Source organism: Lycorma delicatula, chromosome 1 (genome assembly GCF_047948215.1).
Source record: "Lycorma delicatula isolate Av1 chromosome 1, ASM4794821v1, whole genome shotgun sequence".
In the NCBI taxonomy this organism is placed as follows: Eukaryota; Metazoa; Arthropoda; class Insecta; order Hemiptera; family Fulgoridae; genus Lycorma; species Lycorma delicatula.
Genome location: NC_134455.1, coordinates 176,562,726 through 176,676,613, shown reverse-complemented (window position 1 = coordinate 176,676,613; position 113,888 = coordinate 176,562,726). Strand labels below are relative to the sequence as shown.

The 113,888-nt window shown below is 33.8% G+C and overlaps 1 protein-coding gene across 2 annotated transcripts; it reads left to right on the top strand.

Annotated features, from left to right (window-relative positions):
- The first annotated feature begins 15,716 nt into the window (after window positions 1–15,716).
- LOC142325745 (uncharacterized) lies at window positions 15,717–111,174 on the top strand. 2 transcript variants are annotated; one of them, XM_075367778.1, is made up of 15 exons: window positions 15,717–15,871; window positions 28,060–28,185; window positions 44,737–44,856; window positions 46,578–46,718; window positions 57,911–58,033; window positions 63,393–63,521; window positions 75,537–75,674; window positions 78,209–78,331; window positions 80,569–80,700; window positions 85,376–85,510; window positions 91,657–91,779; window positions 92,371–92,493; window positions 95,723–95,842; window positions 108,282–108,407; window positions 110,703–111,171. In XM_075367778.1, exons 1-15 carry the CDS (start codon window positions 15,814–15,816, stop codon window positions 110,861–110,863), a joined length of 1,878 nt encoding a protein of 625 aa, XP_075223893.1. In that variant the 5' UTR covers window positions 15,717–15,813; the 3' UTR covers window positions 110,864–111,171. The 2 variants fall into 2 exon arrangements, with proteins under 2 accessions (XP_075223893.1, XP_075223899.1); XM_075367784.1 differs by lacking the exon at window positions 57,911–58,033 and having other exon boundaries at window positions 110,703–111,174.
- Window positions 111,175–113,888: the final 2,714 nt, after the last annotated feature.

Below are 113,888 nucleotides of genomic sequence, written 5' to 3'. Positions count from 1 at the left end.
TCCTATGTGGGTATGAGACCACATAGTGCCTATAAAAATATTTCCCATCTCTGACAAAAAAAAATTTATTTTTATTATTTAACTTTTTTTTTTCTTAATATGCTTGTATATTTTGTGAAGTCGTGTTTAGAATGTTTTATCACGACAGTTTCTTTTTTGACTATGTAGTAATACAATTACCTATTTCTTAAAATATGTTTGCAATGTATTATTATGTACACTTCTGAATAAAATAAATACACTGGACAACAAAATTTTGTTTTTTGTTTATTACAAGATTGTTAACATCGGAATTTTAAAATATTTTTGATGCAGATATATAAGTGGTTTCTTTCTATCAGTCTTAGTTTTTTGCAATTACAATATTTTGTTTTAAGAAAAAAGTATTGTGACAGTAGTATAACAATATTATAAGTGTAGTTTCTACATACCTAGAATCTACTTCTTTTGGATATTTTGGAGTAGTTTGTTACAGGTACATCAGTCTTGAGATTCTAGAAGTAGTCAGCTACTATTGTAGGAATCCATTTTCCCTGGTAACATATTTCCATGGTGGCTATTTCTTGGTAAAAGCATTTTCATGTTTGTCCCTTTAACGATGAAATTACATTTTCTTTCTTTAGTGACATATTACATCCAAATGCTTTATGGTTTTTAAGAAGCTCAATAGGGTTTTTTGTTTTTCATTATTTTAAGGTGTTTAGAAAGTTAATAGTATTTTATACTTTTTTAAAAATATATACTTTCCTTATCTTAGCATTACTTATATTAGGGAACTAGTTTTTTAGAAAGTGAAATCTAGTTTTATCATGATCCATTGCTTTAATACAATTTTTCATTACACCTACATTAATGCTAAATGTACAGTGATAGAAGATAAACATTTTCAGGTTTACATAGTGCTGGACTCACAACACTAATAAAACTCTCTTGTACAGTCAATGTTTCTGTTTTTGAGCATTCTTTTTTAACAAGATTTTTGCTATTTCTGCTGTCCCACTCATACAAGAAACAACATAATTTAGTGTATCCAAGTTGTAAATCAAGTAACAGTACTCTCATTTTCAGATCTCCACAAATTGTTTTCATCGTGAATCATTTCCAATTCAAGTTTCATATGCTTCTTCATATGAGCGATATTTACTAAAGGGATTGATGGGATATTATTTCCAACATGAAGAAGGACTACTTTCAAACTACACTTTGAGGAGTCTATAAAAAGGTCCACATTCATCAGGATGGTACGTATGTCCAAAGCTAGTAAAGATTCCACATCATGACAGCAAGTTAAGTCCTTATGCTGGAAGAATAACATCCAAATTCACAGTGCCTATCACTAGAAGCACTTATTTCAACACTGTCTTGTAAAAGATCTCATCCTTTCAGTCATAATGAGAGAATTTCTGCTTGATTTTTGGTCAAATTTAGATCACGAATGAGATCATATAATTCTGACTGATTAATTTAGCGTGATTCAATATTTAGTATTTTCTAAAACGTTTGGGTCCCTCCTTATTTGATCATCTGATAAAACTGTTCAACCTTCAACATCAACAATTTCATTTTCCTCTAACTCCCATGTTTTTGGTGGAACTGGAATTGGAAGCTGTGAACTGTGAGCCACTGGTCTTATATCAGAGGGAATATCAGGATATTTAACAGTATGTCTAGTCTTAGACATTATCTCTGATATCTTTGTTACACAAAAATAGCAGTCCGTGAAGTGATCCAACATGATGCATTATTTATTGTTACAGTATTACTTCCAGTACTGAATCACAAAGGCAAAATTCATATATGCTGCGCAATGTGTGACTACTATGTGACTAATGGATGACATAATTATATTTAGAAAAAAATATGACATGAATCACATGTGTATTTTTGTAATCTTTTTAATTATTTCATGGATATTTATCAACTAAAATGAATTGCAGTTTATTCAGAAACTTTACTTCTGCAATAAATAAATAATATATTGTTCTTGCATTGTTATATTTTATATGTACGTGTACTTGCTGGAAAATAGAAAGGTCAATTACTAAAAGGCTTAGGCCGGTAGGGAAATTCTGACTTCATATTCAGAATTAGAGCCCAAAAATTCACAAGATTCGTCAAATATTGACCATGTAACAAAATCATTATTAACCACTGTTAATAATATATTTCTTTATATTTATCTATATTATTATTATTTTATTATTATGCTTTTACGGCCAACATGGGACCACTTAAGTCAATTTTAGTTGGATCTTTTCTGAGAAAAGCGTGTTATTTTACTCTTTCGAGCTGCCCAGTATTTCTTCATCCGTTCAGATCTTGCTTTCTTTTCTTCATCCGTAAACACCCTCTTCGTTGTATTTTGTCGTTTGTCTGTCTTTTGTTTAAATCTAATGCTTTTATCTTTTAGCTTTGTAATTTTTCCAGTTTTATTCTGTAGGACAGTCAGAGAAATTCCCAATTCTTTCATATCTTCTCTAATTTCTTTGATCCATCCTACTTCTAGCTTTTGGAACCAGATCTTTTCAATGATATATAAATAAAATTTCAATGATTTATCTATACATATAAAAATGTTAAGTTCGTTTGTGTACGGCTTCAAAAACTCAAAATGTTCTGCACCGATTGAGCTCAAATTTTAGCACGATATATAACCCGCATCAAAGATTGTTTTAATCTATTTTTAATAAATCTATCTATCTATTTTTAATTTGTACATTTTTAATATGGAAATGTAAACAAAGGAAACCCAATCAGATCAATGCAAGATGGCCGCTGTCAAACACAACGACCAATCACAAAGAGCCCGTATGGCCGTTGCCAATGTAAACAAAATCACAACTGATTAAGTAACAAATTTCTTTGTTAGGTTAAATATTCACTTTAATCGAGGTACTTTTGTGTGATCGTGTCGTGATTGAGCTGCGCCAATATGACCATGGAATTTTCAGAAAGCATTTACAACGAAGCATTGATAAATATTGAAGACAAGTGCTTAGCTATTGCAAATAAAGTTCTTAGTCAATTGGGAATGCCAGCACCCACCCGAGCTGCGATTGCTTCATTTGATGTGGATTTACGCCGTGAACAGAGTTACAACATAGGTGATCTTCAGTCATATGTCCAATCAAACATTCCCAAATTAACGCGTGAACAGAAAGGCATTTATGATCGCAAATGCAAATGATAAATGACGGAGTTGGGGGGACCTTCTTCTTGGATGCGCCAGGAGAAACTGGGAAAACAATCCTCATTAGATTGATTATAGCAACGTTTCGAGCAAAATATGACATAGCCTTAGCTCTTGCTTCGTCTGGAACAGCTGCGACATTGTTACCAGGTGGAAGGACTGCGCATTCAGCTCTGAAGTTGCCATTAAACATGCAAATCATCGAGACTCTCACATACAATATTTTCAAAGCATCCTGTATGGGAAAAGCATTACAAAAATGTAAACTCATTGTTTGGGATGAATGCACGATGGCACATAAAAAAATCGCTTAAAGCTCTTGATCGATCGTTACGAGATTTGCGTGGAAATGTTCAACCATTCGGGAATGCTTTGATATTGCTCGCAGGAGATTTTAAGCAAACATTGCCTGTAATTTCTCGATCGACACCAGCAGACGAAATAAATGCTTGCCTGAAATATTCAACGCTGTGGCGACACGTACGTACATTGCAGTTGACTACGAATATGCGTGTCCAGTTGCAGAATGATCCATCAGCTGAGGTATTCTCACGACAGTTACTGGACATTGGAAACGGATAGCTGCCAGTCGATGAGACGTCTGGACGAATATCATTTACTGAAAATTTTTGTAATTTAGTAATATCGCAAGAAGAACTGATCGAAAAAGTATTTCCTGATATTCAAATTATTCATAGAAATCACGATTGGCTCAGTGAACGAGCTATCCTTGCCGCAAAGAATAAAGATGTGAATATAGACATCTTTATTCTTTGCGGCATTGAATAATGTTATTTTTGTGGATTGAATAATGTTATTCAATCCAGCATTCAAAGTGAGGAAATTACATATAAGTCGATAGAGACCGTTGTGGAAGCAGATGAAGTAGTTAATTATCCAACGGAATTTTAAAACTCACTTGATCTGCCAGGGATGCCACCACACATATTAAAATTGAAAATAGGTGTGCCAATTATTCTTTTGCGGAATATTAATCAGCCAAAACTCTGCAACGGCACGCGACTTGCAGTTAATAAATTGATGAATAACGTGGTGGAAGCAACGATTTTAACGGGGCCTTCTAAAGGTGAAGATGTCCTCATTCCTCGAATACCCATGATACCGACCGATACACCATTTCAATTTAAAAGATTGCAATGCCAATTCGATTGGCATTTCAAAAACAATCTTTGATGCGGGTTATATATCGTGCTAAAATTTTAGCTCAATCGATGCAGAACATTTTGAGTTTTTGAAGCGTATACAAACGAACTTAACATTTTTATATATAAAGATTTGTGGGCTGGGAAAAAAAGCCCTTAAGTCGTGCGAAAAAACACATCATTTTAAATGCTTACAAAAGCAGAGTAATGCTTACAAATTACAGAATAATCAAACGGCGTTGATTTCAGATGTTAAAAAAATGCTAACGTAAGTAGAAGTTGTGCTGCTTCAGTGTACAGCGTGATTCTCGAGTATGAATCTACTAATGAATTACGATCTCCAAAGAAAACAAAACCCCGCAGGTCAATTGAGAAAAAGGTGAGATATTGATAAAAACGCGATTCATAAAAAAATTACACGAATTTGAATTATTTAGAAATAGTTTAGCGGTGTATTATGTCCTTTGGAAGAGAATTGGGTTATTGTCTTCGACAACGCTTCCTATCATTAAACGAAAAGAATTCCAGCCATGTTATAGAAAAACAATGATATCAAAATGTGGCTTAGTTCAAAAGGAATAATTTTTGAAGAGGTTTAAGTTAATGTTCAATAATTGCAGAGGGTTTTGCGTATTGAAAGTAATTATAGTCCGTATAAAATTGGTTTTACACACAATGCCACATTGGTAAGTCGTGTTTTTATTCGGCTCCTAACGATTATGTTTGCCGGCCTCCGTGGCGCAAGTGGTAACGTTCCGGACTTTAATCCGGTGGTTCCGAGTCGGAATCCCGGTCAGTCATGGCATTTTCATACGCTATAAATCATTCATATCATCATCTGAAGCAATGCATAACGGTGGTTTCGGATGTTAGAAAAAACAAAAAAAAACGAATACTTAGTTGTGTGGTTTCAGTGTTACTATTTGTGAATTTTGTTCAATGCTTTTACATACGCTAAATGACCAAAAACCGATTGTTCGGTCATATATATGTAAAAAAATAACCTAACAAAGTTTTTTATGGTCATTATGTAGGGATATTATTTTCTGTGTATTATGTTATTTCGACTTTTTTTGTTTGCATAGTCTTAAGTCTATCTGGGCTATAATAAAGTTGGGTGTTTTAATTTATTTACTGTAAGTCATCCTTCTTGGTGGCCTTCCTTTTTGTTTTGGTGTTTGTTTTTTTTTTTTATAAAATACATATGTTTTAGCTGTTAAATATAATTCAAAGAAATTTGTTACTTAATTAGTTGTGATTTTGTTTACATTGGCAAAGGCCATACGAGCTCTTTGTAATTGGTCGTATTGTTTGACAGCGGCCATCTTGCATTGATCTGATTGGTTTTCCTTTGTTTACATTTCCAAATTAAAAATGTACAAATAAAAAAATAGATAGATAAATTTATTAAAAATAGATGAAAACAATCTGTGATGCGGGTTATATATCGTGCCAAAATTTGAGCTCAATCGGTGCAGAACATTTTGAGTTTTTGAAGCCGTTCACAAACGAACTTAACATTTTTATTTATATAAATAAATAAATTAACGTTTACCTCATCTTCGTGTAACACAAATACGTGTTATGTTACACATAATTCAAACATTTAAAATATACATTCATATAAAATAAATCGTAGAACTATTGCCGATTTATGTATTTCTGACTTGATTTATGTACTATAACCCTGGAACAACGTGGTATATGAAGGCATAAAAATTGATTCAATTACTCCAGAACTATTAAAAAATCATACAAATTATATAAACATCATATGGTGTTTAATACGAATTATTTACTACTCAAAATAAGTAATTGATTACACATATCTTTTTTATTAATTCTCTATATTTTGACATTTGAACTAAACGTTTAGTTTAATTTAGAATTTTTTTCAAAAATTAATTTGCTTTTGCTCTTTTTTTGTGTAAAATATTTCTGTTATCTGAATATCTTTTTTCTATATTTGATTAATTAATTATATATTGAATTCTGATTCTAATTTCTTTAATTATGTTTATTATATATTATATCAATACGTTTACTTTAATTATTAAGGTCTAATGTCACTTGCTCGTAACAAGTAGTCCATAGCACAATATGAAATAAAATTAACAAATGTATTATACAGATGAATCTCTGTATTGTTGACACGTGTTTTGTTTTTCATTAAATTTTAATTGGTTAAGTTTTAGGCAGATATCATGTGTGTGTGTATATATATATATATATATGTGTGTGTGTGTGTGTGTGTGTGTGTGTTTAAAAAATAAATACGCATATTCACTTACTAATACAAACACTAACCTGTGAGGCCTCGAACGAAAATTATTTCCTGCCACCGGAAGTTGACCTAAAATTACAATATTTTAGATACGACTTGGATTCAAGTTTTAACTTAGATAAAAAACTATTGCAACCTTTTTTAGTTACTATTGCCCGAAATTTATGAGATATTACTAATTCGAAGAATGACATCCACTAAGGAAAACGTCCCCGCATACATACATTTGTTCTACAGAATTGCTAGATGCCTTTGTAGTTCTATTTGTTTTAAATTTTTCCAATCGTTAACTAAATCGTAAATCTGCGTTGAGGTCGGTTTGATTGTTAAAGGGGCAAACTATCGAAAATACAGCAGAACTCCATCGGATAAAACGGAGGGTAGAATTAAATTATTAGGGCTGAAACAACGAAACCCCCCCCCCCCCCACCGAAAGATTTTTGTAAAAGATTAACATTGATAGACACGTGGAGTATAACATCTAAGTGTACATATTCTCTAAGAATTGCAGTTTGGATCTCTGTAAATTTGCAATTTTAATCTCTAAGAAATGTTTTTTTGGAACTGAATGGCCTAAAAAACTGATAGAAGTGTACCTTTCGTTTTGTTTAGGTGGGAGACGCTTTGAACGCAGTTTCCAACTATTCTTTACGCTCATAATGGGGGAAGTAATAGTTACCTCCGGTTTTGACCACCTCTAGTCGATACACAAATAACAATTTAATGGATTCAGGTCGTAATCACAGCGGCACACTCAACAAATTAAAGAAGGCGTGGGAGGGCTAAAATAAAGAATTTTATTTATAAATTAATTATTCAGTATAACGATTGGAACAATTTTCAGTTGATCACTATATTTGTTGCAAAAGTACAGTCTAAGACTTTCATGTTAATTTTCTTTTTTTTTTTTAATTTTTGCTAGACATTCCCCAAAATTAGATTTCAGGTTATATTTCAATAATCTGCATGCTCATTCTAATTTGTTTTAAAGTAGTATCAACTATACCTTCATTACTCACTCTTTTTTTCTTTGTCATAATTTAACTTATAAACTAGTTTATTAATAAAGGTATCTGACGTCTTTAATTCTTGTTTTATTTAGAAATTTATTATTTTTATTTAATGAGTAAACTATGCAAATAAAGGTCTGAATATTGTTTTTCTGTCTGTTCAGCGATCTGCAGTGATGCTCAGTGTTTTCACAATTCGTTGAGTGAATAAACAGAACTGGTTAAAATGGTTCCTTCTGTTCTAAGATCTACTAAAATTATTCCATTTTCCCTCTCAAAACTAAGGAATAAGTGCTTATACATTCGAATTTACTCCTATCGCTTATTGTTTGTAAACAAATTAGCTTTTCTTTAAATTTACTAGTTTATTTATTGCACATATATTACGATTAAACTTTAAGGAACTTAGTTACTTATCCCATTTACTTACCCTATTAATTAGCCTATTTGTACTAGTCAACTATTTTGTTGATGCTTACTAATGTTTATGTTGAGTTTTTAATGGTAAAGTCTAGTTTTATGCATTGCGTTATATATAAATCTCATACACAGACACACACACATATATATATATATATATATATATATATACTAGCTGTACCCGCCACGCTTCGCTGTGGCACATTGTGGTTGCATGAATGAGAAATGAGAAACAAAACAAAGCATACGTTTCATAGAAGTTTAATTTTTCAATACTTGTGGATATACAATATTTTTGGTTTTTCCACTGTCTGCGTAGATAAAATGGCTATCTGGTTTGCCGACTCGCGAACACGCAACATACAGTTGTCCATGTGAGAAGCAATCCGCATCTAAATCTAAACCATACAATTCTAAAGATTGACCTTGAGCTTTATTGATTGTGATTGCAAATGCCAATCGAATTGGCATTGCAATCTTTTAAATTGAAATGGTGTATCGGTCGGTATCATGGGTATTCGAGGAATGAGGACATCTTCACCTTTAGAAGGCCCCGTTAAAATCGTTGCTTCCACCACGTTATTCATCAATTTATTAACTGCAAGTCGCGTGCCGTTGCAGAGTTTTGGCTGATTAATATTCCGCAAAAGAATAATTGGCACACCTATTTTCAATTTTAATATGTGTGGTGGCATCCCTGGCAGATCAAGTGAGTTTTAAAATTCCGTTGGATAATTAACTACTTCATCTGCTTCCACAACGGTCTCTATCGACTTATATGTAATTTCCTCACTTTGAATGCTGGATTGAATAACATTATTCAATCCACAAAAATAACATTATTCAATGCCGCAAAGAATAAAGATGTCTATATTCACATCTTTATTCTTTGCGGCAAGGATAGCTCGTTCACTGAGCCAATCGTGATTTCTATGAATAATTTGAATATCAGGAAATACTTTTTCGATCAGTTCTTCTTGCGATATTACTAAATTACAAAAATTTTCAGTAAATGATATTCGTCCAGACGTCTCATCGACTGGCAGCTATCCGTTTCCAATGTCCAGTAACTGTCGTGAGAATACCTCAGCTGATGGATCATTCTGCAACTGGACACGCATATTCGTAGTCAACTGCAATGTACGTACGTGTCGCCACAGCGTTGAATATTTCAGGCAAGCATTTATTTCGTCTGCTGGTGTCGATCGAGAAATTACAGGCAATGTTTGCTTAAAATCTCCTGCGAGCAATATCAAAGCATTCCCGAATGGTTGAACATTTCCACGCAAATCTCGTAACGATCGATCAAGAGCTTTAAGCGATTTTTTTATGTGCCATCGTGCATTCATCCCAAACAATGAGTTTACATTTTTGTAATGCTTTTCCCATACAGGATGCTTTGAAAATATTGTATGTGAGAGTCTCGATGATTTGCATGTTTAATGGCAACTTCAGAGCTGAATGCGCAGTCCTTCCACCTGGTAACAATGTCGCAGCTGTTCCAGACGAAGCAAGAGCTAAGGCTATGTCATTTTTTGCTCGAACCGTTGCTATAATCAATCTAATGAGGAATGTTTTCCCAGTTCCTCCTGGCGCATCCAAGAAGAAGGTCCCCCCAACTCCGTCATTCATCATTTGCATTATGCGATCATAAATGCCTTTCTGTTCACGCCTTAATTTTAGAATGTTTGATTGGACATATGACTGAAGATCACCAATGTTGTAACTCTGTTCACGGCGTAAATCCACATCAAATGAAGCAATCGATTTAACCTAACAAAGAAATTTGTTACTTAATCAGTAGTGATTTTGTTTACATTGGCAACGGCCATACGTGCTCTTTGTGATTGGTCGTTGTGTTTGACAGCGGCCATCTTGCATTGATCTGATTGGTTTTCCTTTGTTTACATTTCCATCTGATTTATTAACCTCTTATTTATTAAACAAACTGTACAAATTAAAAATAGATAGATAGATTTATTAAAAATAGATGAAAACAATCTTTGATGCGGGTTATATATCGTGCTAACAATTTTTTTTTCGTGTTTTTTTTTTTAATAAAATACAGATGTTTTAGGTGTTAAATATAATTCAAAGAAATTTGGTTGTTGTGTTTGACAGCGGCCATCTTGCATTGATCTGATTGGTTTTCCTTTGTTTACATTTCCAAATAAAAAGAATTCCAGCTATGTTATAGAAAAACAATGATATCAAAATGTGGCTTAGTTCAAAAGGGATAATTCTTGAAGAGGTTTAAGTTAATGTTCAATCATTGCAAAGGGTTTTGCATATTAAAAGTAATTATAGTCCGTATAAAATTGGTTTGACACAAACCAAGTCGTGTTTTGTGTTTAAGTCGTGTTTTTATTCGGCTCCTAACGAATATGTTTGCCGGCCTCCGTGGCGCGAGTGGTAACGTCCCGGACTTTAATCCGGTGGTTCCGAGTTGGAATCCCGGTCAGGCATGGCATTTTCATACACTATAAATCATTTATATCATCATTGAAGCAATGCATAACGGTGGTTTCGGAGGTTAGAAAAAACAAAAAAAAAACGAATACTTAGTTGTGTGGTTTCAGTGTTACTATTTGTGAATTTTGTTCCTTGCTTTTACATACGCTAAATGACCAAAAAACGATTGTTTGGTCATATATATGTAAAAAAATAACCTAACAAAGGATTTTTTGGTCATTATGTAGGGATATTATTTTCTGTGTATTAGGTTATTTCGACTTTTTTTGTTTGCATAGTCTTAAGTCTATCTGGGCTATAATAAAGTTGGGTGTTTTAATTTATTTACTGTAAGTCATCCTTCTTGGTGGCCTTTCTTTTTGTTTAGTGTTTTTTTTTTTTTTTTTTTTTTTTTTTAATAAATACAGATGTTTTAGCTGTTAAATATAATTCAAAGAAATTTGGTCGTTGTGTTTGACAGCGGCCATCATGCATTCATCTGATTGGTTTTCCTTTGTTTACATTTCCAAATTAAAAATGTACAAATAAAAAATAGATAGATAGATTTATTAAAAATAGATTAAAACAATCTTTGATGCGGATTATATATCGTGCTAAAATTTGAGCTCAATCGGTGCAGATCATCTTGAGTTTTTGAAGCCGTACACAAACGAACTTAACATTTATATATATATTAAATATAAATATATATATATATATATATATATATATATAAATATATTAAATATATTTTACGTTCAGTAAAATATATTTTCCATTAATTTCATGAATAAAAAGAATAATAAATTGCAATTAGTAAAATAAAGATAATAAATAAAACTAGGATATTCGTCTATGTGGACAAAACAATTATTAAGAATGTTGAAACATTTTTTACATAATAAAAAATTTATATAGGTTTTAATAATCGATGAAAATAAATAATCTTACGTCCTTGACTTTAAAATATCTTTTGTTGTTTCGATTTTACAGTTGAGAAATTTAACAAAATAATAATATAAATTAACCAATTCTAGATTGTTTATGACCTAATTACATGAACTCTGTCTGATAAAGGTACATTTAAAAAATAAATCCGAATTTAAAAATAGTTGGAATTAATGCCAATATCTGCATTTTATCTTTTTATGATAATATATTTGGTCTCTAAAAATTATTTTACTATGCTACATTGCAAGCAATATAGTAAAATATGGTATTTCTATCTATTTTTTTTTTCTTGTAAACATGATTTGTATATAAAAATTCCAAGAAAATTTCTACATAAATATTTGTATGTACAAATTTCGTCGTATCTATCGGAATAAAAAATAAAATTAAAACTTTAAAAACCCACGACGAAAACCCCTTAAAAGAGGTGAAATGATTAAATAACTATTATTTTTACCTTATAATCCTCTCTGACATTGTGGAAAGAAAATAAAGAAAGAGAATAAAATTGTGAGTATGATGATAGTTATCTATGCAGTCTACGGATCACACGACGGTCAATCAAAATCTTAAATTTTATTGTCTTAAAAACAATGTCATAATATCACAGAGTATAAAGTAAAAATACAGTTATTTAATTATTTCACATTTTTTAAGTTTTTTCGTCTTGGGTTTTTAAGTTTTTAATTTTACAAATTACTTTTTAAAGATTAGTAGGCCTGTGCCCAACAGTGGGACGTTTATATGCTGATTATGGCGAAGATGAAAGTTTAGTATTTCTGACCAGCGCAAATTAAGTAATAATCCACACAATAACGTAGCCTTGCTGGAGTTAAATACTTAGAAACATTCAAAAGCCGTTTTGAAGAAATAGAACTACTGCAGCGCCCCCTGGCGGCTTATAACCGTAAAACTGATCTGAAAACCTGCTCTGATGTGATAACCAATATAATGCAAAAAACCGCATCGAAATCGGTCCAGTAGTTATTGAAGAAAATGATAAAACACACACACACACACACACACACACACACACACAACCGCTTACCCCAAACGCATATACCGTCTCTGCTTGTCAAGGTAAAAATAAAATAACACTCTTGTATATCGAATTTGTCATATATCTATATGCTTTACAAATAAATGTGTAAAAAAAAAATTGTATTCATATGTACATTGTATAAAAAAACAAAACGGATGTTATCCTTCTGGGTGTGAAATTCACCTGAAACATACTCTCAAAAATTACATCTCTCAATTATTGAGAATAAATCCAAGATTATGTATTTATATAACATTCATACAATGTTGTACGAGCAGCATATTTATACTTACAACGTACGTAATACACATATTTACAATTATATATTTTTTTTAAATTTTAGTAGGGTAAAATCTTAGGTTTTATTTCCCGACACAATAAAAACAGTAAATATATATATATATATATATATATATATGTGTGTGTGTGTGTGTGTGTGTGTGTGTGTGTGTGTGTGTGTGTGTGTGTGTGTGTGTGTGTTCACTACAATACAGATGAACTAAAAAGGATATTTTTAATTTTCTAAGAAACATCAATAAACAAACTGTATAAACAATTGTGGTAGAAAAGCATACAAAACATTTCGAAAGCAGCGCCATTGAACATAAAAATATACAAATAGATCCCAAGAAGATGAAGAAAAGCATTGAAAACGAAATCCTACATACTCATATAATACGAATGTTAGTCGTATATATAATATTAGTCATAGTAATATTCATTTCCAAGTTTCATAGAATTTAGTTTTTATTTAATACTAGCTGCTCAGGGAACGCTTCGCTCGTCCTCCCGCCGAGCCAGGATCACCATTGTGTTCATTATCCTCATTGTGTGAGAATAATAATGATTAACAATTACAGATACCTGAAAAAGGTACTAAATTACAAAAGTCAGAATAGTAATACTTTGGTAACTAAGGTACATAGACCTTTGAGAAGAAAACTTCACCCCCAAGGAGACTAGGGTCTCGATTTGCGGCTTAAAACCTTCCCTATTTTCTTGGTTTTACGTTGGAGGAGGGAAAATCTGCAATCAGACGCCCAGTAGCCCGTACTGTTGGGTGTGTGGGATTTCCTGCCGAAGCAGGGACCTTCTAAAAACCCTCCCACTTTCAAGATGCGGTGATGGAAAGAACCCTAAGATATGGCATCGCCTCCGCGCATGCCATCCCAGCCCCGTAGGGGAAGATACCCGCCTTGAGACGCTTCCGATTCGGTCGCCACCCCCCCCCCTTCCTCCCTAGCTCTGATAGGCTTCAACGGGAGTCGTCTTTCGCCCTCTAACTTTTTCATCTCATAGTAATCAGTCAGGCCTGGTTGGGATGCCACCAATCTAAATGCCTCGGTAGTCAATTACATTGGTAATTTTTAAATTCAGCTTTTGCCTTCGCTACAGGCCTCATCCGGACATCTTGAATGTCCTACATCGCTGCCCTCTGAACTAGCTAACCGAGTTCGCGGAAGAACGAACCCCGCACCTAGTTCTACATTTTACAGAGCCAATTTGTACGTAAATGTCTCATAATAATAGAGTCAATAGAATAAGTAACATACCACCAAAAATGTTGATCGCAACAACGAAATTTATTCCTAGTTCTCTTAATGAACTCAAACATTCAGTGATTACCGCTGACTTGGTTTTATTTGTGAACTCCGGTCTGGTCTACCAGGGAGAGGCGGATAGACCTCCTACTCCCACTCAGCTCCATCGCAGAGTCCCGCGTGACATTTACTTTCACCACTACCATCGTTGAGATGCCGCCACACCCCATGGCCGCATGGTAATCCATGCAGCCAAGGCAGTGCAGTCGTCGTTCCGCCGACAGCTAAGATTTAGTAATAATCACCTCAATTTCTAACTGACCGTGGCTCGATGCCAACACGCCTACCTCTGGCGCTCCGCGTGTGCCAGCGGGCACTTCTTATGCTGCCCTTCCGTGAGAGTTTCCAGCGTCTCCCGGGGGCACCCAGCGACGGCAATCCTGTTGGACTCCCGCCACCCACTCCCGAAGCTAGCTTTCCACAAACACTTCCAGACCAAGCTTCGCTCTACACTCAAGCTTCATCCTTTAGCTTATTCTTCAGCACCTTGTGAAACCATTTCGAACATTTTCTTCAACCCTCTTCTGAGCTCATCATGAACTCTCATAACCTCTTCGGGCGAGATGTGCCGATCAAACGGCCTTTCCACCTGCCATCTTGGACAACTCATGAAGGTTTGTAATATTGACATCTGCGGAGTCCTCTAGAGTGCAGGTAAACCCCAAATGATCCATGCCCTGTAAGGCACTGGACCATCCAGTGGTCCACCTCCCCATGTCTCCTGTTAATCCAGATCTTATTGCAAGGAATAAGACGGCGCGTCCATCTACCGGTCTCCGTATTATCCCACATCACTTGCCATTTACCTAGCAAGTCACTTCTGGCCTCTGTGGAATCACTACCTCCATATCTAACGAAGCGCTCTTCGGCTAGTAGATCAACTGGTGGCATTCCGGCAATCACCAGTGCCGCCTTCAGGGAAACAGTCCTGTAAGCCTGCGACACCCTAAGCGCCAGTCGCCTGTAGACGCCATGCATTCTCTGCCGGTTGCGTTTTACGCTAAGAACACCGTGCCATATTGGAGCCGCATACATTAATACGGAGGTAACCGTAGTAGCTATTATCTTCCTCTTCGAGTAGCTAGGCCCCCGACGTTTGCCATTAACCTGGTTACCGCCGAGGTGACCCTATCCACCTTCTTGCTAACTTCAGCCACGTGCGCCGTGAACCCTCTCAAACTCAAAGGGCAGATACCAAGGTATCTGGCCCTTTTAGAGGGGACAATTTCTGCTCCATCTAGCACCAGCCTAAATGTAAAGATACGTCTGCTCCCCGCCATCAAGATCATCTTCGTCTTGCGGGGAGAGATCACCAGACCTCCCTGTCACCAAACCTTCCCTGGGATAACACAGATATTTAGTTTTATTTTCTTAAATACTATTATCTTGAAAAAATATTAGCACATTATATAATATATATTGAAAAAAATATTATGTATATTAAAAATCATAAAAATTAATTATGATTATATAAAACAAGGAAAAGTTATTTATTTTATATGGCCTTCAGTGTTTTAGTGTCATCTTTTATCAGTATTCATGGAACCTAATCGTAAAAATTCTATTGTTAACATAACCTCAGTATAAAAGAAATAGAAACAAGATATACACATTATTAATGTGTTTTTCAATTGCTTATTACTTAGTTATTTAGTTTATACTTCTTTTGTTTGTAGAAGAAATACTACTTTTGATTTTATTATGTTCGTTTTATTAACTCCAATCTTCTTCTTTTTTGCTCATATAATAGATGCACACGGTAGGTAATAATTTATTACAGAAACATATTAATTTTATGTATGTATATACTCTAATATGTTACAAATTTAATATGTTTGTTTTTATTGCCATAACGGTTAAAATAATTATGTATGATAGGGATTGTTATACCCATTAAAAATAAGCTGGTAAAAACTTAAATACAATTAATAAAATTAAAATAATAATTATTATATACTGACTAGAACTAATTTCCTGAAAATGAAGATATAACAGAGTGAAAAATTTTGTAGATTTTAAGAAAAATCTGTTTGTATATCAATATTAAAAAGTAAGCCGTTTGCTTGAAACCTCTGTTGCCTTCTTTATAAATGTAAAATACAATTTATTACACTAAAAACATGGAAAATAAAATAAATAATAACAACAACAAATAGGTATAACATACAGAATAATAATTCAAATACAGACAAGATTTGTTTAAAGTCAGTTAAATTATAAAAAACAGAATAGTCTAATTTTTTTTCCTCATACCTAGAAGGGTGGACTAGCTAATGCATTGCACAGCCACAGAGGTTGCCTTTGCCTCTAACCTACCGAGACCCCGCGGGGAACGGCATAGCCGAGTCCCGTGGGGGGTCGTTCACCCAGTAGGCCGGGACTGGGTCTTTTATATGCCTGCCTCTAACCGTACCCCCTCCCTAGGGAGGGATCCAACCTGGTCTAGGTCTTTTCTTTGAACTCAGGGGATCCCCGGTCAGTCATCAAGAATGGTCCAACTCAGCGAACCATCCTCTCATTAGCAGAGCTGCCCCTGTAATACTCTACCTCCAGGTTACCCCGTTTCACTCAACAGCGTCTTGTTCCTTAGTCTTTATAATATTCGTGACTAAGGTTGCTACCGCGTTCCATTCATGATGTCCCTTTAGCATGTATTGTACGGTATTATCCGGTGTCAGTCCTTGAATGGCCCATGTGTGCCTCACTTCGTCCCGCCGGTGACACAAGTATATCGTGTGTTCTACGGTATCTATTTTTTCACAGTATTGGCAAACCGGTTTGAGCCTTCTGCCAAAGCGGTGGAGGTAAGCCCCAAACCCTCCATGCCCAGTCAACAACTGAGAGAGATGGAAGCCCACCTCCCCATGTTTTCTGGAGACCCACGACTCAATTCGTGGAATCATCATTCTTGTCCAACAACCGGGATTTGAGGCTTGCCAGTATGTCTGTAATTCTTCCAACATCTGATTTCGGACTTCTTTGCGCGGCATACCATCATCCTTTTCAACATCAGGACGCAAAGATGTACGGGAGGACTCCCGCAATCACCTCGAGTGCATTCTGTGAAACAGTTTTGTAAGCCGATATTATGCTTATATTCATCCTACGCTGTAAATATGAGACCCGTTGAAGGTTTCGATTTTTATCAAAAGCCTCCGCTCAAGCCGGAACAGCATAGCATATTATTTACAAGAGTCTAATTGATTAAAAAAAAAAAATTATATTTTTTTCTAGAACCTGATATTACATTAACAAAAAGGGAACACTAGAAAGTCTAAAGTTCATACAATTCAATTTTCTGCAAATATTATTACTTTTACTGTTTCAATAGAACCACTTTACACTTATGAACGAGTAGAATATTGCTTCTACTTTAACACTGTTTACAAATAACTCACCGAACAACTTCCTGCATTCACCCACTGTCCACGCTGGAATACTCGTGACGTACTCTTCAATCGTTGCTACTATACGCTTACTGATTTCGTCGTCACCGCAACCGTAATAATTTTCATTATCCGCGCTCTTACTTTTTTTTTATAAATTCGTATTCCTGTCCGGTAACCCTTCTGGTTGAACAAGAGTTTTTTTAGAACCATTGTCTGTATTACAAAGAACATATTGTTAAACAGAACTGTTACTCTGAGAAAAAGATCCCTTTTACTTCCTTCTGGATTTTTCTTTATATTATTATTTTCTCTTTCTTTCCTCTTAATTTTACGAAATCCGTTACCTTGGTCCGTTATGTTGGTCCTGTTACAATATCATAAAAATGAAGTTTTCATTTTTATCAGTTTTGCGCATTTCTGTTAACTTATTTTTAAAAATATTGAGATATATTATTATTTGTCTATTTGTTTCTAAAAATAATAACTTATGAATGATGGAATCACAAAATTAAATATGAATTCACACAACATTTAACGTATCATTAACACAATATTAATGACTAGCATTTATAAGAGCAAAGTATTTTAAAATAGAAAATTAAACCATAATTTCAGATCAGACATATTTATACTTCAGTTTATTTAAAAATACTTAACTCTATAAAAAAAAAACTCTTATGATTGAAACAAATAATGGGATCATATTATTATTTAAATACCATTAATAAATACGAGTATTACCATTTTATAAAAAAAGGCTTGCATTCATTTTAAATTGTACTCATTTTAAAACAAGATTAAGAGCGTGAACGATTAAAATATAAAATTCTAAAATCAAAGCATAACATGTAAGAAAATTATATAAAGTAGAAAATTACACAAAAAACTTAAATTTAATCTTAAGTCTAATTAGGTTAAATCTACTACGTAAATAAAACAGAAAAAAAATTAATATTTACCAAATGTATCTAATAATATGCAATAATACCTAATATTTAATAATTTTTGTTTGTTCTGTAGTAACAAATCACCGTAAAATGAAGGCCAGTGGCTTTTGTTGTTTTATATGCACAGTTTCTCTTTTTTACGTATAAAGATTTTTATTTACGAATTTCTGCGAAGTACGATGGTATTCGGAGTGTTAGCGTGAAAATGGTTAAATGGTTTTTCTGGCAGATCTGTAAAGAGTAGCTTACAATATTTTTACCATCTTCAGATCTTTTTTAAAGCTTAAAATAATCTTTTTGTTGAAAATCACAAAATGGCATCCAGAAGGAGAACAAAGCAAAGTAGAACTTATGTTGATATGAACTTTTTTGCTCATTTTGGTGTCCTGAATCACTTCCTAAGTTCGGCGAATAAGTTCCGGAACATTCTGTATATATTTGACGGAAATTTTGTAAACTGTGTTCAGTGATTTCAATAAAAAAAAATGATTAGCTGTGCACAATAGCAGTTAAAACATTGTTATAATTTGGTGTTAAATTACTTTCCCTTTTAAAGAAAGGAGCAGACTTATTAAAGGTTTTTCTTGTTTAAACACCATTTTTAAAAATAGTTTTTGAATAACTGGATAACCGATCGTCTAAATCATCTTGGCCAACCCGCTCCACGCGTGCCACTTGTGGCACACGGAGGATATAGAAATAAAAAAGTTTTTGCAGTATCAGCTTTGGACCAAAAAAAATAAGATTTGCGATAATTTTAAAACATAACCGAAAAAATAATTAATACTCTACTTCTATTCTACAATAATTACTTTGTTTTCAATAGAATACACGAACGAGTATTCAGACTACATTTAATACAGACGTTCTTTAGTTGCGAATGATTGTAAAGTTGACAATTACGAGTCGCCGGTATATATATTTTTATTTCCTTTGAATTGTTATATTTGCGTTGCTTTACAGTGGCGGCAGGCATTTCTGGTAGACGGCACCAGTAATATGGGTCCCCGATAGCTTTGACAACTCGCCGTTGTCTTGGGTAACGTCCACAGTAGTCGAATGAAGTCGATCTCGGATTAGATTTACGAGAATTTCACTTTTATTTTTGCGTGTCGTTTAAAATTATCTCTTATTATGTCTTTAATTAAGCCATCTACGTCAAAACGGAAATATGAAGAAGATATCGCTCTTCGAGAATTCAGTAATGTTTGGGAGGAACTCTTTTTGCTTACTAATCAAAATCAAAACCACACAGTGGTTTTGATCGAAACTATGTGGTTTGACTACACAGTGGTTTACATCGAAACCAGTTTTTTTTATATGTGATGCTGCTGTAGCAGTGCCCAAAAAATTTAACTTGGAGGGACATTTCAAGCACAACCATGACAATTTTAATGAAACGTATCCTCTCGGTCCATCTTTGAGGACGGAATTCATTAACAAAAATAAATAAACTTTTAAATAAGCCAACAAATGGTTTTTCAAAAAAAAAATAGGAATTAACGTCAATGGTCAAAATTCTTAGAAAAGTTTTTTACTTCTAGTGCGAATAAAGAAACCTTACGTGATGGGGAAGAAATGATCAAAACTAATCTGCAAATCTTTTCTAATCACTCTTCCGACGCGAAAATTAAAAAAGATAATGAAGCAAATTGCCCTTTCTCGAAATACGGTGGTGCGTCGCTTAATGACTTGGATGTAAATGTTAATACGAAAATTGTCTCTGCATTAGCTTTATGTAAATATTTTTCATTAGCTATTGATGAGAGCACTGATAATACTGACACTGAAAACTTGATTGCTCAATTGAATATTTTTGCGCGTTGTATTAATGAAAAGTTTGACGTTATTGAAGAATTTTTAGGCTTACAGAAATTAATAACAACAAAAGGCGAAGACATCTTTAATGAAATAAATCAGTCATTGAGAACAATAGCTTACAGTGGGATAAATTGGTTAGCATAAGCACGGCTATGATTGTTAAAAATAAATGTTGTTTAACACTACTCGAAAATTACTTGAAAAGAGACATATTTAAGTATCACTGCATTCAGCATAGCGAGGCATTTTGCGCTAAAGATATGAATTTTTCTAACGTTCTTAATCCCGTAGTTCGTTGTATTCGATCACTTGTCCCTAGTTGCCGAAAATTTTGTTGCTTGTTTCAGTAGAGGTTGAATAACTAATCTTGTATTGTAATGTACCCTGGCTTTCAACAGGCAAGACGCTTGACAGATTTTGGAATCTTTGCGAGAGCGTCTTACATTTTTTGGAAGAAAAAGGTTTACTTCACAGTGACTGCTTGCTTCTAAAAAATGAAGATTGGCTATCGGATCTGACATTTCTTTCAGATATTATGGAACGTTTGAGCAATTTAAATGAAAGCTACAAGAAAAGATTGCTTGTTTTCGATGTTATTTAGTTTTATATCTTCTTTTATAGTTTATGTTAACGATTTTAATAGAAAAAAAATTATACATTTCAAACGAATGATAGAGTTAACGATGAAACTTGACAACCTTCCTAATTATGGTGGGTATGAAAACTTAATTTCTAACTTAAGACTATCATTTGAAACAAGATTTAATTATTTCCAAAAGGACAATAAAAATGTTGAACTTTTTACAAACCCTTTTCTATTGCTATTGAAGATTTGTGTCAGTTCCCTTGAAATTCTAACAAAAATAATTGATCTTCAGCACCATAATGTTTTTAAAAATAAATTTAAGGAAGTAATCTCAATCCCAGACAATGAAAATTACATTGAGATTTGAAAATTTCTTTCAATTACTAATTTCCCAAATTTTACGAGTTTGCTTTGAGATTTCGTTGTAGATTTGGCTCCACATATGTTTGTGAACAGTTATTCACAATTATGAATATGATAAAAAATAAATTCCGATAAAAGTTAACTGATTATCATTTAAAAAACTTGCTATTTTTGGCTTCTTCAAAAATCAACTCAGATATAGGTGAGACTGTAAAGACCTTGCAAATTCAAACACCTTATTAGAGATAGTTTCCTTTCTTTTGAAATAGTCTGTCCTTTAAAACAATTTCGTAGAAACATTAATTTTTTTAGGATGTTATTATTTTTGAATAATTCCATTATTAGTTTTACTGTAATTTACAAGTGTAATAATTGTGCATGTTTGAATTATTTTTTTGCAATTTTAATCGTATTTCATAGTACAGTAGCAAAGTTAATATTGAACTGTTAATCATTCTAGACTGAAATATTTTGACACATTATTTTTAAATCAACATATCAATATACTTTTTTTATTAATATTAGATAGCATCATAATTTTTTACAGTACCTAAATAAATAAAAAAAGATCTAATATAAAATATATTACTTGTGTATCCGTAACCATCAGAATAAAAGTTATTATGAACGAAAAGTTTTTCGTTTAATTTTTGTTGCTGCTTGATGTAATATTTAGGATAATAATTAAAAATAAATCTCTTAAAAAAATTATCACGTAAGACGTAAGTGAAATCATAAGCTTAACAGAATTTAGTAATGAAAGTGGCACTCTTAAGATTCAATGTTTAAAAACAGGCACCTAATAGAAAAAGGTTGGCCACGGACGGTCTAAATCCTCCCAGATTGTCGTAGAACAATGAGAAAAGATTTGTTAATACACAGTTAATAACATTATTTATAGTAATTTTTTTGTGCTTTCTCAGGGGTAAAAATGCAAATTAGCTTAGAAAATATTTTTAAACGGGTATTCACCTTTAACTTTTTTGTCAATATTTTGAAGAAATATCTTAGAAAAAAATTATGTTGCGCATTTTAATATAAAAGGTATCGGGAGCAAAATAATTTTACCCTAATTTTTTTACTGTTATTATTGAACAAGATATTTAACCCTAAACCCGTCGAAAAAAATAGAGCAGAGCCTAGTATGGATATGTAACAGGGAATTTTTTTTTTTATTAAAAGAAAAAAGCTTACATTATACATTACAAATAATAATAATAACAAATATTATATCAAAAGTCAAATACATTTTCCACACCTTCTAGTTATTTAAAAATTAACACAAATATGATCTGAAATAAAATAAGTAAATGGAATGACAAAATTAAAGTTACAAATTTCCTTAGTAATTTATTAAAACTTCTTTTAAATGTATACATTATTTTCTAAGTAAACATAACAGTAAATCCTTATCGATAAGTAATTTTTCATTTATCAAAAATATTTATTACAATAAAGTATGTTGTATTTTTAAAAATAAATTTCTACTAATGTATTTAAGAATGCAAGATATTTGTAAGTCTTCATTTTTGTTGATCTTTATAAATTTATCCATTTCAATATTTTTTATTGGCTCTAATTTTTACTTTTAATGTTCTCTTACTCTGAGATATCTTATGAAAGTATGTCATAGTAAATTAGCTATATGTTTCTTCTAATCTCATAATTATATTTTATTTTAAATCATTGCAATTTTACATTATAGTTGTCAAAGGAGTATTGACATTCATTGACAGCTGATATATAATCTATTTTTTTTTTTTTTTGTGATACAAGAATATCTCTTTCAGTGACCTGGTCTTGAAAGGACTACAATCATTTAATTAAAGTTTTTGAAGAGTTGGTTTTTTCCACTGTGTTTAATTATTAGCACATAAAAACACATTGTTAAATTGAATAAAATTATAAACCGTTGTTTTAAATGAACAGTGTTATAGAATTGTTTAAAGAAGCTAGTAATAGATGATCATTGTAATATTTTAACGATTTATATTTGCAAAAAGTAAAAGGGGTTTAACTAAAAGTTGGGCTCATTCTTAATCCGAATAGTTTATTAACAAATACCTATGGAATACAATACTTAATTCATTTACTAGAATTGGAAATTATGATTTCCGTTATTTTCAGTGCGGTTTTTCAGTTGTCTATCTTACAATTTCTGTGCAGCTGAAAAAACGGAAGTCCCACTCGATTACACCTCCCAGTAAGGTATTGAATACCTTTTGTTTTAATGATTAATTCTCCGGTTAAGTTCAAAACTTATGCGTTGAAATACTGTACGCAATTTTTTATTTCCACAATAATTTCTAGTATGGAAATAGTGTAATGTGTGAAAAATACCAAGCGTGGTAGGAATTTGAATCGGGAATCTTTTTGATGAAAAAATGAGACTCTATCGCCTCACCATTGAAGTCGGTAGAGAAATCGTAATAATTTTTTAATACTCTACATCAATCAGAGTTTTTCAAAGTAGAAGGGTTTCCTTTCTACAAGTAATAATTTTGCAGAATTCAGTATTCAAGGTACTTGTAACTATTGACATTTACACTCATGTGGAACCGAGCTTGGTCCTTGTAAAACACTGGATTTTTAATGCCAACGACGTCAATCAACCAATATAGTGTAGTTAAAGTTTTCTTAACAGGAGTTCGTTAGAAACCTGAATTTGGCACGGGTGGAATCCTAGCGATGACCGGCTTCTCAATCGCACCTATTTAAGGATTCCGTTTAATAATTTTGCAGGAACATTTCTTTCGCCAGTGGGTAAGAAATTAAAATTAAAATTATCTGGCATAAATTATTCTTAATAAACGTAGTTTTACAATCGTTAAACACAACTTGAGTACCGGTTAGTCAAGGCGATACGACCTTGTATAACGATCAGTTCTCAACACTTGCTTAGATTCCACTTGATCCATTTCCCCTAACTGACCGTAACGATCTGACAGCAGCGTTAGGTTAATGTTAATGTGAGTTTTTACAAGTAACTTTACCTAGCTGAAAAATCTAAATTTAAGTTACGCGAAGCAAATGTATATAACTTAAAAGTCAGTAGATGAATTTGCTTTTTCTCATTATTTTTGACTGTAAACTAATTTTAACAAATGTTAAATTCAGTTGTGAGTTCTTCGTTCTCCAACGGATCACATTAGTTTTGTATAGTTTATATAATTTTTATATATATATATATATATATATATATATATATTACATATGTATATATGCCTCCTCTATGAATCATGAGACCTTGCCGTTGGTGAGGGGGCTTGAGTGCTCAGGGATACAGAGTAGCTGGACCGAAGGTGCAACCATATCGGAGAGGTATCTGTTGAGAGCCAGACTAAGGAATGATTCCTGAAAGAGGGCAGCAGCTCTTTCAGTAGTTGTTAGGGGCGTGAGTCACAATGACTTAAACGGCCATATCAACATCACTCAGTCCTCTGAGTACTGCGCAGCTGAAAGCAATGGAAAACTACAGCTGTTTTTTTTTTCCAAGAAAATGTGGCTCTCTGCATTTTCACATATACAATAATGGAGGCGCCTTCCTTGGTAAAATATTCCGGAGGTAAAATAGTCCCCCGTTCGGATCTCCGGGTGGGGACTACTAAGGAAGGGGTCACCAGAAAATTAAAAAATAACATTCTACGAGTCGGAGCGTGGAATGTTAGAAGCTTAAATAAGGTTGGTAGGCTAGAAAATTTAAGAAGGGAAATGGATAGGGTGAATGTGGATATAGTAGGAATTAGTGAGGTTCGGTGGGAAGAGGAAGGCGACTTTTGGTCAGGTGACTTTAGAGTAATTAATTCAGCGTCAAATAATGGGCAGGCAGGAGTAGGTCTCGTGATGAACAAGAAGATAGGGAGGAGAGTGGAGTATTTCAAAACGCATAGCGATAGAATCATTGTAATAAGGATAAAATCAAAACCTAAACCAACAATGATTGTTAACATCTATATGCCTACAAGCGCCCATGATGATGATGAGGTAGAGTGTGTATACAAAGAGATTGATGAAGCAATTAAACACGAAAAAGGAAATGAAAATTTAATAATAGTTGGAGATTGGAATGCAAGCATTGGAAAAGGCAAGGAAGGAAATATAGTGGGTGAATACGGGCTGGGCAAAAGGAATGAAAGAGGGCACCGACTTATAGAGTTTTGTACGAAGTATAATTTAGTAATTGCCAACACCCAATTTAAAAAAAAAATAGAAGAATATACACCTGGAAAAAGCCAGGTGATACTGCAAGGTATCAGATAGATTATATCATGGTTAAGCAAAGATTTAGAAATCAACTCGTTGACTGCAAAACTTACCCTGGAGCAGACATTGGTAGCGACCATAATTTGGTGATAATGAAATGTAGATTGGGGTTTAAAAACCTGAAGAAAAGGTGTCAGATGAATCGGTGGAATTTAGAGAAGCTTGAGGAGGAGGAGGTAAAGAAGATTTTTGAGGAGGACATCGGAAGAGGTCTGAGAAAAAAAGATAAGGTAGAAAATGTAGAAGAAGAATGGGAGAATGTTAAAAAGGAAATTCTTAAATCAGCAGAAGCAAACTTAGGCAGAATAAAGAAAACTGGTAGAAAACCTTGGGTTTCAGACGATATATTGCAGCTGATGGATGAACGTAGAAAATATAAGAATGATAGTGATGAAGAAAGTAAAAGGAACTATCGACAATTAAGAAATGCTATAAACAGGAAGTGCAAACTGGCGAAAGAAGAGTGGATTAAAGAAAAGTGTTCAGAAGTGGAAAGAGAAATGAACATTGGTAAAATAGACGGAGCATACAGGAAAGTTAAGAAAAATTTTGGGGTACATAAATTAAAATCTAATAATGTGTTAAACAAAGATTGTACATCAATATATAATACGAAAGGTAAAGTCGATAGATGGGTGGAATATATTGAAGAGTTATACGGAGGAAATGAATTAGAAAATGGTGTTATAGAGGAAGAAGAGGAAGTTGAGGAGGATGAAATGGGAGAAACAATACTGAGATCTGAATTTAAGAGAGCATTAAAAGATTTAAATGGCAGAAAGGCTCCTGGAATAGACGGAATACCTGTAGAATTACTGCGCAGTGCAGGTGAGGAAGCGATTGATAGATTATACAAACTGGTGTGTAATATTTATGAAAAAGGGGAATTTCCGTCAGACTTCAAAAAAAGTGTTATAGTAATGATACCAAAGAAAGCAGGGGCAGATAAATGTGAAGAATACAGAACAATTAGTTTAACTAGTCATGCATCAAAAATCTTAACTAGAATTTTATACAGAAGAATTGAGAGGAGAGTGGAAGAAGTGTTAGGAGAAGACCAATTTGGTTTCAGGAAAAGTATAGGGATAAGGGAAGCAATTTTAGGCCTCAGATTAATAGTAGAAGGAAGATTAAAGAAAAACAAACCAACATAGTTGGCGTTTATAGACCTAGAAAAGGCATTCGATAACGTAGACTGGAATAAAATGTTCAGCATTTTAAAAAAATTAGGGTTCAAATACAGAGATAGAAGAACAATTGCTAACATGTACAGGAACCAAACAGCAACAATAACAATTGAAGAACATAAGAAAGAAGCCCTAATAAGAAAGGGAGTCCGACAAGGATGTTCTCTATCTCCGTTACTTTTTAATCTTTACATGGAACTAGCAGTTAATGATGTTAAAGAACAATTTAGATTCGGAGTAACAGTACAAGGTGAAAAGATAAAGATGCTACGATTTGCTGATGATATAGTAATTCTAGCCGAGAGTAAAAAGGATTTAGAAGAAACAATGAACGGCATAGATGAAGTCCTACGCAAGAACTATCGCATGAAAATAAACAAGAACAAAACAAAAGTAATGAAATGTAGTAGAAATAACAAAGATGGACCACTGAATGTGAAAATAGGAGGAGAAAAGATTATGGAGGTAGAGGAATTTTGTTATTTGGGAAGTAAAATTACTAAAGATGGACGAAGCAGGAGCGATATAAAATGCCGAATAGCACAAGCTAAACGAGCCTTCAGTAAGAAATATCATTTGTTTACATCAAAAATTAATTTAAATGTCAGGAAAACATTTTTGAAAGTGTATGTTTAGAGTGTCGCTTTATATGGAAGTGAAACTTGGATGATCGGAGTATCTGAGAAGAAAAGATTAGAAGCTTTTGAAATGTGGTGCTATAGGAGAATGTTAAAAATCAGATGGGTGGATAAAATGACAAATGAAGAGGTATTGCGGCAAATAGATGAAGAAAGAAGCATTTGGAAAAATATAGTTAAAAGAAGAGACAGACTTATAGGCCACATACTAAGGCATCCTGGAATAGTAGCTTTAATATTGGAAGGACAGGTAGAAGGGAAAAATTGTGTAGGCCGGCCACGTTTGGAATATGTAAAACAAATTTTTAGGGATGTAGGATGTAGAAGGTATACTGAAATGAAACGACTAGCACTAGATAGGGAATCTTGGAGAGCTGCATCAAACCAGTCAAATTACTGAAGACAAAAAAAAAATGTATATATGAATGTAGAGACCTCTGTTTTGTTATGAAGTTAATAATGTTTTGGGAACAGAATTCCAGCAATAATATCATATTTGTTAGCCGATTTAAACTTAGAAAAAAAGATATTTGTTCATTTTTTATTAGTTATATTAGGTATACAACCAATTAGTGTAATTTCTTTTGATAAAAGTAAATACGATTGTCATTTGCATTTCAGATAATTACCATGACTAAAAATTTGTAAAACATAACTAATGGATAAGGATTTCAATCTGATATGCATTTATTTATAATTATAATTTATCATAATTTCTATTTTGTATCTAATATTATTCTTTCTTTTTAATAGTGTTATTCAATTGCACAAGAAATGAGTTTCGTTGCAGTGATGGGCAGTGTATTTCTAAAGATTTAAGATGTGATTACAACGATGATTGTGCTGATGGAAGCGATGAAGATTCTCTTTTATGTTCTGGTAAGACATTAAAGGAATATTAAGAATATCAAGTTTGTACTTTTAAATAATCTTAAATGTGTTTCCCCTTATTACAGAAGCAAAGTATTTGGTACATTATACTGGACAACAAAATTTCGTTTTTTGTTTGACAAGAATGATAATAGCTGAATTTTTGGATACTGATTTTACATAAGTAAGTTTTCTTTCTATTACGCCTGGTTTTTTGTAATTACCATTTTTTGTTCTAAGAAAAAAGCAATGCGACAGTAGTTATACATGCAATATCTACATGTCTAAAATCTGCTTCTTTTGGATTTTCTGATTTAGCTTACTGCAGGCACATTTACTGCAGTTTTCAGATTCCAGCAGTCGTCAGCCAGCATTCTTGGGTTCCATTCTCCTTGTAGCCTGTCTCCACGGTAGGTATTTCCTGGTGAAATCGTTCTCCATGTTCATCACTCACAGCTCCAGGATTGGTAGGGAAAAATCCAGGAGAAAATCTAAAAAGTCCTTCTTTAGTGATATATTTCATCCAAATGCTTTATAATTATTAAGAAGCTCAGTTAAAAATTTTTTGTTCTTATCTGCTTTATGATTAACATGGAAACTGTTTAAAACTATTTAAGATTTCCAAGCAGCAACCTCACATTCATTTAAACTGTCTTCAAATTCAATATCATTAATTAGTTTTCTTATTTGCGCTCCAACAAATAAACCTTTCTTTGTCTTTGCTTCACTTATATTAGAGAACTAGTTTTTTAGAAAGTGAGATCTAGTTCCATCCATTGCTTTAACAAAATTCTTCATTAAATCATGCTTAATATGTAGTGGTGGAAGGTAAACTTTTTTCAGCTTTACTAGTGCTGGACTCACAACATTCTTCTCTCCTACAGTCAATGTTTCTGTTTTTGACCACACTTTTTAACATAATAATTTTTCCTATCTCTGCTGTCCCAATCACACAAGAATCAACATAATTTAGTATATCCAAGTTGTAAATCAAGTAACAATGCTATCGCTTTCAGATCTCCACAAATGTTTTTCTTACTGAATAACATCCAATTCAAGTTGTATATTTTCATATGCTTCTTCATGTGAGCTGCATGAGCTAAAGGGACTGATGGGATATTATTTGCAATATGAAGAAAGACTTCTTTCAAACTATGCTTTGAGAAGTCTGTAAAAATACACCACTCATAAGGATGGTGCATATTTCGTAAAGCTTCTAGTAAACATTTCACACCATTACAGTAAACTAACTCCTCAGACTGGAAGAAGAAACGTCCAAATTCACACTGCCTGTCACGAAAAGCATTTATTTTAACTGTCTTGTAAATGATCCCATTCTTTCAGTCATAATGCAAAAATTTCTGTTTGATTCTTGAATAAATTTAGATCACAAACGAGATCATTTAATTCTGACTGATTAATTTAGTGTGTTTCAATATTTGTATTTTCTAAAACGTTTGGGTTTCTCCTTATTTCATCATCTGATAAATCTACACAACAATCAACATCAACAGCTTCATCTTCATCTAACTCCCATATTTTTTACGGTACTGGAATTGGAAACTGCAGACTGAGAGGCCTTAACAGTCAACTGTGAGGCAAATAACAGATGGAATATCAGGATATTTAACATGTCTAGCTTTCAATGTTATCCCTGATATTTTGTTACACGAAAATAGCAGTCCATGAAACGATCTCCAACTTCTTTCCATTTCACTTCTGTGAACTCCACTTCTCTCCAAACCATTGGAATTGCAAATATCATGTGATGAGATCCATTCAACCATCCAGTTAACAGTGTTACACATGAATTGCAGTAGATATAAGGAGCCCAGAACCTGTCCTGATCACCTACTTTACATCCAAAATATATAATTCATATGATTTTTTTCAGGGGAGATATAGTTTTCCTCTGTGACTTTAATGTTACCTCAATGCAAATGTCACAGAAACTAACTGGATTGTTAATTTAAATGCACCGCATTTTTATTAAAAGATTCACTGCAATAAACTCACGAACAAATAATAACATTTTATACACTTCATACACACATTAATGTATTATATACACTGACTTAGGAAAAAATAAAATCATACATTAGAAGGAAAAATAGCTGTACCACTAACTGTTACACACACAAGAGCTCATGCTTGACTGATGTAGTTTAATTTTCTCTTGGTTACCATGACACATTGTTTTTTGTTTGTAGTATGACATTCAGCACTGAATCATCAAAACAAAATCCATATACACTGTGCAATGTTGATTAATAGTGTGAGATTAATTGGTGACACATTTACATTTAGAAAAAATATGATATGAATCATATGTATATTATTTGTAATTGTTTTAATTACTATGTATGTAATACTAATACTTATTTTACATGGTTATTTATCAAATCAAATAAATTGTAGTTTATCTAACAGCTTAACTGCTACAATAAATTATCTACTGCACTTACAACTGTTCATGCACATGTACTTGCTGGAAAATAAGATGAGCCATTACAAATGATCTGAGGCCAATTGGAAAATCCAAACTTCACATTTGAAATCAGCGCCCAAAACTACAGAAGATTTAGCAAATAATGACCATGTAACAAAATCATTGTTGACCAGTGTTATTTTACTACGGGAGACACATTAGTTTGATGATCTACACTATCATTCCTTCCTTTTTAATGTGAGGAATAAATTCCAACTTATAATTCTTCAAGAAAATCTAAAATAAAAATAGTACCAGCAGAGTTATTTACTTGTAGGATAAATATAATTTAAATTTTAGATAGGCTTGAATTCTGATATACAACAATATCTGGCTCTGTAGAGATGGACACGACAAACCATTTTTCCACTTACTTTCTGTAATGTGTCTGGATTGGGATGCTTGTTATTTTTTGGTGAAATTATGTCATTTTAGACTGGTTACAGATTATTCACACTTTTGATGTATACGATTTTGTCCATTTACGTTTATTATGATTTTTTTTGGTATTTGTGAATAAAAGGGTTATCTATCTTTGGAGCTAAATTTAGCATTGGCCCAATTTATATCAACATTTCAAGTTCATAAGACTGAATCCTTTCAAGAATAAGCATTTTTGTAGATAATTATTATGGTAAAAAATCATGCCGCCGGATTGACTCTTCTGTAATGTTCAATGATGAATCATTTGACTGATTGGTACCCTTGACTTCTAGTACATATTTTACATTCCATTCCCCATCACGTCAAGAAGGCAATTTCTAGGGAAGGTTAAAGTAGTCAAGAAGAGGTTATAGAAATCTGCTAAACTACACACAAGTGAAGTGATGAAGTTCCCCAAGATGAAGATTGGTTTTTCATCGAAAGGGCAGACACTATTCATTTTATAAGCAAAAGAAACTTGGAAACACCGAATCCATGACTGCAGCACCGTCGCTGGTTAGGACCGTTTCAGTATGCCCTGTTGTAGTAACTTAGACATAACCCATTATGCCATGGACCAGCTTCTTGATAATTTTTTGCATGCTCGTATCCAGTAAACCAATAAAAAACTTGTCTCCCAGCTCTTTCTGCGACTTTCGTGTCACGTCTTGGTTGCCGACAGCATTTTGCGTTTCATTGTCCTAGGACCCTCAGCAATCACCATAAGCCTCAGCAATGCCAAGGACATCCTTTCCGCCTTCATGGCCACTTGCTGCATATGAAATGAGAAACCCTTTGACCTATGGAGCCGCACTCACAAGTATTTTGTCGCTTCCTTCGAAGCGATCATTTCTCCATCGACTTGGACAGCAAAAGGGGATATTCGCTGCCTCCCTGTCATTACTACAATTTCAGTTTTCTTAGCTGACAGCTGCAGTCCTGTGTCTGAAGCCATGACTTGATCTCAGTAGTCCTCGTAGCTATCCCCTCCATCTTCTCCAGCTTCTTTGCCACCAATACTACCGCCAAATCATCGGCATATGCCATTAATAGTACTTCCGGCGGCCACTCCTATCGAAGGAGGTTGTCATACACCACATCACACAAGATGGGCTCCAGATTGACCCCTGCGGCACATCACGCTGCATGGACACGACGACTTCCTCCCCTTCCTCAGACGTGATATTTAAGTTCCTTCCACTGAGGTACAAATGCATCATCCTCAACAAGTAAGGAGAAATGCCTCACTCCTCCATCTGCGGCAATATGGCCACCCACCTCACCGCATTGAATGCAATAGCGACATCCAGGAAAACGACCAGGGGAATTTTCCTCACGTTTCTAGACCCTCTGGCCGCCGTCTCTACCACCTCTGTCACTTTTTTAACAGCATCCATTGCGCTTCTTCCTTTCCGGAAGTTATATTGCTTGTCCGAGAACCCTCCCCCACCCCCCCCCCCCTCAAACATTCTAACTCCTCCTGCCGCCTGTTTGCCAGAATAACTTTGAAAAGTTTCCTCATGCTACCAATTAGGCAAACCGGCCTTTAACTTATTAGGCTACCCTCTCCGCCAACTCTCTTAGGATGGAGAATCACTCTCGCCATCTTCTATGGTGTTGAGAATCTCTCCTTAAACAGACATTCATTAAATACTCCCAAAAAAATGTTCGGGGAGGCTTCTACCAACGTCCTCATCGCCTCCGCAGGCAGTCCATCCACCCCTGGGCTCTTTCTAGAACGGAGTCGAGAGATCGAGTACCACAGCTCCTCCGAAGTGACAAGTGGTATCTCTGAGGCCGCCAACTTCCTCCATCTCGGCATTTCATCTCCCGGAAACAGGGTGAGCATTGTTTCCTGGAGTTGCATCTCAGGAAGCCTGGGGAGTGACCTTCCCAGCCTCTTTGTTCCCAATTTGTAGGTTCTCCTCCAGCTGGGTACAGATCTCCCTCCATATTTCCGCTTGGTTTTGTTGATGGCTCTTCGGAGGCTCCTTTCAAAATCTTTCCATTCTGCCATGGCTTTCTCTGTCACCTGTCGATCCTCTCGTCTTCTTAATCTCATGAGTATGCGACTTCACTACCAATATATCTGCATTGAACGCAACCGCACCTCTTCAAGGCCGAAGTGCCAGCATTATGGATGACTTCGTCAATATCAACCTCCTCCCCGTTCTCTTGTCGTACTTGCGCCAATGACTCTATAAACGCCGTCTGTAACAGCTGAAAATCCGAGAGCCCAAACATCCATGGCCCAGCTCGTCTTTCTTGACGTATCTCTCTATGTCCAACAACCACCTCAATACTTCGGTGGTCGCTGAGAGTCTCCTCTACTAGAACCCGCCATCGCCTAGCGCCCGCCATCACGTCCGTAACGAACGCCAGGTCGAGAAAGGATTCCCTTGATCCTCATTAAAAGGTAGGTATCTCTAACTCGTTGAGGCACCATACTCAACAATCCCATCAACTCAGACAGTAGCGGCCCACGCTCACTTAGGGTTCCACCCCCTAACTCCGGGCTATTAGCATTCAAGTCCCCAAGCACAATTACTGCATCTGTGTGTACTCTCACACCCGCCGCCAAGTCATCCAAAAACTTACGGTAGCGATCCATGCCGCTGTTGGGGGGGGACATAGCAACTAAAAACTACCACCCCTCCAACGCAAACCCAGACAAAGCCATCACCCCGGCCCTGTCGGGTAATAGCCAGTCCCGGCCTCACCATTATTATCGCCACACTATCTCCAGTATCCCTCATCCATCCAGCCTCCGAAACCACAGCCCAATTTGGCTCAGCAACCATCATAACGTCTGCCGCAATCGCTGGTTTACTCCTATTCACATTAAGCTGTGATATCTTTAATTTGTAGCACATTGTCCGCTATGTTCATAACGGCCCTTTGCACCACATCTTCTACAAACAACTCTTTCGCGGTAACCAGCCTTGATACGTCCATCTTTGCCGCACTGTAAACATTTCTTGGACCTATCTGGTCTCTTACACGATGCCGTCTTATGGCCCAAATCCCAACAGCGGTAGCACCGCCTCTGCTCCACGGCCAAGACACCAGCCCACCCAATTCCTCCCGAGGAAGAAGAACACCCATCTCGTAGCGTGTCTGGTCCCTACACCATCCCCTCGTTCCTAGCCATGAGTGGCTTAATCGGAGGAAGACACCAGCCCAATCCGGAGACGCCCTCTCCGAATTATCTTTTCAGCCTATCCACTAGGAACCGTCAGAAAAACCACCTGTGTACTTGAATGAGCAGGCCGCATCTTGATGGCCTGCCTCCTCTCCTCATCCAACTCAATTACCTCCGCTACCGTTCTAGCTACCTCCTCTTTTGTTGTAAGAGCGTCTATGTCTTTTATGTTAATTCTCTGTATTCGCTCTCTTTTACTCAGAGCTACCTTCACTCCGGCAATCCCTTCCTGCAAATTAACTCATTAGTTTTTCTGGCCCTTCCGCCTCATATTTGACTTTCGTATGGATATCTTCTCCTTGACCTTTGCATACCGAGAGAATTTCTTTTTCCCCTCAACTACTCCTTCCTTAACCTCTTTAAGAAGATCCGCAAAGCTCTTTCTTCCTTACACATCGGCCCTTCTCAGCAGGTACTCTGCTGGCCGATCTCTCTCTCTTCGATTTGGCCTTCACCACCATATCAACATATATTCCAGTCGTTCTATTAGTTCTCCGCCCCGCGTACTCCAAAGGTTTTCCGGTAACGCGGGATGTATCACCCTCCTCCACGCCGAGGACCACATCATGCTTTGCCGGCAAAAATATTTCTGCCACTCATTTCCTCAAATAGAGGAAGTCCCCTCCCCGATCGACGAATCAATCACCAGGATGAACACCCTCCTCTCGAAGTCTTCCACGTCTTCCCGTTGGAGAATTGTGACCCTCACAATGTATGCAAGCAGTTGGCCCACCTTCAACTGACACTTCATTGCCAGGTCCTTTATTCTCGGAGCCGCCTTAAAAATCGTCTCCGAGAATCTACTTTTAATTTTAGCAAGGTCAAAAACGACCGTTAAGTCTTTCTCCCCTTCAAGGAAAACTGAATCCTGGAGCTCCACGGTCTTCTCAAACCATTCTCTGCTCCACTTCTCTGCGCCACCAGTACGTCCAAGTCTTCATTTTTAACCCCTTCGTTCAGCTGGCGGAGTAGCTCCTTATCTGCAACATCGCTCCTCGTCATCTCCTTCCCCTCCGTGAAGCTCTTTTAGCTCCCTGGCCACCTGGCTCTTCTCAGTGTGCCTCATTAAGGTTCCACTGACACTAATGAGATCTTTTACATATCAATAAAGCTCTCCCTGGCGTGTGCCTTCCAGCCTCTTCTCCATCTCTAGATCAACTAGTACTGTTTTTGCAGAGCGACTTCTCTTTCTTCTCTCCTTCCTCTTCTCCTCTGTCGCTGCAGCCTCAGTTGAATCACTTGCGTCGAGCAATGGAACTGTATGCGTACTGAAGCGCCTGCTGTTAAATGCTCTGACTTCTTTTAACCATTTTCCCAGTAACAAAGCTTACACGCAATTGCTTACACAATAGCTTACGCTCAGCTACATATTATAGCTTACCTATATAAGCTACCAATAGTCCCTACAATAATAATTTTTCATCAAAGAGATAACCAACTGCTTCTCGATAACACAAAAATTATATTTAATTAAAATTAAAATTAATGTACTTCTAAAATGTCAGATGTAATCAACGTAGATAACAATTATCAATACTTAAACTACACGATAAGAAATAAAATTCTCATAATCCATTGCATTACAAACACACACACAAACCAATGACAAGCAATTTTAAACCTTATTGCCCACCGGCAATAAAGCTATAATAAACAAAACACACTATAAACAAAGGTCGTCCGTTATCCAAACTCTTTATATATATAAAAACACGTCCAAATAATCAACCACAGTTACCAATGTACAGTCCAGTAAAGTAAAACCGCAAAATCCGATCCAAAACTAAATAAACACAGAGCAATATAGACCACGTCTATTCTCAACAAAATCTCCCAATCTACTCTAGTTATCTGTACTTAGAAATCCTCCTATGTGCAACCCGAGTGAAAGATCTACAATAAAAAAGAAGTATTTCCTAATATTTCCGTTGCACGATGGCAATTGGAAAATTGGGCTATTAGACTTCATTTTTTTTTTTTTTTTGTCTTCAGTCATTTGACTGGTTTGATGCAGCTCTCCAAGATTCCCTATCTAGTGCTAGTCGTTTCATTTCAGTATACCCTCTACATCCTACATCCCCAACAATTTGTTTTACATACTCCAAACGTGGCCGGCCTACACAATTTTTCCCTTCTACCTGTCCTTCCAATATTAAAGCGACTATTCCAGGATGCCTTAGTATGTGGCCTATAAGTCTGTCTCTTCTTTTAACTATATTTTTCCAAATGCTTCTTTCTTCATCTATTTGCCGCAATACCTCTTCATTTGTCACTTTATCCACCCATCTGATTTTTAACATTCTCCTATAGCACCACATTTCAAAAGCTTCTAATCTTTTCTTCTCAGATACTCCGATTGTCCAAGTTTCACTTCCATATAAAGCGACACTCCAAACATACACTTTCAAAAATCTTTTCCTGACATTTAAATTCATTTTTGATGTAAACAAATTATATTTCTTACTGAAGGCTCGTTTAGCTTGTGCTATTCGGCATTTTATATCGCTCCTGCTTCGTCCATCTTTAGTAATTTTACTTCCCAAATAACAAAATTCTTCTACCTCCATAATCTTTTCTCCTCCTATTTTCACATTAGGCGGTCCATCTTTGTTATTTCTACTACATTTCATTACTTTTGTTTTGTTCTTGTTTATTTTCATGCGATAGTTCTTGCGTAGGACTTCATCTATGCCGTTCATTGTTTCTTCTAAATCCTTTTTACTCTCGGCTAGAATTACTATATCATCAGCAAATCGTAGCATCTTTATCTTTTCACCTTGTACTGTTACTCCGAATCTAAATTGTTCTTTAACATCATTTACTGCTAGTTCCATGTAAAGATTAAAAAGTAACGGAGATAGGGAACATCCTTGTCGGACTCCCTTTCTTATTAGGGCTTCTTTCTTATGTTCTTCAATTGTTATTGTTGCTGTTTGGTTCCTGTACATGTTAGCAATTGTTCTTCTACCTCTGTATTTCAACCAAAATTTTTTTAAAATGCTGAACATTTTATTCCAGTCTATGTTATCGAAAGCCTTTTCTAGGTCTATAAACGCCAAGTATGTTGGTTTGTTTTTCTTTAATCTTCCTTCTACTATTAATCTGAGGGCTAAAATTGCTTCCCTTGTCCCTATGCTTTTCCTGAAACCAAATTGGTCTTCTCCTAACACTTCTTCCACTCTCCTCTCAATTCTTCTGTATAAAATTCTAGTTAAGATTTTTGATCCATGACTAGTTAAACTAATTGTTCTGTATTCTTAGACTTCATATCATAATAATATCCCGAACGTACATAAAGAATTAATATGTTTTTTTTTCTGTAAGGATGGTAATATATTTTTCTCAGTCTATGCATGCACGAAGTGAACGACGAATTCTGAAGTTAAAACATGCAACCAGAGATTGTTCTTCCAGCAAAGAAGATGAAGTAGGTAAATCATTCACCAATGATGCGAATCATGACAGACCTTAATTCTACGAATATAAAACCAAAAGGGATCTGTAAAAACAGAAAACAAAGTGTAAATTGGTATTGCATGTCGACTATACTACGGTGATGGTTAAACTGTATTTTTCTTACAAAGTAATCCTTATACACTATTCGCTTTATTCTCAGGTTCGATGTTATAATTCTAGAAATTAATTTACGTCTTCAGGAGTACAGTCAAAATTTCTGGTGCGAACGACTTCGTGTAACTTTATCATTGCAAAAGATTCGTATACAGGCCATAAGGAAATCACTTTATATATGAGGTATTTCCAAACGTGGACACAAGCGATAAGATAATAGATGTACCACACATATTTATACTTTCCGGTGAATATTGTTCAGACTCAGTTTCATTTCATGTCATTAAAAATTATTTCAGAAGGACTTTAAATTTTAAAGGTCTTTCTGTCAGCTGTACATAGCTCCATTCGGCTTTACTCGGCTCCTGTCATCTGCACAGCTCCGGCGGCTGCAGTCGGCTCCTTCCTATTATATAAATGGACTGTTGTTCAAATGCTAGTCAGTTTTCTACTAGCCTTCATGGACTCAACATAATATTGCAAATAAAGTTCAGTTATAAGTTCAATGATATTACATATAAATTTGCAAGTACAATAATATTTATATATACACATGTTACATATTCAATAAAAATAGTTAACTATAAACTACAAAAGGCTTTATTTATTTATGAACCAACAATAATAAAAAATTAGAATGATTACATCTAATCAAGGTTAAACACCAAGACAACAGTTATTCGACAAATATTAAAACTATTATTAAATATAACCGTTGGCGTGCATTACTAGAACTTTAGACCAGTGAACGTTTGACGACCAAATAATAGTGCTAATTTATTCGATAATAAAATCAAAGATATATAAAAAAACTTAGTCAACCAAATCTCAAAGCGTTAACAAGGGAAAATTACATTCCCCAAAAACAATCGGCTTCACCGTTAAACAATAATACCCAGCAACGGCCAACGCCATATCAAATAAAACCATTTCAGAGTTTCACTTGCATGCATGTGGTGCACACGAGTGAAGCTACTTGCAAGGAAGCTACTTGTACGGTGAAATACACATCATAATGCATTCTCGATATTCAATATGAATCTGATAGTAACGAAATTAAAATTCCCATTAATTAAGAAGACCCTTACACCTTCATGGCAGCGTTATATCTGATCGAAGGAGTTGAGGCGGTTGTTGGGTTGTGAAACCGAAAAAAACGTGTAAGTTCTCTAACAATTAACCATTGTCTTTGTTTATCCAAGAGATCAGGCATGAGATCGTACAAGAAGTGATGGGTATAGTTCGAAATTCGAGTATCACACTTATAATGAAAAGCTCACTTGCATTAATAATAGGGAGAAGAAGGATGTGAAGAGTATTGGCTTAACTACTAAGAAGGTTTAACTACTAACGGAGACTACAGCATGTTTTGTTAAAGCCGCTAGTTATTATGAAAACTATAGAAGAATCCTATCAAATGTCAAGCAAAATTAATCTTATTCCTGATAAGACTTTTCTTTTTCTGTTTAGCCTCCGGAACCAATGGAAGGTATTATTTCAGATGATGAATGAGAATGATATGTATGAATGTAAATGAAGCGTAGTCTTGTACAGTCTCAGGTCGACAATTCCTGAGATGTGTGGTTAATTCAAGCCCAACCACCAAAGAACACCGGTATCCACTATCTAGTATTCAAACCCGTATAAAAGTAACTGCCTTTACTAGCATTTGAAAGTTAGAACTCTCGACTTCGAAATCAGCTGATTTGCGATGACGAGTTCACCACTAGACCAAGGAGGTGGTCTTGCTGATAAGACCTGCTACAAGTTGAAAACTACATAATTGATTGGGAAATCCCACAAGTAATCGTAATAAAAGAGATACAAGTAACCAGTGGCGGCTCGCGTATAGGCACTGTGGAACTGCAATATCTCCTATTTCCACTTTATATTACCGATAACATTTAATATAATGAGTCCTTTTTTATTTAATTCTTTCTTTATACTTTTACAATATACGAATATAATTCTTAGGCTTAATGTCAATAACCATCCTCCAGTTTATGAAAAAGACACAAAAATTGTTGTATGGAACTGCTTGCTTCACAGTCCAGCGGCGTGGTGTTTGGCTGTTCTGCGCATGCGCACATAGGAAGCTGGCTGCGAGGCAAAGAGAGCATTTCGTTCCGCAGTGCCGACCCTGGCGTGCTGGTGGAAGATAGCTTTTTTTTTTACTCTTCGTGTGTTGTGCTTAAAAATCGTTTACCATATTCTTGAATGTGATAAAGTATAGAATTAGATTATTATCGTGCTTTCAGCTATTCTATTTGATTCATTTTTTCGATTATTTTATTTTACAGAAAACATTAACCATGGCCTTGAAAAGGCCCATAAAAAAATTTTCTGGAGCAGCACCTCCACTAATTTTAGCTACGAGCCGCCACTGTGAGTAACTCTCACCTCCTGCCACCAAGGAAGCTACTTGTACGGTGAAATACACATCATAAACGGACAAATATTGCTACGTCATTATTGTATTTCAAATAAATCGGAAGAATAACACGTCAAACCTAATTCGTCATCGAATTTCGATTTACGTGATATTCATAACATTTGGCTCTACTTAAGTTCTACCTACTGTGCCTTTGGAAATATTCAAGAGAATGGACTTGTACTTTACATTAATCACAAGTGCTGTTACCAATTGTACTACAACAGAAAGTCTAACGAACCTTTCATCGAAGATTCAGATCTCGTATCTCACTTTTATGTTCTGAAGATGAAGTTTTTTTCACAAATAGAATAACCGCGTTATGTCGGCTGCGGTACGTAAAATGGCTAGTTCCTGCTTAAAGTTCATCGAGATCCTATGGAAATCTTTAAATAATCCCCACAACGCCAATTGTAACTAAAGAATTGACGTAAAACTAGCCAAAATTATGTATATACTAATATATAATTTATACACTTATTTTATTTTTGTGACATTTCAAACTCAAGTAACATATTTTACCTGTAAATCAACATCCAGTCTGTGTGTAAAGAAGTCAATTTAAAAGTCGACCTGTTGAACAAAATTAATGAATAACTGTATGATGTTAATTATGGTTTTATACTTCCCAAGTACATAATGTTTTTGTTACTATTTCATAAATTAGTGGGAAAAGAGAACTCCCTTTTTCCTCATTCCTTTCACCCTACTGGGAATACAATACCGTCAAGTGTATTGTATTGGGTGAAAAAGTGGCTACTTTGGGCCACTTTTTCATGTTTTCACTAACTTTTCCGCTTTTAGAAAATATAATATATGGATTTTCAAGTCCAAATTGAGTTTTAACAATTAACATGGTGTAAAAAGTAAACTGTATTGTTTTAAAAAGATGTTTTCCTTTTTTTCAATTTTTTATTATTTTTAAAGTTTTGGACCAAAGTAACCCGTGTTTGAGGCTTCTTTGGTCCATTCATTTGACTTATACAAACTGAATGGATTTCATATGTAGGACTATTGTACCCCTTGCATAAGGGTCTGCTAATAAATTGACACTGCAAATTAGCAAAAAAAAACTATTTTATTATATTGAAATGCAATAAACCAGTTCTAGATATGAAAAACAATTTCTCAAAACTTGTCCTTTATTCTTATCACTTTTGTCGATGCTGAAGTTTTCATTCTAACTAATAATCAGTCATCTTTTTTTTTATCGGCCCATTTCCAGGACTTTTTGGTCTTGGTCATGCAGTCTATTGTACGGCCTGACTCTTCTCCATTAGGCAGATTTGTTATCAAACCAGGATAGTACTTTCCTGCATATTTGACTATGATAAAGTCTCCTTCTTCTAAATTACTCTTTAGATATTCTGGTTCCAGTAGGTTTTCTTTGCTAGGCTCACTGCTACCAATTTCTTCTCCAAAATCTTTAGATTCACTTTGATAAAAGTTGGAACCGTCATCAGAACCACTGCAGTCATGGAAACTGTAAGAACTGGAGTGTTCAGATTCAGTTTCTGGTGTACATGGGCACCCTCTTTTTGGCTTAGGCATAGACGTTGGTACTCCTTCCAAGTCTATGTCATCTGTGCTCGATTCATCAATTTTGAAGAGACACTTTTACCTACTGGCACATCCAATTTCTTTCGTTTCTTTCTAGGACCTTTTTTGGTCAAATCCTGCATTTTTTCTGTAAGATTTTGCAAGAAACTGCTGCTTACATCCTTTTAAGAGGGCTGCTACGTCCTTTTGAGGCAAGGGCTCCAGAACTTTGGTTCTGTCAAGGTGTATGATTTTTTTATTTTGAACCTAGATATCACATTTTTCTTCTTGTCTGCATACAAATAATCAATCAGCTGTTTTAGAAGTTCAGGAAACTGATCCTTGGGCAAGTTTGTCATTGACTTGTTTTTTTCTTTCCACAAATTCAATATTTTACGCCACTCTCTTTTCATAGGACCACTATGGTCCTGTGAAAAGAAGGACCAGCTGTTGGAAGTTTGCCTTCTATAGGCAACATCCAACGGCTGGGTGAGGTGAGTAGAGTTTGGCGTTAGGTACACAAACCTTATATTGTTTCCCTCATATGCTTTTAAAAATTGTAGGTTGATATGAGAGGTTAAATTATCTCCTATCACAATCTTGACTTCAGGCAGCTTTTTCAATCGAGGAAACAGGGTTGAAATAAGCCAATGTTTGAATGTCCCCATATCAAACCAACCACTTTTGGTTCTATTATACCTACATCCTGTAGATCCACCATCTCTCCATGTAGACGTGTTCAGACTTGTACACCACATAAGGTAATGTGTCTCCAGTTCCATTTCTTCAAAACATTAATGAGTACAAGATTATGTAGACTCCATAATGTGTTCTATATACTTTATTCCTCTTTTACAAATAACGTTACTTGACCCTGGGTCATCTCGTAGATTTGTCTCAACATAGTTCCACATATTTTCATTTGGCAATCACTGCCCAATCAGGTCCTGGGAAATTATTTTTAAAGTTACTTACTGTACACCCCTGCTTGTCAAGAAAGACCTGTTTGAAGAATTTAATGGAGTATCTCAAATCAAGATCAATAATTGGAAATCCAAATTCAGCCAACTTGTTGATATGAGCCTCAAATGAACGTTCTTCTTCTTCTTGACAAAACACTGTGGAATGACCATGTTTTTTTACCTCATTTGCCTTAAGCTTATTTATTATTGTACTTCTAGGTATATTATAATACTGACTTGCATCTCTTTGTGTTCTTAATCCACTTCTTATGTCAATCAAACAAGCTTCCAAGGTCTCAGCATTGTAATCGGCATACTTTTTCAAACCTGCCTTTCTTTTGTAATTTCTCATCATGATGTCCTCAGCAACTGTAACAAAAACACCTACAATGACAGTTTACAACAGTAACATTTGAAAAAAATGTTAACATTTTTTAAGATTTGGTGGCAAAAAAGGTGTTTGTTAGTAGCTGGGGTTACTTTGGTCCTGGCACAAAGCAGTCCCAAAAACTAGTTTTAGGTTATGTTTATGAAAACTTTAAAATTTATTGTCAAAACAAAAAATTTAAGGAAAAACTATGATCATACATTGGTAACGGTTACTGAAGGTAATATTTTGGCACTTTTTTTTTTAACTCTTCCAGATTGCTTCACAGGAAAAAGTTTGGAAAGTAAAAATCATCACATATAAGCAAATGTTTGCAAAAACTCGTGTTGCCACTAACAAATAATTAAGTTTACCCCAAACTATTAAATTAGCATCAAATAGGGTACAAACTATTTTTGAAGCCCAAAATCTCTCATTTATCTTGTATTACTTATTCAATAGAAAAATTAATAACTTCTTTTTTGTGTTGGACCAAAATAATCCCATAAGGACCAAAGTAGCCCTAGTTGATGGTAGTTTAAAGGGAAATTTAAAAGTAAGTATTTAATTAATTTTGAAATTGGCATTAGTTGAAGATTTTATTTTCATTTTTACATGTACCTACGTTCTTCTTTCAGACTGAATGAATAAGCATATGCAGATAATTATCCTAACTAAGAATTCAATTGCTATAATAATTTTGTGGTGGCTAAGCCACTAAAGATAGCAATAAAATGTCTAGGTGCGTTAAAACCCGTGTAGTTATTCTTTGCCAACTGAGAATTATCTTTCTGTGTAGGGATGAGGAAGGTTGAGGTAGGGATATTAATTGCCCAGCAATGCTTTTTAATTATACTCTGTGGGCATATTGTAGAAGACTGCAGGTAAAGGTCATAGACCTAGGAACTGGAAAGATGAATGCTGTCATAGCCCTTTATGGACACCTCTTCAAGAATTTTAATTAAAGATACAACATTAGGTGCATTAATCAAACTTTAATTCTTCTGATAAATAAAAAAAAAATACATCCATTTTCATACTAGCTATTTCTTATCCCACCTAAGATAATTTTTCATTTCGATTCATGTAGTTTGCAACCGAACTGTTTCTGTAAATAAAAACCTTATAACAGCATACTTTAATTACCATCTTTCCAGGTTTGAAGTGAGAAATCACTTTGCAAGATATCTATATAAGTAAAGATAGGTCTATGCTCAATAAATACCTTATGTTACAATATTAAAATAATATTTTTAATTTATGTAACTGAAAAGAATATCATTATTTTTGTTTTTCAACATAGAATGGAAAAATTAAACAGAGAAAGCCTGGACTAGATATAAAATTAACAATATAAAATAACTTTTTTATAAAATGCAAGAGTGACTACACATTTATTAAACAACGATGACTAGAAGAATAAAAACTGTAGAAAAAATTTAATTCTTTTTTGGTTTGTCAAGTTAATTGTTTTAAAAGTTATAAACTGTTTATGTGAAAATGGAATTTCTTAATGTGTAGATCTGCTTTAATGTGGTGTGCAGGCAGTCTATTAATCTATTTTTATTTTTATTCCAGTTAATCACTGTTATAAACCTAATGAATTACCATGTAAAACATCAGAGAAGTGCATAAGCTTCTGGAGTTTATGTGATGGTGTAAAAAACTGCCCTGATGAAAGTGATGAACTGAACTGTGGTTAGTATTCTTGACATTTATTTTAATATATATTTAATTAATATTTTAATTCATAATATTTTTAATTATAAAATGGAATAAAAATTTCTCTAAACCTAATCTTGTCATCATCACTGTTCCACTATATTAGTGGGAGTATAAGGCCATTTGGTCACTGAACAAAAGTGATTGTTGAATTCCATCAATAATAAAAAAAGTTTTAAATAATGGGGTTTGTAAATTATCAAAATATTTAGTTTTCATCAGTGTTCCTTTCTCTATGAAAACTTCAATGCTAGTAACAGTCGGCTTTTTATTAGTTATTCATTCTTTGAAATTTTACTTATTACATAAATAACAAAATTCAAAAAGTTTTATTATTTTGCAGCTTGTTATCCACCTATCTACTATCTTGTATTACCTTTTTTTAAAGTCTTATATACTTTTAAGTTTTTTTAATACTTTTATTTACAGACATCAACAATTAAAGTCAATAGCGACTTATAAATGTAATGTAACTGTGCCAGTAAATGTGTAGTCTTGAACAAACTCAGTCCAACCATTCCTAAGACATGTGATTAATTGAAACCCAACCACCAAAGAACACCAGTATTTACAATCTAGTATTCAAATCCGAATAAAAACAACTACCTTTATTAGGATTTACTCTCAACTTCAAAATCAACTGATTTACAATGACGTGTTTACCACTAGACCAACCCAGTGGGGGTTGTTTTGAAACTGAATTCCTTTCCTAGTAATAAATCCTTGCCATTCAGCAATTCTTCAAAATATTTTTGGTTTCTGCGAAAAGAAAACTTATCTTTTTTCTCCTCGAATACTTATTCCATTCTCAAATTCTTCAACTCCTTTTCTCTTTTTCAGTTTCAAGCTGGCAAACAATGGTGCAGATACATTGAATAGTCTCAAGTGTTTATAATCAGAGCTTTAAAAAGCACCTGCTAGCCTTAATTTTGTTGTTCAGTTTCCTTATTCAAGTGCACCATTCTCTTTTGGATGGTATAAAATCTGAGGTATCTCAGATTCAGCCACTATCTATGCTTTACTACGTTTTCAGATTGCTTCATATTCTCAAAATATTCAGATGAAAGGCAAATACTTTCATTTCAATCATAAAATTTTTCTAATCCTGAATTAAAAAATCAGCAACTTCTCTACAAATAAGGCTATAAATTACATTATCTTATTCACACGATCTTTCATAATATGTTCAAAATTTGTTTGTTTTATATATTTTTTTCTCTTCTTTCTTTATATTATTTAAATCTCTTCACTGTTAGATAGCATTCAATGGTTGTCATTCACCAATTGTCTTTGTGGTGTATAGCAGCCACTTCTATTCTCCCTTTAAAAATGAATAAGTGGTTAATTTCAGTTATTTATTTATTTTTTTTTTTTTTGAGAATTACACTCAAATGTACTTAAATTTTCAATGTCTTTTTAGAAAATATAATGTTACAAAATTTTATTTAACTTTTAAGTGAATGTTTTTTTTTTTTAAATTAGGTATCAACAACTTAAAAAACATGAATATTTGTTTCTTCTCAAATTAATATTTGTTTCTATTCATGAATTATTATATTTTGGCTATATTAAACCTTTTTGACTATTATTTTTGGCTAAACCTATTTTGGCTATATTAAACCTGTGATTAAGAAACAACTCTTCATTTTGTTTTAGCTGTTAAAAATTTCTTAATTTGTTGAATTAATTTTGTTTAGGTAATTTCACATGTCCTCAAATTCATGAGGATAATCCACAGATGTTTCAGTGTAAAAATGGACAGTGCTTATTACCTGATAAAATATGTGACACTATTCAAGATTGCAAGGATGGAGGAGATGAAGATCCTGACATGTGCAGTGAGTATACTCTAAATTTTATGGTTTTTTTTACATATATATAGAAACTATATAATACTACATATTTAAATAATGTTAAAAAAATTATTAAATTGTTTTTTCTGATTAATAGTAGAATCCTTATTTGATTAACCACATGGAATAGTGAAAGAAAGTAATCTTCATATGGGATTAAAAGAATTGCTTTATAGTAAATTAATGAAAAATGATTTAATAAAAAAATATATTGTTTAATTTCAAATAATACAAATATTTTTAAAAAATGTAGATTACAAACATAATATAAATAAGGACAAAATTAATAAATAAACCAAACAGGTTGGTCTAGTAATAAACTTGTCATCATAAATCAGCTGATTTAAGTTCTCAGGTTCTAGGTCAAAGTTCTCAGGTTCAAATCCTAATTAAGGTAGTTACTTTTATTCGGATTTGAATACCATATCATGGATACTGGTGTTCTTTGGTGGTTGGGTTTCAATTAATCAGGAGTAGTCAACCTGAATTTGTTCAAGATTACAAATTTACCAGTAAAGTTACATTACACTAAGTCGGTAATGACTTTAATTGTTAATGCAACTATAAACACTAGTATTAAAAAAATAAGGCTAAAATTAGTGAGCAATTTCATTTACAGATTTCATATTTAAAGTTTTTTTATATTTCAATCTTACTTAGTTGTTTTTAGTCTACTGAATTCATCCTCCCTATTACAAATAATTCTTCTCAGTGAATAATTCGATTATTATATTACTTTAACTAAAAAATACCCTTCTAAGCCTTCAGGCTTAGAAGTTAAGAAATTGATTTTGGATTTGTCAAATATATATCCTCTTCATCAGTAATTTCTAAAAGAACTGATTATTCACATAAAACAGACACTTGATTATAGATTAGGCATAGGCTAAAAAAAGTAAATTGAAAAACCACTGACAAATTGTATTGAGGGAATAACTCCAGCATTAACAGAGATGAACTGTTTTAATGCAATATACACCAAATTGAGTTATGCATTTTGATCCATTGTTTGATTGGGAATACTTTATCACAAACTGCATTTTTTGGGATATGAGCTCTTATTTTTAATTTAAGTTAGGTTATATAAAATATTATTTGTTAGAAACAAGAATAATAAATGAAAAAAACTGTACAGTATTTTTAGAGGCATACTAATGAATTGACCAAAGTGGATGTCCAATTTTTTCTGATAAATTACACCAACTTCTTCTGTTCAAATGTAAATTAATTTTTTATATTATATAATCTAATAAAGATTCAATAGAAAGGGTAATTATGAATGTGGAAAGAAAAGAAATATCGGAACGAATGAAAAAGTACTGGGAAATCCGAAAAGACAAAACCGTGTGCTCTTCAAAAAATTTACCTGACTTTTTTTTTTTGGAGGGCAAAAAACGCTTCCGCGTTATCATTGCCCAGTATAAATGTATTTTTATAACAAAAATAAAACAAACTAAAACTAGTCAAAAAATTAAAACAAAAAAAAATTTACAATTAATATCACAGCTATAAACTAAAATTTAACTAATAATAAATAGAATTTAACAAAGTCCGAGGGGTTGTAAAGGACCCCTTCTCGGATAACAGAAACAAAAAAAAAAAACTATAATTAACATAAAAACTAAAACATTAAAAGTGAAAAAAAACTTAAAACTAATATCACTAAAAAATGTACTACTAATATCACAGTGGGAAACTTAACAAGATAAAATTTAAAACTTAATAAAAATAAATAAATAAAAAGTAAATAAAAAATTTAAATAACATGCCAATAAAGTCCGAGAGGACGTAAAAGATCCCTTCTCGAATACCGAATAGAAAAAAAATCAGAACAATTAAATGATAAGAAAAACAAACAAATTAAAATAATTCTTCAACACGGGAACAAAAAAATTATATTACAATTTTAAATTTTGTGTAAAATATGAATACTTCGTAAAAACAGCAACACCCAGTTTAAATCTTACTTATTTTTTTTTTTTTTTTGTTTTCAGTCATTTGACTGGTTTGATGCAGCTCTCCAAGATTCCCTATCTAGTGCTAGTCGTTTCATTTCAGTATACCTCTACATCCTACATCCCTAACAATTTATTTTACATATTCCAAACGTGGCCTGCCTACACAATTTTTTCCTTCTACCTGTCCTTCCAATATTAAAGCGACTATTCCAGGATGCCTTAGTATGTGGCTTATAAGTCTGTCTCTTCTTTTAACTATATTTTTCCAAATGATTCTTTCTTCATCTATTTGCCGCAATACCTCTTCATTTGTCACTTTATCCACCCATCTGATTTTTAACATTCTCCTATAGCACCATATTTCAAAAGCTTCTAATCTTTTCTTCTCAGATACTCCGATTGTCCAAGTTTCACTTCCATATAAAGCGATACTCCAAACATATACTTTCAAAAATGTTTTCTTCTAAATCCTTTTTACTCTCAGCTAGAATTACTATATCATCAGCAAATCGTAGCATCTTTATCTTTTCACCTTGTACTGTTACTCCGAATCTAAATTGTTCTTTAACATCATTAACTGTTAGTTCCATGTAAAGATTAAAAGGTAACGGAGATAGGGAACACCCTTGTCGGACTCCCTTTCTTATTACGGCTTCTTTCTTATGTTCTTCGATTATTACTGTTGCTGTTTGGTTCCTGTACATGTTAGTAATTGTTCTTCTATCTCTGTATTTGAACCCTAATTTTTTTAAAATGCTGAACATTTTATTCCAGTCTACGTTATCGAATGCCTTTTCTAGGTCTATAAACGCCAAGTATGTTGGTTTGTTTTTCTTTAATCTTCCTTCTACTATTAATCTGAGGCCTAAAATTGCTTCCCTTGTCCCTATACTTTTCCTGAAACCAAATTGGTCTTCTCCTAACACTTCTTCCACTCTCCTCTCAATTCTTCTGTATAAAATTCTAGTTAAGATTTTTGATGCATGACTAGTTAAACTAATTGTTCTGTATTCTTCACATTTATCTGCCCCTGCTTTCTTTGGTATCATTACTATAACACTTTTTTTGAAGTCTGACGGAAATTCCCCTTTTTCATAAATATTACACACCAGTTTGTATAATCTATCAATCGCTTCCTCACCTGCACTGCGCAGTAATTCTACAGGTATTCCGTCTATTCCAGGAGCCTTTCTGCCATTTAAATCTTTTAATGCTCTCTTAAATTCAGATCTCAGTATTGTTTCTCCCATTTCATCCTCCTCAACTTCCTCTTCTTCCTCTATAACACCATTTTCTAATTCATTTCCTCCATATAACTCTTCAGTATATTCCACCCATCTATCGACTTTCACACGAGTGGTGAACGGCGGTTGATTACATGCGTCTTTAGCAGCAGAATCTGCACGTTCATTACCTGGCATTCCCATGTGGCTAGGAATCCAACAGAAACTCACTTGTGTGTTGTGATGGTTCAATTCAGCAATTGCATTATAGATTTCAGTGACCAAAGGATGTCTAGAGTAAAAATGCTCCAAAGCTTGAAGTGCACAACACGAGTCGCTACAAATAAGGATATTTTGGTACTTAGGATTAATGATATTAAAAGCCTTATTTATAGCGTATAGTTCAACAGTAAACACACTCGTAATACCAGGTAGACCAAACATATAAGTTCTATCATTGACATCAAATGCGCAACCAACGGTATCGTTCTGTTCCAATCCATCAGTGTATACTACTGCGTAGGGGTTTATCTTGGAATAAATATAGTGAAACATTTGCTGGAAGATAGTAGGTGGTGTTGATCATTTATTGCATATCGTAAGGTTATTTAAAATTTATAATGTTGATTCCCGATGAATATGAGGATAATGCTCAAATGTGCATGGATATGTTGGAAAAATAGAAGGTGTGTCGACATTTATAAGGTACAGTAGAGGGTACGGACACGTACAGGTGCAGTACAACGTGGATGGTCCTGATACCTTTGTAAACTAGGATTTCCAAGGACTGGGTCAAAAGCCGGGTGATTTGGCTTTCCTTTGAGGCGGGCAAAATAAGATGCTAAAAACTGGTCCCGTCTATCCCAAAGTGACACAACCATAATCTTAACGGGAACGAACTAAGGAATAATAAAAACGTATCATAGATCACCAATCGGCTCCCCAATTAGTGTTGCTAAGGAATTGCATTATATCTAAAAGTTTGGAATATATTTTTTTAATTCTTTGATGTGTTTGACCCAAGTAAGGCGATTATCAAAAAATAAACCTAAAAACTTAACATCAGGAGAGACAGCAATAAGCTCTCCGTTCAGAAAAACTTGCGGAATGGAAGGGTCCCGCAGCCGAGAAAAGACTACAAATTTTGTTTTTTCAGGTGAAAAGGTAAAGCCGGTAACCCCCGACAAAGCTTAAATCCGAGATATAGTGTTTTGTAGTACTCTCTGCTGTGGGTATTGAATGGGACGCAATGTATATAGCAAAATCGTCAACAAATAAAGAAAATTAGACAGCTGGCTGTACACATTTAGTAATACTATTGATGTCTATAGAAAATAAGGTGGCACTTAATACACTACCTTGAGGTAGTGTATTCAATAGTGTAGTGTATTCAATAGCTCCATTCTCCAAAATGATGCTACCTCAGAGAGAATCTTCCACACGATAACGGAACGTTCGGTGAATTAAGAAACCCCAAATAAAAGCTAGCATATTACCTTGACTCCCGATTCTTTGAGGGTGTTTAGAATACCACACCGCCAAGCCGTGTAGTACGCCTTTTTGATATCAAAGAAAACAGTGACGAGGCGCTAGTAGAGTAGGAAAGCGTTTTGAATGGCTGTTTCCAATGACATTAAATGGTCAACGGAAGATCGTCCTTGTCGGAAACCACACTGTTCTGAAGATAAAAGGCCATGTCTTTCCAAGTACCATATAAACCTCTTTCTTTTTCCTGTTTAGCTTCCGGTAATTACCTTTCAGATAATACTTCAGAGAATGATATGTATGAGTGTAAATGAAGTGTGGCCTTGTACAGTCTCAGTTCGACCATTCCTGAGATGTGTGGTTAATTGAAACCCAACCACCAAAGAACAGCGATATACCACGATCTAGTATCAAATCCGTGTAAAAATTACTGACTTTACTAGGACTTGAACGCTTGAACTCTCGACTTTCAAATCAGCTGATTTGGGAAGACGCATTCACCACTAGACCAACCCGGTGAGTTACCATGTAAATCTGCGGTTCACCACTCTCTCCATTATTATGCATAAAACGCTTGTCAAGGCGATAGGGCGGTAACTTGAGGGGTTTGCCTTCTGTTTAAGTACTGGTATGGCCATGGCTTCTGACCAGCCGGGTGGGAAGACATGTTTGGAGAATAAACCATTATAAATATTCAGTAGATGTTTTAGCGCCGAATTAGGAAGGTGTGACACCATACCGAGGCGAATGTTGTCAGGTCCAGGGGAAGTGTCAAGTGAGTTTTTATGTCCGTGTAACAACTCATTGAATACGAATGGAGCGTTAAATTCGCCAACCAAATCACCAATGTTTAACAATAATACTTTCATCTGTATCTTGTACCTCTGAAAATCGTTATTATATGATGAAGTGAAAGACACCTAACGAAAAGAATTTTCTAAGGTATTTTCCACTGCGGAACGTGATGAAAGGAGTTCTCCTTCATGAATAGGACCAAGAATAGATTGTTTCGGTGACCGGCAAAATACACGGATCTTTTTCCACACGTAGACGTGGGAATAGTGCGTGAGATAATGTTCACGTATTTCGTCCATGACTTCTCTTAACGTCCAAGAATACTCGACGGCATACCGTTCTAGCCCTGTGTTGTAAATTTAGATGTTCAGTTGTAGGCCTGCGGTTAAATTTGCGTAGTGCCTGCCGTCAACTGCTAATAGCGTTTTGGTAATCATCATTTCACCATGGAACGGAAGGCGTCTAGGATTACCTGGTGTTTATGGGATATATCTGTTAGCATTCCCAAGTATCATGGACGTAAAAGAGGAAAGTTGATCAAGGATGTCTGCGCCATAGTCAAACTATGATTGGAAAGCTATGTGTTATTCGTTCCAATCCGCCTTTTCAACAGTCTATCTCCGTGGCCTTTTTTTCATCTCGCGATCGACACCAAAAGCAATAATAATTGGCCTATGATCACTGCTGTGAAAGTCATTACCAACAGACCAATTAAGATGAGGGAGTAAACTCGGTGACCATACGGGGAGGTCGATGTTGAACAATGTACCAGATGATAAGGACACGAATGTGTGTGACCCATCATTTAGTAGACAAAAGTCCAAGTCTTGTCACTCTCTATTTATCATACTTCCTTGAGAGGAGCAGAAAGATGAACCCCGGGAAATATGGTGGGCATTGAAGTCACCTACTTACTATTAATGGGATTTGCATGAGGAGATTTGACATTTCTAGAGCATTGAACTCAGAGTTCGGTGAGAGATGCAAATTGCAGATATGCAATTTGAAGGGGACCTTCACAGCAACAGCAGAAAGAAGGGTGGGTAGTGGAATCTTTGTAGCCGACACCTCATTCTTGATTAAAATAGCAATTCTATCACACTCTCTACTGTCTACTAGACAGTCATATCTCTCACAGAAATAGCCTCTCAGTCTTACTAGATCTTGTTGTAGAAGATGTGTTTCAAAGAAGCACATGATCAGTGATTCATGTGCGCGCGCCAATACTCTAATATCGTCAACGCGGGACCGAAGACCTCTAACGTTCCACTGAATAATTTTCATAAGTAAAGGTAGATATAGATATACAATTGCAGGCAAATATGAAAAAAATTAGTTGTAAGGGATCCGGTTTTTCTTTTTTATACTTTTTATTTTAAAGAACTACGATGTTCTGGGAACAAGCGGTTTCTCAAGCATATCCCAGTAAATGAGGTGATGAAGGAGAGTTTGAAGGATGGGATGTTGTAGATGACATCCCAGAGGGGGAGGAGTTGTGAGGGCTCCCTTAACAGAGAGCTTATTAAATGGCTTATTGCCAACTGTGTTCACTCCTCCCCGTATAGGTAAAACTTTTAAAACTGGAACTTTCAGAGGGATCCCACTGTTGGTTTTACTAACCGCAGCTAACGACTTCCTGTTCGTTTTGATTTTATTTACCCCCCCCCCCCCACCTCACCTGATTTAATTTGATTTTGCATTTCTCCCGCCACCACCCCATTCGGTCGCCCTAAAGCGTAAGACCGAATGTCTATGGCACAAACGGCTACTGAGCTTTGAATCAGTTTAGCGACCAGTGTTCTAACTATTTCCTAGAGCTAACCTAATTGCGTGAGCGAACTAAGCATGGTGCTACACACAACTTGCTTCGTGTCCCATCGCTCATATATTCTAAAATGGATAGGCGCACCCCGTCAAGTACTAAAATATATATGACATTCAATAAATTAAATTTATCACGTTCGAGACAGCAATTCACTGCCACGCCTAGGTCGCTGAATGCCAGCAAGTACCTGGCAACCAATATTAAGGCGCTTGGAGCTTTAATTGGATGATGGCCAGCCATAACTCTCGGGTAGCTTCCCACAACAGTCAGGCAGGAGTCTTTCCCTTAAATGAACTACTGATGCCGGTTAAACAAAGCAACGGCATCAAGGAACTCCCCCACGGTCCGACAATGCGTCTCACGCCACATTGACTCGCCGTTTATGAGTGGCCAATTTTCCCCTTGACCACTAAGTTCCAGGCTGGTTTGAGTTCTGGCTCCCCCAAGAACTGGACAGTCGAACATCATATGTTCGTTCGACTGGACCTCTCCGCAGACGCACAGCTCATCAGCTGCCAGGCGGAACCAAAACAAATATAGGTTCAAGTTCGCGTGTTTGCAGAACACCTGGGCACCCGATGACCATGAAAAGGAAAAGGAGAGGCATACCATCCCCCCAAGTCCTGCATAAATCTATACAAGGACCATCCCTTAGTCGTGGTGTGCCATTCTTGCTTCCACGCATCCAATGCGAGGCTGTAAAGCCTCCTCCTCAGGCGGGAGATGGGCAACTGAACGAAATTTAGAACCGGTACACTGTAATCACGGTTCCGCTCCGATACAGACCCGGCTTGAAACCGCATCCCAAATACCTCGGCCTCCCTGCCTCTTCGCAACCTACACATGGCCGCCTGAACTTTCGGCACTAAATCGATTGGTAGAGCCTTTCCCAATGCGGTAGTAGCCTCGTAGGAGGTTGTTTTAAAAACACCAGTGCATACTATTAATGCTATGCGTTGGGCACTTCTTAAATTCTGAATAAGTGCTCTATTTTTGTCCAACCTACGCGCCCAAACGGACACAGTATAAGAGGCCATACTTTCGAAGACACCTCGGTACACCATGTACAAATGACGACCCGACAGCCCGTAATCTTTCCGAGCAATCCTGCTAAGCTTGTGCATCACAGAGACGGCGTACGCCGCTACTTGCCTAATGAGTTCGCTAAACAGCAACTTCTCAACAAGCAAAACACCTAGGTACTTATGAACTCTAACTCGGCTGATCACACAGCCTTTATACTTAATACGGGGGTTACAACTATATGATAATTTGTCTGCAACCTTGAGAAGCATAAACTTCGTCTTGGGCACAGAAATCTTTAAATTTTGCATGTCCATCCAGCCCTCCGCGGTTGACAAAGCCGCCTGCGCCCGGTCTTCTAGCTGCGGTCGTGAATTACCACGAACTAACAGGAGACAGTCATCGGCGAAAGCCTGGGCCGTGACCCCTTCTGGGAATGTCAGTCTCAGAAATCCGTCAAATACCAGGTTCCAAAGCAGGGGACCAAGAACGTTCCTGTTCGTTTAGTCATCTCTGAAATAGTGGCTGTAAGTGAAGCAACTCGGTCAGATAACATCTGAACAAGTTTATTTAGCTCATTGTAGGATCCGCACTGCTGATTATCTACATTATAAGAAGCTTGTTTTGATGTAGCGGTGGCAAAAGATACATCTGATTTAACCAGGTTCCGTGAGTTAATTGTATTTTTATATTCTCTGCGTGCAACCGGAAAAGATAGCTTCTGCTCGGTTGAGATTCTGAGAATTGCCTTTTCTTCTTTAAAAGTTGGGCAATCTCGGGAGCGGTCTGTATGTGAACCACTGCATTTTGCACATTTTTCATCTTCTTGACAGTTAGAATCATTGTTGTCTTCCTTAACACATCGAGCACAAATCTTAGTTTCCGAGCAAGATGTTGGGCACTATGCTAGTGCCCAACATCTTGTCACACTAGTATGCTAGTGTGACCATATCCTTGGCATCTGACACAACGCCGTGAGTTGGGTATGAATGGTCGTACCCGAACCGACAGGTAACCCACTTTAATCTTCTCTGGTGGTACCGAGAGATTGAATGTCAGTATAAGAGACGGTGTCGGTTCTTCCATTCCGCTCTGCCGTTTCATTACAACCTCCAAATCCTTAAAGAACATGACTCCCCATCAAAGTCGATCTGACATATATTGACCTAATGGTCCAATGATCCTGTGTAAACAGGAATAATCTAATAAAGAAAACCCATCAGCAATCAAAAATAAATTGGTTACAAATATCCAATTTCAATAATCAATAACTATTACAAAAACTATTGCAAATATTGAATTATGTTTAAAAAAAAACAACAAATAAAATACAAAACATGTTGACTAAAACACTTACATTACTGGCTCAGGTATAAAGCATCTTTCACATTCTACTGTATTAAAAGACTTTGAATTAAAATAAGTATAATAAACAGGAAGTGTATAGCAAAGTAGATGACTAGGTGTTGTAGAGGAGGAGGTGGTAGGCAGAAAACATCTTAAATATTGTGTAATTTGCTGTTTAGAGCAAATTAATTTTTTCCAAATACAAGGATAATTTGTTTTATCACCATTCACTTATATTTGCAAAATTGACCAATAGTTTGTAGAATATTTATTTACAAATAGAGAAAAAGCTATTTGTTTTTTATAGATGCATGAAAAAGAAACTTCAGAGTATACTAATGATCGACTTGAATTTTTAATCAAATCAGCTTCTGACGGTATTGGTTTCAGCTACTTTTTTACTAACTAACCTATTATTAATTAAGCGGCGCAATTTCTGGACAGAGGTAAATATGCTAGAAATAAAACTGATCAAACAGGAAATAAAACTGATCAGCACTATCTCACTGCACAGAAGAGAAATTTGTAAAGAAAGGTAGCGCACTAAAAAAAAATCACTAGAAGTAGGTTAAAATTGGCTGAAATGAGATACTGAGAAGAGTAACATATAGACATAAAAAGAGAAAATATTAATAAAAGTAAATTAGAATAGCTTTAACATAATCAGCAGTGAAAAATTGAAACAAACGTACTATTATAATGCTTATGTTATAATGATGATGAGACATGATATGTACATGACACAAGAATGAAAATGTTATATATATGGAGATTAAGATGATGCTTGGGACTGAAAAGAGTACAAGAAATTATAGAAAGAACATGCAAAGTTCACACTGACACAAAGTGAAAAGTAACAAAGGATGTCTTATATTTTAAAAACCTGCAGATTATTTTATGTAAACTGTTTTTTTAAAACATACGATTACATATTTTGTACTGAGATCGTAGTTTTATGGAGAGATATTTTTAATTTATTGTATAGTTCATATCGGTTTATACTAGTAGCCTATAAATGAATTCCTTGTAATGGTCAATAGGATGATAACCTTATAAACAATAAATAATTATTTCAGAATAATTTCAATAATAATTAACTGAAATAAACTTAATTTGTTTTTTGATTTCAATCCTTATTCTATTTTAGATCTTTAATATTCTTAATTAGGTAGTCTAATAAGATCCCTCACAGATCTTTCATGTGTTTGTATCTAAATAATAACTAACATGAACTTTAAACATTTATATTTTATCTACATAATGTATTTTTTGTATTCCATTCAGAATAAACATATTTTTATTTTTATTTATTTATATTTTGTTAATCTAGTATGTTAAGAAATTTTTTTTTAAATGTTACTTTGATAACAATCATTTTTTCTACAAAACATCAACTAGTAAGTTAATGACAAGTTGGAAACTTTTGTAATAATCATGCTGTTGCTGGAACAGCAACAATTGTGTTAACTGCTTCTTTTTTTATTTTTATTTATGTCAATTAAAATAATAATGTTTTTCCAGCTAAACATAAGTGTCCAAAACATTATTTTCGATGTAACAGTGGACAGTGCATAGAATATGATATGAAATGTAATGGTATTATAAACTGTATAGATGGAAGTGATGAAACAACAAATTCTTGTGGTAAGTACAGAACCAATAAATACGAAATTGAGATTTGTGAAATTTATTGAAAAATTTAATTAATAAATAAACTATTATTATGTTTTCTTATTTCTTAGTTCAAATTATATTATACTATTATTAATTAAAATATAATCTTTTTCTCCAGCACTACAGCCAAATGGGAACCTTGGTCTCTATCACCAATCCCTTCTAACATTCCCTATTCATCACCATATCCATATAACTTCCCACACCCATCCTTCCAAAATTACCAAGAACATCACCCACCCATCTTATTCTCAGGTGGCCTCTCTTTTTACTCTTATATACCTGTCCTTTTAATATTTTCTTTGTCATGCATGTCTTTTTCTTAATAGTTTCTTTACAACTTCATTGTACATAATCAGCCATAGTTTTCTTTGCATTTTTATGAATCTTATGACTCAGTACCTTCTCTATTTCCTGGTTACATCTCTTTTCCACATATCATTCTATATAATTGAATCATATTCTATAATAATCATATGATTATTGTTTCAAATCTTCTCAGCCCTTCTCGCTAACCTCTTGGCAGTGTCTACATCTCACTTCCATGGATGACAACTGGTCTAATTAGCATTTTATATATTTTCATTTTTTTATAACTGATTGGTTTATTTTTCTGCCAACCATAAATCATAACCATACTTCAATTCTAGCATATTTCTGAATAAAGCAGGCTTGTTTATTGGTTTCATAATGAATAAAGTTTTACTTGGTCAGGTTTTTGGCCTCAAGCAAAACTCGCAACCAAATCGCCAGCTGGTGAGTCACCTGATGGAAGATCAGTAACCCTCAGGGGTATTACTATGCAGTATGATCTGAATATACTCCTAAAGAAGTAACTGAAAACAAGCTGATCAGACATTTTCAACTTATGAAAGCATACTTTTTCTACAACATGAAGCAGTAACACTAACGTAGTTTATAATCATTGTATTCAAACCTGAAAGATAGAGGTCATGTGTCTTAAACTACCTGGCTATAGTCTTAATAAATGTTTGGGGAAGCTGATCAGTGAGAGATTGGTAATCCACAAACTCTCTTTACCTGGAAAATAGGCAGTTCTTTCTTGTATCTATAATGTTTTTGTTGTATCTGTATCTACAGACAGGTAGATTAGAACCTAGAAAAAAAATTGTTTATCTTAGTTTGGTTATCATCAATAAATAACTTTAATTAAGTTATAGGCAACATTTACAAAATTACAGGTTGAAAATGAAAATCATTTTTTCGGTTGAAAATGGTAATTATTTTTTATGTAAACCATGGATGTAATTACCAACAAAATTTTACATATTATCATCTAGGAGGGAATCAGTCACCATTATAGATTCTATCTCTTTATAATAAGAATGCTAGTGTTAACTGCAAACTTTAAGAGAATGTTAGGTTTTTCTATGCTACATTATCGAACCATGCTTGCGTTGATACTGTTTCTAGTTCTGAAAGTTTTTCATTGTTATCACCCTCCCTTATAACGGGAAAAATACTTTATAAAAAAAGTGCTGTTATTTCCTTTTGTCAATTCTTTTTTTTAGGTAACTGATTGATAACAATATTCTTAATAAAAATAAAATGAATACAAAATATGTTTTTTTTTGATTTTCACAAAATTTATCTAGAAATGACAGCTGTTTTGGCACACAATATTTTTCCAGATGTTACGTACCGAAATACAATGAAGAAGTACTTCTTGCCAAAACAGCTGTCATTTTTAGATAAATTCTGTGAAAATCAAAAACATACTTTGTTTTAATTTTTTTTTTTTGTTTTGATGGATTTTCATCAAGTAAAGGCTTCATCCACCAATTATTTACGTATTTTTAAAATTGCACTTGAAGTTTAAAGCCATTCTGTTTTTAGAAAGATGAAAAATATAATTGAGAAGTAAAATAATCTCTTATCCAGTTTTATTAAAATAACTAAACAAAATAACTATAGTTTTTTTATTAATTCAACTGTACTTCATGTGTGATGGAAGAGATGCTTTCAGAAATGATAGATTGAGAGAATAAAAATAGACAAAGAGAGTAGTAGGAAATGTAGGATCTCATTTTTTTTTTGCAAGCTGAATTTTAGTTTTAGTAATTAGGCATAATATGGTCGATGAAAATAATATTTATATTTTAGGATTCATTTAATTCAAAGGGGTTGTCTGATTTAAATGATAATTGTCTGTTTTGTTATTAATAACAGTTTTTTAATTACGTAAAGAAAAATTGTTTACTTATAAAAGTACTTAATTTTTTTTCTGTGTTTTATTTATATATATTTAATGTCAATGTTTATCAATTTGTTTACATCAACATAGTAAGATGTGTTATCTCTAGTAACCACTTCTTTTCAGGCTTGGACATTCGGATGAGTTTAAAACTTACATCACATCATACGTTATACTTTTTTTTTGTCTTCAGTCATTTGACTGGTTTGATGCAGCTCTCCAAGATTCCCTATCTTGTGCTAGTTGTTTCATTTAAGTATACCCTCTACATCCTACATCCCTAACAATTTATTTTACATATTCCAAACGTGGCCTGCCTACACAATTTTTTCTTTCTACCTGTCCTTCCGATATTAAAGCGACTATTCCAGGATGCCTTAGTATGTGGCCTATAAGTCTGTCTCTTCTTTTAACTATATTTTTCCAAATGCTTCTTTCTTCATCTATTTGCCGCAATATCTCTTCATTTGTCACTTTATCCACCCATCTGATTTTTAACATTTTCCTATAGCACCATATTTCAAAAGCTTCTAATCTTTTCTTCTCAGATACTCCGATTGTCCAAGTTTCACTTCCGTATAAAGCGACACTCCAAACATATACTTTCAAAAATGTTTTCCTGACATTTAAATTAATTTTTGATGTAAACAAATTGTATTTCTTACTGAAGGCTCGTTTCGCTTGTGCTATTCGGCATTTTATATCGCTCCTGCTTCGTCCATCTTTAGTAATTCTACTTCCCAAATAACAAAATTCTTCTACCTCCATAATCTTTTTTCCTCCTATTTTCACTTTCAGTGGTCCATCTTTGTTATTTCTACTACATTTCATTACTTTTGTTTTGTTCTTGTTTATTTTCATGCGATAGTTCTTGCGTAGGACTTCATCTATGCCGTTCATTGTTTCTTCTAAATCCTTTTTACTCTCGGCTAGAATTACTATATCATCAGCAAATCGTAGCATCTTTATCTTTTCACCTTGTACTGTTACTCCGAATCTAAATTGTTCTTTAACATCATTAACTGCTAGTTCCATGTAAAGATTAAAATGTAACGGAGTTATACGTGTAACATAAAATATTTAATTTTTAGTAAATTCTGCTTTCATATATTATTTTACAATAATCTATAATTTGTATATTCTCTTTCCTATTATTTTATTTTGTGTGCGAACAAATGCACGTTTATTATTGTTTAATATCAACAAATATGTTTTTTAATAGAAGAATCCTTTTCATAAGCTTATTTTGTATTTTTTAATTCCTGTAATTTTATCTTTTTAAAGTTAAAATAAGCTGGATTTCTTCAAACAAATTCACCAGAGAAATTTTTTATAGCTTATGCCTATCCGCACCTATATGCTACGTTTTTCTTCTTTTTTTTGAGAAATGGAGAGAGACAACTTTTTAAACTTGAACGTGTTTGTAAGTGATGAAAATTAGGAAAAAGAAGAAAAGAGATATGAATTAGTGTTTTTAATTTTTAATTTGAATGAACATTTGGTAAAATGAATGGTGTACTAAACAAAAATTTATTTTTATTTATTGTGCAATTTTACAATACATTATTTGAAAATCAGATTGTGAAATAGAAATAGAATCACTTAAATTAATTAATGAAACTTTAAAAAATTGTATCTTTCTTACCAACAGAAATAAAAAGTATTCTCAACTCTGCCACTAAAGAGAATAATAATTTAACACCTTTTAAAACAAAAACCAGAGTAGTAGAAAACAGAATACACACTCCTTTACATTTTAAATAGGATTTAGTCTAACAATTCTCTAAGGTTTACTAACTGAATTTTAAATAGAAAATTTATTAACCTTGACAGTGGCGTAAGATGAAAATATAACTCTTGTCAGTAATGTGTGCTGGTAATTAATATTTATTAATTTGATAGACATTAACATTGATTTACTTTGTATGATATTTTGATCATCTCAGAATAATTTACAACTCTGTTGCATCAGGGCCTGTAGACAATCAAATCCTTTTGTAGTGAGTAAATTTAAATTTTCTTATATTACTAAATCTCTAGGCTGACGTATACTAATTAGAATACCAAAACAGAGTAGGGATTGTTTGACAGCGTCAAGAAGCCGATCAAAAGCCGATCAAAATATGATCTATCTCACTCGATCTCAAATTATCTACATGTATATTGTGTAAAATACACATACAAGTTTATGTATTAACAAGACATAACAGCAAGAAACACTGACAAAATGTACAACAGTGCAAATTTTGGTTCCAAATATGGGTGTAACTTATTAGATATATTATACTGTTGGATCCTTCCTCTTTAGTTACACCTCCTATCCGAGGCTGGATATCATCACAATTTTTGTTTTATAATAGAAATTTTAATCAATGCATTTGGACAAAATACATACTAATCCCTCAGATTATGCAATTAGGGATTTTTTTTTTAATTGATACTCTCATGATTTTACCCAATCATCCCTTTCATTATTAAAAGCCTCAGCAGTAAATATCATTTCTCCTGATAATTTTCTTCTTTTAATAGTATCCATGATGGGTTATTTCTTTTTCATCTTCTGTAGCACTTCATTGGTCACACTTTCTGCCCATGCTATTCTCTCCAATTTCCTATAGAAGCACATTTAAAAAGCCTCAATATTCTTTAAAGGTGCTTATTTGTGATCTACCCCTCCTTGTCATATAACACACTGAGAAAACTTTCATTTAACATTTTCATCACAACATTTTCATCTAATAAATATTTAATTTAACATCCGATAGTATAGAAACCACTTCACTTTAATATTCGCTATTTCTATTATCCCTTTAATTACCTTCTTTTCATCAACAAGTTTGGTAATCCATGACCCTAAATATTTTTATCACGTGGCTCCCTGAATTTGTGTTTGATGAAGACTGCTAATTTGGAGATAGTATTCTGATTTTTTGATATCACTTTTAAATTTATTATTTTATAATTTGTTGCTATATAAATCAGCTTGTGTTAATCTGAATTATTTACTCAAAAGTGTGTTTGTTAAGTTTTTTAAATTCTTAAGTTCTGATAAAATTTTTATTAAATTTATTTAGATTCTCGCTAATGTCTTTTCAATCCTTATCTTTTTTTCAGAGACTCATGTTTGTCAAGATCGTGAAAGTCAATTTCAATGTAAAAATCGTAGTTGTATACCTGTTCACTTATTGTGCGACACTAAAACTGACTGTGTTGATGGAGAAGATGAAGATGTAACTATGTGTTGTAAGTAATTGTTTTCTTTTTATATATGATGTACAAAAAGTTTTGTACACAAAAATGTTATTACTACATAATTAAATATATAATGATTTGATTTACCTGAATAATAGTAACTATCATTAACTTTATTAAAGTTCACATAAAAATCTATTATAATGACTATTTCTTTTAGTAATTAAATTATTGAGAAATAAGAATTTAACGTATTTATTTATGTATGCTTTGAATGATGTCTTTTAAGTAATAATCCCATTCAAACCATTTTTAAACTCTGCAAAGGGGACTTTCATAAACATAAATATTTTAAAGTATTTTAACTACTTATGTTAATTTCTGATTAAACGGAGGCCATTCTAACACACCATGCTGCCACTGTTAGGTTAGGTTGAGGTTCGTTTGCTACCGATTAAGATTAGAATACTTTTTATTTATTTAAAAAAAAGTAATCTCTGTAGTTTATACTTACTGTAATAAATTACAATAAATGTTAAAAAATGCCACCTCTGACATTGATGTACCTTTCAACTTCTTTTCTTACATTTTTTCTCGCCAACCTAATGTTATCTTCATGCGTTCCTTGATAAAAGCAGTAGCATTGAAAATGCGAGAGATCAGTTAATCACGTCCTTCTACCTTTTGCTAATACACCCCGCATTTCATTCATTCCTACAAACAGTAATCTAAGGGAGTAAGGTCCGGTGATCTAGGTGACCAATTTATCAAGGGCCTCTACATCCAAACTATTTACTAATAAATTTTTCATCTAAGAACTGTCTTACTTCATTGGTGAGATGTTTTGGTGCTCCATTAAGTTGATATACATTTCAATTAGTTTCGCCAATGAAAAATTTTCAAACTGCAATAAATCCATTATTTTAAAATTCCAGGTAATTTCTCCCCGTGACTACTTATACTACTAGTATGAAAGGACCTATTTACTGGTTGTCGATCATGCCACACCAAACGTTCACTGAAAATCGTTGCTGGAAATTTGATTCAACTGCGGTATGTAGGGTTTCTTCAGACCACTGATATGAATTCCTTGTGTTTATGTTGTTACAAGTAAAAGTACCCCAAAATATATGGGCATATGGTTTGAGAGGTCGGGGCTGTTCAGTAGACACTTGCACTGCGAACGTAATCGCAGGCATGCCACCGATTTATCACCAGGCACTATTCCGGAAGAGGATATGTGAAAGAATAAACAGAAACGTAACCAGACAACTACTAAATCGAGAATGGCAGAAGAGTTAGTCTGCCTCAACAAAAGCAATATGGACACGCACGTTGATACCGGACTTGGGGAGTTGACTTAAACGTAAACATGGAGAAATAACTTACCACATGACGCAAATTCTCTCCGACCACGGGGAATTTGGAGCATATCTCCATCGTTTTGTAAGACGACCTATCGGTCGTCTGGGAACAAAGTAGGCTGGACCCGGCCCCCCCCTGCTGAGGGTTAGAAGCATGCAGTACGCAAAAGATCCAGAACCGGCGGGCCGACCTGCCGTGCCGGACATATTGCTGGTAGGTTGGGAGCCCCGTTAGAGTCGGAGAGACACTCTCCCAGGGCGAGAATTAGTAGCTTGAATGCGGATCCTTCCCGGAAAAGAGGCGGAAGAAAAAAAACGTAAAAGTAGCTTGACCCACCGGGTCGGTCTAGTGGTGAACTTTTCATTGCAAATCAGCTGATTTCAAAATCGAGACTTTTAATGTTTAAATCCTAGTAAAGGCAATTACGTTTGTACGGATATGAATATACTAGATGGATACCGGTGTCCTTTGGTGGTGGTTGAGTTTCAATTAAACAAACGAAAGAATTTACTTTATTGTTGTTTCTTTTGGATTTTTCTTTTTCAATCTGTTTGTCGATTTACGTTTTTAAGTTTTCTTTCTTGCTTATTGTGGCGTTTTCTATTACCAGAAACTTCTCTACCCTTATCAATATATTTTAAATAAATTTAAAGAGCCTAATAATCCAGCGATAGTAGCAGAGATTTACTTCCCGGTGGCGGCCTCCGTTTACCTGTACGTCGCAGTCTGATAACTTTCCTAGTCCAATTAAGTTGTTTATCAAAACCTCTACTTACATTTAAATGATGAAAAATCTACATAAAGTTTAAAAAACGTTTTCCTCTTGAAAATCATATTAAAAATCAGTTAAAATCATATTAAGTTAGTTTCTTTTCGTACTGTTTCTTTCACAAGAAACGTAAACTTGTTAATTACGTAGACCAATATAATGATTAATAAAGTTTTATGGAGCAAATAAAACAATTAATTACACCGAATTTCTATAAATCAACTTTTATTATTAAAAATAAAAATTAACAAAAAATGTAATGAATTTGTAAAAATTAAAAACGGTTGTCTTTATTACAGTAAATTTAAACCTATAAAATTTTTAACAAATCTAAAATGTCTTTGATTATAAAGAGAAATGTGTCTCCAGAGAATTTTCAGATCTATTATGCTGCTATAAGAAGGAGCTTAAATTAATATTTTCAAGAAATTCAAGGTTAATCCTCTTTCTGTTCTTTGCAGCTACATGCAGAACTAGGTAGAATGTAAAATGGTACATTTCTGTTATATTTAATTTGGCACATTGTCTTAGATATAATTATGTTCATGCATAAAAAATATCTAACGAGTGATTTTTTTTTTTAGCATTACAGTTATCATTTTATTCATTGTCCTTTAATTAAAATAAAACAAAGAGTCTATTTCTTAAGCTGTAACTTGTGTAAGTACGTAAATTTATCGCAACAAAAAAAAATGGTTTCTAAGTGTTCAGATTTTGGTCAAGGTCGCAGAAACAACGTTGTTCGAGAGCCAACAGTTTAGTCGACGTTGCAATACCTTTTTTTTTCTTTTCTTGTTTAACCTCCGGTAACTACCTGTCAGATAATACTTCAGAGGATGAGTAAGGATGATACGTATGAGTGTAAATGAAGTGTAGTCTTGTACAGTCCCAGTTTGACCTGAGATGTGTGGTTAATTGAAACCCAACCACCAAAGGTGGTGCGGTTCCGGCATGGAAACGTGCATTGAAGAAGAAGAAGGCCCGGAACCAATTGTTAAGCCTTCAGAAGCCCTTGGCTATTGGGGCAGTTAGGGCGTATCGTACAGTCTCGACCGAGGCGGCGTTGGTGATAGCTGGGATGCCGCCGTGGGATCTTGTAGCGGACGAAATGGTAGAAAGAGCAGAAGGGCAACCGAAGAGTCAGGCGAAAGGGGAAGTGTTGGATAAGTGGCAGCAAAGGTGGTCAAGGAGTGAGGTGGGTAACTGGACGAGGAGGGATTAGTGTAGGGTGTGGCTGGATAGCCCCGTTCCTGAGGAGTGCGATGCTGATGTGTCGCACTTGCGATGAGTGAGCGGGGACTCCTGGGGTGAGTAGTGTAAAGACCGAGTCCCGATCGGAGGTCCCGTGTGGTGTACCTCTGATTTAAACAGGCAAATAGAGACCGAGACCCGGTTAGGGAGCCTCCTTCAGGGACCCCTGATGAGGCAGGCAATTGAGAAGACCTAGTCCCGGCTGACCGGGTGGTACCCCGTGCCGGGGACGGCATACCCAGCTTCGGCATGGTCGCCCGGAAGGTTAGAGGCAGTGGCACCCCTAGGACCGAGTGTGCTTCTGCGGCGGGTTCGGTCCTAGGGGGATGGGATTAAAAAAAAACACCAAAGAACATCGCTATCCACGATCTACTATTCAAATCCGTGTAAAAATAACTAACTTTGCTAGGACTTGAACACTGGAACTCTTGAATTTCAAATCAGTTGATTTCGGAAGACATGTTCACCACTAGACCAAGCCGGTGGGTACGATATTGCAATACCGGGCCAGAATGTTAACAAACCAGTGAACGTTGTTATCAACAACATACCAGCGAAATTACATCATCAGCGTAATATAATATTATTTATTACTATTACAATTCTGTTCAACTAGAGAATGACTATGTGAGTTCTCAGTCTAGCGGTTCTCTTCGTGCGGTGGGTGTGTTAGCTTCGGTTGCGCTGTGTAAGTTTTTGTTTATCAATAAATCATCGGGTTAAGCTCTTGAGAGATTTAAATAATCTAAATATTTTATTTATTGTTCGCGGATGTTGCTGGATTGTCGGTAAAATGTAATTAAAAAGGCTAAAATTAGATTATTTATATAAAATGTTATGGTCGATAAGATTGACCGTGCTATGTTGTGCCGTTCGTTAATTATTTGTATGAATTCCTGTACTTCTTATTTGTGAATGTAATGTTTATTCAATTCTGTACTATTTTCTGTTTAGATTTCTGCTCGTGTAACATAAATATAATTTATCGCGTTATTCCTTTAGTTTAGTTTAGTTGATGTACAAATTCTTCTTGCAATTCTGGTATAAATATAAATTTATCAGACTTTAAATAATAGTGTTGATGTGCTTTATTACTTTTCTTTTCTCGACCACTACCCACTACCCAATCCAGACCATAAGATCCTCTCAGAACACTAAGATTAAATCAAATCGACGTTTACCATTTATTATTAAACTTACCTTGACAATTCCTTGGTTCCATCCTTTTGACAAAAAATAAGTCCCACTAAAGAAAAAGAACCGAATGAGAATAATTAACAAAATTGTTTAACTTGGCGTGTTGCATTTTTATTGATGATCGGACCGAATAAGCCCTGTTATGATAAGAAGTTATGGACTAAATAAGAAGTTATGGATGGACTTCAATATATGGTTCCTGCCAGACAATTAACTGCTCTGATGAACTTTGATAATCAATGTCTGGCTTACAGCTAACTAAACGAAGGCCCAGGAAACTGTGAAATTTTTAATATGAAACTATCGTGTATGAAATATAAAATTAAGTTTCTTAAACAGGAAATTGAAAGAAAGAAATTTATTAAGCTTTTTTTTTACCAAAGGAGAAGTCTATTTTTGGATTATACAGTGGACAAAGATAAAATATAATAGTAATAACAATAATTTATAGTTTCCACATCTCCCCTTTTAGCCATTCATAACCTACACTGAAATAAAATTCTGGGAAGCTGGAATGCCCTAGACTGGGAGAAAGTGCAATAGAGCAGTTTAAACTTTAACATTTTGCACAATAAATAATAAAAATGCATAAAACACACAGAAAATCAATAGCATCTATGCAATATAGAATATAACATCCATTTATAATAATAATTAATGGATAAAAGGCCCAGAACTAAGATATTGGTCAAATTATCGAAACAAACCTTAATAATTCCTCAATAATTTCAAAAAGTTTTACGGTGGGTTACTTATTCATAATAGATGGCTTCACTTATTAATGAAATACCATCAGCAACATCTACAGAATCAGGAAAATAAACATTAATTTTTTTGTGCACCTTCATAAAGGAACCAATGAAGCTGTTGCTGCATCCAAAAGAAAAAGACGATTATTTTTGGATATTACATAAGACACTCGTAAATTAATATTGGTTATATCACTCACAATTCTTCCTATGAGTACCTTACTAGTAAATAAAACATCCTGAAAAGGAACCGCTGATCATTCAGGGAACTAATACCGCAGAAACTACAATGGGCCTTATAATCATAAGACGTTTCACCAAAACCTCTGTAAAAATTAAAATATACGTCTCTAAACGGCTTCAATTAAATTGCAAGTGTAGTTTCTATTGTAATATCATACTGGAGCACAATATTCAATCATTGGCCCAACCATTGTCTTATACAGATAAAAGGCTCGACCAAACATCTTGAAAGAAACGAGTCCCAAAAAAGTAATCAAAGGTTTCTCCTTGCTTTGGATGCTCTTCGAGCAAACGTTCTGTTCGAGAAACTATCAAACGACAGCTCGTAATCAAACAAAACATGCAAGTTAATAAAAATAATCTATTGACAGACTTTTCTCAACAAGATTCAACAAATAGATCCTTTGAGTTTTTCCGGCGAGAACCAAGACTTAACTGAAATATTCTGAAACAAAATATCTTAATGTGCAGAAGAAAACTCACTAAGTAGTTACACTGTTACTTGAAGGAACCCTACCAAACCGAGAACCAACTGGAGGATTATCATCCTTGGGTAACTTAGAACTATCAGTATAATGATGTTTAGACTCATCACCTTCCATATAAAAATCGAACTCGGTCAATTCAGCATTGCAATACGATGAATGAAAAGACCTACTCCGGGGGTCTTTGCGAGACATTTTTGTTTCCCTGCAAACCCTTTCATCACATACAAAACAAATTAAATCTTTTGTGGGAGCCATCACGTCAAAAATCACGAGACCTAAAATAACCTAAATTAAAAAAGTGGTCGTCTACTGAAAATAAAAATTATTTAAGTATCTGTTAAGTATAAAATATGTATTTAAAAGCTATAACCGTTGGCCATAGGGCATAAAAAGGGGATCCCTTCTCAAATCTGCCAGAGGATAACAAACAGTGGTTGACCTCACGACCAATCTCGATCAAAAAAGACGTTGAAGGAACCTACTAGATGTAAAATGTTTTAGCAAGATGATGATCACTGACGGAGAAGGCAGGTCACCCTGAATTAAACGTAGGTCTTTTTGGCTGTACCTAAGAAAATATCCTATATGAAAGACCTATCTGAGGCATGTTGCCCTACCGCAACCGGTAAACTACGTTTTCCGCAAAAGCGGTCTCGGCACTTATGAAGGTGTAGTTTGCACAAGCAGGAAGTAAGAAACTCCCGTTGTTCAGATGTTAAATAGTATTTATACAGGAAGTAGAAAATAAAATTATGAAAATAAAACCACCCAGGAAATAACATTGTGAAAGCATGGAAACACGGGATCAGAGACCGGGAAGCGATGATAATAGTAATAAAAATAATAAACATTTTTTCTTTAACACAGTACAACATTTGGAAAAGGTTAAAATTTAACTTAGAGAAAAATGAAAAAGATTAAATTAATACTCAGGGAATTCTAAAAGCAAAGAAATTTGAATGATAATAGAAATCATTATTCTCTCTTTCTTTCTCCAGTACAAAAATTAGAAGGGTGTAGAAATGATAAATCCAAAAATTTAACAGCATAATGAGAAAATACACAACTGCATAAGCAAGAACAAACCTGCATTTTTAAAATAAATTCGCAGTTGAGAAGTTGTAAGCATTTAAAAATTTTAACAGAATGAAAGAAATATTTCAACTAATTTTAGTAACATTAATCTTAAAAAAAATATTAATAAAAGATAAAAAGAAGTGGTAAGTAACTCAAAATAAAATGTTACAAATTCTTCCCTTTGAAACATTGCTTTTCAAGCTTGCCCAGTATTAGAATTTACTTCCAAAAGATTTACTCCCGACGCTTTTTTTCCAAAATTTAAATTTTCATAAAAGGTTCTAATATGTTAGTAAATATTAAAGGCATTGTATGTTAATATAATACCTTTTTAAATATCCAATCTGTTAAGTTTAAATTATTTTTCTAATATGTATTTTTAGTTGCATTCATTTATTATATAGCAAATAACAATATTATACATAGCGAATGTAGATCTTTTTATGTATTATTATCACTTAACACGTATTCCAAAATTTACGCGTGACTATTTATTAACACCAAAACATCATCATCATTACCATTGTAATTTAATGAATTATATTTACAAAGTCTTCTAAATTAATAAATTAAAATTCCACTTAAAATTATAATTTGCAATTAAGTATTAATGTTGCTTACTTAGAAAGTAAATATTAAAATATTTTGTAACTTACATTAGATTATATTTACTGAACCTAAATCTTAAACAGTATAACTTGCCAGAAAATGTAATTTTCCATAATATTTTAATATTATGCAACTACTTCTATAACAATGTGAACTGGCATAAACATATTCCAGAACACAGACTAACTTGCTTCTGACTTTTAGATGTCTTTTCCATTCACTCCATTAGCTATAACGGCATTCACTATATTAGCTTTAAATTTTGTAGACCAAAATTCATGGTGCAGTTTTGTAAAACAGAATTAATACAAGCTTGACTACACCTGAAGCGTGTACTCTTCTCCCCAAAAGTTTATGTTGAAATTAGTGGAGTCCATTCAAAACAAACGGAACGGAACCCAAGGATAGCGGGAAACATAGTATTTCCCTACTAATCGCAGAACCTGGACAATATCCCTTGCTGCTGTGTCTTTCATTAATCGGACGGATCATTTTTATTTAGTGGCGATTATAATTATTTTGTTTTATTTATGGACGGAATTGTTATCTGCGTTCCGATCCTTTAGACCGGTGAGAATTTGTTGACCGGTGCTTATCGTGGGAAACCAGGCGCATATAGCGCCTGGTTTCACTTCAGTCCGTCCTCTGAAATCCGTTCGGTGCTAGCGCCTTTCGGCTTTGCGGGATATGCCTTTCGGGGCTCCAGTGTTTGAATGCGCTTCCTTTTCTGGAGAGAGACACATATGTTGGCTGGGACATAACTGTAAGTATTAGGAAAAGATGATGGGTGTTTGGGAAGATAAAGTAAGGGAACTTTCTTCTCTCGCCCCGCCTTCACTACCGCATCTCGGCTGGATTTGGTCGGGTCGGTCTTGGTCTGCGGTTTTCAATATTTAAAATTGAGAAGAATATAATGATTTCATTGATGAAATTAAAATCACATTAGTTCTAGTATTTTTTTCCTTCATAAAGTTCACCTTTTCAATCCGCTGTTGTAATTGCAAACTGACACTCCAATTAGTGTTAGGGCTCTCTAGTGAAGCTGTAATGTGACCAGGCTTCCACCTTCTTTTATAATTTTATTGAGGGAAGTTTTTGGTATCCTCCTACCTCTTAAAACATTCAAGTTCGAATGACATTATCATTTTGTATGTAAATATTCGATGATTATGTTCAGCGGGAAGAATCCTATACATCCTCTCACCACTTAGTGTTGAAAAGTTGGATAGAACTCCTTTATAGTCCTGCTTTGTGACTATATTTAAATGGTTTTTGACCTCAAGTAATAATATTTAAAAATAATAATAATGTCAATGTCATGATAGTTAATTTACAATATCTATAATGCTACTCATACCTAAAATAAATTATTGGCTTTTAAAAGCATAATCCACACATTATTTAATACCTTTTCACCTGAAAATCACACCATAAAAAGGTCTAGAATGTATATCTTGCTAAACTACTCCTACTGCATTACACTGATATTCTGCAATCGACGAACATGAGTGAGAACTTTACACAAAAAAACACAATCAAATTTTGCGAATCCCATCATTAAATCGAATTATAATCCACCAGAATTAACAACCTTGATATTAAACACGTAAACTAAAAATGACTCTATCCTAACAGTCATTTATGAATTTTATAAAAAAATTATAAATTCATAAAAAAATATAAGTAAACCCAATTCGTATCCCATACATCGTATTGTAACGGGACCAGCGTAACGGGTTTCTTCTAAAAAAAAAGAAAGAGAGGAAAAATAAAGAAAGAAGAATCTAGAAGGAACGACAAAGGAAGTCTTTCTAGAAAAAGGATTTTTGAAAAACGTAGAAGGCACGGACAAAACATTACGCTTAAACAATTAAAAGGACGATCGGCTACTGGTTCTGAAGGCCAGGAGGTAGGTATAAATACTGCCGGGAACCAGCGAACATTTAGTAATTTTGCAAGTCCGAGTTCGATGCAGCATGCGACAACAGCAATAACCATAAGTTATAGTTATCAACGACTGAAGAGTGCGTCACGAATATTCCACTTTGGACAGTGGTTGAAAATAATAAGGTGTTCAATGAGTTATTTGTAAATAGGAGTGAAAGTGACAGTATTCTATTCATTCATAAACGTAGGGTAGTTCTTTTGTAAACAGGAAGTAATAATACTCATAGAAAGTGATCTGTGTGAACTTTAGATTTTTCTAATGTTATCTTATTAACGCAATATTAATTTCTATCAGTCATTATATTGTTTTTAGTAAATTGAACTGTATTTTGGTATTTATAATTCAACTAACACACCCGGCAATGCTTCGCTATTGCTAGATTGAGTATATATATATATATATATAGATTAAATGAACACAATTGAGAGTTTGATAAAACATTAAAAAATTGAACATTAAGGAACTTCACAAAAATTTTAGTTTTCACTTTATAAAAGTAAGAACGTAAATAAATCCAGTTGTCAAAACAGCATTACCTATTGGATTTAATTCAAACTGCTCTCTAAACACAGCAGTCGGTTCAAAATACCCCTAACTTTCTTTCTACTGGTCAGATCGAGGATTTCAATAGCTTTAAACCATCTCCGGACAACGCGGACATTTTGCAAAAACCCGCGCGTAAATCAGTTCAGTAGTTTTTTATTCTATAGCGGACACACAAACGAACATTGCCTTTTATATGTACAGGAGACTTGTGTAATTTCTAATGGTGGACACTTTGAACATCTCTGATAACTTTGAACAATTGTTAACTGTTTAAGTACACCTAATGTTCTATAATAATTAACTTAAGATTATCACAGGTAGTTGTCTTATCTTTTAATTATTAGGTCTATTATTGTGAAAAAATGATTACTTAATTTGATACTAATTTACAATACTATAATTAACAATAAATAATAACAATTAATATTTAATCGAATTGAACGTAAAGTGGACATGAAAACTGACACAAAATTACATCAATTTTCTGCCATAACTCGGCTATTTGTTAACCGATTTTAAAAAATAAAGTGTCATTTTGTTCAAAATAAAGACCTTAATATTTTAGTAAAACATCAATTTTGATAAAACTAATATTTACGGAGATATAATGGATTGAGAAATAAACATGGCCGCCATTTTGTAATTTGCGAAGGTATTTAATTCCTGATTTCTTTGCTAATTTTAAAACTTTATTACCAAGACGCTTACCAAATATTAATATGATTCCTGTATCCGAACTTGAGATATAAATTTTTGTATAAAAATAACAAACTTGCGGACAGGGGGAGAACGAAGGAGAAATCGCCATTTTTCCTAAGGATATTTTTTGTTTAGTTTTACAAGTAGAATCCGAAAAACGTATAGCACCCACCACTTTAGAAACACTCTGTATATATGTATATTTATTATTTACTTTATTTTATATATTTTTAGAATAATAAATTGTATTTACAAGAAAATTTTACGTTTTTTAGTCTCTCAATATCCTTGTCGAACAGCGAACATGCAATAGCATAAGATACTTTTCAACCTGTACATGTCTACCAGTCACAAAAATCTCTCACTAATGACATCCGCTAAAGACAGAGTAAGAAACTGAAGTATCAGTTGCCGAAGGCTTTACACAAGTAAATGAAATCACTACGCGTTTTCGTTTATAACATGTATTTATACACGCATGTTATTATAACACTATAAGAATTCGCAAGGAGTTTTTAAAATGAATTTGATTGTTGGTAAAATTAATATTTCTACATAATTTGCATTATTGGCTGATTCAGAAAAAACATTGCAAAGTTGATAACACATATTTTTTCACCATAAAATTTTCATTTCCCAGTAATGTGTAGTTTAATTTTTACTGGTTTAGATAAAAATTAATGTTTAACTTTATGTAATATATCCAACATCCAGTACGTCACCAAGTAATAAATGCAAAATTTAGGAAAGTTTAAATGCAACAATTTTGTCTGAGAGATGTGTTATATTATTTTACTTTTCACATTTTTTTTTTTTTTTTTTTTTTTGGTAGCAACTTATTACTTATTGAATATTTTTGTCTTATACTTCTTCTGTTACTAATTATTATTAAAATTGTTTTATTGGTTGTGAAAGATACTTATTTCAAATATTGAGAATTACTAATTAAGAGATTGAATCCGTGAAGTCCATTTGCTCTTCAACAATATAGCTTTGTTATTTTTACTAATAAGTAATTGAAAAAAATGATGATCGGTTCTAGTAGGGATATTTGAATTAATTGGTTCTTGAAAAAAATATAATTCATGAAAATATTACAATATATATTTTTGTTTTGTTTTAAAGCAATTCACAAATGTGAGAGTCAAGCTTCAAATATAGAATTATTTCGATGTGTAAGTGGCCAGTGTATTAATGAAAAACAAGTATGTGATGGTACGAAGGATTGTGGTGATGGTTCGGATGAAAACTATGAAATGTGTTGTAAGTACATAAATATACTGATAAGATCTTATTTATTTTTTTTTTTTTCCTATTACAGACTTCAGAAAATCCATGTATATTGCTTTTAATTATCAGTTAATAAGATACTTTAAATACTTAATTAAAACTTATATACTTTAATTAAGAATTATATACCTCTTAATTAATATTCTTTATAGGAATTATTTTTTCTTGCATTTTTTTGTAAATTGTTGCAGATGTGCCTGATGTAACATTTTTGCTCATGACGCTTGTAGTAATTTGTCTCAGTAAATTAATTTCCAGAATGTATAACTGTGATCTTCTAAGATCCTTACTAAAAAATGTTTTAAAGCATTTCTTTTGCAGAATTCCTACTGTGGACTCTTATATTTTTGAAGAGATGGTTCACAGAGCTCATTGTTCTTAATTCACATTAATTTCATTAGATCATTTTTCACATATGGAGATAAAATTAAATTTTGATCCAATAAGATACCTCTACAGACTGTACTTGACAATGTAATGTTAATCTTACGTGATGTCTGAGGGATAATCATCTCGAAGGATTTTCAGCCTCTCTATCAATAGATTTCTGCTCCCAAATTTTTTTTATGAAAGAAAATTTGTAAAGATATGTTACTGTTTTAATGTCAAACATACTGATACTTTCAAAATATTCTACATATGACTACTGCTACACATATAGATATTCTTTCTATAATATTATTTTGGATTATCTTCCAAATACAAAATCTATGATCAATGTTATGCGTAAATGACAGCAGAGTACGAGACTTAACGTTAGATGTTCATTCTAACAATGCAAACACAGGAGTTTAATGTAACCTTAGATGTTCATTCTAATGATGGCAGTAGAAGATTGAATAAAATAATATAAAGAACAAAGGTTTCAACATAATAACATTTTCTAGAATTACTACTGCATTTCCAGGAATACATTCCATTTAACTGTGCTTACATGTGTTAAATATTATATTCTAACCTATATAAATGTTCACGCGGCCACACACACACAAGGTGGGCTGAAAGTCATTTTCCTAATTAGAAAATAGTTAACAGGAAAAGTTAAATAAAAAAAAGTTTTTATTTGTTACGTATTTAATACACATCAGAAGATAGAGTTCTGGGATCTGTTTTATTCAATTTCTCAGATCAATTCAAATAAAACTACCAAATTAACATAACTTAAGTTTCAAGAATTTCAGTGTGGCTTCATTTTATTCTTGGAATAGAAATTAGGGTGATATTTTTCCCAAAGCTATAACTCTATAAATCAAAGCGTTTCCCGATCTATGTTTATATGAACTTTTTTCCTTATTTTTACTTGCGGAATATGTTCTGAAATTTTTCCCATTTCTTAATTAGACATGTATTTATTTTTATCTCTGTTTTTCAATCTAAATAAGAAACAAAGGTTAAAAAACTAAAGCCTTTGTTTTAGAGTTACTGCTTGCGAATTATTTTGTCCTCATTTATGTTTCTAGGAGAAAATTAAGTCAAACTGAAATTCTTAGGACTCAAATTTAGAAGAAAAATGTTGTGATTTTACCGATTTTGATTTGAGAGAGTTATGTAAAATCTCCTAGAATTTTATCTCTGATAGGTTTTAAGAAATTGTTGCAAAACTTGAGTTGTAGAGCATGAGTTTTATGGTTTGCCATAAATTAAATTTATTTTATTTCCAATAAACATAAACATTTTCTAAAAAAAAAAAATTGTAGCAAATCTAATTCTGAGAAAACTGTAATATTTTTGTACTTAGTTATTTATTTTCATTATGAAGAAGATTTCTATTCTATTTATAATTGTATTCACCACATTTTGGTTAGTATTCTTTTCAATTATAGTCGAATTTCTTAAACTTGTATTTTTTATTGACCTATTTACATCAATTTTCTAGAAATCTCTCTAATTTTGATACAAATTATTACATGTTTATCGGCAGTTTAACAAACTTAATTTACGGCAAACATAAAAAAGGATTTTCTTCGACCCAGGGTTTAGAACAATTTTATCGGAAGTTATTAGAGAATGGAGTTCTTAAAACTATTTTATTCAATTTTTCAGTTATACCAGTAAATGTTTCCTTAATTTGGGCACTAAGAATTTCAGTTCGGCTTCATTTTACTCTTGGAACAAAAAATCAGGCAAAATATCCTGCTAACCACAACTCAAAAACAAAGAGTTTTGTAGTCAAAAGTTATATGAGAAATCTTTGTTTTATATTAATATCCCAGATTAGTTTCCTAAATATTTCTGCTCAGTTTTACTCATCCTTTATTTAAAACGCAGTATAATTTTACAAAAATTATTCAATAAATATGATTAATACTATTAATATATATAACAATGAACACTATTACTATCATCATATTTCAATACAAAGAGTTAAAACTGGGTATTATTCATGTTTTGTTTGTTATCATTAATATTACTCTTGAGATCATGAAAAACTAAAATGTTTTAGCTTTTATTAACTAACCTTATGACTGGATTACTTATTTAAAATATCTTTAATTCTACTATTACAGCAAACAGAACGTGTAATAATTGGAGCTTTAGATGCAAATCTGGTCAGTGTATTTGGGATTTATTCACTTGTAACACTGAAAGAAACTGTGCGGATGGCAGTGATGAAGATGATTTGTTGTGCCGTAAGAGATTTTAGTTTACTTTTATGTTCAAGTTTATGGATTTATAGTTATATATAACTGTGTAATCTCTACACTACGGTTGTGTGATAGTAAAATCAGGTATCTAGTAGCTGAATGTACTTACAACCTAATGGTCTTACAACCTATTGACTACTTGAAAAGTTCTGTTATTTGCATCTTGCAAAAAGAGGAATGTAAAATATAATGTTTATCAATGACCATAATGGTAAACATTGGTTATTTAAACTGTTTTCCACAGATAACCAATGTTAAACAACTATGGTGGCATTGCCCTTGGAAGGCTGCATACATTTCCCTAGACAACCAGCGATTGACAGTACTCAAAACCTATTAGAATTATAGGAAACGAAAGCGTTCTAATATATATAAGTATACATATTATCACGTTTCATGGTTCAACCAGGATATTGAGAGTCTACCAAATATAAAAATTTCTTACAAATACAATTTATTACTGCAAAAACATAGAAAATAAAATAAATAATATTAATAATAGCGACAATAAATAGATATAACATACAGAATACTGTAATTCAAAAAAGGATAAGATTTGTTTAATGACAGTTAAATTAAAAACCAGAATACAGTCCAATTTACTGCAATCGTTTTAATGTCCACTAGAACCTAATATTGCGTTAAGCTAACTCTAAAAAAGTCTAAAATTTATACAATTCAATTTTCTGCAAATGTTGTATAATTTATTACATAATTTTAGAACTTTATATTCATATATTTTTTATTATACAATTTTCTGCAAATATTATAATTTTACTGTTTACAATAGAACTATTTTACACTTAATGAATGACTAGAATACAATAACACAATAGTATGGAATATTCTTTCAATTTGTTTAAATGCGTAAGAAATATTTTACTTAATTCTTTAAAATTGATTTTACTGTTTGGAATACTTTGAGTGAGAACAATTTTGTGAAGAACTCACGACCATAATGATAGAACATACCTTGAAAACATGTTCTAAGTAGCAATATCGAAACTAAAGCAAGATTATTTTTCACGAGGTATTGGTGGTTATTTGTCCAAAAATGTTACCAAGTAATGTTTGAGTTATGATATTGTTATGATAAATACATTGTAATAGAGGATTTTTATCTTTAATTCCAATTATCATGCAACAAACAAATTATATTATTTCGGTTTAGGAAAGAGACAATTACATTAGTACAATTTTTTTATGATAAAAATACATATTGATATTTTTAAAAAAATTAATTAGAAAAGAGCTATTATGAATATATTAATTATTTATTACCGTTATAAAGACTTGTATTCTGCCTTAATACTGTAGATATAATATTATGAGTATCAACCCAAGAAAAATAGAATTATTTGATTTCAGCCGGAAAAAAGTTCGAAGATCCCCACTTTTGTAGTGGTGGTATCTGGTTGGACCTTAGATAGTTTTTGGTTTCAAAAACACTATTTTTCATTGAATATTTAAAGGACATCTTTCTATTTGTCACTGAGGCAAAAATTAAAGATCTTTAGATTATAGTTTAAAACGTAATAATTTCAATTCTCTAAATTTCTTAATTTTTATGATGTGGAATTGATAAATTAATAACAGATTAGTACTGGTAGGCCAATTCAGCAATATTATTTCTATTTTGTATACAAAGAACAATAAAAGAGGATATATGAGAATTTGAGCCAGAATGACTAATTTCTTTAAGTAAAAAAATATTATTAGTCTTATTTCATATTCTCTAGTCACTTTTTATCATTGTTTATTATTTAACTAATATACTTAGCTAACAAATTCTCACCTTAAAAAAAAATTAACTTAAATTAGCAGTTAATTTTATCAAATATATGATATGAATGGACAGATTATATGAAATTATATTTGAAATGAAACAGTTCCTTACTCCCTTCAAAAGCACAGCTGACAGACAAAGAAGGAAAATTTTATGAAACAAGAAAATTACTTATCTCGACTACGTAAAAGAGTAATGTCAGTATCAAAAGTATAGTTCATATAAATTCATCTAAGTTATAAATTATAAATGTACTTTTCTTACATTTATTTTCTCTAAATCACCATAGTCATTAAACTGGCCAAGAAGAATACATACTTTTTTGAAAATACTGTTACACATTTAGCCTTGAACTTTGTACTAAACTAACACTAACTTTATTTATCGCTCCAAATACTATGCACAAGCTTGTTAAGAAATTTGAATTTTTTTTCAGAAAATAAACCGCCAAAAGATCCATTCTCTCGATATTTTCATTGTAACAATGGTTATTCAGTTACTAAGGATAAAGTTTGTAACTTGCTTAATGACTGCCTGGATAATAGTGATGAGGATATTACAATGTGTCGTAAGTTCAGAATTTTTTTGTATAAAATAAGTTACCATAATACTGTAACAAGACCAGTATAGTGGTCCTGAGTAATGGATTCCTACCAATTACACTGATGAACATAATTTTTGTTTCCTAACATGCGCTACATGATTTTAATCTGTTTTTGATTCTAAAAACGAATATGAACTCAGAATATTTCTATCACCAACCATTCTTGAAAAAGTTTTAAATTTTAATTGAAGGATTTTTTTCATTTTTCAATATATAGTTAGCATTTTATGCTACTATATTGTATTTTGTTAGCTCATTTTTTATTAACTTTGTTAACATAGTTTGTAATCTATAAATAAACAATACTAGACAAAGAATTAAATCATATGATAGTCACATATTATGACACCATATCTAATACTAAAGAGTACCATATATAAATGTTCGATCTTGTCCTTCATGGACAAGATTGAACATGTCTGTGCATGTCAAAACAAGTAGCTGAAAACACAGTTGTGTTGTTTGTATTAAGCACTGGAATTAGGAATGAATTAATTTTATTCAGTCTTATTGCTGTCTTAAGTTTGTTAACAGTACAGTGTCATAATGCCTCGAAATTGTGTAAATTTTTTGTACATCAGACAGAAATTTCCGAATGTAAGTGAGGGAAAAATTAAAGAAGAAATATTTTTTGGTCATCAAATAAGAGAATTAGTCAAAGATGATGTTTATAACTCAATGTTAAATAATATAGAAAGTGCAGCTTGAGCTTCATTTAAAGACGTTTGCAAAAGGTTTCTCAGCAAACAAAAATCTGACAATTACCACGATGTTGTTAATCAACTTCTTACTTCATACAGAGCTATGGGATGTAATATGTCTTTGAAAATACATTTCCTCCACTCACATCTGGATTTTTTCCCGGACAACCTCGGAGACGTAAGTGACAAACACGGTAAACGTTTCCACCAAGACATTTTGGTGAGGGAAAGCCGATATAAAGTGAAACGGAATACTAACATGCTAGCCGATTGCTGTTGGACATTAATTCGGGATGTGCCTGAGGCTATTTATAAAAGAAAAGCATCAGCAAAATCATTTTAATTCAGGTATGGCCATGCAAAATTATAAATTTTAGAGATTTTAACTATATTTTCCCTTAATTTTTTTTTAAGAGTAATTTATTTAAAAATAAAGATGATAGAAAAATTGTATTTACAGATCTGTAATGTACGCAAAAAATCAATTCAAGAAATGGTATCATAGAGAAACATCTAAAACTTTATTTGTCTATCAATGTTATTTTGAAAGTAATAGAAAGTATAATAATTGAAAATTCCAGAAAGGGACAAAAAGGAGAACCTGTTTTGTAAAGAATAGATCCGTTTAAAAATTATCCTTTGTTATACTGCCAGCTATCACACAATGAACAAATATTTCAACAATGAGAAAAGCTACCGGACCTGGTTATGGAATCCATGAGAACGAACAGGCTCGTCTATCATTTCACGCTTCGAGTTGGGTCCGGTTCGGCAAGTAAACAGGCTAGAAGTATAAATAGCCCAGTAAGACCAGCTAAAAAGGAAGAAAGAAGAAAGAGGGAACGAGCCCAGCAGCCATCAGCCCAGCAGTCGCAAGCCCAGCAGCCACCTGCCCAGCAGCTACTGACAGCACAGAAAAGCGAAGAAACCTGCACTTTCCCCCGTTCAGCCCTTCGGGAATTACAAGGTTAATGGTATGTAACTTCGGTTACTACCAATTCTTGGAAAGTGCAGGCCAAAGAAGAACGAAGAGGTCTTCGGGAGAAGAAGAGGGAGAAGATGAAGATGAAGAAGAAGGAAGACCAGCCACTCGTCTCAACATCACGGACTGGAGTCCGGAACAGAGCCCAGCAGAGATGCGTCCTGAAGGGCAGCCATACCAGAAGCGGATGAAGAGCTTCAAAACATCCTCTCCTTTTCAAAACTTACAATAAGATAAAATAACCCAGCAATTGCGACTCCTCCGGAAAAGGGGACGCATTGCTCCCTCCTTACAGGTAGTGCCCCGTTGTGGCGTATTCCTGCTAGCCTATTAAAGAGTTAGCACCGAAAGGACTTCAGTGGACGGTCTGAAGGGGAATTACGTCGGGAGGACAGGCTTTATAAGCCTAGCCTTCCGCGGTCGGCCCATGAAATGGGTTCGATAACGCTGGTTTAACAACGGATTGGAATGCAATTAAATCCGTCTTAAATTCACTAAAATAATAATAGACAAAAATTGAAAAATTAGATCCGAGATTAAAAATAACCTTTTAAAAAAACAAGCCCGATTAGAATGATCCAGCAGCAAGGGACTCTGTCCAGGTTCTGCGATAAAGTAGGGAGTAATAGACTCCTGCCAACTTTGCATTCCATTCCTAAAAAGGAGTTCAATTAGAACCGGTCTGCGAGACGTTACGACGTCAGTCCCGCAAGGGCAGTTCTGCGAGAAGTTCAGAGAGTTGCGTGGAGTCGTGTGAGTTCGGCGGAGTTCTGGGAACCAGTCCAGCGAGACTTCACGATGACAGTCCAGCGAGGAGAGTCACAGATGTGAGTCTGCGAGACAAGAGTGTGAGACGTCAGTCCAGCGAGAAGAGTCTTGAAACCAGTTCGATACGATTAATTCTAGTAAACAAGAAATACTATCGATGAGTTACAGTAAAACTATAAGTGTGTAAGTGAAAGAAATAATGCAATAAACTTCATTCATAAACTGTTAGGGTAGACAGCAAAGGTATTTGCAAGTGAATTTTATACGATTGTTTGTTAATTTATGACTTATCGTTAAAAAGCGTTAGAACTAGCGGTTTCTTTTGATAATGGGGCAAATTCTAGTTTTCTATTTATCTTACTGGAATAAATTCCGAACGATTATTTATTTTAAACTCTGTCTTGTGTGTAATCTGTATTTGTTATTTACTATTGACATTTATCACTATTTGTAACATTTTGATTGTTATTCTTTGTTGATTACGTTATTTATTATGCTTGTTTTTATGTCATGCTTACTTTTTTGATTATGTTGTGTATTATGCCATGTGCAGTGTTATGTATTAATTGTTTGATTTGTTGTTATTGGCATGTAATATTATCGTAATATAATAATATTATTATTATACTACCCTGATTATTATTGTGTTTGTAATACTAAGTTAATATTTGTTTTCATTAATTGTTTTATTATTGTCACTTATTAGTATTATCATTATTGTATTTATCACCAGTGTTGTTAATATTAATTTGTCTGGTTGTAATTATGAGCATTTTAAATCAATAAACACTATAATTATATAAACAATCTAAATTGTCCTCTCAGTATCCTCGAGCCGCAGAACACGCGACAATACATTTTAACAAAGATTGGAAGTTGCTTTCTTTGACAACATCTAATTTTTAAACGATGTTTTCCCATAATTTTTTTTCCGAGAATTGTGTCTACATTGCCTAAGATATTTCAAAAACAATTATTTGGTTGATTATGTTGCTTCAGAAATGGTAAACTGGAAAATGAGTTAGATCATGATCAAACTACCATGGAAATAGTTATAAAAAATATACTTGAAATTATTTACAGATTTCCTTTCTTTTCAAAGATGAATTTTCTTCTTGTAAGGCATTTCTGAAGGGATGGAAAATATTACCGAAAAGGTAAAAAGGAGTTCAACTGTCGTCTATCTATACGCATCACTTCTCTTTGAAACAACATAGACAGCTATTTTTACCAAAACATTCAACAACAGATCTCTTGTGAATACTTTAAAACTCACCTATGATTAATAATTATTCACCTAATGTACTTCATTTTCCATAATGAAACAGAAATTGAAAAACTTATCAAACTGTTGAAACTTGATCTAAGTTTCTATTTACTTTATGTTATTTTTCACTTTGTGGGGGATTTTCATCTCTAGTTAGGCTAGGCATTCTTATAAGTAATTTTTTTTCAATTGTAATTATACTACACAATTTATTGTTCTGTGAAATAAATTTTCATGTCAGTTTAAGTTAAATTTTTTTTTAGCAGGCAATCCTTCCTACAATTCGTACTTTATGTACATGTAGTCTAGTCCATACATCGCATGAAGTTAACATAGTGATATATTTGCTTCATTTTGGCTTGCATAATACAATTTCAAATTTTTTTCCTTTTGTTTCCGTCATAGCTTTTCGTACTTATTAACAATAATCACAATTTGAAACATGTGTCATTCTACTGCTTGCGTTTCTCAGATGATAAACTGTGTGGTCATTGGCTGTAAAAAAAAAGAAAATCAAAACTAACTAATTTTACTTTGCACTAATTATTAATATTTTTAACTAATTCTCTAAAAGCTTTTAAAAAACTATTTAACTGAGATATATTCAATTCTGTTTTCTTTAAGTGTATATTTTTCTCCAAAATCATTAGTAAATTATTTAAATTTCATGCTGCTTGTATTTTATCTGTAACTAAAGCACTTTTTTCTCAAATTTGCTTTTCTTCTCAAGTCTCTCAAGTGAGTCACGTCCATATTTTTGTTACACTAGTTTAATTCAGTAATTAAACTAGTGTAACAAAGTTACACTAGTTTAAACTTTTGGATTTTTTACAATCCAAAAGTTTATTCAAAATTCATTATATTCTGCTAGATGCCATGCATTAGTCATCACTGCACAAGTTACTTTATGTTTTGTTTCAGAAAAACGAAAATGCGAGTCAATTTATAGTGTTGATTTTAGATGCAGAAGTGGTCAGTGTATAGAGAACACTGAAGTCCTTTGCAATGGAGTAAAGGATTGCACTGATGGATCAGATGAAGACATAATCTTTTGTTGTACGTAATAATTATATTTATAGTTGATTCAATAAAAATTAATAAAAGGTATTTTTTAATATCATTTATTTTATTTGTTTTTTTAAACGCCTACTAAGGATAAATTTGTATAAATATCCCTGGCCGATACAACTAATGTTAGTTATGATAGTAGAGTTTATGTTAAATTTTAATGAAATATAAATTTTTTTATTTAATAATTTGTAATTTAATAAACTAGCCAAGAAACATTAGATTCTAATTTAAAATCTAACGTGTAAGTCGACCAGGTTTTAATCAAAAGCTCGACCTGGATTATGCAGTATTCTAAACTTCGAGCGATTCTACTATATAAACACACATTCACTGTATGCACCACGAATTTCCATTAGCAAAATTTACTAAGACGACCAGTTACTAAAGCAGGGTTTTCATGAAAATTATCCTAAAACACACGGCTCTGCTTTCAGTCATTTCACCAACATGTAGCTACGACTTGTAGTTTTATCATCGTAATTTTATTACACTATGTTCACCTTAAGAATTATTATTTCCAGCTGCTCTTAAGAGAACTAGCTTCCAACGTTTTACACTATGTTGTAAAACATCATTTTATTTATAACAAATTGACACCGGGTAATAGCGCCTAACATTGCCGATATCGTACCACGTACTTATTTTACAAGATGGATTGTCATGCTGTGTTCTGAAAACGATCTTAATATTAAACTAAACAAAACAGAGAAAGAGGTAAAAAAAAGTTTAATCATTTATGATATTCTTTGTAGAAATATGTGACAAAATAGTTTTGAATTTCAAATGTTTTATTTCTTCTTTTTTTTGTCACATGGAGGGCATCACCCCATATCATTTCTTAAGAGCCGCCTTTGGATGTTCCTTAAAATCTGATAGTTAACCGGTCATCGATTTTCAATTACCTTGAGAACTTACATTTTTAATATACTTCTTGAACCAGCATATTTATCACTGAGTATGTGCAGTACAAAGTTCTACGTATCATTATTACTGATGGAAACATTTCCTACTGGATTATGAGATCATACAAATTTTGCGTAATGGTGGCTTATGTACTTAGCAAAGAAGCTTCTATTCAGCTAACTATTACTGAGCGCGCAAAAGAATAAATTAAACTAACTACTAAAAAATAGTCAGTTTCTTTATTCAAAACAAGTGGTTTAATAATAAAGCACTTGTTTTGAATTTATAAAACCAATTTTACCTATCTTCATCCTTTTATGACCGGTTAAAAGAAAATCCCGTAAAACATCTTTAAAAAAAAATTGGGCTGAAAATTTATTTCCAGTTCATCTGAGCGTTCTACTGAACAGATCGGGATGATTTTTTTTTTAATCTACTCGTAATAACCCACACATATGTTATCAAGCGTCATCGGACTCCAAATTTGAGTCTCCTTTGAGAAATCCTCAGAATATTCTCACTTATGCCTTAATCGAGGAACTTTTCTAGGTTATTACTCACAGGAAAATCACTTTAAAAATCCGTCGATGCTTAATGACATATCTCCGGGTCACTTTGAGGAGAATAAAGAAAATTAGCCCGATCCGTCCTGTAGAACGTCTAGACCGACTGAAAATAGGTTTTGAGCGCGCATTTTACCTGTGGTAGAAAAGTAAAGAGAAAAATTAGCTGTTGTGGGTGATACATGTTGTAAATGAAATAGGTTTTTAGCCAATTTTTACTTCCTTATACGAAGTAAAGGAAGTATTGTAATCGCGAAAAATTTTGGTTTTCAGATTTCAACGAAAATATCCATTTTGATCATCTCTAAATCCATTTTGACTAGTTTCGGTGTGACGTCTATACGTATGTACGGATGTATCTCGTATAACTCAACAACGATTAGCCGTAGGATGTTGAAATTTTGGATTTAGGACTGTTCTAACCTCGAGTTGTGCACCTCCCCTTTTGATTGCAATCGACTGAACCAAAAGTATTCAAAAACCCCTAAAATCCCCAAACAATTTGGATTTTGGACTTTTTCTTAACTGCAGTAATCAGCCCTCATTGAGGGCTTTTCAAAGATGTATCATATGTGGTACTTACTGTCAATGGTTCTAGAGTTATAGCCAAATGAAAGTTTAATTAATGAACTATTTGGATCTTGAATGGGAGGCACATCGGTTCGAATCAGACTTCATCTCCTTTTTTATTTAACATTTTTTTTAAATTTAAATATATTGATTTATTAATAATTATTAACCTCTGATTGTAAACAAAATGTTACAATAAATAATAATTATTCAATGACAATAAAAAAAAATATGAAAAAAAATCAGAAGTTAGTAGTGAAATAAAATTTTATGGACTTTTAAAAATGTTTACATGTAATTTAATAGGCATCATTACTCGTAAATATGTGTAAATGTAATACAATTGTTGAAACATCTGATTATTTAATATTAATTGAAAATTATAATGTAGAATCGTATTATTTTTGGATTTTCTAGTTTAAACTCTGTTAATTTTAATTATTCTGGAATTTCTAATTAATTTTATCTACATTAAAGTACATTAATTTTATCTACACTCAACTACAGAGTGACTGAAAAATAGACCCTCACAAGAACAACATTTACACTGAGGCATACAGGCCCAATCTTTAAAAAACTGCAAAAAATTCTTATCTTTTAGTTTATTACTCCTCTGATATTGTCGGGCAATATTCTCCCAAGTCAGAGTTGATTATCATTTCGTTTATTTCTTTTTTTTTGCCAATCATTTAATCATTCTTTGGTTTGTAATAATTCTTCTTATTTTAATTTGTGTATATCTTCTCTAGTTTTTCAAAATTTCTCTCTCTTTATGTTCATTATCCTGTTTTAATCTTTCCTTGGTCATAATGTTTTCTTCCTCTTTATATTTATCATCGTCTCTTAATGTTTTTATTTTTTCTTTGGTTTTAACATTTTCTTCCTCTTCATCATTCTTCTTCATGTTTCTTCATCATATTGCTTCATGTTATACTTCTTTTTCCTGTATGATTGTTTTTTGTTTCATTTTTGATTATTCACCAAATAATTCAATAATAAAAACTGAATATTTTACATCGTTTGGTTGAAATTAACATTTGTAACCAGTATACATGAGTTCACTAAACAGAATATTTTAATTATTATTAACTTTTGTTTATACGACACACCAGAAATCTAAAACTTTTGTTAATCAGCAACTCATGAAGAAACCAATAATTCTGATCTAGTAATTCGAGTAGTAAAGGGGCTTTTACTCTATCCTAATATTTCATGTAAGATTGTAGAATTAATAATTGTATAAATATTTTATGTTAATAAAAACTAATATTTCAGGAATTGTGTAACTGTCCACTTTATTAAAGAATTGGACGATTGTATCTCACTTTCAAATGAAATAAGTTTAAATGAAATGCAGCAAAAAATGTGTATATGTTCTTTAATATGCATACAAGGAAGTTATGTAGTGTCCACATCAGATTTTTAAAAATATATATAACATTGCTTTGAAATAAAAATGCTGTGAAGCAGCACAGGTCTACCAGGTTTTCAGTCGAAATAGGTTTTTAGCTGATTTTTAAAAAATATATAACATTACTTTGTGATAATAACACTACAAAGCAACAAGTATTCATAAATTCCATTGAAAAGAAAGAATAGAAATGGTAAAAAATTACAGATATTTGGGAACAAAATATTTGGGTGTCAGAGCAACAATGGAAGAATACAATGGAAATAAAAAAAAAAGATAGCGATGACAAAGGAAATTTTCAGTAAGAAGAGGAAATTACTTCATAGCAGAAAGAGTCTGAACTTCAAGTTAACAAGAGGTTAGCACTATGTATGGAGTGTTCTGTTTGTATGGAAGTGAAGCATGGACATTGAGGAAGGTTGAAAGGAACCTGATTGAGACCTTTAAGATATGAATATGCAGAAGGTTGGGTAAAGTAAGCTGGATGGAGAAAGTGAGTAATAAGGAAGTAATGAACATGGAACGGAACAATGCTAAAATGTATTTTTAGGTATAAAAGAATTTTATAATATCTTAATGAGTGGTAACATAATTTAGGAGTGGAAATTCAAAAATATTTCAGATAATATTAAATTTACTTTCTAAGTTAAATTCCAGTTTTTATCAAAAAATACATGGAAACTACGAAATCTATTTTTAACCCAGTAGCATCATCCATTGGTAGTTGAAAAAGAATCTGAGATTTGTTTCATAGAATGTTAAAGTTTATATGTGACTAATTTAAAGCTTCCTCCTTTCTCGTACATCAGTATGGGTCAGTTTTTTCACCCTAAGGGTTAGTGAAGGAAAAGTTTGTTCTTATCGATAGGTTTCTTCCTAAAGGAAATATATCTGGCAGGTTTCAACTTTACAGTCTGTATTTGATTTAACTTAGTAGAGATTTTTAGTCAAAACAATTCTTCCTTACTTACATATACATATTTTTTTTTTTTTTGTCTTCAGTCATTTGACTGGTTTGATGCAGCTCTCCAAGATTCCCTATCTACTGCTAGTAGTTTCATTTCAGTTTACCCTCTACATCCTACATCCCTAACAATTTGTTTTACATATTCCAAACGTGGCCTGCCTACACAATTTTTTCCTTCTACCTGTCCTTCCAATATTAAAACGACTATTCCAGGATGCCTTAGTATGTGGCCTATAAGTCTGTCTCTTCTTTTAACTATATTTTTCCAAATGCTTCTTTCTTCATCCATTTGCCGCAATACCTCTTCATTTGTCATTTTATCCACCCATCTGATTTTTAACATTCTCCTATAGCACCACATTTCAAAAGCTTCTAATCTTTTCTTCTCAGATACTCCGATTGTCCAAGTTTCACTTCCATATAAAGCGACACTCCAAACAAACACTTTCAAAAATCTTTTCCTGACATTTAAATTAATTTTTGATGTAAACAAATTATATTTCTTACTGAAGGCTCAGTACATATAAAAATAGTACATATACATATGTACTATTTTTTTTTTTTTTTTGTTTACTTTTGAGAAGGGGAGAGTAAATCAAACTTCAGCTTTTTAGTCATGTAGGTGAATAGGAGAAATAGTTCCTTCAATGAAAGCTTTCCATTATTTTTCTATAAATTTTAAGATTTTACTTTCTGATTTTTCATTGGATTATAACAGTTTACAACTCCTTTATTATTTTTTTAGACTATTTTGACAATATTCTCATCCCTGACAGCAGCACAATACAGTACTTAGTGTTATATCTAGATTGCCGACTGACCTGGAAAGATCACATCAGAGAGAAGAGGAGACAACTGAAAGCTTTTAAATGTACTGACTCCTTGATAGATGGTCTCATCTGTCCTCGAGAAATAAATTGTTGTTGTATAAGGCTTTTTCTGAACCCTATATGCAGGCATGGGGGACTACGTGTAATAATAATGTTGAATCATCCAACAGTTTCAAACAAGGTGCTCAGAATAGTACCAGGAGCTTGATAAGGTGTAAGGGTAAATGTGTTTATGAGAAGATACGGAGGACCAGTAGGAACTACATATCAAAGCTGAACAAGCATGTGAGTCAGCTGGCTCTGAATTTACTTGACAATGGTGAGGAAGTAATACATTGAGGAGGCTACACATACTGGACTTTGCTGATCTTTGAGAGCATAGATGATCATTGGAGTGTGTGACTCATGGGATGATGCAGTAGTTATGTTAAAGATAGTTTAAACTTTAAGAATCTATACTGGAATTTGACATATGCTGAAGCTGGTGATTGACTCTGAGTCAGCAGTCTGATTCTCTACTGAGAATTCAGTGTCTTTATTGTTTTGTGACTATTGTTTTTATCTGCCTTTATCTGACTTTAATATTTGTTACTTTACTTGGATGACTTTAATGTTTGGTGACTTTATTATTTGTATACTGTTATCTTTGTTATCTATTATCTTTGTTTTTGTTAATTAATTGCTTCAATTGTGTTATGAGAGGTGATGCACACTTATTATTGTATTTGAGGTGGGCTGTCTTTGGATGGTCTCCTGACATGTTATCTTTATCAAAAATGTTACTTATAGTCACAATCCTTTTGGGACTAATTGTAAAAATAAACTGCTCAAAAAAAAAAAATTATATATTTGCTAACATTACATTTTATTTTTTTTAACAATTGCAGCAAATCGACAATGTCCAAAAGAAATGTTCCGTTGCACTGATGGGAAATGCATTTCTAATGATAATTTATGTAATACATACAAAGATTGCAAGGATGGACTCGATGAAAATCATGAATTGTGCAGTAAGTTTTCTGTTGATCTACATACATTTTTAAACTGGTATGGAGTTAAGGATTCATTTATTTTTGTTAGAAACAAATTAATTACAGTTTTTCACATACTTCTTTATCTTTGAGACTTTATAGAACTATAAAATATAGCTTAGTTTCCATACTGTTATTTTGATATAGATAAAGTATTAAAAGTAAAAGATAAGATAAAGTTTTTACTTTAAAAAAATCACGTTTTTTAACTGTCTTCACTACTGTAAATAATAATGAAATTAGTATCAGTCATAAATATAGACATTACCTAATCAACACTATCTACCCTAAATAATCTAAATGGGATAATAAGGTATTTATACTAAATACCTTTTTTGTGAAAGGGGAAATTCATTAAAATATGAGTTAGTCTTTAGTAATGATTTACAATCAAGATTTTTAATGTATAAGAGTTCTCTTTCTCTCTTTTAGTTTTATATATTGCATTGATTAAGTGCTACACATGAGAAGGACTTTGAGGGTTGTCCATCTTAAATGATTGAATAAAATGTTTTATACTTAACATTTAATTCCAATGTTTCATAAAATATGATATTAATCACATTTCAGGAAATTATACATGCCCTGATTACCACTTCAAATGTAGGAGTGGTCATTGCATTGGTGAATGGTTAGTCTGTGATTCAATTACTCAATGTCCAGATGGCAGCGATGAAGATGTTAATATGTGTTGTAAGTCTTATTACATTCTTTTTTGTTCTTTTAACAAATCATTTATTTGATTTTTATTTATTATAAATAAAGATGAAAGAAAACCATGAAGTTGTCTTAACAGCTTAAATGTATTATTAGTAATAAATTGATTATTCTAATAATCATAATTATTTCTAACATTCATCTCTATTCATACTACACTATGGAACAGTAAAAGAGTAAAAAATAGTTAATCCATGGGATAAATCTCCCCAGACAAGTTGAGAGAGCTGATAAACCTGCTAATACATAATTATTCTTAGAATACCTTCCTTGTCCATTTATCAACTTGTATTGACTTGTATTGATTCAATGCTGTTGGTCCCAATGATCAGAATTGTAGATACCCAATGGCAGAACCCATCTATTGGTCCTTCTTTGAAAAATTATTGTTGAAATCTTATTAAAAATTAACATTTAGATTTATCTTCCAGAGTATTCAAGAGTGAGTTCATCAATATCTTAGAATTTTTAATTTTTTCAACTATTTTATTCTTGATATTTGAAGCCAGTAGTGGTCAATTATCCACATTATCTTCTTCTGTTTGTCTATGAGGAAAATATCTGGATGGGCTTGCTCCAGTGCAGGATAATTAGGTCATAAAAGATTTTAAAGAGATCATTTTCAGTGACACATAGCCAAATACACTGATTAGTATGGCCCCTTACATCAAAGAAACCGTGATCCAAACAAGCTTCTGTTATTAGATTTTGCACATCACTGTCGCTCATTCTTTCAGGGTTAAACTCTGTTAATGATACAGTCAGTGTATCATTAACAACAGTTGTATCATTAAACAACAGGATACTTACCTATGCTTTCCATTAACTGAAGTACTGATGACCTGAATGTATTGTCCTAAATGGCAAAACCCAACTCCCTCCATCTCAGTAAAAAAATCAGTAGCATTTGGAGATCTTAACTTCATTGATGTCAGCAGCATAGTTATTGAGTAAAGTAAACATGCAGTGGGTGTGTCAATTGTCTATAATCTTACCCAAGCATTTTCTGGAATTGATTTTGAATAAAATAAGTAATTCTACCAGCCAGGAATGCACAACCAAGTTAAACCAATACCTTACTGTAACATATAACCAAGTTATACCCCTATAACCAAGTTATACTATACACCTTACTGTAACCAATTAAACTTTGTTAAAGATACCTTGACTTAGCTGTTCCAGAAACACATTCAATCCAGAAACACTGCTCTTTATAGCCCGTGCTCTGTTGTCAGGACAGCCATTTCATTCCCCCACTGTGATCTTATATCTATCAAGATGAGTTATAATCTTAGCAGAAAGAAGTAATATGAAAATTATAATTGTTTATACATTGTAAAGAATATTTCAATGGGTCAAAAATATAATAATTTTTTTTTCATGAAAAATTCATTATAATATAGTCTGAATATTGCCAGCATCACACTAACAAACCAAATTTGAGTTTATAAAGGATACTTATAAACTTACTCATTTTATACATCAAAAGTTCAGATAAGGCACAAAAGAAAAGAACACAAAAGGCACCTTATGTAGCCAAATTCAAAATACCTCTTCTTTTTCTGATTAGCTTCCAAAACCACTGTAAGGTATTACTTCAGAGGATGAATGAGAATGAGGATAAATGATATTTATATGAATGTAAAAATGAAGTGTAATCTTGTACAGTCTCAGATCAACCATTCCTGAGATGTGTGGTTAATTGAATCTCAACCACCAAAAAACATATAAAAGTAAATGCCTTTTCTAGGACTTAAACCTTAGAACTCCCAATTCGAAATCAGCTAATTTGCAATGATGAGTTCACATTGTTAAATTCAAAATACCTTAACAATACAAAGTCAACAAAAAAATTATATTAAACCTAATTGAGAAGAAGAGTAAGTATCATGGATCTAGTAAAAGTAGGCAAATGGATTCCTGAAAAAAGCTAAAAACAAATACCCTTCACAGTCACACACAAAAAAGTATATATTATCAGGTTCTAGAATGTAAAGAATCAATTTTTTTTCTATGAAAAACTTTCTTAAAAAAAGGATTTCAACTCTCTAAAGGAAATACATTTTTTAAGTCTGGATCCAAATTTTCTGATAAGAAAGGAACAAAAAATTTATAAATTGTTGCTCCATGCCATTACCAACTGAACAATGAAAATTTAACAGTAGTCGGACTCACCATTTGATCAACTAGGCTATAACTGGATTTAACTTCATCATAATTGGCTTTGAAATAAATTTTAAATAAAAGACTACACTTAACTAAATTATCAAGTTTCTTTATACTTAACTCAGACACTGAAGAACCCTGCAAAAATTCTTTTGAATAGCATTCGTGAAATGGAGCAGTGAAGCTACAATATACTCTACACACTTAAATAAACCTTCAAATCATATTTTATTAATATAGTTACACTCAACAAAGTAAATTACTTTGTTGTCTAATATTACTGTAATATTAAACAGAACTAACAACAGTAAATAATAATGCTTAAAACTTTATTACCCTTTGTTTTTGCAATTATAATGGTCATTGTAGATAAATGTTATAAAAACAGATAGATTATTGACCTTGAGTCAAAATTTTCACATTATCTTCTTCTACTCTTGAATTCTACAAAAATAGAAAATTCATTAATTTTAAGAAAGTTTCTTCCATGCCAATTTGTTTTAATTTAGTTTTTAATATATCATAACTAATAAGATAAAATGCTTTAAATAAATCAGAAGGTATCATCAAAAAGCCCTTTCCACAATACAAACTAGAACTTTAAATTAACTTGAGATCGTTCAGGGACAAACGCATACTGAAAGTTATTAATATTAACTAGCTAATACTGTTCAAATAATAGATCATTCAAATGCTACTCCAAAATTTTCACCAGAGCACTAATTACCTATATTATCTATTATGCTTAATTATAAATTTTTAATTTTTTTTGTTAATTAATTTTTTTATTATTAAACATTTTTTTTCTTTGTTGTTTGGTTAAGCGTTAGTAGCAAACACTTCAAGTCCTAATTGTAAATTTAATATAAAATTGTCCAGGTTTGATGATACATTTGGATAATATGTGCTGAATGTAGAAATTTATATGTTTTAACTAGTATATGCATTTAATTATAAAATATTATAAATACAAATAAGTAAGATCTTATAATAAATTATCTTTTAATATTTTTGTTTTAAAGAAAATATTTTGTTTCAGTGAACCGTAATTGTTCAGAATATTTCCGTTGCAAAAGTGGACAATGTGTTGCACTGCACAATGTGTGCAATATTGGTGTCGATTGCGTTGACAATAGTGATGAAGATCCAGACATGTGCAGTAAGTTGCTTAATCTGTATCATTTTTACAACAAATACCAGTTATATTGTTACAATGTAGTAATAGCCACATTATAGCTAGTTATATTAATGAATTTATTTATATATTCACATCACGTTTGTGAACAAAGCTTAATACCTGTTTATATATTTTATTTTAGCAATTTCAGAAATTTTAACAGTAACATCAAACAAGCTGACAACAAAATAACAAAAACTTACTGAAAATTGCATCTTAATGAACAAATAATTCTGTATCTTTTCGTCCAAAATATTTTCATATATATTCATTGATAAAGTATTCTACCATAGATATCTGTTTAATTAATTGTTTCTGTTTCACGAGAACATTCCTAACTCTAATTATGAAACAGTGGATTGGTTTGAGTTAATATAATAGAAAATATAAGCCCTGAAATCATTTAGATCATCAATTAGATACCAAAAGTGTTTAAAAAACAGTTTCTAAATAAGCAAAATGTTTTTTAATGATTTTTTAAAAAGTGTAATAATGGTATCATGATTATATTTTACTTTTCCATCTAGATAACACTACAGCAGAGCTACAGCTCTAGAAGGGAAAGTATTGTAATCAGCCCAATTTGGCCATATGCAATTTTCCCTGGATGTTGATGTTTTGACACTAAGGAACAAATAACTAGATGGAAATTTTCTGGATGTTATTGTATGTATCTGGATGTATTGTATGTAGTGTCTGTGTTTGGTGTTGGCCTCTGAATCACCTTATATCTCCATAACTACTGGATCGATTTTGACCAGACTTGATCAGATTAGTTTTCTATATATGGGGCATTGATGAAATTAAATTTTCAACTTAAAAGGTCCAAGGCGGTGAGGCTACAGAGCAAGGTCATCCTCAATATCTCGAGATTTTGCGTAATTAAGGTCATATTTTTCTTAGGCACATTTGTTAATGATTAAAAAATAACAATATTTACAAAAAAAAAGTTTTGCAAAATTGCATCCCCACCCCAAAAAATGCTGTTGTAGTCGTCGTCTGCTATAGAATCTCATTCTGCTATGTTGTGACATCACATGTGATGTGAGAAGAATGAGATTCTATTCATTCTATTTAATACAATTAAATAAATAAATAATATTTAAAGTGTAGAAAGTAACTCGATCTGGCTGGATCTCAAACTCAATCATCCAGCTGCATTAACCCTTGATCATATAAGTGAAATTTGTTCTAGGTAAGTTAATTACATTAGTAGTGTTCGTGACTTCGTCGTGGACACACGTGTTGTAATCGCTCTGCGTTTTGTACAGTTTTGATTGGAGTTTTTGGTTATTTTAATGGATACAAATATACCGATGTAAATCCCTCGATAGACATTTACATCGGTGATTTTTAAACTCAGCTTTTGCTTTCGCTATAAGCCTCGACCGGACATCATGAATGTCCTTTATCCAATCGCTTCTCGGCCTCTTTAGCCGAGGCTTCTCGGCTTCTCGCTTCTCAGACCCGTGCTGTAAAAGTTGTGTTTACTGCTACCGGTAGTGATAATTTGCTTTCTACAAGTACAGCGTGTCTATGTTCCTGTCATCATGGCTTACAACGATCAGTGGCTGTCAGTCAATCTGCTCTGTTGTGAAGTTTTGGCTACACAGCTGCGTAGTGTGTTGCAGTAGTAGTGCCACTGTCGGCTAAGTAAGGACGTTTCCTTTGTTAAAGGTGCCCCCCTTTCATAGGTTCGTGAGGTCAAAGAATTTTTCTAGATCCTCTGGCAGGTTCGGGAAGCGATTCGCTCCGACCTTGCCGGTGGTCTGACTTAGGAGCTTTAGCTTTTGTCTTCTCGAGCGGGTTGGGTGAGAACGGACGGCCTTGCTCGAGAAAGAGATTGTGAACGCTCACCAGGTCTTAGGATAGGTGATAGTTTCATTCAGGCTGAAAACGGAGTGCCTAGTGTGTCAGTCAGCACTATTTCATTTAAAGCTGCAATGGAGTAATCCGAAGGAGGTTGCTTAGACAACTTGGTCGGTTTGGCCAAGGATCTGGTAGCCGGTGACCCCTTCTGGCGGAGAATGTCAATCGGCAGGTATCCGCCGAGACCCCGGTCCTCTGCAAAGGAGGTCTCGGAGATCTCCACGAGGGTAGTGAAGCGTTCTTTTGCACGGCGGATTGCACTAAAAATCCTGCTGAAATCTCTGTGTCGAGCAGTGTAGGGAAAACGGTAGTTGGAACCGTGCAGGAAGAGCGAGGCTTTGGAGGGCGAAACGTCTCGTCAGGAAGTCAAGGGTGGTGAAGGACAGTGATGTGGCGGTCGGCCCTAAGCCGGAGGTCTCAGGGGCGGAGCCTTCTATAGGAAGGTCTGGCTCTGGGATGATGGGTTGGGGAGGATCGAAGAGATGCGGTCCGCATGGACTAAATTCTCCTCAAAGAAAGAGTCTCGGATTTCGGTGGAAATTCGACAGTTAGTTGAATCTTATCTATCCGAGAATAGTTTGATGGTTGCTGAGCTGGCTTGAAAGTATGAAAGCCTCAAGGGCGCCAACCGGGCCCTTGATACAGTTGTGTCAAGGCTCTCGGACAAGGTTAACCAGGTGGTGGAGGGAGTCAGGGGTTTCAAGCCGGTGACGGGTGAAGCTCATGGTGAATTTTACAAAACTATTAAACGGGACCCAAAAAAAGAAAAGTTCCAAATTTCCCGGATCACGAAAACAAGGAACAATGACGTTGTGCTGGAGGTTGTATATGAGCAGCAGGCGAAGCGGCTGCTGGAGACCGACGTTCTTAAGAAGACCGAGCTGAAGGCTCAGTTGCTGGCCGAGCGGAGGCCGCAAATATTGGTCTATGATTTTCCGAGGGCAACGGGACTAGAGCAGCCCGAAATCCTCAGGACCATACACAGCCAAAATCCTGTGTTGAGTATGGCCGTCGAGGACTTTCTCAAGGGGACCAGGGTGGTCCGGCAGTTGGGACGGAAAGAGGCCGCAAAGAGCCACTGGATAATTAAGACCTTGCCAAAGATCCGGCAGAACTTAGTGGCCGGTGATCGGCTGTTCCTTGGGTGGACCTCTTGCAAGGTTGTCGACCATATAGAAGTAACCCGGTGCTTCAAATGTCAGGGCTTTGGTCACACCTCTCTCCACTGTAGAGCACAGACGGAGATGTGTGGTCATTGCGCCATTGCGCCCTTGCTGAGCACAGGGCATTGCTGCCCTAATAAGACCGCACCTCCGAAGTGCGCACCCAGTGCCATTGTGAAAGGCTTTGATGCCAAACACCGGGTCGGGGGCGGGCATTGCAGGCCGGACGACATAGCCCAGGCGTGAATAATACGGCGTATGGCGATGTCTGAATTGGGGGAAGCTTTCGAGGTCGGTCGGCACCATATCGAATGCTTGCGCCTGGGGTAGTTAAACCTGCATCATTCCCGGGTGGCCACCAATGAAGCAATGAGGATCCTCGAGGTCCTCTTGGCCCACGAGCCGTACACGGTCGGGGATAGCGTGGTCGGCTTCCACGGAGTTGATGTTATTCACTCTCGTGGGGTTGGCCGCTCTCTGCGATCGTGGTCGGCTCGGTCTCGTTGGGTGTCTTCTGAATGCCCCAGATTTCTGATGAAATGCTCAATTTCGTACTAGTGTCGGGATACTTCCAGCTTGAATGGAGTATCGACGACTTGCTGGCAAAGTTGGAACGGCTCCTGGACGGTCTCTCGGACATGAGAGTGCTGGTTGCTCTGGACGCTAACACCAAGTCTTCCGCCTGGGGTTCACCACATACTGACCCCAGAGGTGCTGGTCTCGAACAGTTCGTAGAAGCCAGGAACCTCTACTTGCTTAACGAGGTAGAACAACCGCTGACTTTCTCTTCCAAACTGGAGGAAAGTTACATCGACGTCACCTTGGTGACGGGCGATCTACTTAGGAGTGCAAGTAGTTGGACTGTCTGGCCCGAGGTTAGTGTGAGTGATCATAGGCTTATAACCTATGAAATCGCTTACAGAGGCGGTCCAAGAGCTCCAGGTTCAGGTCGCTATAACCTAAGGAGCCTGGATAAGGATAGGCTGCCCGCAAGTAAACGGCTGCCTTACAGAGGTTGGAATGGCGCATGGAGAACAGGGAGGAGGCGGAATTGATGGCTGAACAACTCGGCCGGGCCATCAAGACTGGCTGCGATAGGGTCCTACGGCGGCCAATGAACGGACCCTTGGTAGTAGCCAGTCCGCTGATTTGCGAGTGCCTAGAATCGTCATGACCTCCGCCTCGGGGGAGCCGTCTGTTAGACGCAGGCGGAAACCCGCGAAAAAGGGTTGGTTCTCTGACCTGAGCGTGCTGCGCGCTAGAGTTAGGTCCGCTAGGAGAAGGTACTAGCGTCGCCCCCTAACGAAGATTATCGTTGACGACGTGCGTGCTGAGGGTCTGCGGATCTACCGACGCGCCCGTAATGAGTACGTTCATGCTATCACAGAAGCCAAACTAAATTTTGGCAAGATTCTATGCGCGAATTGCAACGTAGCCCCTGACAACTCGCTAAGTCATGTTGCCGGCCAAAGCCATCGTACGTGCTGTCCAGTGTTAAATGCGGGTTTGGTGATCGGGACCACACTTTAACATCTGTGGCGACCTTCCAGGCGTTCTTGGATACTCTGTTTCCAGATGCTCCGGAGGATGAAGCAAAAAACGGCGTCAGGGTGGGTGAGACACCAGTCCCTGGTGTACGGGCTGTGGATTCCGTAGATATAGACCAAGAGGACGGTAAGAAGAACTTAAAGTGAGATCCTTGTCGCCACCTTCGAGGAGAAATTTCAACACACCACGTTTCCAACACGATGGGAAATATCCAGCAAAAAAGCGTCCTATTAAAAACCCTAGTCAAAGGACCAAGAATCACTGGCAACGTCTGAACAAGGAGCTCCACTGTGATACCATCAAATCCAGCGGCTTTATTCCTAGCCAGGCTACAAATTACTTGGCGGACTTCCACCTCAGTAATTTTAGAAAGAAAATTTCAAAGCGAAAACCTACAACTTTGATGATACGAAAACCGAACACGTTGATGTTACGAAATTTCTCCTACCTCGGTATCATCTGAAGTAGATCGTTCATCAGAAGAATGAGGACACGATCTTTGTTTATAACAACTGCATCCTGGGTCGAGAGAGCCGACAGAAGAATATCTTTTTTCGGCTTATGACCAAGTACTCTATAAACAACCCATGGATGGGTCTTTGTTTCCCTGCTCTTGTACAAAAGAGCGCCAGAAGACCTAACCTTGTGAAAATACTCGGTCCTCTTCCGACGATAGTCCGCAAGCAAAACTGCACGCCGATCAGGAACACCTTCACACTGTGCGGCTTTCCTGAGCCGGCCCACAGTCTGCTTCATCGCGGTCAAATCCCGAGTCCACCATCCAGCTAATCTTTCTCGACCCGTGCTTCGGATAATCGACTATTCAGCGGCTTCAACTACCGCAGAACAAGAATTCTCTGAGCAAAAACTTGCAGCCTGGCCGCAAGAATATTTGAAAACCTAAGCCAATCCACACGCCTGTGCAGGAAGCGCCCCTGCTGAACAGGAACGTTCCCCCTAAAGACATCGCGCAGTCCATCTACCACAAAAACTATTAGCCGGTGATCGCTCTCGCAATTATCGACTACCAATCAGTTAAGAATCCTACCAGGGATATCCTTGCCAATGGTAACATCGATGTTGGTACCGTAGAAGGCCCTCCGCAACCCAACTGCACCAGCGAAAGTAGACAATTCGCCGGCTACATTAAAAACATCAAAATGATACTGCGCGATGAAACCTTTGATCAATTCGCCACCATCATCCGTGATCCCACTGTGCCAAAGAAGCGGTTTGGCATTCGCATCAACTCCTATAAGAATAGGACGACCGCTACCAACCTAACAATCCTATCCCATCTTTCCCAATGCTGTGCAATGGGATCCCTGTATTGAAAGTACGAACTAACGACAACCAGGTCCAAACCATCCATAGCAAGCTTAATAACGACGTGATGCGTGTCAGAGACCTGCTGCATGAAGACGCTAGCTAAAGACTTCCTGCACAGTACGGCGGATTTGCTGTCACCAACGAAAAACTTCTTTCAACCTGGGAAACCTGGCAGATCACCCTTGACCCCACGTACAGGTGTTACAGATCAAAATCGAGGCTTCGTGTTTCGACAACTTCACCTAACTCAAGTTGGACTGTATAGGCACCCTGGGCATTTAGTTGACCGAACCTAACCATCAAGAGTGTTGAAATAAATCTCAACAGTTCTTAAGTAACAACCGCACTCCTTACTATTAACCGAGTGCCTATGATTTTTTCGCAACCTTTTGCAACTAACGCAAGACGGAGCCTCTTTCTTTTGCGGACAGTCGTCACGTTTTTGGCCCTCCTCACCACAATGCGACTGAACTTATTCTGAACTTTAAATAAAATATTCATAAGATCCCAACATAAGAAATGCATTAGTTAATTTATTATAAATTGTGTTTTTATAAAGTCTTCATTGTAAATAGTCCAGCACTAAAATATCCAGCACTATTTACAATTCAAGTTATGAATGGCAGTATTTCAACCTCAGAACTCATATGCAGTAAAAAAGATCTGAGCTTTGTTCTTCATGATAACATTTTTTCTCTGTTTTATATTTCATGTGTTCATGATTGTTAAAGGGTCGTCATCATTTTATATTTAAGATTCTACTCACTGAAAAATACCCAAATATCTGTCAAATCACCCAAATATATCTGTCACATAAGTGACAGATATATTTGAGTACTATACATTGGTAACTACTCGTATATATGTTAATACTTCATTATACTTGTAAAGTACTAACAACGAACGAAATGTCATAATCTTTGTTTTTAAGGAGTCATAATAAATAGTTTTAAATTGAGAAGGTAGCAACAAGAAGGGCCTGTTGGAAAAATCTTGTTTTTGTAAATTGTTTACTAAAAAAATCAAACAATTCATCAGAAACAATATCAAACATTTACAATACTTGTGATTAATGTGCTTAAAAGTTTTATCTTTTTTTAACCCCTAATACTATCCTAAAGCTTGACCAGTGCTATGAAATCGAGTTTTTAAAATAGTATGACAGAAGCGAAAAAAAAAATATTTTGTTGACCTTTCTTGCAGAGAATTGACTTTACAAAATACAACAATTACACTGTCGATTATTATTGAAATATATTTGGTAGATTTCATAAGAAAGCTGCCTTTTGTAATGGGTACCATGATTCGACTTCCTTAAAATTTCGACATATCTTCGCGTTTCACATCCCCAAACCCCAAAACCACCGTCAGTTCAAATGTTTATGTGATATATATATTTCTTGTAGACACGATAACTGCCGTAATTTTGCACGAATCACTTTCAAATTGATACATAAAATATAACGACACAAAATCTCGGTCGAATTCGTCAGTGGGCAAAATCGGACCGTGAGGGTGGAAATGGAGGGCTGTTTCGAAAAAATATCGCTATAACTTTCTTATTAAGTAAAATATCGAATTCGATTAAAGTTCCTACTATTCTTTGGATAAGGGCCTAAAACTTATCTAAGTAAAGTTTTTTGATATCACCAATCATTGACCTAGGTGTTGGAAAAAATGGGGTTTCGAAGACAAAACAATCATACCTCCCTTAATAGGCACAGTACCGAATCGGTTTAAAGTGGTCGTTAGTCCTCTAAAGACTACTAAAAACATTTTCTGAAAGAATTTTTGATATGACCAATCCGTACGGCAAGGGATGACCAAAATGTTGCTGGAGTTGTAAGAAGATGGGGCTTGTCGTATGCTAAACATATGAAACGTTTTTCACATGCAACCGTTGTCGTACTGAGTAAATTTGAAGTTTTTCTTAACTTTAAGGTGGAAATATTTTTTATCTCCACTTGGCACCAGTGAAATCTACCTCCGCCTTCCAGAATGCCGAAAGGGATTTTTTATCTGTAAACAGAAAAATAAATTAAAAAACTGCAAACTATAAACAAAAATTGAAAAAAAAGTTGAATCTAAGTAATTTTTTTCCTTATAATTTAGATTTTTCTACATTTGTCATACTCTTTCAATTTTCTTCTTCTTCTGCCTCTTGACTCTTCATTAGAAGCGTTGTCAAACAAATTTAAATAAACATGTTGATTCTCATCTTTAACGAACTGTAGAAGAAACTTTACAATTTATTTTATTTTTGCTAATAGTTAATCAAGAAATTCATTCTTACCTCCACGTCTACACCATAGTCTTTCACGTACGTTTATGGTTGTAATATACAGGTTTCATATGATTTAAAACACAGTAATTTTTCATGGTTTGTATTTCAAAACAAACACTATTGAATCTTAAATGGTGTACCTTTACCAAATGGATGTTTAAAAAAAACAAAAAAAATTAAAGTCGACATTCCAATTATAAATCAAATTTCGATTAGAGTCGAAAAAATGGAGAACAATCTGATCAGAATAATATAGCATTTTCAAGATATGAGGATAATTTCAAGAACTGTTATTTTCTTTATTCCGGACTTCATAATTCCAAAATTATTTCTTAATAACGGTGCCCGAATTTTAATACAGATATCGAAGACAAAAGGTGCCATGAATTCAGACCGTTTTTGATTTATTTTCCATGAAAGTGTTGAACTAAGAATCATCATTCTTATGCAAATGAACATTTAAAACATCAGAGAAATCTTCTCAATAAGATTATCTTTTAATTACTTACTTTTTCTGGTTTTCTTATCATGAATAAAAATAGAAAGAACACATTTATCTTTTGAAATTACTTCCAGTTATTTCTGATATTCTACACAAAAGTCGTAAACATCAGACTTCGATCGAGAAATTGTGAAGTTTGTTTTCTTAAACTTTAAAATATGTTTTATGACTCACTGTTAGATTTTTCTTATTTCATTTAGATGAATAGTACAAAACAGTCGGTGTAAATCTTCAAGAATAACAGTAGAATTTTCAAAATATACTAGATACTATGGGGAGTCGAGTGGAAGATTCCATAATGTGCGTACGTGTAGATATTAGCTCCGTGTTTACAGTGCTGGATTGGCTTTTTTTTAGATTTTTTACTAGTTTGGACGATGTTACTTTGTTGACTATTTGATTTTTTCTGTTTTATTCTAAGTTAATTTACAAGTTTAGTAGTTTAGTAGTGCATTTACAAGCAGATTAGTGTGACGTAAGTTGTTTACTAGTTTTAGGACTTAGAAAAATTTCAATAATTTTTCACAAGAGAATTATTATGTTTGAGTGTTTTATAAGGGGGTTCCTGCTTTCCTCTGTTTTCTCCCTTATTTCTCATCCCTCACCATAACCCTTCATGATCTGTCCGAAGCAAGTCCCCTTCTAAATTTTACCCCTCAATTGTTTTTGACACATTTTTTCCCGCTCCGGCCCCCTCCCAAAAAGTTTTTTATTAGATTTTTAAAGACATATATTTTACCTAACCCCTCCAAAAAAAACAAAACACGGGACCCCCTCGAGATTGCGATGGGGTGTCTTTTCAAGGGATTTTTGACCGCTAACAAAAATCCGGTGTTATTTTTGACCTAGCGTAACTGGGCTCGAAATAAATGGAAGAACAGCCCTTCAGGACTAAGAGGAGTCCGGTTGGATGCGAGGACCATAGACGAGCTAGAATATCCACTCTGCAAGAAGCTGGACTCTATGCTACAGATGTCGAGAAAGAGACGTTGTAAAACCGATGGAAGTACCTACTTTGCGAGTACCGAAGAGAAAAGTTAAAGTGATAGAAGACAGCAGCGATGGTGATCTAACCGAAGAAAATCTTATTGGATCACTTATTGGAAGAGCTCCACAAGATGATAATACGAAACGCGAGTTAAAACAATTTACTTATTGTTTTTTAGACAAAGCTAGAGACGTAGAAGTCACAATGCGATCGTTATATGAATTATCTCTACCGAAGTTCACTCATTGTAAAGATACCCAAACGGAGGTTAGACAAGAACCAGAGGATAAAGAACGACAAGCTAGGATCATGATCCGAGAAAAGGTGGAACGTGTACTTGATTCCGGCGATATTGGTGACTAAGAGGATACTATGGGCATCCGATGGCCGAGAGACGTATTTAAAAAGATTACAGTTTCGCGGGACTTTCCCAAATAAGAGGTAGAAGGGGCTCGAGTATTCTTGACTTCACAGAGACTCTGGACAAACTGCCTATAAACGCGAATTATCCGAGAACTTGCTCCAGGAATTGTAGAAAGACTTGATACTGTGTCCAAGATTCCCAGTGGCATCGTATTCAGAGACATAAGAAACACCGACATTTTCTGTCCGCCCTGAAGAGATTGAACGGGCGGAAACTCTTTACAAGAATACACGTAAGGAATTCTGCACTGCAGTGAAAACATCCAAACGTGAGGCTTGGAAGATATTGATGTTAGAGCTAGATGACGACCCATAGGGGAGGACGTACCAGATCTTAATTAAGAGATTCGGTGCCCCCTCCCCATGTTTTCAAGCGGACAAGTTAAGCGAGTAACAATGAACCTCTTTATAATGGAAGAAGCAAATCGGGTGGTTGCACCGTGCTTCGAGATGAGACGTTTCTCCCTGGATGAGCTTAGTTGGGTGGCCTTTCAGATCAACCCCAATAAAAGTCCGGGCCAGACTCCTGGGCTGTACTCCTGGGCCAGACGGTATCCCAGGAATACTGCTTAATGAGTTAACAAGAGTGCACCCGTGGATCGTAGTAGAGGTCTTAAATGAAGTGCTCACGACGGGTAGCTTTCCTTTGGCATGAAAACTGGGAAGATTACTACTCGTCCCTAAACCGAAGACGAATGATCCAGTTCCGGCCTATCGACCGATATCTCTTCTGCCCACTGTGGGAAACTTTACGAAAGACTCATTGCGGATAGAATTTGGAAGTTAACGAAGTTAACGCTACGGGATGTATTGGGCCGGCGAAGTTATCGCTGGCCCAATACATCCCGGTTTTGTGTTCGCCCTTGTGGTGACAAGGACGAACACATGCAGGGCGAGCACCTGGAGGACCAGAAAGATTCCCTTATAGGCCTCCTGAATGTCCGCAATGCCTTTAATAGTCTACCATAGGCGGAGGTGGCTAATGAGTTGGCAGACAGAAAGCTTAGTGATTATTTGAGAGCAGTGATAAGTGACTCCACACTGCACGTGACTACTCACCACAACGGAGGACGGCGAAATTAGATTCCGGATGCAAGGTGAGGTGTCTCAAGTGTCCGTTCTGAGCTCCCTCCTTTGAAACCTTACATTTGATGGAATTTTGAAGCTAGGGTTTTTGGAGGGGCTCCCTTTGATTGCTTATGCAGACGACCTGGCACTGCTAGTGTCAGGACATGAAGAAAAAGACGTCGAATACAATGCGAATAGAGTGATTAAACGTGAGCAGATGTCTCCACTCCAAAGGGGTAAGTCTCGAATCCAAGAAAACTCACTTTCTCACAATGGCATAACCAGGAATTTCATAGTCGGGCCCGGTTCACCCCTCACCCTCTGGTTTGAGGCAGTCGAATCGAAAAATCAAAAGATCCAAACCAGCAAGCCGACTTGCCGTGCCGAACATACTGGTGGTGGCTGGGAAGGCTCGTTTGAGTTAAAGGACACTCTTCTGGGTTGAGCTAAACTTGACTGCAGATCCAGCACAGGAGAGCAGAGGAAAGAAAGTAGATACTGTGGAGACTGCTTAAATTATCTCTGCAAAAAGGGTCTATAGAATTAATGGATCTTTTTACATCTTTAATTGCTTGATTTAAGTATGCTTCTACTTCAGTTTAAGCAAACATAAATCTCACAATCATAGTAAAACTTACTTCTTTGATTATATACTGTTAATAAACAAATGAATTTGCAGTTTTTTTGTTCAACAAGATATTTGCATAAATTTTTTCATTTGTGAGATTTATATATATTGGTTTAATTATCAGTTTTTTAGTGATAAATAACATAATTTTCATGGTGATTTTTGTTTATACATTTCAGAAAAAAACACATTAAAAACATTTTGTAAAATTTTGGTAGTAATGAGCAGGAGAACATCCATTCTTATTAAGGAAGTTGTCAATCCAGCTTACTGACTGATGAATATATGACTCATACAATTTATCTGTTTGTTAGGTAAACTAACTGCAATTTACAGTATTACTTATATATAACCTTTTATGTTACAATACATGTAAATAAAAATGAAGGTTTCCACCAAAATTATAAGAAAATACTACAACTGGGATTTATTTATACAGAAAAACTTGGCATTCTTCTTAGACCCTACTGTGAGACTGCATTAGTGGAAACATTGTGTAGGCAATCAGATTTTTATAAACATGAAGTAGTGATTAATTAAATACAAATAGCCACTGAAATCAACTAAACTCACTCTACTAGTAATTACTGTCAACTGTAGCTATTGTTTTCTGTTACAGAGAATTACAAGCATAATGAAAAATATGAATTTCAATGTGCAACTGGTCAACGAATCAGCAAATCCAAGCAATGTGATCTTACAAAAGACTGTCCTGATGGACTTGATGAAGATCCACCCATATGCAGTAAGTGCTTGTTAAAAATATACAATGTAAATCACAAATTTTTCATTCTTAAAAATAAGGATATTTCTATTCTAAACACGATAACTTGTAACTCGCTTTTAAATTGCAGCAATAAGATAAATATTGACATCATAAATATAACTATATTATGTACTAACTGTTTTTAAAAAATAAAAACTACGTACTTATTCAATCTTTTTGTGTTAACCTCCTATGAAGAGATGTCATTAATGTTACACTTTTGTTTGTCTTTAAAAGAATGTATACATTTTTAGTTTCTTAATTTAAATCTGCAAATAAATTGCATAATAAAATTTATATTTTTCTAGCTAAGTAAAATTTACATAACCTACCTTTTTTGTAATTTTACATAAACTACCTTTTAAAATACTTTAATTCAACGACTTTTATTATATTGGGATCACCTTTTAATATGTGTAGTTTTTTTTGTGGTTATATAGTTACTTATTTCACTGTTATTTAACCAGGCACTATCAACATTGTTCTTCAATATAAATGTTACTAGATACTCCTTAGGGGTTATTTTTTTAAATTAATATCTTATTTTTCATGAAGGATTGTTTTTTAAATCACAACTACTCTAAAAACGGATTACCTCAAAAAGTTCTAATACAGCATCAAAACAATATATTTTTTTATATTGATCTATGTTGTTTAAATCAGTTGCACGTTATGTGCTTAAATGTCATTTGGTAAGAATGTATTTTAAGAGAACTTATGACTTACAAATGATATTAAATATATACATTTACAAGTTTCAAAAGTATGAAAAGAGCAAAATATTTTCAGGACAAATTTTGAATAGAAAATAAATTTTGTTTCCTCACCTTTAAAAGTTACGCTTGTTATTAAAGTTTCAAAAAATTATCAAAAATAGTCTTTTAAGTACAGAAGAACATAGTTTTAATTATTTTTAAATGGAAAATGAGTGAAATGAAAATTGTCTCATAAAAATTAGATAACTAATATGTTTATCTAGTAAATGCTAATATTATCTGGTACTTGTAAATATCCCATAATAGATATTAAATTTACTACCCTTGTATATTATGCTACATTCAGACTGTGCTAACCATCATGATGGTGTGAAAGCACATCTATCAGTCACCTAAAAGTATCTGATTTTAAGCCTTAGTAAGGCTGGCCATCTTTTATACCTACAAAATTCACCTCAAACAGAATTTTAAAAATGATAATAATGAGAATAAGATGACTAGTTAGGAATGAGCCTGAAATCAGTAAAAAAATATATCAGTAAATTAATTAATACAGTTTTTTGTAAGTATTAACAAAAATATTATTTATTCAGTTAACTAAGATGTTAAACATTTTTAATTTTTAAATAGTCATATCTTAACTGCTAACAACTCTTATTTTTTGCAATATTAGTTTTAATTTTTTGGTTCTGGTATTTACATTTTTTTAAATTTGTGTTACCTTCTACTATCTTGATTATTCAAATAAAATTATTTTATTAATGTATTAAGATAAACCTATTTTACTATGACTTAAAATGAAAGTAAGAGCAATTATTATTAAATAAGTAATTGTCAAACTTTCCTCCAAATGAATAAAGCCTGCAGTAAAATCCTCTAGTGGTCAAACAGCTTTTAAGTGGTTTTAAGGAACGCTAAGAATACTTTCTTTCTAGGGTTAGGCACTGAGCAAGTTAATGTTATTGCTTGCAATCAGCCATTAGTAAAGAATGAAGAAATTTCTAACTTATTGATGATTATTAAGATCATATGGTTTTGTTTTAAAGTAATAGAACCAGTTATAGAATTGATTTTTTCAGAATTTTTACAGACTCTACTTCTATCTTATGTATTGCAATACACTTTTGTCACCCACCTTGCTTGCAATCCATCACACTTTGTCATTTATGTAAGGTTCATGTTTTTGAGAGCTCACAGTTCTCAGTATTATTATCTAGAATAGAGAGCTTACTATGCAGATTAAAACAGTTTATTTTTAAAGAATATTTAAATAATAATTAAATCAATACAACAGCAAACTTTTTTTGGGAACTGAACCCAGGATTGCCTAATCAATAAGCCAATATGACCTTTATCCCAACCATCAATGCAATTTTTAGATAATCAAGGTACATTTTTTAGTTAATGTAATCAAAGTTCAAAATTTATGAGCATATAAAAGAATACCAAGAGTATAAAACTTAAGTGTATTATCTAATTTAAATTAGCAGAGTTTGTGATCTTAGTACGTACTCCTAACTTGACAATATCTTTTAATAACAATATTTTTCTTTTTCAGGCAATAAAAACTGCGAAGAGGATGAGTTTAAATGTAACAGTGGTCAATGTATTAAAAATCAGCCATTTTCATCTATTTGCAATGGAAAATTTGACTGCATTGATGGAAGTGATGAAAGTTTAAATAACTGTGGAAATTCAACTCATATTTCACACAGTTGATTTACTGAGTTGCTTTAATGATAATTATATAAAAAAATTTTACAAGAACTGGTTTTTAAGAACCACTACCAAGGTGCATTTAGTAATCATAAATACTTAATTTAGTGAATGTAAACAATTAATTAAGATGTATAAAATAAATAAAAGTAATATTTAGATTAAAATTTTTTGAACATCTTAATAGATTTTATTTTCTAATATGCAATTTACAAGAATAGTTTTGTCAAACAAATAGTATTTATTAATGTACAACTTCATTGTATAAAGATTACTTTATCAAATCAAATTGTTAAAAAAATGAATAAAAACTACGTCATAATTTTGTATTATTTCAATGTTATAATTACACTAATAACTTCATTTTATATTGTGTTATTGTTTATTTTATGCTTAATGTTTGCAATTATACTTTTTCTTGTTACAAAAAACAACCCTTTATAAGGCATTGAATTTAAATGGTACTATTTTTACAGCATATTGAAAAGATGATCTTGTTCAAAATTAATTTGAGATTTAAATTATCAGGTGACATTCCATTTACAATTTTATGAATCAATAAGATTACAGTATATTTATACACTGTTCTGTTTAGTTTTGCTTTAATGTATGAGTTATAATAAGAATTTAAATTATCATCAAACAATGGGTTTAAAGAAGTTGCAATTCATGAACATTAGATTTGTTGTGTTGAAATGAGATACTATTACAGCACTGAAATGTTGGAATACAACAGACCACCATCTTTGTGGATTTATGATGGTTGAAGGTAATAGCTTTGGATTAAAAAGTATTTATAAATTTTAACAACATTCCAGTACTGCAAGACTTACTTAGTTATGTTGTAAGGTAAGTAAGAAAATTTTATCAAATACATTAAATATAGAATTTACAAATATTATTTTTTTTCTTTTGAGAATAGTTACTAATCAGAACAAAAGCAAACAAAATTGAAAAAGATAAATGAATTGAAGACATAAAAGGTCTTATTTCACTCCATAATGGCAGAACCCAATTTCTAAATGTCAAAAAACAATATTAAGTCTTTTCATCATACCCAAAGATTTTAATCAAATTTGCTACTGTACAGGTTTTCTTAGAATTATAAGACAAAACAAAAATTAATACCAATCTTGAACTCAGTATGCCAGGAATGATTGCTGTTGTTATGGGTCTAGTTTCTCTATCAGTCTTGCATTTTAAAATGAGAGTGGTGTGGTAGAATTAATTAATAATCATCACTCCAATACTGAGTGTTGATCTCATGACTTCCATTGATTTGAAAGTGATTTCAAAGTTGGACTGTATCAGAGGTAAAAACCGAAGTCAAAGATCTAATAAAGGTTAAAGGTAAAATTCACATGATTTCAGAGATAATAAAGAGTTTGTATGTGCGTACACAAAATCAAAGAATCATGTGATAAAAATATTGACATCATGTCAACATACAATAATACTGGGAGGTAAAAAAAAAATTGAAACTTGACTCAATATAACAACTTGAGAAAGGGTGAGACAACTAACCACTAAAAATCAGTATTTGTTCAGTTCTTCCAGAACTGAACACTTTTATGAGGAAGGATAATCAACTTTTAACTTTTTTCTAAGATTAAATTCATTGAATAACAAGTTGGAAAATTTTAACAATCTTATCGATTATTATTACACATCAGAGGTCAGTTTGATTAACTTGCTTACTATTGATGCATCTGTGTCATTTCATTTGATTGTACAAAAGTACTGAAAATCATAATGGGTTCATATTTTTGAACTTACTACTTTCCCATCCTCTCTTTCAGATGTCAATTATAAAAGCAGTCATATACCTAGCAGTGATAACAGAAGCAAGCTTTTTTTATTATCTCAGATAACTAGCAATGTTCATTATTATTATAAGTTTTATCTAAAAACATATGATTTATATTCTTCAAAATATTTATTATTTATATTAATTTAATGGTTTGTTTTATAATTTTGTTATTTCATTTAAAAATTATTTAATAAATGCTACGTTTAATTCTTCCCGCTGTTTATTTATTTTTTTCTTTCCAGATTTTCTTTAACAAAAGTGTTTTTTTTTAGGTTTTTAGGGGCAATACTTTGGTCATTAGCCCCGTCCCACTTAAAAAAAAATAAATAAAAAAAAGGTTCAAAAATTTCATATTCTAATACACGTTCAAATCCAAAGTTTACCGGCTAGGCTTTCCTTCCGGCCATCCTTTCTTGCACCGTTTTTCCATTCTGCGAACGGCCTCAACTTCTGATGAGAATGTATCTGAGGCCTCGGACATGGCATCCTCTTCTCTTTCTGATGCCAATGACGTTCGCCGGCTTACATCAGGTGATGAAAGCTTCATTGGTGCTGTTAGCATCGTTGCTATGGAATCTAAACTAGCAAGCGATGCACTTTCGGCGACTGATGAGCTTGATTCAATCTCTAATGCAGTGCTGGGTCCAGCTGAAATAGATGCTCTCACTGAAGCTGTTCTTTGAGCTTTTGGAGGCCTCATTGTTGTAGTTTGTACATCGTCTGTGTCTGGTGCTTTTTCAATAATGACTTGCACCTCCATTTCGGTGGACACAGATTTTCTTGTCACAATTTCCTTAGGCTTTCTTCCTTAGTTCCTTGATTGGCAATTATGGTGCCCTTTACAATTAATACAGGTTGGAGGGTCTTTACATTGATCACCCTCATGTATCTTCATTCCACATATGCAAATTTCCTGCGCTTCACATCTAGCTGCAGTGTGTCCAAAATGTTGACACTTGAAATATCGCATTGGCTGCGGAATAAACGCACGTACATCAAGCCGATGTATGCCAGCACGTACCTTTTCAGGAAGGTTAGGCCTATTAAATGTCAATACATGAGAGGCCGAAGGAAGAACCTCACCATTTCTTCTCATTGTTAGTCTGCAACACTGAATCACTCCTAGACTCGATATTTCCTGTACAATTTCTTCTTCTGTACAGTTTAGAAGGTCGCGGCAAACAACAACTCCTCTGGATGTATTAAGGGTGCTATGTG

Coding starts and splice junctions, on each gene's coding strand:
- LOC142325745 (XM_075367778.1), top strand. CDS start 15,814: ATGTTCGTTTTATTAACTCCAATCTTCTTCTTTTTTGCTCATATAATA. Junction 46,719..57,910: donor TGAAGATCCTGACATGTGCA/GTGAGTATACTC, acceptor ATGTTTTTCCAG/CTAAACATAAGTGTCCAAAA. Junction 108,408..110,702: donor TGAAGATCCACCCATATGCA/GTAAGTGCTTGT, acceptor TTTCTTTTTCAG/GCAATAAAAACTGCGAAGAG.